The sequence below is a fragment of the Pithys albifrons genome, chromosome 1 (assembly GCF_047495875.1).
Source record: "Pithys albifrons albifrons isolate INPA30051 chromosome 1, PitAlb_v1, whole genome shotgun sequence".
Lineage (NCBI taxonomy): Eukaryota > Metazoa > Chordata > Aves > Passeriformes > Thamnophilidae > Pithys > Pithys albifrons.
The window spans coordinates 52,026,590-52,170,768 of record NC_092458.1 but is presented as its reverse complement, the minus strand read 5'-3'; the positions used below and the strand labels follow the sequence as shown (position 1 = coordinate 52,170,768).

The 144,179-nt window shown below is 38.1% G+C and overlaps 1 protein-coding gene across 2 annotated transcripts; it reads left to right on the top strand.

Annotated features, from left to right (window-relative positions):
* The first annotated feature begins 29,398 nt into the window (after positions 1-29,398).
* Positions 29,399-133,451, top strand: TDRD3 (tudor domain containing 3). Of its 2 annotated transcripts, XM_071550266.1 has the most exons (14): positions 29,399-29,583; positions 80,004-80,088; positions 83,525-83,590; positions 87,120-87,280; positions 89,329-89,470; positions 95,807-95,878; positions 96,412-96,561; positions 97,271-97,411; positions 98,383-98,539; positions 99,137-99,262; positions 107,267-108,105; positions 110,007-110,132; positions 129,317-129,452; positions 133,204-133,451. In XM_071550266.1, exons 1-13 carry the CDS (start codon positions 29,543-29,545, stop codon positions 129,434-129,436), a joined length of 2,226 nt encoding a protein of 741 aa, XP_071406367.1. In that variant the 5' UTR covers positions 29,399-29,542; the 3' UTR covers positions 129,437-129,452; positions 133,204-133,451. The 2 variants fall into 2 exon arrangements, with proteins under 2 accessions (XP_071406367.1, XP_071406357.1); XM_071550256.1 differs by lacking the exons at positions 129,317-129,452; positions 133,204-133,451 and adding an exon at positions 114,569-115,722.
* Positions 133,452-144,179: the final 10,728 nt, after the last annotated feature.

The window sequence follows — 144,179 nt, the reverse complement described above, 5'->3', positions numbered from 1 at the left end:
GCAGTAGGTTAAGTTAGTGTCCTTCTTCTGGATTATGTTAATGCCTGAAAAAATACTTAAGCATTTGTAATTCATCTAATTTTCCTAATCTTTATTCTATCTCCTGCTCAGAATCTTTAAACATTAGAGTGATAATCCTACTGAGCATTTAAATAATTATATATCAACCCATTCCATCACAGATGACTTGACAAAAAGTGGATTTGCCTATTTTATTTTAGTTGCAGGGTGAACATTGTCAAAATTAATACCCATATAGGACAAGGATATTTATTCTAATATGTGTCTTGTAGTTTTCAATAATATTTTAAAGAAAATTAAATCACCTCTGAAAACTGAATTCTTAGGGTAAATTACATATTGTCATAACCATGATGTGTCATATTCATTTTGTTACAAATGAATATATCAGCTTAGATTTATTTTAGCATGGCTTATGCTTTCCAAATTGAAGTTTTAAAGCTTCACTCTGACTAGTATTTCAGCAGAATGCGTTTGGAGAGACAGTTGGATCTCATTTATTAGCATCTTTTCCTTTCTGCCTTATGCCACAATAAATGTTCCTGACTGTAAGATTTTAGATGAGATCAATTGTACTTCCCGCTTACCCCTTTTTCTACTGGCAAGTTTAAAAAAAAGATGATTTCTTTTTCACAGCATTTATAAAGGGAGGACTCATTTTTTAAAGTTGATCATTTAATATATTTGGAATTACAGCTTGAACTCCATCTGTAGGTTGGCATTTATTATAACAAGCAAAAATAAGAGAACTGCTCACCTCACAGTTTCTGTCCTTCACAGCCAAGAACTATTTGCCATATGAAAGAAATTTGTCTCCAAACTTTTCTTTTTTATGTTGTAGCTTTTAATGCTTGTCTTTGACAGGCGACTGCAGAAGCTGGATTCCTAAAATGAATGAAGAGCACTAGATACAAAGTATCCATTTATTATCTTTGTGAATAATTCTGGCTTCAGGAAAGTTTTTAAATCTTTAGATCAAATTGCTTAAAATATTTGCTATTCTTTTTGAAGTGAGATAATTTACACCTCATGGCATAGTGAATAAGAAAATCCAAATGCAGACATTTGATGTTTGCCAGCTTTAGTAAGGTTGTAACAGAGGGAAGGAAGCATCAGAACTTTTGGGAAGCACCACAAGGGATTTCATGTCCACAGAGGGTCATAAGAAGCTTACAGACTAGGATGAAGATAATATTCTTCCCAGCAGCCCCCAGGGCCCTGTGTTTTGCATCTATGGCTAGAACAGTGTGGATTACACACCTGTGTGTTGGCGGTTGCTGAGCAGTGCTCCCACAGCACTGAGACTGCCTCCTGTTTCTCATCTCTCACGTCCTCCCCATTCCCTTGAAGGCAAGTATGCTGAGGATGGGCAACAGATTGGAAGGGGGCACAGCTGGAACAGTGGACCCCAACTGCCCAACACAAAATGGAAAATGATGAAAAACCAGAGTTTTCAGTAGTATTTGTGTAATCCCGTGAAAACTTGTGGAAATGTTGTAACAAAACAAAATAGTCTAGAATGTAAGGTGACATAAAAGCCAGACAGACATAATATTTGCTTTGCTGTTCAAATATCATGACACTGTATATGTTCCTCAACTTCCAATATTGTCACAATGTGATCAGATATATAAATAAAGTATGAAATGCTAATAAAGTAGTAAAAGTAAAAGATTTTATAAAGGAGATAAACAAATATGACCCTCTTGATAGAAAAGTGTCTGTGCTTAGTATGTCATGCCATCATTGAATATGATATATTTTTAATTAATAGTTAGCCAAGAGATATATATAACACAAATAACACATTCTTTAAAAGAAAACTGGAGGCAGAAAAAAACCCTCTTATATGACCACAGGATTAATTTTCACAGTCCATCAGCAAAATCTGAGTGCTCTTCAGCCCTCCTAGTAAATAACCAAAATTCTGTTTGCTACATTCATTCCAGGAGGACTCTGCCTGAGCAAGTGAGACTCCAGAAAGAAAGCAATTTTGTCAAGCTCTGTCAAAATGTTAGCTAAGAGTTAGTGTGCAATGCCACTTATGATGAATTGGGAGGTGATAGTTGGCAGCTTGCTCAAGGAAAGTCTGAGGCTCAGCTACACAATGAGGTTTCTGAGATCCACAAACATATAACATAGCAATGGGAAGAGAGGACAATCAAGTTTCTTCCTTCCTAAATCGAGGCACTTCCTCTCTGCTCATATAAATAAGGAATCTCTGTCTTACAGATGAATACCATAATGGGAAAGTATGTTAGAGTATTTTTCCCTAATCACATAAATCAGTATAAGATACATCTCTCTCTGCTGAAATGTCAACTTCCTGCAATATCAAATCTATTCTATATTTCTGATCATAGTACAAAATTAATTGAATTTCAAGCTAGTGAGACTGCAAGCATGGAATGGCTCCCCTCTAACAGAACTGCTGTCACAGTTTTTAAGAAAGATTCATTAGAAATGAATGTCACAGTGGTGTAATAACATCCAGCAAGTGGCCTAGACAAGGAACTGCAAGGCATGGAGGAAACTACTAGATTTCCATCCTCTTCAGTAAGAAAAAAAAAATGGAAAGGACACAGGAAAGAGGAATTGTACCAGCAAATGTCTTTCCATTGAAAACCTACTACTAGCATTTCTATTAAATTTGATACCAGTAGTTGCAGTAAATCCAAGTGCTAGAGAGACCATGAGGAATTGGGAAAAAACTGTCTGTTTAAGAATCACCTTACATTTAAGTGACGTTACATAGAAATTAGTGTAAGAAGGCATAGAAGCAGTTCCTGCTAAGCAGATCATGAAAATACTCCTTGATAAGATCTTACAACACATATCCCTAATTTCCCATCATGAAAGGATGTATGACTTGGCATCTGCTAGTAAAAAGATGAATGAGTGTTGAGTGTAGAGTGTCATTAGTCATTATTAAAGAATGACTCAGATATGGCTGATTTGTTAAAAGGTAGAAAGACTTATGACACCTCTTCTGCCTGAGGTTTGCATGCAACCAGTGTACTTAACCCATGGCTATTGTGGACGAGTGCCTAGCAAGTGAATTACTCTGGCAGGGAGGGCAGGGCACAGTAGTTGGTTCTGTGCAGGTCTGGGTCAGACCTGCAGAGGCTATTGGTTCAGGCACAGCATTGCATGATCACAACTGCACTGCTTCCAAGGTCAGCACTAGTAAGTCAAAAGCAGTGTTAGCTAATTCTCCAGGGCTGATTGATCAATTCATGACTCCTACATGTCTGAGCCTGCTCCTCACAGTGAACTGAGAGTCCTGGGGTGCGTGGTTCAGAGGCAATTAACTGTCCCTCAGCAGACTCAGATGATCTAATTTGCTCTGGCTCAGGCCCAGCACCCTGCTGAGCGCCACAGGGCTTTGTATTATTTCTCCCAGGGCAGTGAATTCCGGCAGGTTTATTAACTCCCTCAGCAGCACTGTGGGAGCACAGAGAGCCGCTCGGAACCGGAGCTGTGTGCCAGAAACCATTGATCAGAGGGTGCTAGAGAGCACATCGAGGAGTCTGAGTCTGTTCTGTTCTCAGCTCCATCTCGTGCTGAACGCTGACTGACTTCAGTGGTGCTTCTTCAGTATCCCAGCCCTGTATTTCCTACTGATCATGTTTGAGGAGATCGACATTAATTTGTCCTTATTTACCCCGGATTATAGAGAATTTACCTGTAACATTTTTGGGGCTTACCTCATTGGCAAATGGAAGAGTTAATTTTTCCAAGGGTGGTTCCTGCGTGGCTTAGTGACCCCATAGTGACCTCAGCCCTAAAGCCTATAAACTAGAAATATGACTGGATTATGTTAACTGTACTTAGACCATACAGCCCTAGTATTAAAGTTGAGCTATTTAATCCGATATTTAAGAAGCCTGGTGCTATTATCAAAGACTACATGGAAGAGAATCACCTCCAGGAGTGATCCAAGGCACATATAAGGTGAACATGGATCCTGTTAGCTACAATAGATAAGTGTCCTGCCCTCCTCTTGGATACTGTACTGTCTGCAAGAGGAGGCAAGAACTGGCTGAACTGGGTGTGCCAAACAGACAAATCTGTTGCTTTCTGTGAGATGCATGCAGGTGACCAAAAATGTAAGCAAGCTACTGTTTCGGCTAATCTATGCAGCACCTGCATACTTCAAAGATCTGTAGACCAAGAAGTGAAAGTGTATCCTTCTATTTCTTTTTTTTTTCCTGCCTCATGTTAAGGAATACTTCTTTCTTGTTCTGTCAGTGTATGAAAGCACAAAGAATGAATATATGTGCTTGTGAAAAACCACTTCTGATAATAGCTTCTAAAACCTTGAAATGAGCTCCCAAATTGGTCTTTTGCATGAGTAAGTGCTGTCAAAGTTACAGAAGAGCTTTCTGAAACAACTGTTGTGTGTAGCAACCTGTCGCAGTAAACACTTTTCTGTTTTGTTTCTGTTTCTTAGTTTGTATGTTGTTATGTGCAATAGGGAAGGTAATAAGAAAAGCAAAAGAATAGCTACTAGGACAATTATGACACTTAAAGGGAAAAGAGCAGTGAAACTGTAGCTAAGGAAGCTTATTTGGTCTCTCTACTTCCTTGAGAATATCCAGTCTGTGCCTAATTTTGTGAAAGCAGTTGCAACAGTTGAACCACTGTCAGAAAATCTCTGTTATTATTGAAAAAATGGGAAAAAATATTTGTATTAAACTGAGACACAAACCCAATTTCTTTCACAATACAGGACTAGAAAAAAAATCCTACTTTTTTCTTATCTCAACCCCATAATTGGGTTTGACTCCTAGTTGGATTAATTTGATAACTTAAATCAAACAACCATCAACTTGCTGATTTTATTTGCAACAGTATTTTTAATTTGATTGTTGTATTATCTTAGTTTTAGTTTAATAAGTAATGGTCTTTAAGTCTTAATGTGTTTGTTAAATCTTTATATTGGCAATCTAAATTTCTTTTAATATGCAATAAAGAAAACTGTAGAGAGTAATTTGTTCTCTCAAACTGTATCTGTTTCAGCATGCCACGACTGAAATATATCAGCTATACTATTTGTATACCAGTTATTTCTCATCCTTCTAATGAAAATGTTCTAAAGAAAAGAACTGAGAGAAATGAACTCTCTGTGCAGAAGAGAAAAAGTTTTCAGTGAAAAATAAGATATCAGCAGACAAAAACAGTTAATACAGATAGCTTTGGGGAAAATTCTCTTTCACAGAAAACAGACAATATATTGGGGACTGCTGAGATGACAGTACTTGATTTGACATAGTACATAGAATCAAAAAGCCATAGAATCACAGAATCATAGAACAGTTTGGGTTGGAAGGGACCTTTAAGATCATCTAACTTCAACCCCCTGCCATGTGCAGGGACACCTGCCACCAAATCAGGTTTCTCGGGGCCCAATCCAACCTGGCCTTTAACACTTCCAGGGTTGGGGCATCTACAACTTGCATCTAATCTAAATCTCTGCTCTTTTAGTTTAAATCATTAAAACCATTTCCCCTTGTCCTATCAATATCTGCCCATATAAAAACTCTCCCTATTTGTTATGACCTTTTACATAATAGAAGGTGCTATACAGTCACCCCAGAGCAGCCTCAGTGATCTCAACCTGTCTTTATAGGAGAGATGCTCCAGCCCTCTGACCATTTTTGTGGTTCTCCTCTGAACTCTCTTTAACAGATCTATGTCTTTCATGTACTGAGGACTCCAGAATTTGGGCACAGTATTCTAGTTGGGGTCCCACAAGGGCAGAGTAAGTATTTAAGCTGAGTTGCACTGAAAACATAAATGTAGAAATTGACTTTTCCTAATAGTTAGCATGAGTTTGTTATCATTAACTTAGGCAGTAAGTACTAATGACAGTTATTTACAGTGGATATTTCTGAGAAATGTGCCCTTATGTACTCTTTGCAAGGGGTTGGACATGTGTGATTCCTTGCAGTTACTGCCAGCCGACTGCCAGCTCTGTGCATGCTGATGTCATCAGGAATTACATCTTACGATTTGGATAACAAACTGGGTCCTAGAGAATTGCCCCCAGACTTTTCAGTGACTGCCTTTATTACTAACACGTGAACTTGTTACAAGTAAATCAGCTGTTAGCCCAGCTTTGCTAATTTGGACCCATAATTGGCACAAGAGTGCTACCCGGTACTTACCAGCACCTGCTGCAGTTCTGCCTTCAATCACTGAGCAGCCCATGCATAAGTCATGGAAATGGTGGAAATCTGTTACTGAGTGTAGCCGTCACCAGTTCTAATAATGAGGAATTTCCTTCAGCAATGGACCTTTGCTTCTTTTTTTTTTTTTGTTTGGTTGGTTTGGTTTCATTTTGTTTGGTTTGTTGGGTTTGGGGGATTTAGTGTTTGTTTGTGGGTTTTTGGCACTTTAGGCACTACTGGAGCTAAAAGAAATAAAATCTACAGCTGCCCAGTTTTAAAAGAGCATCAAACTTATTTCAGCATTGGAGATCTGAGTAGGCTGAAGAAGGATTTGAAAAGAATAACTGAATGAAAGGAAAGTCAGGACATGGTCATTCAAGAAATGGCCAGAAGGAAACCTCTTACCTTTTCTGAAGATGTATTTCTAAAGTCTGTTTCTCTGGCAATTGAGGGGTTTTGTTTGTTTTCTTTCACCTAGCTAAAGGCTGATCTTTTAGTGACCTCTGCAGAAGCTTTAACTGTCTTCACCTTCTTCTAAACAAAAATTATTGAAATATCGTATCTGGTAGTAGTTTCTTTGTATACAGAAGTGGCTAGGTCAGTTGCTATTACATACCAAATAAATGTAATTGAAGACAAACTGAAGCAGAGGAAAAGCAGAAAGTTGAGTGCTGCATTAATCTGCCACCCTAGTCCAGATCCAGAACGCAGTCTTAAAAAAAAATGTCATTTTTCTGGCTGTACTTATATATGACTAATAGCAGAAATTCTAGGTCTCATTCATTTTGGATTATTCCTATTTGTAAAATGAGCAATTGAAAGGACCTTGATCAAGGAGTATTTTTAAATTGTTTGCTTTTTAATGAGAGAAGAGAGATCAGATGGTGAGCTAGTTGTACCTCAGAGAAATGAATCTGTTAATGATTAGTGAGATTTGTATCTGTGAAGAGGAGAGAAATCTAAAACTGCTCATTCAGATTCCAGTCAACTTCACCTGTGCCACTTAGTGAGGCAAAAGCTTAATTTTAAATTTTTACACAGGAGAAAATCTGCATTAATTTAAGCTGACTGAAAGTCCACAGTGGGGGAATTTTCTGGTTTTTTTTTTGTTTTTTTTTTATTGTTTATTATAAACTCTTGATTTGGTTAGGTCTAGTAAATTGTGTCTGGGCAAATGATCAATAAATATGTTCAGATAAAAAGAAGAGAATATTTTGTGTTTTACTTATATATGCAGTTAGGTGGCCCACTAGTACTTTTTTCATGTGAGTGGCTGCCTGGTGAAATCTGCATTTTGACCTAACATGGCTCTGAGCCACTCAGAGATAGAGCTCTGTATTCCCCTGAACCACTTGCATATGTCTTTAATATCAGTCCTCTCCATAACACACTTTTACTGTATGTTATGTTTTACGAGTAAATCTTCCGCCATGGGAATTTACAATTAAAATAATCTTCATGTTGAGGATATTTCTGGTAATAGTTCTGTCCCTCATTATCCTACTTCTGTTTAAGCCTCTTAGATGTGAAATTGAAATGGTTAGTTGTATGTGGTAAAATCATTTTTGAATGATGCAACTTCCTGGTGCATTGGCTGGGACTAAACTCAAGGGCGGTAAATTTTCAGCATGGTATGTAGGGAGTTAGCTACACGACTCATTAACATTAATTCCCATCTGTAAATAATTTTGAAATACTTTAACCAGCAGGGGAGCTATTTCATCTTTTATACTTAGCTGATTGTAAAAATGTACGCTGAAACCATCTGGCCTTAGTTTTTTGTTGGACTTCAGGCTCTTAATAGTCAGTCTGATTTCCTTCGCTGAATTGGGGTTTTCTAATCCCTAGCTCAATTCTCCTTCCAAACTAGGTAATACCATGTTGCTATTTGTTTGTCAATCAATCCCTTTCTCACCAATTGAGATGAATAACAGAGTTGCTATAAAAACTTAGGAAGGCTTTGGGCCTAATCCTCAGTCATGCTAAAGTTACTTTACACTACTCCAGTTGCTCATTTACTGGGTGTAAATGTAATTTACTGCCTGAGCAATATAAAGCAACTGTAACATAAATGAGAATCAGATCCCCTATGTTCAGAGCAGCTAACAAATTCAAATTGCTGAGTACTATTTTCCCACAGGAGCTTGTGTGCTAGAATTTCAATGCATATAAAGAATGCAACAAGCCAATTAAAAATGAAGATATTAAATGAGAAATTGAATGGTTGTTTCTAAGGTCTGTTTAGAGATGGCTTTTCCAAACAATGGGACTGACTAAGCCTGGCTGTTACAAACATGCTGCCTTCATCTAAAGTTCAACCCTGCTTGATGCTTGGAGATTTGCCATAGTATGTAGAATGAACTATCCGTATTACTTGGAGAAAGAAGACTGTATTTGAGAGGTGCATACAGGGCTCCCTGACTTACCTGACAGCATTTCCCTTCCAGGGACTGTCATTAAGATTCCCCAGTTGATAACTAGTGATGAACAACAGTGTACTTTGATAATGGGTGAATGGGGGGATAATAGCAAAAGTAACTTGAAACTGTAGTTACCACAGATACCAAGGCAGACACTGCTACCTCACACCTTTTCCCATTTCTGAAGTAATATTTTTTATTGCCTACAAACTTTAAAAAATGGGTTTCCTTATAATCCTCCATAATGATGGTGATGATCTGAGCTGATGCTGGTCTATACTAGGGAAGACATTTGATGGAAAGTAGACTGTGGAGTGGGATATTCCAGTTTAGACAGAAGTCAGTCATTCCCCTGTTACACCCTGAGATTAGCTCAGTTAGTTAAAACTTGGTTATGCCAAGGTCATGGGTTCAATCCCCTGTGTGGGCCATTGACTTAAGAGTTGGACTCGATGATCCTTGTGGGTCCCTTAGAACTCAGAATAGTCTGTGATTCTGTGATTCTTCTTATACCTCCATTATAGCAAAAGGAATATCCACTTTGATGTGAAGTCCACATTCCTGTCTCCATCCTTCTTGTCTTTTGGTCTGCTGAAGACACTTCCACACCACCCTTAGTAACAAAGAATTGTTCTATCATAGAAACCACAGGCACAAGAAGATTGATTTGTGATTTGCTAATACATAAATCCTTATAGGCCATAAGTAAATTGTCCTCTGTGCTCTGTTCACTACTTCAGACCTATAAATCTTGTGCCTATTCTTCTTTCACCAGTTGCTAGTCAGCTGATTTCAATCCCACCTTCACCTTGCTGAAGAGCATAGGGAATGTATTGTAGGTGTCATCTTATAGAAAGATTAATAGCCTTCTGTGGTTGCTAAATAACAGCCTGGTTGTCTAACCTAGGGCTGTGTTAAGGTGTATATGGCATAGTCCAGATCCCTCCTCTGCTACAGCAGCATTCTGAGACATCACACTGTCTTCAGTGTGCTCCTCATGATTAGGAGGTCCTGATGAGTGACTCTGTGAAGGAAGACCCATGTGGTTACTCTCCTGATGGAGCAGGCATGTTTCCATTCAACAAATAAACATCAACAAGCATTGCATTCACTTAAAAGTGTCTTTTCATTGTTCTAATGGAGACCTATGCTTAAAATGACTTTCTAAATTTTTAAATTAAAAGTAAAAATCATCCTACTGTTCCTATGTAAGTACACAACAGGCTTTATGGGTGCTAATAAATAGAATCTCTTTTTATTCTTTGAACATTGTGATGTACACCAATGTAATTGATAGTGGAATATTTTCCTAGTTTCCCAGTTCAGATAAATCATTGTAAGTAGTAAAACGTTTTTGGGATGTTACTCCTGCATCGTAACTTTCAGTTCTGCTGGGAGAAAAAAATCTATGTGAGTGTTTTAGAGAGGAGTTGATCGTCATATATTACTTGGGCAGTTATGATTAGTTTTGCATATGTTAAAATGCTATAACATTATTTAATGTTCTGGTGAATGCAGAAATTACTAGTGCCATCTATTGTTGGAAGATATAGACTTGTAAATGTTAATTTGCATATTCTATGGTAAAGGAGCATTAAAAATTTAATGTCTTACTGAGTTTTATTGCAAAATGAAATAGTTTATATAACTGTATGTTTGGAATGTTTGTACTTTGCATTCTTTGAAATGTGTCAGTCTTCACAAAGAATATTGCTGGGTTTTATTTTCATGACACTGAAATCCAACTCTAGTTTAGTTTTGGACCCTTAATAAAAACTTATAATGATTTACTGTACAATGACAGAGAAACCTTTTTTTTCTGGACACAGTTAATTTTGAGTGGAAGATTCTTCAAAAGCACACAGCAAAAGGTGAGCACTGTTTCCTAACCCCAGAGGAAGCACAGAAGTATTGCTAAAGCATATCTAGAGCTCTGTGGTCTCTGGATGTCAAACCAGGTGATATTTGTCTTGGTTCCTTTTGAATGATGATGTCTCAGTGTTATTTTACTGTCTTGAAACTATTTGTTCACTGTGGCTGCTGCATTGCTACACTCCATAGGAAAACTCCTTGTCAAAAGATCGGCCAGTTGTACTCCAGGAGTGTTAATCCATTTCAGCAACACCTCTAAGCCACTGTGGTTGTGTCTCTAAAGTGACCTCACTTGCTCATTCATGACAGCCACACATGTCACTGCCTGGTGGTTTGGGGGTGCTCTTGCTCTTTGGCTGCTGTTACTGTACAACAAAGCATATAAAATTTCTACTATGGGAAGAAGGCAGTGATTGTCTATGTCAACAGGTATATTTGAAGGATACTGACATCCTGAGAAGGAATCCAGTCTAGCTAAAGCCTTTTTAAATGAGGCTAAAACTCAGGTACATCCCCCACAGCAATCCATTCCACCTTGGTCTAATCCCTCAGGCTGTTAAATTTGGTGGTGGTGGTGTGTTCCTACCTGTCACTTCATGCTTTATTGCAATCCCCACGTAGGCAGGCACTCTTTTGACTCAACCAAAATCCTTTAAATATACCCTGATTTTTAGATGGTCGAGTCATGACTTATGCACCATTGTATATTTCAGCATACAAGGATCATGTGGGAAAGCAAAAAAAGCAAAGCCTAAATAAAGGTTTGTTATTAAGGTAATCACTCAAGAGAGAAGACATCTCCAATTTCCAGATAAGGCTTTGCAGACAGGTACACTTTACATTAAACCATCTTTGTTTAAAAATACCAGCAATCTTCAGAGCAAGGACCAAAGATTCCTTCCCATGTTCTAGCAGAGTGCCCAGAATACTTCATGTTTTATCATTACTGTCTTGGGCAGCTTGTGTTTTTATTTTTTAGTATGTCCTCTTGGTAAGAAAGGAAATGTAAACTTTGAAAAGTTGTTCTATTCCTTTACCACTGGCAGCATTATTTTTTACAGTTAAAAAATAATAATGTAAGAAGTAGCTATATCACAGAATGATCAAGATAACACTAAATGAAAAATATCCCATTTCTGTATGGCAAAGTGGCTTTCTTATGAGAAATCAGCATTGCTGTTTCACTTGGGGTAAATTACTTCTTAAGAAAAATACAGCATTTATTTATAGAATCATTTACTTTTAAATTACAAACTGTATATTTTGACTTTAAATGAATGTATAAAAATCCCTCACTGCCTTGCAAATATATTTTTGTTTTTCCTTTAGTTTGTAACACACAAACTATAACATTTTGGAAATAACACTCTTCTTTTTTCTTTCAGGTCTATAGTAAGAAGAATTGCAAGATGCAATTCCATAGAGTTATAGCTTGAGAAGTTAAGTAGTTTGAGACATTTCAGATTGTTTTATTTTCCTCTGAAATTGATTTCGCAATCAGGAATGTCCATGTTGTAATCTTGTTTATTTTTGAAAAATGCACATGAACTCCTATTTTTCTGAATATGGTGGAAAATAAGAAACAGGAGACACATCTTTCACCTGATAACATTTTACTTTGAGTTCTCTGGTTTGGATTGCTCTCTGAACTTAATTCTCTTTGCTGTTTCCTGTCTTTTCCTTCTGTCGTACTTACATGCATACACAGTAATTTCAATTCTGATCATCTATTACCACTTACTCTGAACTTTGAACACAAGTCCTGTGAGGAGTAGCTGAGCACTTCGGGTTTTTCTTCTTTGGAATGAAGGGGACGAAAGGACAACCTCAGGGAAGTGGAAAGGGAGATCTGATCTCTTCTCCCTGGGACTCAGTGATAGAACAGAAGGGAATGGTTCAAAGCTGCATCACAGGAGGTTCGAACTGGACTTTAGGAAGCATTTCTTTATGAGAGGGTGGTCAAACACTGGAACAAGCTTTCTAGAGATGTGGTCAGTGCTCCAAGCCTGTCAGTGCTTAAGAGGTATTTAGACCACCCCCTTAACAATCTGTTTTTACTTTACAGTTCTCAACTGGTTAGTTAGCTGGACTAGATGATTGTTTTATGTCCCTACCAACTGAAATAGTTTATTCTAACATTCCATTGCTTTCTGCCATTAGTAAAACAATAAGAAATTAAACTGTTTCCTTGTTCAGATTAAATGAAATAGCTGGTCTTGTTAGCCACATCAGCTTTTGAAAATCCATGGTCCTATATCAGCTAAAGACCTAACAATTATAAGCCATTCAGCTTCCTGCATAGGAGCTGAATTGAGACAAAACATTTTCAAGCTTTTCAGTTGAGATATTTACCTCCCTTGTGTTTTTATGGTACTTAGGGCAATGGAAAAGATTGACATTTGAGTGTGTACAATGCAGATTAGTAGTATCATAGTTCAGAAAGAAAAGATTCTCACAGGCAAAAATGAATTATTAAACACAAAATAAAAAGAAATGGGAGTGCTCTAATACAGAAATCAGAACCTTTTTGAAGAAACTGAGCTACGAACTATAACTTCATTTTTAGCATTATGTTGAACTGTTTGGCTTTGGCTTATAACAATAGATGAGCCACTGTCATAAACACAGAACTGTTTTTTGATTGGTTGGTTGGTTTTGTTTTAAATCTTATAAATAGTCACAGGCAATTTCAAAAGTATAAATACCAACTGTTTTAGTAACAGGATCTTGGCAGATTTTCAGTTGCCAGATTTGTTTAATGACATTCTGAAATTGGATAAAATTTTGATGAAGTTGATTATTCATTCAAGATGAATGAAATTTATCTTCACTCAAGAAAAAATTCAAAATCTATTAAGCACGTTATAGATCTTGTAGCTGAAAATTAAGTGTGACTAGGAAAAACACAGATCAATGAGGAATCTGAGTTTTATGGATCAGATGGGCTCAAGTGCAATCACTTGACTGAACGCTGCATGTGCATCAGATCCATTAGAAGCACTTGCAGATACTGTAAATACTTTTAGAAGGTTTAAAGGTACTTAATATAGATGATGTCGGAATGCCAATACCATTTGTGGTATTTCTTGTGTTAGAGGGATGCAGCTTATATAGTATTTCCAAAGTTCAACCCTATTACCTCTTACATAATGATTCCCTAATCTAAGAGCACTGTTTAAATTTGTGACTGTCTGATGTTCAGAATTGTAAGAATGCCAGGTAAAGCCTGAGATTTCTTTACCTGCCAGGAGAGATTGTTGCTTGACCATTCATTTCTTTACATAAGTGATAGTGCCTCATGAAATCCATGCAATGGCCCTTCCGGAATTATCAGTATTATCCTCCCCTTCCTGGGTTTCAGAGTATGCAGCAATAATGCTGTCCTCACTGAGCATGTGGCAATGGATATCTGTTATAGCTATATTTAACAAAAGAGCAGATAAGATATTTTAAATTTGTAAGCTATCTGCCAGGTTGTAGAATTTAATTTGCAAGACCAAACTTCCACAATATTGTGTTTATGTTGCAGTGCCATTTACTGTTTAATAGAAACATTCAGAATGCCCTAGTTCCATCTGTTATAAATAGTGAAGGCTGGTAAACACTCTGCAACCAGAGTGTTTCTGTTTGCGGCTTTCTGGCAAACTATGTTTAGTACAGCCCCTAAACATAAAACAAGATTTATAATTTTTACATCACAATTTTTTTTTTAATTTACTCTATAGTAATTACTCTAGACCTTTGAGTAGATATATAAATAACTTAAAGTTTTACATTAAATTATTGTGTGAGAATACAGGGCAAGTATACACACATAGATATTTCACACCTTCAGTAATACTGCAAGTTACAAATCTTTTTTTGGCTGCAGAATCTTTGCTATAACTTTGCAAATATCTTTTTGATCAAATACATACAGCTGAAAGGCGATCCCAAACACTTCTATGCATTATATGAACAAATCTCTCAGTTTTCAGTTAAGAAAAATCCATTGCCCTAAAACCAGATGAGTAGGAACAGACTTGCAAAGGGCTCTGAGATGAATAGCCAAAGGTGAAGTTACTGCTGTTCCCTGCACTCAGGAGAAAGGGAGAAATTGTGTAGCAACAGAGTGAGTCAGTCATTGATCAAGACTGTTAGAAGGTGTGGGTGACCTGCTGTAGCAAAAGAAGGTTCCTGGTAATGCTGTTTGGGTGTGAACACTTTATCAGCTGCCAAACTGAAAACCAAGTTATTCTATACAGTTAAAGAAAAAAAAAACTTGCAATCTGAAACACCTGACACAGTCTACAGAAACACTTGAAAAGACAGAGTTTAAGTAAGTTTACATCTTCTTTTGCTCAAGCTGGATGCCAGCAGGTGACTCACACATCCACACAAAAAGTAGAAGAAAGATTTTTTTTTGTTTATTTTTGAAGCTGATTTATTTCAAAATCAACTTGACAAACCTCACTGTAGTCACTGCAGACAGTCATTAAAGCTAGTGGATATTTCTTCCACTGCAAAAAAAAATGTTTTGGGTTTTTTTTATTTTAGTTTTCCAGCTGAGTTGCCTGACTTTGACTTCCCTGTACCCTTTCCATGACATACTGACACCACTTAAAACTTCTGGCTGTGTGAGCAGATGATGCTATAGACTGGACTCCTTAAAAACTAGGCTTAAAACACTTGCCTTTGGAAAGAGAAGGAATAAAAAGTTCTGACTTTAGTTTTACATTTCAATTATACTTGACCTTGGAGTAATTAGCAGAAGACATATTCTTCAAGGCAAAAGCTATATTTCAGAAATCAACTGTTTCCCATGCTGTCATGCCTGTGCAAGACTCTTCTTCATATCCACATCCTTAGCTGAGCAACCCACAATGCACACACATCCATGGTTTCATCTTCTGTTTTTCCCAGTGTTTTAAGTATTGACTTCTCAAGTCAATACTGGGACATGACTTTGATGTGAACCTCAAACTGTACAGGAAATCAGCAAGGAAGATGTGTATATGTAACACACTGCCCAATGTCATCATCATGGCCAGGATTCACGAATGAAGATTTGGGAAGGGCTCTACCCACGCTTGCTGCAAGTGTGCTGATGGCTAAGAAGGCCAATGTGGGACTGGCAAGTCCAGTCGCAAAAGGCACACCGGAACATCTCCTTAGGCAATATTGGTGAGGCATGGTTCTTTCTGCATTGTAATCCACTAGCATGTTTATTTCTCACTTTTTGCTGCAATAGAGTATGTTTGGCTTCTGCAATTAAAGTGCAGCATTTTAGGAACATCAATTCAGAACATACAACCAGAAAGTGACTTTAATCTGGAATACAGTTAAGTGTCAAGTAATATGATTCTGTCAGAAACACAGAAACTTACAGAAAAGGCAGATTCCTGATCCCTCTGGCCATTATTTCTTTAAGTTCTGGAATTTTTAAATGTGCACTCTTCTCATTCTTTGTTTGTGACCTTTTTCATAATGACAGGCATTTTCTTATCTTTTTCTTCTTGGAGTCAAGTTAATTTAATTTACTGATCATATCAAAGGCCTAATTCTTATGTACGTGTCTTTCACTGGATTAGTTTAGCTGAGTGTAAAAGAATGTTAAGTAAAGATAATAGAATGATTCGTGTGAACACAAATGAAGTTGTTAACTGTATTATATACCTTGCATTGCTTATCATATCTGATAAGAAAGTTCAATAACATTTAGCTTTGGCACAGCATGTAGCTTCTTCAAGAACATAACACTTTGGACAATTTTTTAGATGCAATGGAAGTAAAAACAAAGGCTCCTGATTCAGAAATTGGTTTTGTCCAGGGTTCCATTCCCTCTCAATCATCTGCCCTCCACCTGCCTTAGGGAGAAGTCAGTGTTTCATGCAGCAGCTACTACTACATTGCTGGAAATCACAGCATAGTCTAGTATGAGGAACTAACACTTGTCTGTTGTGTAGCACTGGAATTTATGCTAGTTTATCATAGCAGGTTGTGATGGTAAGTGAAGTAGTTTTAGCTCATGCAGGAGAGAGGGATGTTCAAGAAAAGCACGATGGATGAATGAGGTGGACATTCATCTCTTGTTGAGTAGACTTGTGTTTGTATGAATCAGCACCCTCATAAAAATCCCTGTTCCTGTCAAGTATCATGTAAGGTCTGTGGAGAAAGGTCTGCACTTCGAGCCCAAATTACAGCATCACTTCAGTTACACCATTGAATTAGGCCAGCAGAGCTAATTAATTAGTCATAGAGTCAAGGTCATTTAGACTGAAAGGAACCTTTCTCTGAAAGGGTTCTGTTGATCCACCATTCAGAGTAGGTCTGGCAGGTTGCTCAGGTTGTCCAGTCAAGCTTTGAGTATTTCTAGGGGTGGAGTTTCCTCAGGGTAGAGATACCTATGGCTGCGTACCTTCAGTAGGAGTAAGTTCTTTTTCTCCTAACATTTTACCAGAATTTCCTTTGCAGCAGTTTGGTGCAGTTTGTCTCCTGCTTTCACTCTGCATCTTCAAGCAGAGTCCAGCTTCACCTTCCCAACACCCCTTAACAGGCATTTATAGTCAGCATCAACCTCAGCCTTCTCCAGGCATAGCAAACTCAGTTCTTTTAAGCTTCTCCTTATAAGTCATGTACTTCAGTTTTAATCACTCAGAGTAGATAAACCTTTTATCTAAACTTGTGCGTCAAACATCGTAAAGTGTTCAGCTCTTGAAATTCAAGTCCTAGACATGCAGTAAACTTATCTTTGCATTCAGGAGGCAGAGGAGCCAAAACAAATTACAAGATTTATCCTAGATGCATGTAAATTGGCAGAATAACCTAATATCTAAAATGTCTGAATTAATTGCTGTGATCCTTAGATAAATAAAAAAGGTGTATTTGTATGCTTATATATGGCACTATTGCAGAGATGAGTAAGGAGCAACATTATTTTATTCTGTCTAATTTTTAGAAATGAACAGCAAACACTGGTAGCTTTCTTTGGAATCTTTTTTAATTTGGTAACATTTTGAAATCTTACCTTAAACCAGAAGAAGTTAATGACTTTCAGTTATTAAATTTAGCCAACAGAAAAGCCAGTGGTTATTTGATCATAGTCTGTCAGTTTGTACACTGGGATGAGCCTTAGATCAGAGAATTGTGGAATTAGGAAGACAACATATAAAAGTTCTGTAGTTGGAAGACAAAAATATCAGTTCAAGCTAAAATAATATATATCATTTTAGCATGATGGCAATTTGCATTTAAAACAACTTAACTTGAGAATTAGGGAATTTAAATTTTGCCTTTAAATTTTGATTGTGTATCTTTCTAAAAGGTGTCCTCCAGCCCAGTCAGAAATTATAGATCAGAATTACCGGGTGAAGTATTGGGCCTCTGTTATGCAAAAGCTCAGAGTAAATTGTCAGCAGAGTTTCTTCAGGTTTTAACTCTATGTATGTATAAAGCAGACCCAGAGTGATTTGCTACAAAGTTAATCCCCAATGGCTGCTTGGACTGGAAGAAACACCATACTTCTGTGTCAGATACTGCCATCCTCTCCGTTTTTCAAATTTCTAATCACCTGCATTCATTATTGCAACTGTTGGGACAAAAGATGGCAGGGGGAAAATATGGTTTGGTGTTTTGTGGGGTTTGTTTGTTTGTTTTTTGTTTGTGGGTTTTTTGGGGGGTGACATAAATTAGACTGTCTTCTTTTGATATTTCAACTTGGATTGTATCTCATATTGCAACTAACTCAATTTTTTAAAGGCAATTTCTGACCACTAAGCATAATGAAAATGAAAACTATTAAATAATCTAGGTGGATTGGAATCTCTAATAATATTTCACTTTCAGGTCCTTTAAACTTACCTTATACTTCTTGACCCTACTGGATATGAATATCTACAAAACAAAACTCACACAAACCTGATGCATATAACTTCATAAGAAAACAGCATTCCAAATCTAGCAAGTAATTTGACTATTGCCCTTTGACTACACGTGAAGAACAGAAACATTTATATCACACATGGAAAGCTCTTAGGACAATTATGAGCTAAAATCTCTGCGCTTCATCTTTTTGTGATGTTCCTGGTGAGAAAAGCATTAGGTTTCAATTTTCCATGATTTCCTCTAAAAAGCCCTCTCTTCCTCACTGGGAGTCCTTCTGCTTTGAAGGACTGGACTCTTTGTCCCTGGAGCTGTTCCATCACTTCTGGAGTAACATACCATGTGCATCCCTCAGCCTCCTTACACAACAAGTTGCAGTAAATCTTCAATTTAATATCCTAACCCCTTTTTTTTAAGAGGCATGGAAATAAGCTTTCCTTCAGTAACTGTTCCTTCCTCAGCTTTCCAAAAGCACAACCTAACTTGAGAAACCTAAAACATAAATTGTATATATGTTCTATAGAAATGCTCTAAACAAATGAAACAGAGAGAGATTTTATAGCAGTAATAATTTCTTACTTGCAAGTGTTTCAGAAGACTCCCACAGCAGCAGGTGTTAAGGAAGCATCCATCTGTTCTTGTTTCTCTGCACAGAAGTATCTTGAATAGATAAGAGTTTCTAAATGTTCAGGGTTGTCATTAAAATGGGTTAGCTGTGATCGTCACTTAAGGCATTCCTGATATTGAAATTAAAATGAAGACTATCTCTGGTTCTGTTGCAATTTGAGAATGCGATCAATGGTTCCCTGAAGAAACATCCTGTCAACTGGGTACTTTTTAAATTATCTTCTGAAAACCACTTCAGTATTCCTGCGACTGAGCTGGAAATGCTGTATCAGCAACATTACTGTTCTCTGAAAATATGGATCAAACCCCAGCTGTTGCAGATATGTTAATTGATGAATAAAGTTAAGAGATCTGAAGCCTTTATACTACACATGAAACTTATGTTTCTATTTAAATATTGAAGGCTTTTCAGCTTTCTCCTCCAATGCGAAAAATTACTTGAGTCACTTCTAAAGAAGGCTTCAGGGTCTATTAACTTGAATGCTACAGTTTAAAGACCAGAGGACTGGAGCTTCATCAAGGCTGCAGTGAAATCAGCATGAGAAATGGGAGATGGCACACAAGCTAAGAAAAACAACACATCAGGTTTTTTCAGAGGTAAGACAGAAGATATATGGGACAAGAGTATGAACGAAACTACAAAAGAGCTATAAACTTCTACACACTCTGAGGCATTTTTATAACTTAGGTATTTCTATTTAAGCTACTACATTGTCATAGATCAGAAAAAGGATTTTGGCAAGTAGTGTGAAAGTGTTAAGAATGAAAACTCCCTCTTTGCTCTTTTAGCATTGCACCCCACTCAACAAGAGGAAACAAAGGAAGGTTTTTGCAAGTAGCACATATAACACTTATAATATCTTTCTAATTAAAGCTAAAATAATACCAAATGAGTTATTAAGGATTTGTATTAGTTTGTGATTTACCAAGTCTGGTAGCTTCCCTGTAAGAAAATGCTAGAAGGACCTTGTTCACCAAAGTCTGATCTGTTCATCATGTTTTCACTTTCTATATTCCTCTGATACTGTGTCCTTTCATGAAGGCACATTGCTTTAAGTCCTATGGAACACTGTGCTATCGTATGCAAATGACTTGGTCTAGATACCTGGTAGCCAAATATTCTTATACCATGATGGAGCAGTTCTGATATTGTCAACCACAACCGTTTACAGCTGAATCTATCTGCAAAGCTTGAGGATCTCAGCTTCAAAAGCATACGTTGAAATATAATAATACAGAGCTTTGCATCTTCTAAAGAATCCTCTCAAACAAGCAAAAGCTGACCAGCCTCCAGCTGATATGGGATTTTTGCAGATTTAAAGACCAATCTTAAATGCAGTTATAAACCTCAGATTGGACTTTTGTGGTTAATGGAACACTTGATTTTTTCCCTTGATTGTTGACTTTACTGAGAGCTTTAGATCCACAAAAGTGTGAATAAACTGGGGGGGTGTTTTTAGAAAATAGTTTGTTAGCAATTTTGTTGTTGAGAATTGATAAAATTTCAAGAACAGCATTGTTACCCAGGAAAAAAAACCCCAACAAACAAAAAAACAACCCATCCTACCATGATCTGGACAACAGAGTATGCGATATACTAATTTGTTTGATGGAAAAGTATAGATTGCGTGCTAGGATTGTGTTGGCACTAGGAATTTTGCTAAGCCACCTGCCAGGTTAAGCCACTCTAATCATGTAACCATGGTAATACTGCTGGCGTCAGCGTAAAAGACTGATTTGTGCAGCCAGTAAGGACTGGGCACCTTAATGCATTAACTGGACCTGTCAGGAAATGTTTGGAAATAAATATGCAAAAGAGGTATAAAAGGTTCTTTTAGATTGTTTATTGTTTTGCTTCAGGCAATATTTGTTAACAGCAGGCCACCTTGTTTATCGAGCTACATGAACGTGGTTGTGAGCACTGAAATAAATAAAAAACTGCTGGTAAATAACTGCTGGTTGATTCTACTCTGCTGCTCTGCTTTTTGTGCTTTGATGGGAAACAACTGTTTCATTTTTAGCAGTAAATGTTAGCCCATGTTTGTGTTCTGATGAGGTGAACTGCAGCTTACAGTAGTAATTGCAGAAAATTTGAAAATAAGACAAACCAAACAAAATTTGGAAGTTGTAATTAGACTCTATAAAAATGGTCAGTAAGTTGGTCAAAGTGTTGCTACCATATATTTGACCTCTTTTTACTATCTCTGTGTTGTCTTCCAAAAGCTTTTCCCACACACACATTTTCTGTCCCTCTCACATTTGCCTTTCATATGCCCCTCAGTTATGTGTTTTCCTCACACCTTTAATTTGCAGCTACACTGCTCCACAAGTAATGGGTTTGTTTTTTAACAGAGAGGCAATGATCTGATGATATACTGACTCTAGCATCAGTGCTGACTTAATTAATTTCTACCCCTATATCAACACAAGCGGTGCAGGACTGTAATGTGAATCAGACCAGAAAAGAGATCCACTTTAAAGTAAAAACTGCAGCACCTCTTCTCTCCCTTTTTCAAGCCAGGTGCCCAGTTCACACAGTAGCCCCACAAGCATAAGCATTTGTAAACAAAATTAAAGGAATGCCTCAGTGAATTTTATAGAGGGTGAAAAAGAGTAGTTTATTTCTGATTTTGTGGTCAGATGAGGGAGAAAGATATACTTCTAAAATCTGTATTTACTCTCCAAACCAAAAGGCCATTTGAATGAGAAGAAAAAAAAGGAGTCCTTAATGACCTTTCTGCAAATTTTCATGTTGTGTCTACTTTGACTTGCTTACCAGCAGCATTACTTGACATACTATTTTCATGGCAAGAAATTATTTTCACTCATTGCACTATATTTTAGTGGTCTGAATTCCAGTTGACACAGGTAGCCCAAATTGCTGCACTATGCTGGGGCTCAATTGCTGCCAACTTTTTTTTTTCTCTCAATTTTTATGGTCTTCCTTCACAACTTTTTCTTCTGCTCTCATTCCTCTTTTTTCTGCTTTTGTCATTTTTCATGGTGAATGCCAATTCTCAGTGGTTTACTAATTTGTCAAACAGCACTGTGCTTTCTGGAGTGTATTTGTGTCCCCCCAACTGTCAGCTATTGGATTCTGTACAGAATAGTTGCTGCATGGGCACATATATTTGCTTCTGTACTGAATCAGGACTTTTTCTCAGCTGTGAAAAAAATGTACTGAAATAAAGGAATTAAAACTTTTAAAACAATTTTAGAATCAGGAATCCACTTTAAAATGTGGGATTATGCATCTTTTTCTGTTTCTGAAGCTTTTCCTTTTGCTGTTATGCCCCATTGCTCTGTGGACTCCATTTGAACTGTCTTAGGTGTCAGGATAAATATCCAAGCCAGGGAAGTTCTAAGTGTATACTTGCAAATAAGGAGAAGTTGTTCATGGCTCTAGCATTTCTGTTTATTTTCATTCATCATCTTTGAGGACAGCGGAATCTAACCTAAAAGTTAGCTGAAAAATACAGTTGGAAAAATAATATGTTGCTTTTAATAACTTAAAATATCTATGGCTTCTTTAAGGATGATTCTGGAATTTTGTAATTCTGCTCATAATTCTGCAGTTACTCAGAAAATAGGGCCCAATTCTCTCTTGAAAGATTAAAAACCTACTATGAAGATCAGATGATGCTTTCACATTCTTTTGGTTTCTTGTGTTTTGCTAACAGGCAGGAAAGAAGGAGCACAGAGGACAGAATAATAACAGAACAGATACATAAATAAAAGCAGAATCAGAAAGGAAAAGGAATCATTCATAAGTGAAGGTCAGCAACAGCAGGCCTAGTTACTGCACTTGATTATTAGAAGTGTTGATTATGCTGCTTCTTGAAAGTTCTTAAGAAATGTAGTTATTTTTCCAAACTGCTTTGCACTGCTTTGGGTCTGCAGACTACAGGGGAAGAGCAGTGGTAGGCAAAAGCTGCCACATCTGAATAGGAAAGATGCCTACCACAGTATATTTTCACTGCCAGGAAATAACACAGAAGCATTCTTGCCTGTTTAGTGTGTATTAAATCACAGATAGAAAGTCAACTGCTTATCTGGAGCCTGGCATAGATTTCCAATAACTTGCTTTTCCTCAAGCACAAACATACGACAGCACTTGAGGAAAACCACAGAGTGAATCTTTTATAATCCAAAAATAATCTTTTTAGATTTCCATGAGAAAACAGTAATTATTTATTCAGTCGTTTTCTCTCACCTTGCAATTAAGTCAAGTGCTGACACAAATTGCTGGATCATTTATGTCCCAAACTGTTCAACAAAGATGTCTTCTGGTATTGCGGATAAACAAAATTAAAACTTTATGGCTTTTAATAGTAATAATAGCAAACCTAATATACAGAGTAACTACGCAGCCACATATATTGCTGTGTAATAGGTAGGCACTGTTTTGCTGCACAGCTGTGCTCCCCAAGCTAATCTATGTTTACAGTTAAGGTCATATTCTGTTTGTGTACTCTTGTGAGATAATGGTGTCTATGCTTATATGGCTCTGGCAGGCTGCTCTACGGGCTTCCATCACCTCAATGTTTTGGGTGGTGCTTTCCTACCATAAAGAATATGGCTGAGTTTTACAAGGGATGTCCATGTGGCTGGACAGGCAACCCTAAGGTGCTCCAACCATACCCACCCTGCAGGTATTTTACATCATGCTGAAAGCTGACACTGTGTGAGGTGTCTTCTTGTATAACATTTACTCCACAAGGCCTTTAGCACAACTGTGAAGGCCCTAAAAGTGCTTTCCCTAACTTGTCTGTGCACAGATATGCCACAATTTCAACATGCAGCCTTTCATGAGCAGTTCTGCAGTGTTCATTAATATCAATCTTAATTTCACAGAGACAAAGCTATGACAAATTCAACTTGAAAGTCAGGGGAAGTATGAGGGAAGCATAAGTCTGCATGGAGGACCAGGCATTCCCTATGTGCTTTCCTTCTATTTGAGGGCACTATTGCTAACTTGTACACCGAGTGACTGTATGGCTGGCAACTGGCCTTCAGCAGTGACTCCACTGTTATGGAATTTTGTTTGGCTGCATCATGTGTATTGATCTCAGACACCAAGTGACTGCCAATGGGACACTGACTTCTCCATGTAACATACCACATTCATAGCCCTGGGATAGGAGCTCTCAGGAAGCAGCAAATGTGGGCTGCCCCACAAGGGAAGGAAGCCAGGGCAATAGCAAGGCAGGTAGGGCAACAATCTCTTCCAGATGGGCACAATGCCACAGTATCTGAGCAGGTACCATGAAGGTGAGCAAGGTCTGCGAGTATTCAAGATTACAAGACATATCTACAGTGATGAAGTAGGTGTCAGGTCAAGCCAGCAAGTCAAATCAGTGGTGCTGGATCAGAAGGAACATAGACAGGCACAGGCATTCTGAAGGCAAGCCTCAAGGGTGGAAGCCTGAGCTTCAATGCAGCTCCCAAAAAGGAGCAGGAGGTCCCCAAGAGGCTTCTCACAGCTCCTTCTCATAGAGCTGTGACCCCAGCAACCTGATCCAAGGCTACAGCTGCATCATATCAGAGCTGCAATGGAGCATGGGCAGCCAAACCGTAAGGAAGGGGGAAGAGGCTTCAGAGCCTCTTGGTGCACTCAGAGCCCTGAGAGCAGACTGCTTATTTCCAGATTTCCATCCAGTTCAGAAGGTATCAGTCTCTTAAAAATAATCTTGTTAGAGGCAAGACACAGCTGTTCAGGACTGGAATGTTTACTACAGCCCGGTAAAGTCGGCAAAGCCATATGCTGTTTGATTCTCTGCTCCCTGGCTATTTACCAATTCAGTGTCCAGAGGACCAGTAGGTTGAGTTGTGCCAGAAGCATTGACAAACACAAGCCCTTCTGCTGGCCCACGAGGGGCCCTGAAAGCATCATAATTATATGAGATTACATTCTGCAGTTCTTAGTGATCCATTATAGCTTAGTGATCGTTGCAGTGGTTCATCTGCACTTTCAGGTCTGAACTGTTGACATTTTGATAAGCAACCATGCACAGAATTCCTAACAGCACCATTGTGCCATATATAAATGCCCCATCCTGACAACCACTGTGGCTCAGTGAGTATCCTGCCAGCAGTGATGCTGTCTTTTTGACTGACATAATGCCAGTGTGAACTTTAAGATCACCATGGCCTGTCGAGCACTTAGTGATTTGCAGGAGAGAGTGGGGACTGTGGTCAAACTGAAGGGTTCCAGAAGCAGACACATAGATGACAAAATCAGTTAGAGCAGCCTGATAAAGATCTAGCCTTAGCTTTAGCAGAAATTATCTCTCCTTGAAAAACCACCTGAACTACAGCCTGTGGCTATACATGGTGGTATTATGTACAAGACTTCACAATTCTTTACAAATTCCAGGTTTGAAAATATGGCTGCTGTTTGTCTCTTTCCTTTATCTTGCTCCTTTCCAAGCCTCTCTCCTCCTTCTTCCCTATTAAAAAAAATAAAATCATTACTTCTGGAATTTTCACTTCTCTTTACTCTATGAAAAGTCAATTCCTTCTCCTGTTGCCATAACACACAACAGCCACTTGATTGCCATTAGACAGAACAGATCAGGCCTGGCCTCCTCCACTAGCAATCACCAGTGTGAAATGCTTGTAGTAACCACCTGGTTTTGCTCTTTGTCTACAATTTAAGGAAGTTCACAACAGAAGGATGAGAAAAAAGACTGAATGTTGACTACTGTCCTTCAGATAAAACATTCACAACACTTTGGCTGAAATACAATACATGTGTAAAGCTGATCCTGCTGACTGCTCCAAATCAGTTCAGGTCCCAGCCCATCACAGGACACTGAGAGAGCACCATGTTTATTGAAACCCCAGCACACTCCTAGAAACACAGTGACCAGAAGGGAAGGTCTTCAGTGTCCACTCATTTTCAGCTACAGATCCAGGCTAAGGATCACCTGCTTTTGCATTCAGTAAGCGGACCTGTTACCTTCAGATAATGTAATGGAGAAAGAGTATTCTACAGAAGGCAAAAATGTAGATGAAAGCATAATTTCTGGCATTGTGGGGACCTCTTGTTGAACCAGGTGTTCAGGGTCTTCATCCCACTGTTGTTGGTTTCAGCACACCAGGTTGGGGTGAATGATGTCATAACTCAGAATGTACATTGCAGGTTTCCGCTTTTGCCCTTTGCTGGCAGGTGTGGTCCACAGTTTCAGCTCCCCAGTTTTGTGAGCCCACAGGTGAAACAAGAGGATTGAGCCTGCAATTGGCAGGAGTTGAAGGCAACAAAGATGAATCAACCTGTAGGGCTGCTGCAAAAACTGGCTTTTTCTGTCTCGTCCCGTGTGGTAGTTCCGTCTGTTCTCTGTCTCACCAGTGCCCTATGTGAGGTGCTCAGGTAGACCAAGCCTTTTTGATACAAAGCATCCTGAAATAACCTCTTTGTTGTAGATTAAGTTGTCCCAGGTCTCATGGGCAGCAGTCAAGAACTGTATTTTAGGCATTTTGGACAGAGGGAGTCCATGTGAATTTTGTGAACAGTGATGCACTGAGTAACAAGCATTTTTCAAAGAAAGCTGTGGAGGCACTGAGCCCCTTAAAGGTGTGTGGGAGTTTAGTTTGGTCCCTGTATAGCCTCAGGTGCTCTGATGCTCTTTAGCTTCAGCAATGTCATTTGTTCTAAAGGCGATCAATACAGAGAATATGCTCAAAGAGTATTTTATCATGCACAGTTCATACGGAGGGTCTTATCCCTCCAATTTGTGGTTTTCTGACTGCCTGACAGGCATTGTATCACCTTCTGTTTTATTGTGGAGCTAATTGTTCACCTCTCTGCAGCACGGCTGACAGCAGCTAGAAACAGCAAAGATCAGGCAATGCCCTCCATGGGCAGAGAAACACACACTAATGGGGACTACTTATGTACAAAAGGATGTACATGTGTATGTATATATAGGTACATACATGTCAGTTTGCATTTAATGAATGTGTTAGAATAGATGCCTTCAGACCTCTAAGAAGGGCAGCACCCATGTTTTCTTTTTAGATGGTGTTCTGTGACTTGAGATGCAACAGCTGGCTGTTTGCTGGCATAAATTGCTGGTATAATTGCCTGGTGATTTCAATGAAGATTTAAGTAAGCAAAAGCCTCCATGTCTTAAACGAACATGAGGTAATGGATAAAGTCTGTAATTCTCATTATCTTCTCCTAAGTCATACTCCATCCCTTACTAATTGGCTCTATGGGCACCCCATTTTGAGATACAATAATGTTTATAACCTTTCCTTTATAATCTAATGTGCAGGCAGGTCAGACTACAAATGCAAGGTGCATTTATTTCCATTTCTTTTGCATAATAAGTGTCTGAACTGGAACTACGCTCCCACCTGTCTCCTAGTGCTTTTCCATAGCAGTTGCTACTGTTAAGAAGGGTGTGACTTAGCCACTAATACTTCAGTGTGACTATTCTGCTTAACTTTAGGGTATTCCTCATCCGTTAATTTAGGTGTTTCTTTGGTACAGACATACAGTAGGTCTATTTCAAGGCTCTTATGTTAGTTAGTTGTCCTTGCTATCATTCCTTCAGAAGGTCATATTCATCTGGAGTCTTGTCATGATATGGGACTGAACAACCTCTGAAAATCCAAACACACGATTTGGTTACTCACTCCATAAACTATACAGATAGCTGGGTTGCTTCAGTTTACTGAATTCTGTGGAGATGGCTCTGGTGATTGCTCTCTGCGAACTGACATCAAAATGCATTGTTGTACTTTCCCAATTAATAATGCTCCCTCTGCTAATATTTTTTTAATAACCACCATGAGGACTGAAACTTCCCTGATTGCAATATTCATTGTTTTGAGATTTCGTTGGCAGAGATCACATACCTCGGTCTTCTTTTTCAAGATGAATTTATTTTTTTTTAATGTTAGGGCTAGAGTACATTCTTTCTGTTAAGGCTCCTGATCAGGAAAGCTTCAGGGGCACATGCAGCATTAGACATTGTTCAGTTGAGTCTGAATAACATGAGGTTTGTTTCCTTCTTCTATGTCAAACTTTTTGTAATTATCAAAGATTTATGTGCCTTCTTGAAAAACAGCAGCCTTACAGGACACCATATGCACTGGTGACAAAATCTTTGTCCTAGAGTATTTATATGAAAGAGAGTATAGATATGAAAGAGAGTATCATGATCAGCCCGGAGTGTTATTTGTAAAAATCCTGAGCGATTGGTACTCAGTACAGCAAAAATGTTTTCATGTGGATCAAAAAAACAAAATACAAAACAACAAATCCCAAACAACCAAAAAACAACCAAAAACACAACCTGCAAGCTTTGACTTGGAGATGGTGCATGAAAACTGAAACATCTCAAGGATTAGAATGACTCATGAAGAAAACTGCATTCTTATAAATAAACATAGTGGGTGGCTAAGTTTTGAAACCTCAGTGCAGTAGAAGAGAATTACCATTTTGCACTGGTGGGTTACAGAAGTAGCTGGATGTGACTCTTAATGCAAATTGTCAGTGTTTTCCAGAGGGCAGCTGCCCTCACCTGCAGGCAGAAACCCCGACCACCAAGGCCTTGACAGGCATTTTCTTAAGTCCTGATCTGCTCATGTTCACGTTCACCTTTGGGCAGTTTCTCTGAATGCTGGAGCACACAGCAAAGGGAAGGAGGACAACACTTCTACCTTGCCCATCACTGGCACTTACAGCAGTAAGGATGAAATACTGCTACTCTTTTAAAGTATAATTCCCATTAAAAAGGCAGATTAAAAGATCTGTTCATGTCAGTGTCCAGCATATTAGGGCAAGTCATTAAAGAAAAAAAACGAAAAAGCCCCATAGGAACAGCCTTTCTCATAGAATCACTGTGGCTGGAAAAGCACTGATATTGGGTCCAACCATTGAACTGAGCCCTGCCAAGTCCAGCACTAAACCACCTTCCTAACACCACACCTCACGTTGTTTGAACGCCTCAGGGACAGTGATCCCACTGCTTCTCTGGGGAACCTGTTCCAACACTTCATTCTTTCTGTGAAGAAATTTTTCCTTATATCCAATCTCAGCCTCCTCTGGCACAACTTGAGGCCATTTCTTGTCGTTTGGGAGAAATGAAGAACCAGTCCATGGGAGGAGAGGCTAATCCCTGCTCGCTTCCAGGTCTCCCCCGCGCCTCCTTCCTGAACAGCTACAAATCCTTCCTGACCCGCACCTCCCGTGCCGAGGGCATGGAGGAGAGTCCTCTCCAAGCCCCCGCTGGTTCCTGTGTCCCTCCCTTACAGAGACCCACAGCAGGCCCAGCCTTGCCCCGCCTCGCTGCCCTCACTGCTGCCCTTCTCCGCCATGGCGGCGGCAGCGTCCCGGCAGGCGGCACAGCGCCCGTAGCCGCCGGTCGCGGGCTTTGTTCGTCTCTGCCTGCGCCGCCTCCGCCCCTTCCTTCCTCCTTCTTCTCCTCCACTCCCTCCTCCCGGCCCGAGCGCCGGGAGCGGCCTGGGGAGCGCGCAGGCCCTGCGTGCCTTCAGCAGCTCGGTACCGGTGCGGGTGCCGCGGGCCCAGCGCGGCTGCTGAGCGGGGCGGGCGGCGCCATGGCCGACAGGGCGCGGGCGGCGCTCTGCGAGTCGGGCTGGTAAGTGGGGCCGAGCACGGCCTGGGGCGCGCCCGGGGGGGACTCGGGCGGCGCGGGGGGTTCCCCGCGTTCGGGGCGTGGGGACGGGCCCGCCCCAGCTCCGGCTCCGGCTCCGAGCCCGTCCCGGCGGCCGCGGGCAGGGAGTTGTGCCGCCCCCGGGACGCTGGGGGCCCTCCCGGCCTCCTGCGGGCACGGCGGCCCCCGAGCCCGGGGCCACCCCCGCGCCCTCCCCGGGCCGGCGGCCCCTGCCCGCTCCCCGCCTGCCCCCTGCCCGTAGTGCTGCTGGTAATTGCACGGTACGCCCCTTAGCGAGGAAGGGAAGACGGAAAAAGTAAAGTAGGGTGAGGCACACGTGGGGCTGGAGCGCGGGTACTTGTGTTTGCTGCTGATCGTTGGGCGTACAGTATCCCTTTTGGAACAGCGCGTTTTGGCGAGTCGTGCTTTTCAAATAGTTACTGCAAACGCTTACTTGACAGCCTGCGGGTGGTTTTGCACTGTAGGAACTTGCTTTGTTGGGGGGTTTTGTTTGTTTGTTTTGTTTACTGATTAAAGTAATTCGCTTATTAGTTGAAACTGACTTTTTTTCGCTAACTACTTGGAAGTCTTTGACCAAAACAAAAGTTCAGTGCTAGCCAAAAGCACAAAGCAACAGACTTTGGATGTAATTGAGAAAAAACGCTCAAATTACGCAAAGTTATTGCCAGTGGTATTTTGGGGATGTTTCTATTTTGCTCTTGGTGGTTCTCCTGTATCATGATTTTATATATGGCTAAGATGTGAAAGATTAAAGTGGATGTGTGATTTAGAATAAAAAAAGGTTGATTCATTTGGAAGGGATCTACAGCAATCATCTATTCCAATTGCTTGACCACTTCAGGGATGGCCAAATCTTGGTATGTTATTAAGGGTGTTGTCCAAATGTCTCTTAAACATTTGAGAGGCTCGGGGCATCTACCAGCTCTCTAGGAAACCTGTTGCAGTGTTTGACCGTGCTCTCAGTAAAGAAATGCTTTCTAATATCCAGAACTTTCCCTGTCCATCCTATCATGGGATATTAGGGAGAAGAGATCAGCATCTCGCTCTCCACTTCCCCTCCTCAGGAAGCTCTGTAGAGCGTTGAGGTCACCACTCAGCCTCCTTTTCTCCAAATTAGACAAGCCCAAAGTCTTCAGCTGCTCCTTACAGGACTTGGCAGCGGCTTTGTTGCCCTCCCCTGGACACATTCAGTGACCTTCACATAATTTTCCAGTTTGCACAGAGTATTCCAGGTGGGGCCCACACCAGCTGCATACAGCGGGATAATCACCTCTACCCAGCTGGTGAGGCTGTGTTTGTTAGCCCAGCTCTTGCAGTGCTGCTTTGTGATAGCAGTGACCGTGTCTGTATGTCTGCTTCTTGGATAAGTGTATCCAGCATCAAAAATACTGTTCTGGGTAGTTCTAGAGTCCACAATCCTGTGATTCCTCTGTGTCATGGAATTGAAGGACTCAACCACCATTTCTGCTGCTTTTCATAACGTTAACTTATTTAAGGGGAATTTTTGACTGAAACTCACCCCTCACCTCCTCCGTACTTACTCCTCTCTGAAAAAGCTAAAGTTTTCGACAGAAATGTTTTTATTTTCATAGTTTTATCTTCTTTCTTTCTATTGCCTCTTCGAAATTTTATCACTCAGTTTTCAACTGTTAGTTGTTTTACTGCTTTTTCAGTTGAACGAGTGCCACTGGTAAATGGTTTTCAGGTTTTGACAGTACAAAATGAGGTGTCTCGGAAACGATTTGTTACTCTGCAGTGTTTGCCGCCCTCCTTGGGGGCACATACTCTTGAATGGCTGCAAAGACTTGTTATTCTTGGAGTACTGCAAAGTGTGAGCCAGAGGCTGAAAGGTGGTTGGGCAAGTAATGGGCTGATTATCAGGTCCAATGGAATTATGCCTTGGCCTACTTGCATTGGGAAGGGTACTATGAAAGAGAGGGAAATTGATGCATATACTTTTGAGGAATGTGAGGAAGAGTGGAAAAAAAATGATTTGAAAATCTTGTTTAGCTAAGTGTTTCTGCACTTTAAAAAATAGTAACCTAGACATCTGTGCTTCTAACTGTTTTGCTGTTGCTCTTATGTTTATGACTTTTCTTGTATTATTAGATCTTGGAGTTATTTAACACCTCTGTGAGTAAGCCCTGGGTGGTATTTAATGTAGTGTATTTCTGGCTACGCTTGACTACACTGGTGGTTAAATCATGTTTTGTACCAAATTGGTTGTTAGTGGTGCTGTCACCTGATGTCAGAATGATATGTTTTCTAGTACAAAGCCAAAACTGAGTTTATATGTTAAGAACTGTCTCCACTTAAGTTGCAGCAGCTCTGCATGGCACTGCAAGTAAAAAAAAGTTCTTGCTTAGTTGCAAATCTGCTAGCTGGTAAGAAGATACTGCCTGTACTGACTGGATTTTACTGTAATTTTCTTAAATCTTTCAAGGTAAGAAGAGTTAACATAGACATCTGTTTATGTCAGTTTCTGCAACTGGTGTTTATATTTTATGATTCTGAAGTCAAAATAAAAGTATTTTTCAAGTAAACCAGTAACACAATGTAGTTAGAATAGAATAGTAAGTAAATATTTATTTATCTCGCCATGGAGGTGATGTAAGAGTCACCTGTTACAAATTCACAGACAGTTTTACAATGTTTAGCTTCAATGTATCAATTACATTTTTGTAAGTTTCTGAAAGGTGAAGTAGCCCTACCTAGTAAATGTAACAGGGGTAGCTAAAGCTGTGCCCTGTTTTTTTCTGTGGTGGTATTTCATGAAAAGGGCTAAGAGACCCCTTTAGTTTTTGTGCAAATTGTAGATTTTCTGAAGGTATGTCCTTGCTCTCTTTAAAAGTATGCATTTTTTTGATGCTAATTCATTTCATTGTTCACTACACTGTACCTTGAAGTGAGATATTGGCTCCAACTTTAGGGGAGAGATAAGGTGTGTTTGTATTACATGACAGTGGAAGAGATATTCTGTCTTGGAACAGAAGTTCTGTATTAACTTTTTATTTAATTGTCAAACACTTAGGAGAAGGGCTAAAGGGCAGAATTCCCTGTTTGTATTGCTACAGTTACATTCATGAATTCTGGAATGAATTTTCCAGGGTTCCCATTACAATATACATCTTAAAGGAACATGAGTTAGTGAATCCAGTTTTGTTACAAGAAATGAAATCCAAAATGACTGCAGAGTACGTTCCATTACGTAGACAATGAGTTGCAAAGCGCTTCTCACTGGCTGGCAACAGGATTTTTTGTTAGCCTTTGTTTGGAAGTCTTCTGGGTGGCATTTCACAACAGAGTATGACAAGCCAACACCTCTTTGGTCTTCCTAGATCTTTGTAGAACTTCACAGCTTTTCATAGTTCACAGACTGTTCTGAGTTGGAAGAGACCCACAAAGATCGAGTCCTACTCTTTATTCAGTGGCCCACATAGGGGATTGAACCCATGACTTGTGAATTTATTACATAGAAATGACAAAATACTGACAAACTTAAACAATTTGTCATGTCCTACAGCAGGTTTAGCCTTTGGTTCTACAGATCTTGGAGCTGGTGATTGATTTCTGTGGGAACACAAGGTGTGCAAACTGGGTCATCAAACAACTAAATGTGCATGAGAGTTCCTTGTCAAGTAGTACAAATTTTTTTTTTTTTGTGCGATGCCATAAAAATTGGTAACTGTGGCAAAAATGTATAGGCTTGTAAAACTTCCTGTATTTTAAAGATTATGTAAACAGCATTGTGACTATGAAAAGTTATTCCCAAAGATGAAATGGAATTGTACGGTTTGTTTGGGAACAAAAGAATGCCGCTTAATAATAGATGATAAACCGCTTGTATCAATGTCATTAATATAACAATTTTATACTTTGTAAGTGAAAAGTACATACTTGATGTACAACAAACTTTTAAACTGAATTTTTGGTATTTCAGCAAGTAATGTGCTGCATGCTGGGTAACATTAGGTTGAAGATTGGTCTGTTCAAATCTGTTCTCTTGTAGAACTAGTCATGGGGTGTAATCCAGGCTCTAAAGCAAAAGCAGGTGTATGCCTGGAAACACAGGGAAGTGCTCACAGGGGTGAATCTGACACCTCTTCTAAGGCTACAGCAGCCACTTGGCAAAGTAGTCAGTTCCAGGATCCTGAGATGAGCTGCTTTTCCCTCTTGTTCCACTGAAATGTCTTTGGAAATCTCAGATGAAATTGGTCCCTGCAAGTGGAGCAAGTCCAGTCAGAATACAAGATTTACCTTAGACACAGGCGTAACACAGTGTTTCACAGGAGAGATGCATCTGTTTTGACATTCTTGATTCTTCTGTGGTGCACATAATTTTGTGAAGTTTGGCTGGTACCATGAAATCTCAAAGTGCCAGCACAAAACAGAATGCCACATCATTCATGTTTTGTTTGTTTGGGTGTATCCCTTTCTGGCTGGTCTGTTTGGTTTGCATTCCTGCTGAATCACAAAATGGATGGTTAGAGACTGAATTCTTTGTCATTTTCTGTGAAGGAGCAGAAAAGGTCCAGCATTTTACATTCCATTAAGGGAAACAGCCTCAAGAAATTAATACAGATTCTGCCTTTCCCCCCCTTCTTTTTAAAGAAGGTGTTAGTGTTTGAAAAATAGCTTTTACTAGATGGAATTGTCACAGCTTTTACAGGAGACAAACTGCGGGCTGTAATTAATTGTTGAAAAGATGCAAAGAAGGACAGCTAAAATAAGGAGATGGAAAGATGTAGGAGACTGACATGTTTGCAACTCTGCAGTTTGCAGAAGAGAAAACTGAAGGGGGTGAACTTAGTGAAGTTTGTCTAATTTATCTGCAGGCAGTACATAAAATGAAAGTGGAACCCTTACTCGCCAAATCCTGTGGGATTATTGCTCAGTCAGTGCTGCAACTCTAGAATTAGAAAGCACTTAACCAAAGTTAGTAGCAGACTGGTTTAAAAGGGGGTAAAATTCTTGACCAAGGACCTAAACCAAAGCTTATTTACCAAGGATAGACAGTTATCCTGTGGATTATTACAGCTGGTTAAAAGATGAGAAACTACATAGATAAATGATTGCTTCATATTGGAACTATGTTGGCAGTAGATTTTGGGGTTCTTTATATTAAAAAATATTCTTAAGGAATGACAGTGTCGTGACACCATAGCAGTTTGTCGATCTATGGGGACTGGTAAAATCTCACCTGGTTGGGTAGTTTCTGCAAACTCTTACCAAGGCAACGCTGTGTCCGGTGCCTTGAAGTACAAGTGTAGTTCAGTTGTGGTGAATGCCAAATGATGCTCATGCAGGGGAAAATAATGCAAACCTTTCTACACAGTGATGAGCCTGCTTTACTCGGAGAAGGGCAGTGGTCAGACAGCTGTTGGGAATTGTTCAGAAAGAATTAAATAATTGTTAGGTCATTATGTACATCAGTGGTATGTCCAGATCCTTAACAGCGTGCATTACTGTAATCACCCAGCACAGCAAGGGTTTCATAGACAGTGAAAAAGTGGGTAAGAGGTGTGGAAGATCCTCTGTGTTGGGAAGATGAAGGTCTTTAGTGTGAAAAAGAGAACAATGGGGGAGAGGTGATAGAGGTCTGTAAAATACGTAGATCATACAGAAAAGATGAATAGAAAGCAAGAGTAGCTGTTTTTCTTGGGACAATAATTAGGCCACACAGTGAATTAAACTTGCCACCCAATGAAAGTTATAGTAGCTTGTCAAGCAATGTGTAATTAAATTGTGGAACTTAATTGCCACATGATATTGTGGAGTAGAAAAAAATGTAAGTGGGTTAAAATTGTAATTAGGCAAAGTCAGATGCACTGAATGCTGAACTCTGCAGTGGAGTTAGACTACCAGCTGTAAAATGGCTGACAGCTAGGAATTATTCCAGACATTTACTTGTAGATGTTTGCTTTGTCTTATATTTTTTACCTGAATAATCTGCTTCTGGTCACCATTGAAAAAAGGGAACTGTGTTGCATAGACCAAGACTGCATAAGTAAAAGCACCATTTATGTTCTTATTTTATGTTGTTAGGTAAGTGTCTTCACAATGTAGTTCTGCTGAAGAAGGGATTTTCTTGTGATTGGAGATGAGGGAAGAGAGAGTGAGAATTTGGAGAGAAGTGAACCAGACTCTTGAAAAAAGGACAGTAAGAAAAGATAAAGCTGGTGTGACAGTTCCCAATGTGCTCCATCTCAGCTGTGATATCCACTGCAACTCACCCTCCCCGTTTCCATCAGTGCTGGGAGAGACTCTCCTTCCTGCATCTTTTTATGTGAGATCTGAAATCGATTTATGCATCCTCGCTGGGGACACAGACTTCACCTGCTGGTTTCTCTGCTAGGAAGCTGAAGCAGTAGTATAAGATGTCCTTGATTTATAGAATTGTTGCAACTTAGAGTGAAGTTGTTGCTACTGTGAAACCTATACTCAACAAAAGAAAAAGAGGAAAGAAAAAAGCTTACTCTCACCACATTTAAAGTTGAAAGTACTTTAAATTGTACAGACTTTTTTAACACCCACCTTTTCAGTGGCCTTTTCTTGAGTGAGTCGGATTCTTTCCAATCAATGGGAGCTTGTAAATTTTCTGTAGCTAGTCTCTTTTTTTGAGTTTTGGAATTTTGAATGTAATTAAGTCTTGTTTCAGCAGTTACTGATGTAGGCATGTAATTCTTAGGCTTTGCCATCTTTTTGGGATGCAAATACTTTATTAGGACAAGTGTCACTTAAAGGATTTGACTCAGTGACATGGTAGTTTGCTTCCTTCTCCCTCTTTTTGTGCCTGTGCTTAACGGTGGATGTCTTCCACCAAATAACTGTGAGTGATTTCGCTCTGAAAATTCCCCTTGGAGCTGGGGAAGGCTCCCCCCGCGGCGACCCACCCGAGCCCTGGATTGCCACACCACGAGAGAGAGGACTGGAGACCAGGAGGTTCGATAGCAGAAGAAGGGAACTTCATTGGGGTGCCTCGCTTTTATGGACTGAGGCAGGGAAAGTTCTGGAATAGGGGCCAATACTAAGTTTCCCATTGGTCCAAGGGTATGCAAACGAGGGATCAAAACCAGACCAATGGGGTAATAGGGGTGGAACATCACAATGGCCATAATAGAATGGGGATAACAACCAATCAGAAGAACAGGATAAGGACCAATAGGAATACAGACCTTAAACCAATAGGGAAAAGTGGCAGGAAAGGAACCCTAAGGGATTATGGAAAGAAGAAACTTGGATAGGGAATAACTATAGGGAAACTACAATGGGGAAGACATGTTCATGACACACTTTTATTAAATTACTGATGTTAAAATGTCAACATTAGGAGCAGTAGGATCTGGAGAATCCGCGTCCTTGTAGACCCAGTGCTTGTGATATTCCTGCCATTTAGCGAACCCCAGGTCTTCTCCCACATGTGCTCTGTGATGAACTTGTATCAAACAATTCATGTTATTTCCAGCATTTGCTGAATTTCATAATACTGTCTTATCAATTTGTCTGTTGTTAAAATAATTGATATCAACACTTAAAAAGGTGATTGGGCGGAGCTTATTACACAATTTTGATTGACTGTTTTGGACTGCCCTCACAGAAATTTTGTTTCTCAGTGTATGTGATTTTGGCAGGGATTTGAGGGAAGGACTTGGGCAGGGTGGAATAGCAGCATGCTTGATTATTATTTGCCTTTTCCAGCAAACCCAAATGAATTTCCCAATGGAAGAGTGAATTAATAAAAGCAGCAGTGTGTTCAAAAAGTCCGTATTTTTCTGGTGGTTGGTATCTTACAATTTGAAAAAAAGTAGATTGTTTTAGTCTTGTGTGTTCCTGGTAATTTAAATTATTAGTCAGAACTCTTGTGCCTTCTAGAAAGTAGAAATTTGAGGCATTTGGAGTAGATGTTGCATATGGATGAATCAGGTCTCAGGAGAAAGCCCTTTGCAAAGCTTTTGCATTCTGAAATCATGTCATGAGACTCTTGAGGCAGATGTTTTTTTCTCTTTTCAATTTCTGTGTGCTCACACTCCCCAGACCCTGAGTCCTTGAGCAAGCTGGTGGAAGAGTAGCTGGTGGGTTTGCAGTAGGGTACTGTTATCATTTATACTGATAACAGACTGATATTCAGTAGATTTCTCTATGCGCATATTTCATGTGTTACTGCTGGATAAAGTACAGCTTTATGTAAATAATACATGTATGGAGCTGTCCTGAAGTTTTACTTAGCTAGAGTTACAGTTAAAAATGCTGGATGTTAAATATCCTATATACTGGTTATATTTTTATAGATTCTTTATTTTGTGATTGTAATAACAATATAATTAAAATAAATTTAAGACTGATCCTCCAAGCTATGCATATCGTTCATATTTTCATGTGTAGTGCATTTTCTACTTCTTTAGAGCAAAAGGGGCATATTTAATTCCAGCAAGAGTAACTCTAGCAGAGCTGACAGGAAAAAGGAAGGGCTCTCTGGGAGATGAATGGTATGTGAATGTTTCTAATAATTTTTTATGTACTTAATGTCATGCATAGTCATGAGGTGTCAGAATTTAGGAAGGCTGGGCTGCTCTGGAACTGATGTACAACCTTTGAGCTTCTTTGCACAGTTTAGGAAGAAGAAAGTTCCTAGTTCAAGTAATCTCTGTAACACTTGTAAGTAATTAAAGTATGATGGACATTCTTGTATTGGCATCAGTTTGAGCCCTTCACTTTGGAAAATGTAGTGTAGGGTTTGAAAATGGGAGTGATAGCATTAACTGACAGCAAGCAAAGACTTTCTGTGAGTTGGAGACCAGACAACTGAACTCACTCCTTTGTCAGGGAATGCTGTCTGGGGACTGGTCAAGACTGGCTTTTTATTTTGTGTTGTCTCATGGTGCTTCAGTAATGTCTAGGAGTTTATAATGCTGTGTCATATCTGAAAAAGGGCTGTTGAAGAAAGTGTGAGGAGAAAAAGCTATGTGTGTTCCAGACAGCTTCCAGATACTCTCAGTGGCGTGGCAGCTGTGTCTTTGGCACAGCCCCAGACTTGGAATATTTGTGTTCAGTTTAATGCTCTAGGGTTGCTGCCAGCATTTTCTTGGGAAAATGTGAGTGAGAAACACTGTTCACAGCTTGTATCTGAGGGAAAAAAACCCCAATGAATTTTGTTAGATGAACAAAGAAAATCCTCCTCATTGTTGTGACTTTTGTATGTCAAGTTGCTGTGGACTGTTGGCCTCTTATGAATCGTGGAGTAAAAATCTCAAGGAGCAAAATATGCAGGAGCTCTTGTCCAGCGATTTCTGATGGCAGGGGCTGTTTTACATCTGCTGTATTACAGCCATGCTGCTTGCTGGAAGCTTATCTTATCAAAGTTTGGAGTTAGTGAGGTTATCTTGGGCACATCTCTGTGTGTTACCTGGAAAAGTGTGACATTTTTGCATTGCAGCTATTACTGTTAGATAACAGTGTGTGTATGTTATCACTGAGTCTCTTCTATTAAGTGCTTGTTAGAGACTTACCTTGTTTTTTTCAATCTGCTGAAGTTTCAGTCTGTTCTATCCTTCTGCTGTTGTATAAGGCAGTATGTTATGATCTCAATGTTTAAATACTTACAGGTGTAAATCAGGAGACAACATTAAAGCATCAACTAAAAGTGTATGCTATCCTGTACCTCTGCCAAGGGCATTAATAATGTTATTCTCCTATTCAGCGGGGATATGAAATAGCTCTGATATTGATGATAATGTACTGGATGGGTAAAATGCATCTTTCAACAGGTAGATCATCTCTTTCCATGGTATTGCATGTTAGAATAATAGAAATTACCATTTATTGTGGAAGCACATTTACCCTTATTTCCTTGGGCTGATGTTGCCATAATTACTGTTAGGGTCATTGTACACCAGGAGTGTGGGAGACTTTAGAAGACATCAGGGCAGGTGGGTTTACTTGGAGCTTCCAAGTACATAGGTGTTTTTACTTCTGTAACTGGGATCCTGTGTCCAAGACAGTTGTAAATACAAAGTAGAGGTAAATTCTTTTTGAATTGTAATACTAGTGAAGCATTACATTTTTCAACTTCTTAGAATACTTTCTGGTTTATAGTTGAAAGTACTGGCAAGTGTGGAGTTTTCCATTTAACTGTTATTTGGAGGAGAGTGTGAGGAGGGAAAACATCCGTGAAGGAGCTGAAAAGAAGGTGGGTGATTTTCAAGGGTCTGGTTCTGGCTGTGCAGTGTAGTGATTTCTGAATGAGGCATACTTCATGTTGAAATAATGAGCTGCTAAGGAATGCTGAGGATCCTTATGTAAAAATATGATTCATCAAGCTGCTTTTCATTGAAAGAAGAATGTATAATGAGCACAGTCATGATTCTTGGTTTAAAAAACTTATTTGAAGTTATGTTTTTAAGTTCAGATGTAAAGTAAAATACATAGATAGACATCAGTGTAGTACACACATAGATATTGATAGATTTGAGAGTTGCAGTTCAGCTAGAGTAAGAAACAGCCTGTAGTTTTGCCTTTTGGCAAGTACTTACCAAATACCACTGCAACTTTTCACTTGAGTGCAATGTGAAATTTTTGATACAAAAGAATATTCAGATTTGTTTGTTTCTAACTGAAAATCAGGGGCAGCAAAGGAAGTGCATCATTGTTTATACTTGAAATTTTAAGCTAAGCAGGTTAGAGTTTGCTTAATAATTAAATAATTCTTGAATATGTAGCATATAATGCTTTCAGTCAATTTTTGTGTCATTAAATAATAAGCTAAGTTACAGGTTTTGGTTAATTTTTTTCCCTAATGGTGGATTAAATCTCTCACTGTGAAATTGATCTGAAACATTTCTTGCGTACATTTCAGAATTTTATTTCAAAGAATTGTCTAAAGTGAAGAGAATCACTGTGGAATAAACAAATGAGGAAACAGGAACTTGAAGCTGTTTTTATGCTTGAGGTGTTGAGTTTTATTAATCCACCAAGTTTTCAATCTCGATCATAACTATTGCAGAAATTCATAATTGAGGCTCATTATGGTCTTGGACACCTGGGCAAAAAAATTGGTTTTGAGATGGAAAAGATTTTCTTGGAGAATGCTGATAAGGGTTTTCTAGTGTGTAAGTTTCTCTGTATTTGGGAATGGGGAAGAGAAGGGGAGAGAATATCTTTCTGACTACTTCAGTACTCTATCTTCTGTTTTCTTCATTTCCATTTTAGTTCCTCACTGAACCTTGTCACCATATGTCAATAACATGAAGAAATGGAAAAAGCTTAATTTAATCTGGAAGAGTAATTGCTGTTATGTTTTTGCTGTGATCATATTTTCTTCATGCTACTGCACTAGAGATGAACTCAGTGCTTTATAATTGAATAATTCCACTCTTAAGTGTTTTCTAGTATTTTTTCTCTGTTCAGAATAATTACTGTGTTCCACTGTTGTTTGATTCTTAAATTAATAACATAATTTTTATCTTCTAATAACAGTAATAATGGACTTCCTCCCCCGACTTACAGACTGAACAGGAAAAAGTAATTTTTTCAGATCAAATGTTTTTGTGACTGACTGGGGAAGGAAAGTAAGTGAAAGCTTGAGTTAGAGGATCATTGAAAAAAAGCAGGGAAAATAAAGAATGTATGTTGTTCTCTGGTTGCACATCATCAGCCTGGGAGGTTGGATGAATCTCTTGAGTGCTAAAGCCCTTAATCTTAAATCCTTTCTCTTCCCGAGCCTGCCAAAATACTAAATTGAAAGTGTTAATTAAACCAAAGAATATGAGAATAAATCCTAATAGTGAACTGCTTCAATATCTGATTTTTACCTGTTCTTTCAAAGAACATTTAAGTATGAAAAGGGGCATCATTTGATGTCTTACCATGGGGGTTTTTTTGTGTTTAGTTTATAGCAGTAGAAGTGGAGAGCAATGCAGATCTTCTCTTGTGGAAAATGGTGTTTTAATTTTTACTAACATTGAAAAAATATTTGCATTATTAAAATTCTGTGGGTATAACTTACAAGCATTTTAATGAAAGAATACTACCACTTAGGAAAAGTATGCTTCTGGGTGTGCATTTAGACTGCACTTAGGGATAGCTAACTTGGTTTTGCAGCTGTTTGGATTGTCACCCTCACATTTTTTACAGGTTTGTAACACTTGGATTTAGGGTGAGAATATTGTTAAAAATACATTGATGTTTTAGTTGTTGCCAAGCAGTGTTAATACTGTCAGGGACTTTTCAGCTTCTCACCCATTCGCACCAGCAAGGGGGCTCTGCTTCACAAGGAGTTGGGATGGGACACAGCTGGGACAGCTGACCCCAGTTGTCCCAAGGGGTAGTCCATACCATGTGGCATCATGTTCACTGTGTACACTAGGCAGAAAGCTGACCAGGGGCTGCTTCTTGGGAACTGACTGGGCCTCAGTCTGAGAGAGGTGAGCAGTTACACTGTGCATCACTTGTTATGTATATTCTAATTCATTATAATTATTTTCCCTTCCTTTTTTGTCCTATTAAACTGTGTTTATCTCAACCCACAAATTTTACTTCTTTTCTTCCCAATTCTCTCGCCCATCCCACTGGGGCTGGGAGGAGTGAGTGGCTGTGTGGTGTTTAACCTACCTCCAGAGTTAAACCACAATAGTCCTTTTTGGCACCCAACATGGGGCATCAAGGTTTGAGATAGTGACAGGTCTGACTGGAGCATGTTAAAATAGATTTGTCGTAATTGCAGAGTCACAAGATAATGGTTTGGGTTGAAGGGATCATGTAGTTCCAACCTCCCTGCCCTGGGCAGCAGCACATTCCACTAGACTGGATTCCTCAAACCTGCATCCAAACTGGCCTGGACAATTCCAGGGATGAAGTGTCCACAGCTTCTCTGGTTAGTCTGTTCCAGTGCCTCACCACCCTCACAGTAAAAAAAAAATTGTGATATTTCATCTAAATGTACCCTCTTTTAGTTTATAGTGTTGATTTGTTTGTTTTCAGAGTAGTTGCAGAGTTGTGTAACAGCAATACTTACTTTATATGTATGAGTGTGTGTATGTACCTGCTGTATAAGGACGCAGTACTTGCTGTGCGTGTTCCATGTTGTGCGGTTACCAACCTCTGCGTCAAGGTTACGATGTTGTTGTACTTTGTAGCGCTGGCTTATGTTAAAATCATGGTTGTGAGATGGATCTAGTGCCTGTGCTTAGCACTGCCACTATCTCCGAGCTTCGGGAGCCATCTACAGGAACCAGGAATAATTGCACCACCTGCCTTTTCTCCGCAGACAGCGTTGGCTGTGGGGAAGATACCTTCTACTGTCCTCCCCTTCTACTCAAGGCTGATTACAGTAGCTCTTGAGAACTTTTAATATCCTCAGCGTGTTCAAACCAGCATGTTCCTGCTGCTGTGTCTCCTGCATGTGTTCCAGGTCTTGTTCAGGGTTAAACAACTATTTAAGAATACCACCCAGAGATTTGCCTCAAGGCTGGGTAGTTATGAGAGGCAGGGTGTGTGGGATAATACAGGCAAGTGACTAGGACAGTAATCACCTCTAAATTCTGCAATTTCACCCTTGAAAGAATGCAGAATTCTGAAAAACTGATAAAATATTTGCAAAAAGTATACTGTCACCATGGCAATTTCAGAGACACAAATCACTGCAGGGTGCCCTGGCCTGTGCTTACCAAATCCTGTTCAGTGCTACTCAGAAGGTCAGAGAAGGTCTCTGGATCTGATGACAAAGTGAGAGGCACTATGGCTGCTCCAACCCCTACAACAGGCACTGCAGCTGAACCAAAGAACCAACCTGAGCTGATTTCAGCATCGCTGTACACAAGGTGAAATCTTAGAAGTGATAATCAGCTTGTGTAATACCAGATGAAAGTGTTTATTCTAAGAGGGAGCAAGAGGAAGAAGTGGACAAGGCAGACTACTCCAAAGCAGGACCATTGCAAGAACAGGAGGAGGAAGAATAGAGGCTGCTGCTGTTTGGGAAGGAGTAAGAGAAAGAATTCATAAACGAGTCAGTAACCTTCATAACCCTGAGTGAGCTGTGAGATATGTGAAAAGATTTTGTCACTCAGGGGAGCACATTGTCACCTGGCTGCTCTGATGCTGGGATAGTGGGGCCACTAGCTTGGAATTAAAAGGTAAGGAAGCCAAGCAGCCGTGAGTCCTTTCTAGGGAAGGGAACATTGACAAAGCAGTTGGAAAAGGGGCACAAGTCCTCAGCCTCTGAAGGTGGTTCCTGTCAGGATCAAGGAAGCTCTACTAGATGTCAACCTGGCAAGCGGACTGCCAGGGAGAGGTATCCAGTACCTGAGGGAACAAGATGATTTATGATGATCTGGACAATGAGCAATTGCTGAATGATCCAAGTGAAGTCAGGAGAATGTGACTGTTGTGGAAGATAGTACGGAGTGCACCATTGTCATGCACCAAGTCATTGGCAGCAAGGACCTGAGAAGATGGAAAGGGAAAAAAGGTGAATGAATTCCTCCATTGCCTCAGCTGTGGAGAACCTGGTAGAGCAATGCAAAGAGGGTCGATCCTACTCCTCACCTGTTCCTTTGCTGTTAGGAGTAAGTTCTTCTGATCAAGAGAGAGGATTTAGTGGGTATACACTACAGACCACCCTGTGGTTTTACTTGCATGACAATATAGAGGACATAAGGAAGTGAGACAGAAAAATCTGCCTTGATCCTAAAAGCATGGATATGTGATTTGCAAGTAAAAAGTATCACAAAACGGGGGGTTTCCAGGAAAATTGCTGATCCAGTCTTCAGTGGCAGTTCCTCAGACAGAGTAGAATGGCTCATCTTAGTACTGATCTTGATCAAGATATCTTCTGATATGTACTTAAGGGAACTAAGTAGCAAATACTGTGACAAGGACTAGAGTGGCTCTGCCTCCAGCCAGGTGGAAGAAAGGCACAACCAGTTTTACTGGACTGGGTGGATCTTTTGGCCTGGTACATGAGCCCTACAGGAGTGTAAGGCTCTAGTGCGCACCAGTGCACAGTGTACCTTAATGCTATCAGGCTCTAAAGGGACAGAACCCATCTGTACTTCCAGAGTGATTCCAACAGCTGACTGTAGCAGAGGCTGAAGTGAGCCTGACTAGGACTGAGTGACGAAAGTATCCCATTGTGACTGGTCCAGAGTGTCTGTGCATCCTTGGCATAGACTGTCTCAGAAAAAGGGCATTTCAGTGACCCATAAAGGTACTGATGGGCTTTCAGTACAGCTGCCTTTGAGATGAAGGATGTTATACAGGTGTCTACTTTGTTTTTTTTCTTTTAAAAAATTTTACATTTTTCTTCCCAATTCTCTCTCTTACCCTGCTGAAGGGATAGGAGTGAGCGAGCGGCTGTGTGGTGTGTAGCTACCTGCTGAATTAAACGACGATACTGGTGTACTACAACTGAGATATAATCATCAGAAGCTGTTTAACAGATGCAGTAGTATTTTTTTAGTTTTAGGAATATTTGAATCTCTGTAGCTGTAGAGCTTTTCAAATTAATTGTAAACATATCTTTGTGTGTGTTCTTTTACATTGCAAGAGTGCATATTTTCATGCTGCTTAGTGTGATATTTTGTAGATATGCTATAAATCTAGTTTTAAATGGCTGTAGAAATGGCTATTTTAACACAAAGTAGAATAAAAAGAAACAGGACACCTTTGCAGGGTTGAAAATAACTTTTCTCCGTGCAGAAAAATTTGCTATGCTGAGTTAAAATTGTACAGTAATAGTAATAGGGATGTGTGTATTTTAAGCTTTGTTGACCACAGTTGTAAAATAAATTATTTTCTGCCTGCCATTTCAGTTTTAACTTTTTTGTTTCAGTAGCAAGTATTCATCTTTTATCCTTGTCTTCTTGTCTTTTTTTTTTTTATTTCTGTCAGTTTTGATATGTAGGAGGGAGGGATGTGCCTTGAGTGTCTTAAAAAGTGACTTTTTTTACTTAAAGTACTTGCATCAGTTCTGTAAGAGCAGTACCTACTACAGCAGCTATTCTTGGTTAATTTGTGTTGGTGATAAAATTCTATTTTAAATATTTTGAGTAAAACTGAAAGTATTTGCTTAGCATCTTGCTTTTTGAGTCAGCAAACACTGGGCATGTTAAGCTTTTATATTTTCTGAAATTAATATGAAGTGTGTTGAAGCAGAAGTAGTCCAGGTCTTTGATACAGAAGACATGCTTTAATAACAAAATGCCAATTAATAACATTTCCAAGTTTCATTTTGTAGTTTAATGGTTCAGTGCTGCTTCTGTGTGCTTATAAAATAAGATTTTACAGCTTGAATTTAGAAATATTAATAGTCTCCTTGATGAGCACAGTTGATAAGCTAAAAAAGGTGATTAAAAATGATCAAATTTATACTTGGTCTACTAAAAATAGAGCCTTTTGTTACTTATATGTAAGAATATTATGTTACGTATTCCAGTTTCAATAAGTCAAGTTTTAATTGTCCTTACTGGGAAAAAAAAAGCACAGAATGTTCCTTTGAGAAAGAGTTTTTGGGAATTAATTCTTATAAAGATGGCAGGTTTTGCTTTGTTTTGAGATACTCTGTATATAATTAAAAAAAAGTTTACTTGGCCAAATTCTGAAGAGGCCATCCTAGTCCAGCCCTTGCTTAGGGCAGGGCTAACTCAAGCTAGGTCACCTTGCTGAAGGTCCTGTCTAGTTGAGCTTTGAATATCTCCAGGGTGGCCTGCTCTAGTGCTTAGCCACTCTGGGAAAATTTTTCTGTCCCTTATGTCCAGTTGAGATTGCCCATGTTTCAGCCTGCTTTTCTGGCACTTTTTCATTTCACTCCACAGCGCTTAGAACTGGCTTCGTCTTCTTAAACCACCTTCAGACAGTGGGGCGGGGAGGGGAACTGCTTCCTCCTTTGGTCTGGTCTTCTTTGGGATGAACGGAATTGTCAGGCCAAACTGTGCTCTCACAGTCTCTTCCTATGAACACGGGCTTCAGCCCCCCAACGTCTTAGTGGCCTGTCTTCAGTTTGTGGGTCTTCTTTCATAATGGGGACCCCAAAACTGGACAGGATACGTACACGTGGCTTTTGTGCTGCAAGGAGAGGAATAATAACATCTCTTGATTTGCTGCTTACAGTCTTGCTAATGCAGCCCAGTATGTCCTGTCTTTACGACTGTACAGACACACTTGTTTGTGTTCAGTTTATTTTACACCATTAACCCACAGAGCTGCTTTCTGATCAGCCCATTCCCAGCTGCTGTGGTTGGGAAGAGTGTGGCTTGGTTCTTATCACTGATCTCTGTGATGTGCCTTTTGGCCAAGACACTGCTGTGGTGGTGCATCTTGCACAGTTCAGTTTTTACTAGCATGTTATCCCCTACACTCTCCCTCCTCTCCAAAAAAAAAAGACAATTAGTTCTGTTACTTTTTCTTTATGAAAAGTTGTGCATCTGTTAAGCTGTAATATGGTTGTGTTAACACAATTTTGACATGCTTATGCTAGCAGAAGCTGTGCTGATGTCTAGGTAAGAAATGTAATGTGCTACTTGATTATAGAACATGTATTACGTAGAAAGTAAGTACTTCATAAGAACCATGACTAGAATGCCTTTTTTTGGTCTGGCAGCTACTTAAGTTTCTGATTTCTCAAATTTATGAAGTGGAATGTGTGGAGAACAGCACAAAAGATCTCTTCATGTTATGCAGAAGTGGTGTTTCGAGTTGACTTTGCTACAGTTCCAAGGAGCTTAAATCGTTCTGCTCATGTATGTCTTTCCTTGTTCAGTCTCTACAGGGGATGATCTTGTGCTGTCCTTTACTGTTTTGATCAAAGTTTCTGTCCCAATACTGTCTCTAATCAAGTGCAATAATTTATGTCTGTGGAGAAGCCAGAGAGTGTGACAAATGTGCAGAGATGATGTCTCAGAATCTTTCCCCAACTTTCAACTATTGGGTTTTTTCAGCAATTTCCTCTGCTAGATGTTTACTTTATAGTAGACGTTTGATGAATTTCTTCTGCATGGATCTGTGCAGTTGTTTTGTGAACGTATGTAAAATTTTAGCAGCTACAGAATAGTGAATAACAACTTGCCATGCTGTATGAACCACCCTTTTCCTGAGTTTGCTGAATTTCTCACTTGCTAATTTAGAGACACTGAGTAGCCAATACCCTTTTATCTCCTTAATGCCACTTGCGACCATGTGGATATGTTAAATACCTTCTTCAGTCTTTTTCATGGTGAAGAAACCTGGGCTGCTCTTTGCGTTCAGTCTGCTTTGTTACTGTCAAGTAGAGAAGGGCAGACAGGAGGGAGAGCACAGGATAAGAAGATGATGAGGAAGATAAAGAGAAAGTAGAAGATGAAGGGAGATACATATTCAATTTCTGTCATTATAGAGAAGAGTAGCCAATGATGGAGAAAATATGGTGTGATGCAGATGTGGTATTATTCAAAATCCTACCCCTCAAAAAAAAAGTTAATTAACAGCTTATTGAGCTAAATATGGTGCATGGTAGATTACATAAAAGTTTCAAAATGGCAAATGTGTGGCCTTTGGGTGGTGCCTTTTGGCCCATTATGTAACTTGTGATTTTGGATAGACGACTGAGTGTAAGAGTGTCAATAGTCATTTGCAGTTGAGTCAGATTCACAGAATATTCTGAGCTAGAAGGGACCCACAAAGACCATCAAATCCAACTCTTAAGTGAATGGCACATACAGGGATCAAACCCACAACCTTCGTTATTAGCACCTTGTTTTAACCAACTTAGCAAATCTCAGGGTCTTACAAGAGGTAGGACTCAGCTTGTACAGCCTTCTGTGAGCATTGGTGACTGGATGTGTGTATGTTTCTATGCAGAATAAAAAGATTTAGCTGTATCATACCATCTCTCTCTGTGAAGATGATATACCTGTTTTACTACTTGGCAGATGGAGAGTGTCATCAGTTCCTACTTCTCAGCCTAGAGGTGGTTATTGCTTGAGATGTCTTATCTCTGCTGGTTTGTGCTTGCCTGCCCCCATCAGAAACTGTGAATTATATTTTTCTACAGGATGCAGATGTAAATTTCACTATGTACTTTGTGGCTTAATATTGGTTCATAAATGTTGTGGCACAGACTTGATTTCACTACTTCTTTGGACTATCAGAGCATAAGCTTTAAAACTCTTGTGTTGAAGAAAGTAAATAGCTCAGTTTTAGTCATAGCATCATATGATTACATGACTCCATTGATGAACTGAAAAACAAACTGAAAATAAGCTTTTCAAAGCTGTGGAAATCTGAAAGTGTGGTTGTCTTTGAGTTTGTTCCCTTCACTCTTAAAACTAAGGTAACTATTGTAAACTTTCCCCTTTGACTGCTGGGACTGGCTGCTGCCGTGCCCTTGGTGCTCTTCCATGCCTGTGTTCTATCATGCCATATTTCCTTCTTGTGGTTTGTCCTGCCCCAGAACACATTTGGCTTCCTCTCACGTCCCTTGCACTTGGCAAGCACCAGCGTGTGTTATGGCTGGTTTGGGGCTGGGTGAGCGCTTCAATTGACCAGTTGATTGCTGCTGCATGAGATGGATGACAGCCAAGTTCTGTTTCCCCTTTCCACAATGCAACTGCTAATTTGTATGTCTTGCCTCTACCCGGCAGCTGATTTCTGTGAAACTTAGGGGTAACTCAGGTGTCTTTGAGACCTCTGTTTCTCTGTCAAATTTGGCTAAAATACGCCTGTGTGATTAGAATTCATCCAGGTGATGTGGCTACTGGGCAAACTAATGCATAATATATTATCATTGTTTTCTAAGGGTAATTGAACTTCATTTTAAAAACTTTCAGATTTTGTTGCTAAAACAAAAATGAAGAAAGTAAACTTCAAGTGAAATATGGTTTATCTGTTTAATTTGTGAAGTGTTTGCTTTTTCCAAGTACTGAATACAAAAGGAGGGAAATGAAATTTGGCAAAAGCACCTGTCTCTGCCTTATGCTCGTTAGTTCAGCAGTGTTTCAGTGTGGGTAAAAAGCATACCAGCTCAGGCCCTGGAGTTTTGAAACATGTATTCTGCTTCCTGTGCTTTCTCAATCTGTAATATACACTGTTGTGAATAGTCTTTCTTATTTGATGGCATTCCCCATTTTATATGTAATCAAACTTTCTTCAGAGTTACCACAGGATCTCAGGCAAGTTACTCCTTAGGCTTACTGAATCAGTCTGTGGGTTTGTTTTTTTTTTCCCTTGGTGTGTATTTTAACATTTAGAACAACTTCAACAGAAGGAATTGACAAAGGGTCAGATGCATAACACTGAAGTTGTGGAGAGATGCTGCGTTCATACAGTGCTATAATACGAATTCTAGTTTTTGTGCACGATGCTGTTTGTTGTACAGTTATCCACTGCAGTTATTCTTTGCTAGGTCAACATGCAGCTGTGGTAAAGTGTTTTTTAATCCCTTCATGCTTTTAGAAGCAGAAGCTAAGCTCTTCAGTCAAGACAGCTTGGAAGTGACCATTTCATGAAAGACTGAGGTAGGTAAAATTTCAACAGGTGCAGAAAGGATTTTACCAGAATTTGTCAAAAAAAAAAGGCTTGGGGGCTGAAATTCTATTATGATTTATTTTATTGGCAGATCATTATGCTGCAGGATGGAAAAGAATAATTTTTGAAGGGGATTATCTTAATAGCTTCAGTGGACCTTATCTTGATTTAAGGCAATGTCTTCAAAATAAGGAAGATGATGGTCCTAAGCATTTCTTTGCAAATTTTACTTTACTCCTATGATGAGGCACTGTAACTTGTCCTAACTTCAAGTCAGTCATATTCTCTTCTCCCTGGGAACCAGAAAGCAGAAGTTGTAAATTTAACTTCCCTGTTTATTCTGGTGCATTAGTTTGGCTCTCTAACACTTCCTGCCTTACCTGTCAGAGATAAGAGCAGGTGCGTATTCAGGTGTTTAGCTCTTAATACTTCAGATGGAAGTAGGCTGGAATTTATCTGTCTGTGAAACTTTTAAGGAAAACAGAACCTGAAGTAGTTGAGCAGAGGTGACAGAATTGCAGGTAATTATGACTTTCAGTTAATCAGGAATACACTGAATAGGTAACAAGAACGTGGATCTATCTCATCTTACCATGTTTCCACATGTGCTGACGTAGTAGATCCAGTCAAATGACTCTAAAGGAAAAGAGAAAAAAGAAAAGTGTTTTAAAAAACCATCTGGTTATCTGACCAAATGGCTGTCATACTGTTCACCACAATGAAGACAGGCCTCATGTTGTTCCATTCTTTCTGCATATCTTTTCTGAATACTGTGACAGAACATCAGACGGCAGAAAAATGAATGGTCTTGGTTGAAGTGACATTAAAAAAAAAAGCAGAGACAAGTTTACTTTGTCTTTTTTTCTAACTTTGTTCTTCGCCTTTATTTCACTTCTGTCAGTCTTTTTTTCCCCTCTGTGTCCTTTACATTTCTGTATACCAAAGCTTGCAGTTTTCAGTCATATTAGGAGTTTAAAGAGATGTTTTTGGTCAAGGGAAAGCTGCAGTGTCTAAATGCTGCTCATGGCTGGAGGCAAACATCTCAAGTCTTAGTCTCTGTACCACACCCCTTGATATCCCATGGCTTGCTCACAAATTACCTCATTTCACCTCACTGATAAAGCAGGTGGAGCTGGGAATACACTTGTACTTACGTAAGTTTTGATGGTATATTGTCTATAGAAGATGGAGCTGGAACTCAGTTAATTCAGACTATTAAAATTTTCAGACAGGAGCAGAATGCATGAATTAAGTTCATGTCAAGATTACTTTGATGTGTGTTGTACAGGTAGTTTTTTGAGAGGTGGGACTCATCACAGTAAATTTTTGGATTGCAATTGTTCGCACAGAGATCAGGAATTATATCTATCTATTAATCAAACTTCAGAGGAGATAGAAGTCCGTGTGATTATGCAAAACACTATGCAATATAGCAAAGGCAGTGGAAGATCTAGATGATGCCTGGTTCAGGAAGAAGTCTGTGAATAAAGAGAGAGTTCTCTGATCAGATTTGTGTGGACAAAGCAACTTTATGAGATCAACACTGTGAGTCATATGGCTATTTAACCAGTCTGCATGAAAGCCAAATTTTGGTTGGCTTTCTGGTCTATGAGCACATGTTGCCAGCTCTTGTCCAGCTTTTCATCCACCAGTACCCACGAGTCCTTCTTGGCAGGGCTGCTCTTAATCCCGTCATCCCCCAGCCTGTACTGATACTGGGGGTTGCCCTGATCCAGGTGCAGGAACACGCACCAGGCTTTGTTGAACCTCATGGGTTCCCATGGGCCCATTTCTAGAGCTTGTCCCTCTGGATGGTGTCCTGTCCCTCAGGTGTGCCAACTGCACAGCTTAGGTTGGCGTTGGCAAGCCAGATGCCGGGTTGCTTTGTCTGAGCACATGTACTGAGGTGCTCTTTGCCCGCCTACCTGCACATGTTACTGAGTATCTCTCTGGCAGTTTGCTGATGATCTCCTTGTTTTTGGATGGTGAGTGAGGAAAGACTAGTTTTGCATCACACAGAGAAGGCTGAGGAGTGAAAGGGTGGGAGTTCTGACTAGGGCTGAAAGCAGGGCGAGAGGAAGGGTGGAGTCAGGATTTTCAGAAGTGCAAACTACCAAACAAAAAATAATGTAGGTGTTTCAAGCAGGACATTCAAAGTAATGCTTATCTTTTTGATGCTTTTAACTAAAATCTGACCGTGCTTAATTCCATTTTGTGAAAGGAAGTTAATGTCATCTCACCTTACAGAAGCCCTTGGAGGCATGTTTAATTGTTTCATTGTTTACATGGATTCTGTAATGACAATATCCTTAGTAGCAGAAAAAAAAGTCTTAAGTGTGGCATAATGTTGTATTTACTGTGGACGGCAAACAGTAGCTATTGAAGATAAGAGTTGCAGTGTATTATGGTATTGTCTATCCCTGAAGTAGTGTGAGTAAATGCACACAAAAATACTGTTTATGAATCCTCAGTCTGACCTTTAATGTTTGCATTTTCTCTGTCTTCTGGTGTCATCTTTGTGTCTCTTTAATACTGTGCAGCAATACATGGGGTTTGAAAACAATCTGCAGTTTTTCAATATATCCTGTTGGATAAATTATTGAGAGCTTTATTTTCCTATTCCTGAATTTTCTATCTGAATGTGAAATGGTAGTTATAAAATCAACTTCAGGATACTGCTGGAGACACTGCAAGATGGAAGAATTTTTTGTGTTGCTTGTAGAATGAAACAGAGTAGAGATTGTAAGATTTTGCATTGTTGCTACTGTGAACTGTCTGCATAGCATTTGTGGCAGTTTGGAGTTACACAAAGTAGAAATTTATGGAGGTGTCTGTTCAGTGAAAAAATTAATAGCATTTTTTTTTCTGAAAGCAGACACCTGAATTAGTGGACTTTTAGAGGTTCACAGTTATGTGCATTATGCACTTGTCAGGGGTTTCTTTCTTTATTATTGAGGCAGTCATTTACTTTTTGGTGGTGAATTATACTGGACTGGACTGTGCAAGTAGTTTATAGCTGTAACTGTGCTATTGGCTGTGAGAGTTGTGGTGCTGTGTGTGCTTGGAGATTTCTAGAAAGAGCATTATTCAGTCATCTTGATTCAGACTGTCTCCCTTCTGCATATATCTGGAATCTGTGTCAGTCATTAGTGCACTATGTGTAAAAGTAATTTGGTGTTGGAAGTAGCAGTTTCTCCCTGAAATCATTCAGATCAGTCTAAATAATTTTTGTGAGTCAACAAGTTCAGTTCTCAGTGGGGAACAATTATTCGTTAACTGCTTAGGCAAGTCCTGTACAAGACTGACTGTGCAGTAGCTGTTTCTGTCTTCCTATTAGAGAAAAGAGGAGAAAGCACAAGTTAGTTCCACCTAAGAACTTTTTCTTTGATTTTCAGGAAACTAAAGATTTTGTTAGGATTCTCAGAAGAGTTTGAATACATATAAACGTATTTTTAATTGTTATTTCTGAGGACAGAATTTTCTTTTCCTTGGTGTTATGACTCTGCTCATTTTGCAGAAGCTTTCTCTTTTCTGCCATGCTGAAAGCTTGTCTTGCTATTGCTGCCATGCTGAAAGCTTTGTCTTGCCGTTGCATTCAAATAGTGGGTAAATATTAGCCTGTGCTTTGCAAAGTATGGCTCGTCTTGATGCCTGTGTCAGGAATGTTTCAAGACTTGGGGTTACGCTCCAACAGTAGACACAAGTTTAATTCTCTGTCTGAATTTAATTGTCTAAAATTTAGATGTCTATGTTGAGCTGATTACTCTTATGTCTCCATTAAATTTACAGAAATAATTACCTCCAGAAGGCCATTCATCTCTTTCTAAGCTAGGTGTCCAAGATAAGAAAGATAAATTGCTATGGTGATTGCAAATGGGGCAGTGACTCATTCAGATTCAAATATCCAGCCTACCCTTTGCAGTGAGGGTCACTGAATCTCATCAGAACTGTTCAGATGGCACTAGTTAGTTGCAGATTGCATTTTCCCATTCCTAGCTGGGTAGATTTTATTTATTTGTGTATTTTTGTTTAGATATGTGTGTGTGCATAAATATATATATATATATGTACACACATGCACACACACATATATATCCACATGCTGGAGTGAGTCCAGAGAAGAAGAGTGAGGTTGGTGAAAGGTCTGGCGCACACATTTCAACAGGGGCAGAGGGATTTCGGGTTGCTTAGCCTGGAGAAAGGGAAGCTCAGGTGAGACGTTAATTCTCTCTACACCTACCAGAAAGGAGGTTGGAGCGAGGTAGGGGTCAATCTCTTCTCCCAAGTAATGAGTTGTAGAATGAGAGGAAACAGCCTCAGTTTGTCCCAGGAGAGGTTTAGATTGGATATTAGGAGAAGTTCTTCACAGAAAGGGTGGTCAAACCTTGGAGCAGGCTGTCCAGGGAAGAGTTTCAATCTCCACTCTGGAGGTTTCTGAAAGACATGTAGGTTTGGTACTCAGGGGCATATTTTAGTGGCAGACTTGGCAATGTTAGGCTTACAGTTGGACTCTGATCTTAAAAATCTTTTCCAACCAAAATGATTCTATACTTTTTAAGTTTAAGGCCTTGCTTTGTGCATTCGAGGCTCAGGAATTATGGATGAGTTCCTGTTATTTGCTTCACCTCTGGGTCCTGCAGGCCCAGTTCAGAGAGTCAGTGTTAGTTCACGAAATGTTTCCTTTCACCTAAGCCATTTTTAAAGTAATATTTGCTTGCTGTGTTGCTTAGCCATAAGTAAGATGAATGTATGATACAGTCCACTGATTTAATTTTTTTTACCATGGTGGACAATATTAAATGGGTTTGCTTTTTAATTATGTTTTTAATTACAGCATCAAATGTAATATATCACTGTGTGTAAAATAAATGTGCTATTTTTGCGTGGCATTTCCTTGGATGTGGAGGAAGATAACAGAAGAAGGAATGTGATTTTATGTGTGTGATCGTCACAGTGTTTTTGAACACAAGGTATAATAACTGTGTTGCTTCAAATGTTTAGTTCCTGATTAAAAAGACTCCAAATTTGCTCATAAAAATACCCACTTTTTGTCTCTGAGTGCTACCCACCTCAAATTCAATTTTCCCTGCAATGCTTTTGTGAGGCAGAGAGATGCTGTTATCGCTCTTTTATGGATGGCAGCTGTGGCAGAGGCTTTGCTTTTTCATTGTGAGTGGAGTGGGCAGCGTGCCCGTGTAAGCCGAGTGCCAAGTCCTGTAGGCGTGCGGGCTCTGCCGCGTTACCTGACAGGCAGGTGTCTAATGCCGGTGGAGAGCAAGGGCTGGCAGGTGTGACACGGCTTACAGGAGTCTGGTGTGCATCTGAGCTGGAAGCTGATGATGTCTCACATGCCACTACTAGGTACCTTCATACAAAGCTGTTTAAATTGAGCACATGAAGATTTCAAGATCCTTTTTACTGGGGTACCTTAATTTTTGGCATGTTCTTGTCATGTCTGAACGCTCCAGTTCCCTGCAGAAGCTAAAATCTTCATTCTGAACTGAAAATTTTTGCATGAATTGTTGATTACCTTTAGCTGGCAAGTTTCTTTTTAAAGTAGAAAACAACTACAGCTATTTGTACAAAGAAAACATAGTATATTTTTGCAAGCATATTCTTTTTTCATTTGTAAAAAGCATGTAAGATGCCCTTTTACAATCTGTCGTGTTTAGACTCAAAGTATGATAGCTTGTTTACTGGATTTGCCTGGACAGGTTTTGGTAGCAAGGGCCTACAGGGGTGACTTTTGTGAGAAGCCTCTGGAAGCTTCCAACATATCTGGCAGAGCCAACATCAGCCGGGTCCAGGACAGACCTGCTGCTGGCCAAGGCTGAGCCCATCAGCAACAGTGGCAGCACCTCTGGGCTATCAATCAAGTAGGGGGAGAAAGTTACTGTGCCAAGGAGAGGAGTAAGGATATGTGCACCCTGGAGATGTGGAAGGCAGTGAAAAAGGAGGGGGAGAAGGTGCTCCAGGTTGCTGGAGCTGAGGTTCCCCTGCAGTGTGTGGTGCAGGCTGTGGTGAGGCAGCTGTGCCCCTGCAGCCCCTGGAGGTTCACAAGGATCCACCTGTAGACCCTGGGGCACCCAATGCCAGACCAGGTGGATGCCCAAAGGAGGCTGTGACCCTGTGGGAAGCTCAGGCTGGAACAGGCTCCTGGCAGGACCTATGGACCCATAGAGAGAGGAACTCCTGCTGGAGCAATTTGTCAAGAACTGAAACCTATGGGAAGGACTCCCATTGGAGAAGTTGGTGTAGGACTGTCCCCTGTGCAAGGGACCCCACACTGGAGCAGGGGAAGAGTATGACAAGGAAGGAGCAGCAAAGGCAGCATGTGATAAAGTGACCTTAATCCCATTGCCCATCCTCCTATGCTTCTGGGAAAAGAGAGGTAGAGAAGATCAGAAGTGAGGTTTGGGCCAGGAAGAAGGTATTTTTAAGGTTTGGTTAAATTTGCTACTCTGCTGTGATTTGATCAGTAATAAAGTATTTTTTCCCTGAGTCGACTCTATTTTGCCCATGACAGTAATTGTTGATCGATGTCTTGCTGTCCTTATCTAGACCCACGAGCCTTTCATTATATTTTCTCTCCCCTGTCCAGCTGAGGGGGGAATGATAGAACTGCTTTAGTGGACATCTGCTGTCCAGCTGAGGTCAACCCACCACAGCCTGGTGCCAAATTTTTTGTAGCTCACTATGCTGTGAGTTGTCATGAATTCTATTACGCTGCTTATATAGTAGCAGGTAGGTATGAACATTTAATTGCAAATTAAACAAATACTTTAGAAAACAGTAAATGTGAAAGCTTAATTTCTAAGTAAATGGGTATAATTGTATTGCTGGTCATTCTGAGTGTGTTTACACTGTCAAAGTGTGCAGAGAAAAGGTATGTGGTGGTTGTACCTCAGAAAATGCTAATGATTCTAGGAATAACGCTCATAACCTTTAGTTCATATATCCTGCAAAATTGTAAGTCGTCTCTATTATATTATGGCAAGTACTTTCATGGTGTAGTTTGTATTTTTACCTCTCTATATGAGTAAATATTAAACTGCAATTCCAAAATTATGGTTGTTACCTGAATTGTGGTTGTGATAGGTGGAAGTAGGGTCACAACAATGAGAAAGAATCTCTTCTTTTTTGTCAATTCTGTATTAGTTTTCAGTCAGTCCTTGGAATTATCTCAGCTGTAATTGCATAAAAGTGAATTGTATTTCATACTGAATACTGGATGGGAAGCTGAAAGTTACAGTTGGCAGAATTAAATGTCAGAGAAACATTAGAGTCTGAGAAAGGTAGTTTGTTTGGGAATTGTGAAAGCTGCTCTGGTGCTGGGACACCCATTTGTGTCTCTTTCCCATGCTGCAGAGTGTTTCCAGGGGAACTCAAAGGCAGATAAGTGTTGGCTTTAATTAAAGTTAAAAAAAAAAAGTTTTGTTTTCTTGCTGAGAAATACCTAGGGTTTTATAATCTCTGCTTTTTGTTGTATGCTGTACATCTCTTCCTAAAGAGGTGGAAGCAAGGTTTGTATGAAGAGGTAATGAATGTGGAAAAAGTGAACAAACTTTCAGTCACAAAATCCTTTCACTTTTAACTAAGCAAAATGTAAGGTAAATGCAGGTCAACATACACACAATTATTTTCGTTCAGCAGCTAAAATGTACACTTCAGATCTCTTAGAGGAGTGTGGGTGGCTGGCAGAGAAGGCAGTTTAACACCCAGTAGGCAAGGAGAGGAAAAGGTGAAAGCAGGGACAGTCGTTCCTTGAAGATCCTGTCTGAGGTTTTGAGATGTGTTATTTGATTTATGGAAAAGGTTTTTCTTGGTGTCTGGGAGTTTTGCTTATTTATTGTTTGAATTCCTTCTGTGGTGTACTAGCTTATTTTGTCTAGAAATTTTTTCTCTCTATGTTGAGCCTCTCAAATGTGAACACTCCTATTCTTAGTGTGTCTTGACTTTACAAATTGATAAACCTTCATGAATGCTACATCTGTGTGTAAAATGGGAATATTGTGTTCTGAAGTATTTTGCCATAGCATGATGTTATCTTGTACTTAGCAGAAGATGAATATCAGTATACAGCTGCATTTCTCCAGCAATGCAAAGCTGTTGGAGTGTGCTAAAATGAACTTTTAGTTTACTCCCTTGCTGTTTTAGTAGGCTGAGAATCAGAATAGCCTTTTGCTCTAACACAGCTTGGCCTAACAAGTGAGTATTTTCCTTCATGGGCTGCAAGAGGGCAGATTAAAACCAGCATATTTCATAACTTTTGATTAAAAAGCTTGACAAATGTGCTTAAGAAGGTTGTGAAGCCCTTGTACATCCAGTTAAAAGCAGTAACCTCCTGAGAGTTTGCAGGAACTAGGACTGGGGAAATGTGCTGAATTGCCTAACAAGCTTACAGAAGTGTTTTTACAAGCTAAGATATTTTTATAGCACAAATACACTTCTTTGCTAAATGAAGGAAAGGAATGGATTTACCTTTTGTCGCTAAAGGTGGTTGTAGCTGCTTGAACTTACCTGCAAGCTGTTCTTTTGATGGCAAAAGCATACCATGTCTCTATAGAATGGACTGGGACTGCCACTGAGAGGTTGCAGATAATCTTTGCCCTGAATTTCACTACTACAGATATGCATAGTTTCCTTTTGTTTTTTTCCTGGGAAAGATATATTCATTTTTTGCCATTGTACTGGTACAGTCACCTGAATTAGTCATAGCAAAATTTTTGCTGTAAGATGCTGCCAGCAGCTACTTGGCTGCCATCCCACAACAAGAATAGACTGCATCCAAGTTCTGATGCCAAATCATGTGTAGGTTAACCTTTGTAACCCATCTCAAATCAACAGACGCTGTCTCTAGGGAATAAATCTGGTCTATTTATAGGAATACTCTGCCTGTATTCGGTAGCTTCCATGCAAACTATGCAATTAAAGCCTCAAGCAGTTGTTGCTGAGAGGCTTCCCCACTGTGAGGCAATGTCTGTGAGAAACTACCCTTGTAAAAAGTAAATCCTTTTTTCACCTGAAGATTCCACGTGATTGAGTCCTTGAGTATGGAAGTGTCAGTACGGTGTTTGTGCTGAAATAGTGTCATGTGCAGGAACAAGTTACAGTTCATAGAATCATTTGGGTTGGAAGAGACCTCTGAGATCATCAAGTCCAAACCTTAATCCAACCCCACTTTGATTACTAGATCATGGCACTCAGTGCCACGTCCAATCTCACCTTAAAAACCTCCAGGGTTGGTGAATCCACCACCTCCCTGAGCAGGCCACTCCAATGGCCAATTCTCTCTGTAAAGAATTTCTTCCTGATATCCAACCGAAACCTCCCCTGGTACAACTTAAGCCCATGCCCTCTTGTCCTACTCTTGGTTGCCTGAGAGAAGAGACCAATCCCCACTTGGCTACAACATCCTTTCAGGTAGTTGTAGAGAGTGATAAGGTCTCCCCTGAGCCTCCAGGCTAAACAACCCCAGGTCCCTCAGCCTTTCCTTATAGGACTTGGTGCTGAAGTCCTTTCACCAGCCTCGTTGCTCCTCTCTGGACCCACTCCATTTCCGTTCACTTTCATCTGGCATATGATGTGAGTGGTAACTATTAACATTTAAGTGAAAGATGTGACCTGTGATCCTGGGTGCCATGTGAAGACTGTAAACACCACAAGGCATAGTGCAAGCTGCCATCACTTGAGTTTGAGATGCCATACTTGAATGCTGGGACCTAACATGGAGCCCAGCCATTAGCAATTAACAAGAGGGAAAGTTTAAATGACCAGCTCTCTCCAAAATCTGATCTCTAGGGCAAATATTTTGAGGCAAAACATGGTGAATGTTTTGTGCTGTGTTTTTTTTTTTTTTTAAATTTCTCTACACTTGCATTAATTAGAGGTGAAAAACAGGCTTTTGTTTCCAGAAGATAATTCCTTATGTCCTCTTATATTAAAGAAGTATCATGGGGACAGGTTAAGACAGGGGTCTTATTGTATGAAGTACTCTTCATTTCTCCTTTTATGTCTTTGATCTATTCATCTGCATTATCTTCATCCAGGATTAGGTTAAGACTGTGTGCCTATAGCTGGGTAACAAGATTACTTCCAAAATGCCTGCTTTTCACTTTATGTAAAATTGAATGATTCACACTTCACACTTCTGTAAACGTGGCAGCAGAAGAACATTGGGAGAAAAGATTCCTATGCTTTAGCTATTGTTAGTGCTCCTTTAGGTTTTTTCCCCTGCAAATATGAGAATCTTAAAACACTCAGGCTAACATGGTGTTCTGTAAACAGTTTAATAACTTTCAGTGTTTTTATAGACAAACATAATAGGATGACAAGCAACCACAAACAAATTTAAGAAACAAGGCATGACAAGTTTTGACAAGGGAAAAGCGGTACTGTCTTGTTTCTTTAATGAAGCTTTTAGAGATTTTTTTTTAGGTACTTAAGAGAAAATGTAGTTTATATACAGCAGACACAGTTGCTTGTAAGATGGGGGATTACTTACAGTATGTGACAATGTCTAACCTGAAGGGTTGCAAGCATTTCAACAGCAAGTCTTTAGAATTTAAAATTAACTTTGAAAAGGATATGGAATGGAAGGGAAACAAAAGCAATGCATTTCAATAGGTTTAATGCAGATTATTTGGTGGGTGCAGGTAGGATTAGTCACCTGCCTATCATATGAGATATGCATGAAAAGCGGTTCTGCAGGAAAATACTTTGAGGGTTCTTTTTTTATATTTTGTTATATACCCTACAGAGCAGATGCACTACTTTGAACGGGGTAGGGAAAGCAGCTGTTCTAGTTAATTACGATGTTTGTAAGATACCTGAAAAAGTTCTTTCACCTTGGTCAGTAATGTGTCTCAGTTTGAGGGGCAAAACCCAAAATGTTTACCCACAAGCAGAGGAGGGGATTTCCTCCACAATAATCACACCACTCTTTATCAAATTTAAGAAAAGGAACTTTAATCAGACAATGGATACAAGAAGGATAACTGTTCTTAACTTATATATATATATACATATACATACATATATATATATATGTATGTATGTATATATATGTAGGTATAGGTATAACGATAAACAGACCAGAGCAAAACTGCTTCCCCAACGCCACAGAAAAAACAATCCCCACAACAACAACCCCCACACCGGCAAGTTTTCTCCTGGAGAAGAGTTATACTTATGAGCAGTATCAGTGTCACAACCCAGCTGGCTGCAGGTGAGCTCCCAGTCCCTCTCCAGAGAGACAGACGAGCGATCAGCACTCAGATGAACTCTGTCTCTCCCTCCGTGTCCGTTGTCCCAAAAGAAGAAGGAAAAACTGGAAGCGACGAACTGCCGCGTGTCCTGGAAAAAAAGCAGCTGCAAGTTCTCTCTCCCAGGTCGCTGTCCCAGCCGGGGCGGGCAGGCCGTAATGCTGCAGGTGGCGGTGAGACTGGAGCAGAGGTCGGGACCCCAGATGCTGGAACCAGGAGAACAGCCATGGCGAGGAGAAAAGAAGCGGCTCAGCAAGAAACAACAGCAGCAGTAGCAATGAGGAGCAGGAGAAAAAGCTTCCCTCCTCAGCAGCACACACACACCGCTCCTGCGTTTAGCCGAGCTAAGAATGGAAAAACTGTCCCGAAAACCAAAAGAGACAACCTGCCCCCACCCAAGCCATCAAAAAAACCCGGCAGCAGTTAACTACTTCCTCTGTTAACTAATGGCTCGGGTAGTTAGTGGCAGGGGAGAGAATTTACATAATAATTCCAAACTACAATGGTAAGGCATTAGGTGGAGTTGGTGTCCAGTTTGGGTACAGCACTGCATGAAAGAAGGAAAGAGAGAAAAAGAAGTCTAAGTAGAGAACTAGAAAACATGACCTCTTAGGGAAAGGCTAAAAGAGCTGGGATGGTTTAGGTTAAAATGAGAAGACTGGGAGATTCAAGTCTTCAAGTATTTAAAAACTATAGTATTTTCTCATAGCTGTCTGTAATAACTTCAAGGGCAGTAGTGATTGAGGTGTGGCCAAGGAATGTACACCTGATTTCTGCACCTACTTCTGCACTCTACAAACTATATTCAGGCTAATTTATTTTGCTTGTACGATTAATGTGTCTCTAATGCTGACAATAAAAACAGCATTGAGTAGATAAATTGCTATATGACTTACAGGCTAGCACATAAATCTGGTATGTATGATTGTAACAATACAGCAGTGACATGGAGAACCTTCACGGAAATGTATTTACATTGTGGATCTATTCTCTGAGAATGTTGTGAACTACCCATGTGAAGGCTGTCGTGTCATATCTTGGTCATAAGGCCCTGGCATTTTACTTGCCTTCTTGCATATTGTTATATAAGATCAGCTTACTTTTTCCTGCAGTCCTTCAGTTTAATAATAAGAATTGTTTAGATCCATGAGGAAGAGTAAGATACGGAAGGGAAAGAAATGGAAATGAACGCTTCTGCTGTTAAAAAGTGCTGTGTATGTTTATTTGGATAATGAGGAAAGACAACAACCTCATGTGATAATTAAAAATGTTGAAAAATAATGACCTTACTTATAATGTCACTACTTGAAGACAAAATGAGCAAAACAGAGGCAAGCGAGAAAGGAGAGCATTTAGAGATCCTGCCTTTGTAACTGTTATTGGTGAGGTGAAATCTGAAAACATAAAATTAGGTTTTGCAGAAGTTGTTGTCTGGTGTTGATAATAAACTCAGTTATTTTCCCTCTATTGGCTTTGAGGTTTAGAAGACTGAAATAAAAATGCTGATTTTGATGATTAGGAAGTATTTCTAAAAGCAATTTATGGATTTTAGCAGTCACAAATACGTTAATAATTATTTTATGAGGAGAAAAAAATCGTGACTAACTCATGAATGTGTTTATGTTGGAGCTGCTTTTGCTTTGTCTGAATTTTGATTTGGTTAGTGGAATTTACTTTGTCCTGTCTTGCTTCATGTTTCAAATTTTTAAATGTTTCCTTTTGTTTTGGCAGAGAACTAGTTGTTGTCTCATGGTAGACTTGGCTTTTCTATGCAGTGAAATGCCAGAAGCATCACAGCCTCACTTTGTACCCTGTAATAATAATTTAGCATAAGCACTATAATTGCTGTATTTACCTTTTTTATAAGCTGGAAAGACATGGTTATAAATTACATGAATTTAGAAGGCAGTAACATCAGTTTGAGTGCAGGAGAAAAAGAGAAACAGTGCTAAATTAATCAAAAAATGAAATAACCAGGGTGGTTCAGGATTGACAAGTGTGTGCTTATGAAGATGCAACCTAGAATTTGACAGCAAAATAACAACTTAAAGTTCATATGGTTTTATGCCCAATCAAGAGGAGGTTTCTTTGCAATTTTTATGTCATCAATCTGCTGCTGGTAATACTTAATTACTCAATAATCTTACTATCATCTTTCTCTGCATCCTAATTCTAATCTTGCCTTTTTTTGGTGTCTGTCTTGAATGAGAGAATAGTTTCTATGGGTGAAGGACTTGTGTCTGGTGAAGTTTTTCAGTGCTGACATCCAGTTGGAGACCTCAGAGATAGTTACGGTCTGGGTGCTGTGTGTCATCAGACACCAGACTTTCATCATTTAATCAACTAAATAGCAGTGGGATCTTAGCTCTGGTTGACTGATGGTGTTGGTAGACTGGAATGAAATGCTGTGTTCCTGCCAGATATTGAGCAAAGCTACCTTAAAAGATCCAGCCAAATAAAATCTTTAAATATCAATTGCAAAATTGTGTTCAAATTCCTAAAAATGGTATGTATAACACATACATCTTGTAGTTGTGACTGTTTTGGGGAAGAGGGGAACAAATCAATGTTAGTAACACAAAGACTTAATTGCCTTCACTTATCTATGTGATAGTTTCTTACACATTTGTTGTATTATTGGAGGCATTACTAATTCTCAACTCCCTCACAATTAATTAGTTGATCAAAATATGTGCTAAGTTGCTGTACAGTAAATTAGCACTTCATTAGTTGTGTTGTGTACGCTGAGAGCTGGTCATGGTTAATTCTTATCTGGCTTTTTATAAAAAGCTGAGGACTGTAATCTCTCGTTTAATCAGCCTGATTACACAGAGGTCACGTAGGTATCACCTGTTTGCTCTCTGTCTTAGAAGTGCCAGTAAACTGGGACATCACATTGTAAGAGAATTGTAACATTGGAAGGCGTATGCCTTGAACCTGTGCTGAGGCAGCAGCAGCACAAACTACAACACTTCATACTCTCAGAAAGATGGGAAGCCTACTTTGAATTGTTATCTTTACCTCTTTTTACCAGTATTAGCAACAACTTTACATTGCTTTTGTAATTATTTATTTGTAAAGGATTGCCAAACCTATTTACAGAAGCTAAACAGCTTTTGCTCTAAGGTACGAAAAAGCAAACAAACAAAATACTGACCTGAAGGGCCAACAACAACATCTGTGAAGTTGTGCCAGTTGATTTTAAAACCGTGGAAATAAATGTATATATATATGTATATAAACTCAACATGGAAATACGAGTAAAGTGCATTAAGTGAGGGCAGCATAACTTTAGGTTTTTTAAAACTCAGCCTCTTTTTTTTGCATATTAAAAGGTAATGTTCAGACACAGTTGCAAATTGCATTGAGTTCTTGAAATAACTCAGAAAGGTCGATTCTAAGACATCTCTGAAAGTCATCTTAATTAAAGGGTTTGCTCCAAGGACTTGAGATCGAATCAGCAGTAGCTTTGCCTTCCTGTGACTTGAAGAAGTCCACGGATGGATGCTCTGCAACTAGTCAGGACAATGTATTTTTGTGCAGCACAGTGCAACCCGTGGTGGAAGTCTGTGTTAAAAATTAAACAACTTGAAATTTTCAGCTTTTAAAACCACAGGTTACATAAAGTAACACTGTTGCTTAGTAATTTGGATTCTGTTTGCTTTTTTTTTATAGTGATGTGTCTTGTATTGTTTTCAAAACAGATCCTAGTGTTCTTTGTCATTTGGACTACTGCTGAGCCATGAGTTAGTGTTCAGGGAATAAGCACGAGTGCTTCTTTTCATTAATGTTAACTTAAGTTAGAACTCAGGACTGTGCACATTGTGTGAGAGTTGTTTTCTTCTCATTGTGCAGTGCTTTTTGTTTCTTAATGTTGAAATTCACCTGATGTCATATCCTATGATCACAGAGAGAGGTGAGCTATAGATTTTGGTGTCATCTAGAACTGTATGATCATCACCTTGCTATCCAGTCCTTTGCCTTAAAATTTGTGGTATGCAGTGCAAACCAATATCCGGTGTTAACCAATCTGTTAAAAGAATAGCCCACTGTATTCATACTTTTCCGTCATGTTTTAGTATGTGAGAAAGGATTCTTCTTTCTTCTTGCACCTTAACAATTCCGTTTCTTCAAGAACCTTTGATGAAGGACCTTGCCAAAGCTATTTGAGCCAGTCTTTCCACCCCTGCCTCCTTCTGCCCTCCACTTATTTTCTTCATCTTTCAGAGAGGTCTAATAGCTGTGGGTGGGGCATCTTCTAAGTGCCAGAAGTATTGTCTTTGTCCTGAAATTCCCAGGGGTTTTGTTAGGCTACAAATTCTGATCTCTGTTACAGCTTATGTGAGTTTGCTTATAAGGGTCTTTCTATGGTTTATAGGACTTTCTGTGATTACTTGTTTTAAAAATACTATGTGATGTTTTATTGTTTTTCATTCTTCTGGTAGAGGTATTAATTTAAAACAGGACAGCAGTTCTGGATTTTGGCTCTCGTAGTGAATACTTGTTGATCCCAGTGGGTCTTGTTGTCACTGATGTGTTTATTCTAAGGCCTTTTATATTGTCAAATCAGTTTGAGAAACTTGCTTAGATAAGTATTTGAACAAGAACGTTAGTTTGGAGAATCTCTAAATGTCTGCTGTAGAGATTTACTTTAGAAACAATTTGGAAAAAAACCCCAACCAGCTTAATCATAGAATCATAGAATCGATTGGGTTGGAAAAGACCTCCAAGATCATCGAGTCCAACCCTTGGTCCAACTCTAGCTCATTTACTAGATCATGGCACCCAGCGCCACATCCAATCTGCATTTAAAGATCTCTAGGGATGGTGAATCCACCACCTCTCCGGGCAGCCCATTCCAATGCCTGATTACTCTCTCTGTAAAAAATTTTTTTCTGATATCCAACTTAAATTTCCCCTGGCAGAGCTTAAGCCCATGCCCCCTTGTTCTATTGCTGAGTGCCTGGGAGAAGAGACCAGCCCCCACCTGGCTATAACTTCCCTTCAGGTAGTTATAGACAGTGATGAGGTCACCTCTGAGCCTCCTCTTCTCCAGGCTAAACAACCCCAGCTCCCTCAGCCTCTCCCCATAGGACTTGTGCTCCAGTCCCTTCACCAGCCTTGTTGCTCTTCTCTGGACCCGCTCCAGCATCTCAATATCCTTTCTGAACTGAGGGGCCCAGAACTGAACACAGTACTCAAGGTGTGGCCTCACCAATGCAGAGTACAGGGGAAGGATCACTTCCCTGGTCCTGCTGGTCACACTATTTTTGATACAGGACAGGATCCCATTGGCCTTCTTGGCCACCTGGGCACACTGTTGACTCATGTTGAGCTTCCTGTCAATTAGTACTCCAAGGTCCTTTTCTGCCTGGCTGCTCTCCAGCCACTCTGTGCCCAGCCTGTAGCGCTGCATGGGGTTGTTGTGGCCAAAGTGCAGGACCCGGCACTTGGCCTTGTTGAACTTCATCCCATTGGAATCAGCCCATCTCTCAAGTCTATCCAGATCCCTCTGCAGAGCCCTCCTGCCTTCCAGCAGGTCGACACTCCCTCCCAACTTGGTGTCATCAGCAAATTTGCTGATGATGGACTCAATCCCCTCATCTAAATCATCAATAAAGATGTTAAACAGGACTGGACCCAACACAGACCCCTGGGGAACACCACTGGTGACTGGCCGCCAGCTGGATGCAGCTCCGTTCACCAGCACTCTCTGGGCCCGACCCTCCAGCCAGCTCTTAATCCAGGAGAGGCTACACTTGTCTAAGCCATGGGCTACCAGCTTTTTCAGGAGTATATTATGGGAGACAGTATCAAAGGCCTTGCTGAAGTCCAGATAGACCACATCCACAGCCTTCCCCTCATCCACCAGGTGGGTCACCTGATCGTAGAAAGAGATCAGGTTGGTCAGACAGGACCTGCCCCTCCTAAACCCATGCTGGCTGGGTCTAATCCCTTGTCCACCCTGAAGGTGCTGTGTGATTGCACTCAGGATGAACTGCTCCATAACCCTGCCAGGCACAGAGGTCAGGCTGACAGGCCTGTAGTTGCCAGGGTCCTGCTTGCAGCCCTTTTTGTGGATTGGGGTGACATTGGCCAACCTCCAATCATCTGGGACCTCCCCAGAGAGCCAGGACTGTTGGAAGATGATGGAGAGCGGTTTGGCAAGCTCTTCTGCCAGCTCCTTCATCACCCTGGGATGGATCCCATCTGGTCCCATAGACTTGTTAGGATCCAGCTGGCTCAGTAAGTCGGTCACTATTTCCTCCTGGAATACAGGAGGGGTATTCAGCTCCCTCTCCCTGTCTACCAGCTCCAGAGGCCAGTTGTCTTGAGGGCCACCTGTCTTACTGGTGAAAACTGAGGCAAAGTAGGTGTTAAGTACCTCAGCCTTCTCCTCATCTTCCTTAACTATATTTCCCTCCAAGTCCAACAGAGAATGGAGGTTTTCCTTGCCCCTCTTTTTGTTATTAATGTATTTATAAAAGGACTTTTTGTTATCCCTAACTGAAATAGCCAAATTTACTTCAAATTCCACTTTTCTTTCCCTAATTTTTTTCCTGCATGACCTAGCTCTATCTGTAAATTCTTCATAAGTAGCCAGCCCTTTTTTCCATAGTCTGTAAACTTTCTTTTTATCCCTGATTTCTTGCAGAATCTCCCTATTTAACCAAGCTGGCTGTCTTCCCCTCCGGCTGGCCTTTCGGCACACTGGGACAGCCTGTTGCTGTGCATTCAAAATCTCCCTCTTAAAACATGTCCATCCCTCCTGGACCCCCTTACCTTTAAGGGTTGTTTCCCAGGGTATGCTCTGAATCAGTTCTTTGAATAGGCCAAAATCTGCTCTCCGAAAGTCCAAGGTAGAGGTTTTAATGGTGACTCTCCTTACATCCCTGAGGACTGAAAATTCTATTATTTCATGGTCACTATGCCCCAGGCGGCCTCCAACCCCTACATCATCTACCAGCCCCTCTCTGTTTGTAAACAGTAGGTCTAGCAGGGCCTTCCCCCTGGTAGGCTCATTTACCAGTTGATGAAGGAAATTGTCCTCTATACATTCCAGGAACCTCCTTGACTGCCTCTTCTCTGCAGTATGAAGCTCCCAGCAGATATCTGGCAGGTTAAAGTCACCCACAAGAACAAGGGCTGCAGATTTTGAGACATCTGCCAGCTGCTTGTAGAATAATTCATCCCCTTCATCATCCTGGTTGGGTGGTCTGTAACAGACACCCACAAGGGTGTCAGCCTTGTTGGCCTTGCCCCTGATTCTGGCCCACAGGCACTCAACCTTGTCACTGCTGACCTCAACTTCAACAGAGTCAAGAGACTCTCTAACATATAAAGCCACCCCTCCACCTCTCCTTCCCTGCCTGTCTTTTCTGAAGAGCTTGTAGCCCCCCATAGCAGCACTCCAGTCATGTGATTCATCCCACCACGTTTCTGTGACAGCAACTATGTCATAGTTTTCCTGCTGCACTATGGCTTCCAGCTCCTCTTGTTTGTTTCCCATACTGCGTGCATTGGTGTACATGCACTTCAGCTGGGCCATTGATTTCATTCTCAACTCAGGCTCTATGCTCTTAGGCCTGTCTCTGGAGAGCCCAGTTGCCATCCCTTCCCCCTTCAAACCTAGTTTAAAGCCCTCCTAACTAACCCTGCCAACTTATGGGCTACAGTTCTTTTGCCCTCCCTAGATAAATGAAGCCCATCTGCTTTGATGAGACTGGGCAACACGGAGTTCGCGCCATGATCAAAAAACCCAAAATTTTGACGATAGCACCATCCCCTAAGCCACCTGTTGGTAAGCTGGGCTTTCCTAAACCTCTCCTCATTCATCCCAGCTAGCACAGGAACTGAGGCAATTACTACCTGTGCTCCTGTCCCCTGAAGAGATCGGGTCAGTGCCTTGAAATCTTTTTAGCTTACGTAGTATAACTTTTTTTTTATCAATCCTTTTGCATCTCAGTGTTTTGGCATCCTTGTTACCTGTCGGGATTCTTCCATCTGGTTTGAAATGTCTTTATTATTAGCTTTTATGAAATTAATCCTCCAGAATATTCAGTCTTTCTTTTGACTTCTTTTTTTGTTTGGTTGGTATAGTTAACCTCCCTTTTTCTTTTGAAAAATGTCCATTATTTCTTTTATTTTAAATATAAAATTCACTACCTTGTTGATGTTTTGTCTAAGCCATCAGTAATAATGGCCATGGAATAAAGTTCTCTGGGAAGTCACAAAAACATGAAACCATCTTTATTTAATTATGAAATAATAATTCCTCACAGTGCAAATATAACTGTTTATTATATCTTAACTTTCTGACTATCCTGAGCTTTTGACTGTTTTCTTGAATTTGGTTACCAAGTCATTCTCTCAAGGATTCTGTGTGTAGCTACATGGTGAAGTGAGAGCTAGATACCTGTTAAATCTTCACAATGAAAGGATAGTGTGGAGCCACTGAAGCAGAATAGTGTTCTCAGTTTGACACAGATGCTCTTCATCTTACATACATGGTGGTGAAATAAGTGATTTCTGTGTCTGCTTTTGATGTGATTCACGATTATCACTGCATTATGGAACTTGGGTGGTTCCTTTCAGTAGAGAAGGTTTTGCTCTGTGTCTGCTGGGTTCATGCAGGACTGAAGAAGTGGAAATACAGTCACGAGTGAGATGGGCAAAAGTTCCTTCTAGACTGATGCTAAGCAGCAGCTGGTGATTTTAGTGTTTGATTTGGGGGAAATTCTGTTTTCTTTCATCCTTTCAATATAGTTTGTTCCCTACTTCCTAACAAGAGCTTTTGATTTTGCCATGTTTAATATAAAACATTTTTGCTTCCTTAGGTGATTTTTGAATGTAACCCACCTGTCAAAGTGTTTATCAGTAGCTATTTAAAGTTGAAACGTAATGCCTGTTTACTTACATAAGCCTTGAGGGTAGTTACCTTTGCAGATGCTCACAGTGCTGCTCATACAATTGAAAATTATATCATAAGTAAGACCATGAAAGTGTAGCTGTATAATTTTTAAGAACCTACCACATGCAGATCTTGACATAATAATTTGTAGCTTTTATCCTGTCCTTCAGTAACTTCTTACCCTGTTTTAGAGAGGAACATTACAGCACTCCATGAAGGCCATGCAATTTGAGCTTTTTGAAACCATAAGGAAGTAAATTCAACAGCCCTTTCAGAGAGTGCCCTGCTTAGGAGTTTGTCAGTTCAAGAGAGGCTTTTCCACATGTATTTCTTACTTTTCCAGTCACTTGCTTGGAAAAGGTGTCCTGAAAACAGCCCCTTGTAGAACTGTATGAGAGGAGATTCTCAAACATCTAGGATTTCTGACTCTGGCTGAAGGCTTTGCAAGTGCTTATTTTGTTTTCTTCTTTTGGGAACTGAATTTATAAAGGAAGGTTGGTCCTGGGTTTTAGAATTTTTTATGTGGTTTAGATAAAGCATTTGGTTAATGAAGGATTCTGTATTTGGGAAAGAGCAAGTGGACAGTGTGAGATTCCTGATGGTGGCATTATTGGAGATGTGAAAGGTGGCTGTGTGGTTCTGTAAGTTTTATGTTTGGGTCAAGAACAAAGTTTTTCCTGTTTTTTCTGTTGGAAAGTGCTTGCGAAAGATGTGGTGCCAGTCTCATAATACAGCTTTAAACCTTTTAGTGTTTTTTTTAAAAGAAAAAACGCATTCCCAGCAGTAGGAATGTTCTAGAAGAAAATAGGCTTATCAAGAGCACACACCACACTGTGGATCACACTATGGGAGGTGCTATTGTAAAGACTACACTAGTGCAACTGTTAAAATGTTTTAAAATTCATGTTCTATGTGCAAGAACTCGATGAAGAGTATGCTGAAAACTTGCTTCTGATACTTAATGTTTGGAACAGTAATTTCAGAGAGACTGGAGGGAAAAACCAGGGAAAAAATACATGTGCCAGTAATTAAAAAGAAGTGTGGGGTGTGTGGGTCCAGGGAGGTGTGAGAGAGAATGATGGATTGTCAGGCTAACCTAATAATAGACTTACGGTTCTCTTTGTATGTCAAACGTATGAAGGATTAATTCTAAAACTATTACTGTTTACTCAAGCTTTTGTATGAAAATAGGCCTTTTGTAAGTGGATGAGAGGCTGAGTCGGTAAAGGCGACTAAGAAATCATGACAGAAATACAGACTTTGAAGCCCTTGAAGTATTGCAGGGAGTGCTGGGTGTTCTCTGCCTCTGACCTCTGACAGGAACCTCCTTACCACCAAATCCTATCTCAGAACCTACTGACCCAGGGATAAGGCACCTCTCCTCTCCTGTGTTCTTGGGGGAGATGGGGAAAATGCTGCTTGCCAGGGAGAGCAGTTCCACCCGAGCCCTTTGCCTCTGTCGTGCTGGTAGGAGGGGAAGGAACTGGCTTTGCAGCAAGGTCAGGTGGGCAGGGTGGGAAGTAGGTCATTCCTGAGGGAGAAGCACAGTGGGTGGTTGTGTGGGGCCTCACCCTCAGCTGCTGGACTAGTATTGCTTGTGCAGTGAAATAATATTTGTAGTGGTTTTTGCATATGTGTAGGACTGCAGCACTCCTAAATTACTGACCTTTATCCCATTCATACTGGAAGTTTCAGGCAGAAGTAACCCAGCAAGAAGGTAATGCATTGGTCTTGTTTAAAGCAGTGCACTTTTTGGATTTTGTTCTCACTTTTTAATTTTTTTTTTCATTTTCCCTGTCTCTAAGTGTTTTCTGTGCTTTTCTTACATCATGATTTTACTAACAAAATAGATTTTACTGCTAGATAATTAACTTGATGTTGCTTTCTCACATTTGAAAAAAGGGGGGAGGACAGCAATGAGAGTCATTCTACTTTCATTATGTAATGTAAAAAAAAATCCAACCTTTTTTTGTCTTGTTCTAAAAATATATTGATTTTCTCATGTTTTTATTGAAGTCAAGTGTCATAGACAACTGAGAGAGGCTTAGACCTTACATTTTGTCAGCTAAACATCTGAGAACATGAGCTTGAGAATGCATATTTTATGAGTTTTTTTCTGGGGTTTCAGCTTGACCTGGGTTGGAGACTGCACTTAAGGAAGTGGCGTGTTCCCAGGAGTGAAAAGTTGGGTAGCTGGGGATGCAACTTTAACTGCCTGGGGAACTGAAGTGATGTAGTGACTGTGCACCAGTTTTAGAAATGTCAGTAATATTTTAAAGATAGACTTGTACTTTGGTGTTTGTTCATTTAAATGCTTACGTAGTTGTAACCAACATTCTGTATTTCTCACTGTGCTTTCTGGACGGTTCAAATAGGTTTTGGCTTGCATAAGTCCACTTAAAACTCAATGGTTTTTTAACAGTGGTATAATCCAGTATGTTCTGTTATTTAAACATTTTGGTTTTTCATCTTTAAGGAGTGAAATAGGGAAACAGTTTGGATTAAGTTCCTCTAAGGCAGTTACAAAAGTAGTTTGAGCACACCAGAAAGAATGGCTCTGGGTGTTTCACTGCCAAAATGTGAGGGTAGGTGACATCATCATCTAGGTCATGTGTGATTTGGTACTATCATTAAACACCTGGGTGATGGGGCACGAAGTACTAAGCTCAAATGTGAGATAAAGCTCCTTAGAACTGCAAAGCTGTGAGTGCTCAGGTCAAAGTGTTGTTAATAAATTGGAAAAGTGATAGGAATACAAAAATACGGTATATAGCAATAATCATTAGTGTAAGTACAAAATGCAGAGGAAGATATACCAAATGTACAAGATAAGAACAAGATGTAGGAAGTAAGTCTTTAAATGCAATTGCAAAACGAAAAGGCATTTCTTGGTGTGAGAGTACTGATAGTAAAATTGCCAAGAATATCACTGGAATCTCGTCATTCCCTACAGACTTTGCCAAGTGGATAAAGGAACACATGGCCCTAATTTTTGCCATTTAGTTTTTTAAAATTAAATCTCAGAACCTGAAGGGAAGACCAGTGCCAGTTGCTTTTCCAATATTGTTATGCAGGTTAAAGGATATGGAAAAACCTTCTTGAAAATCTGATTTTTCATGTTTAGCATAATAATGTCTTAAAATGGGGGTTGTTTTTCTTCTGTAAACAGCTCTAATGATAGCCCCTTAGTAAAGTTTGTAAGATTACAGTGTAATTCCTTTATACAACTGAAATTCAGCAAAGCGTTTTGAAATCCTATCAAGAGAATTCCCAAGTTTTTAAAGGAGCTGCTATACGAGATATGGTTCTTCTGTTACGGAGCAACACTGGCACCCAGTGGTGGTCTCGTACTGGTGCAGTCTCCTAAGCTTTCCGTTGCTCTTTTGTTGAAATTGTTCTCTTTTATTGTGGTGTTACCAAGTATCAGAAATTTGAAAACTTGCGGTGATTTTTTTTTTCCTTGAAAACGTTATCTTTTTTATGGCATGATTGTATAAATCTGTTTCTCTAGCGAAGTAGTGGAAGGAACATTCCATTTTGCATAGACACATTGAAAATAGGTATATCACATTTACTGTAGAACTCAAGTGTTGTTCTGTGTGACTGGCACTGAATTAGAAGGGTAGTTAGTGCAGTTTGTGTTTGCTGCTAGTATCATAATGATTCTGTAAAAAGCTGTGAATCTGAAATGCATGAATTTTATAGAACATATGTATTAATAATAATTTCCCTTATTTCTTTCCTTGAAGATTCTACTCAATAAAGTATTAATTCTAGAGATGATAGATGAAAATTATGGAAGGTTTATAAAAAATTGTGTTATGGGTTAGGAAAAGAAAGATTAAAGGTTTGTGTTTGTGCATTAACAGTTATAATTAGTGAAAACATGCTTTTCAAGGAAACTGATCATGAAAAAGAAGTAATATTAGAGCAGTTGTTTACCTGGTGGATTTAATTATAGAATAAGGCTCACTTTAAACCTTTTCAAGTGTATGTGTGCATACAGGTGCATGTTTGTCTGCAGATTGAGTGTTTGATCCAGCAGGATAGAACGGACAAAAAATGCATCTTCCTTTGGTACTGCTGATTTCTTCAGTGTCTCAGACATAAATGGTAATAGAGTATCAGTACAGAACTCTGTCTATTTAGGCCATGTCAGGTGTAATTTGTTCTTTATGAAGTAAAGCAGAACATAAAGTGAGATAAATAGAGGCATAGATGAGATTGGTACTACGTTATATCCCTTAGCAATGGGAAATACCAAAAAGGAGAATGTGCACCCCTGTAATGTGCAGAAGTGGCTTATTAGATTGATATTATACTGGATATGAAGGAGCAGTGGGAAAACAACTCTGCCTGTCACTGCTGTAATAAGTTTTTCTGTGTATTACAAAGGAAGCATTACTGAAATCTGTTTTTTGTAGAAGCTTATTGAGAACATTTTGACAGAAAAATTGTAGATTTGGATTTATATGTGAATGATTCACATAGAAAATGCTGATTCATTACTAATGGCTTTGTTTTGATATTTCTTTTGAAGGTAAGAATGCAGGTACTTTCTAGGAGATGTTTTTCTGACAAAAGCTGTTGCTGAGAGGATTGTACTGTCTCAGATGAGTGAACTGGATGGGGGGAGGAATAGGTGAGACATTCCTCAGGTTTCTGCAAGCATAATGCAAAGGAATTGCAGTAGAAACATTTATTTTCCTCTCTTCTGATTTCCTTTCTCTTGAGAGTGCTCCACAAATAACCATTTCAACCACTCATGGCAGCTTTATGCCCATTTGGTTGTAAACTGTGGTTTTATTTCTTTTTTCTTTTAATTTGTATTAATGTTCCAAGGCTACAGAATCCCTGTGTGGTTCATGCAGCACTACTTACTAAAATTCCCTTGAAATCAATGCAATTTTCTTCATGAATTCAATATGTAACTTTTAAGATTGTTTTAAAACGTACATGAAAGGAGTCTAGTGAGTAATTTATTTCTTGGAAACTAAAGGTTCTTGCAGTGTATGTAGTTGCCAATCCTTATAGTGGAAAGTTCAGTGTGGTGGGAGTGGGGGAAGCTGTGTGGTGTGGTCTTTGGGGGAGGGGGGAGTTGTTTGGGTTTTTTTGTGGTGATTTTAAACTTTTCTAAAAATCTGTTTATTTCCTCAAAACCACAAACATCTCTTTGGAAGGCATAAGATTAAAGCAAAGGCATAAGATAAAGCAAAAAATTAATCAGCCGGTTTGAACAGTTACCTCCTTGAAGTCTTTCAGGTGGTTTTCATGGATTGTATTATCTGCATTGCATGTTAAGGAAATAATTTGTGTCATTGCTGTCAGTGTGAGATATCAGGGGTCAGCCACTGGTTTGCCTTGGGCTTCTTGGAGAGCTTTGTGGAACTTGGCTGCTGATCACTCTATGCTTCTCACTCATTTATTGTACTTATTTGCTCCTTCACTTTAATTCTGAAATGTTTGTTTATGGAAGGACAAAGGAAAGTTTGTTGATTGTGGCAGCAGCATTTGTGTGCCAGGTTATCCGAAGTGCCCCCTTGCTTTTTAACAAAAAGGTGGGGACAGCTTGGGATGGAGGTGGGAAGAGCAGAACTTGGCAAAGATGCTGCATGTGCAGCACTGCCAGAGACATCCTGGGAACTGGGAGCTTGTGAGCTCTTACAGCAGTGTGAATTGGTTCACATACAGTTTCAGACTGCTTCCTACCCTTTGGCAATAGGAAGTATGTTGAATTAATATAATAGGATCAAACTGCAGTTCACCTTTTGTTATCTGGGGGTTGTGACAGGTCGCAGTATTTTGCAAAATGGGCAGAACAGATAATGCCGAAGATGTGATGCACTCGAATGAGTATAGTAGAGATGCAAAGCTGTATGGCTGGTTTCTTTGACTCCAGAGCAGATTTTTAATGTCTTTGATTTTGTCTGGGGTCAGATTTTTTTTTTCCTTTATCTAATAGGGCAAACAAAAAAACTGAGTGGCCTTATGCTGTAAAGGTCCTACCTTGAGCATATCACAATCCCTTATTAAGAGCAGATAGAAGAGGGAGCTCTTGTTTCCTTCAGAGCCTGGAAAAAGTAATTCAGACTTAATAATCCTTATGCTATTGGGAGAAGGATTATGGCATTTGAGGAGATAGCTTTTGTCTGCTTTAACTCCCTTTTCACATTTGAGAGAGATAGATGTGAGTATTCTGTATCAACACATTTATTTTTAAATAAATTTTATAAAAATATTGATTTTTATTTTCTTAAATAATTTGTGGGCCTGCAGCAGGAAATATTAAAAACTGAAACTTAGGTAGTTATTGTAGGAGACTGTACAAACAATGAAGAGAAAATAAATTCATTTTAAATAAGAACTTTGCATAAGGTTGTAAAGAAAATCCGAACATGTATTTGGAGTACTTAGTGCTGTATGGAATCGTCTATATGAGAATGTTATTAGGGCAAGGTGGAAAAGAGAGACTTAACATACAGCGGTTCCAGGCTTCTGTTAGTAAAGACGAAATCTGTGCTTTGGCTAATCCTGGGGTACGATGCTTTCCGGCTGCATTTTGTTCCCTGGCCAATTTCTGACCATCTCTTATGATATCTATGGGTTTGCATCCTGTTGCACAGAAGTATTTCACATTACTGGAAAGCTCTTTTTAATTCTGTTGAAGTTCTTCAGCAAAACTTTGCTGACAGAGTTGTCAATATGATTTTTTTCCTTGAACATAATTTTGATCCCGATCTTTTACATTTAAGTAATTTATGCTTTTATGGAATAAACAAGTTTAAAAACCAAACCGACCAAACAACCGCAAACTATAAAACATAACCCCTACATTGATGTTCACAGGTTTTTGGTTTTTTGAAAACTTTTAATAACCAAGCCAATCAGTTTTTTGCTGAAAAGCTTTGGTGTTTGCTTAAATCAAACTAACAGATGTCCCCAGTGGTGTTCCATGGTTTGTGCCTCAGTGAGATTGGCAGAGATTTCAATCAGGTGGGCAACGTTTTTGCAAAGTCTTATTGCTTAAGGTAGCACAAGTCAAAATTAGTGTTCTTCTCCAGTGAGTTTATCTTTCTGTCTCAGAAACTCTCCAAAGTAATGAGGCAAACTAAACTGAAAATTCATATATAAATGTACTTATAAAAAGTTATAAACTGAAAATGTTGACTAAAGCAGAGTGGGATTTTGACAGCTGTGATTCAGTCTTCACTTTGAGGTGAGAAAATAAAACATGACTCAGCAGTTAATTTTGTAGTAGCAGAATTAAACTTACCCTATGTAGTGAAAGTTTAATTATAGGTCAGATTCTTGTTTATTCATTCTTTAAAAACATTTTTCTCCTGGTGGAAAATGGTAGCACTTAGGTTCAAGTACTAGGCTAAGTAACTCTGTAAGGGAAGTGCTGTCCTGCTAACTTCAGTAGAATGAAGAATAACTTCATTTACATTTGAAGCAGAAGGGGAGGAATCTTTCCATGATTTAGCCAACAGTCTAAAACTCAGCTTATGGATTTTGTACTCACCCTAACCTCTGCTGTTAAACTTAACGTTCAGTTTTATGCTGAAGATGACAGAAGGTAAATTTGAAGAGTTTATAATACAGATTTTTCTAGGAAGTCTGATGTTACTAAGCCACAGCTGAAGCCTTGAGAGCAGGACAGTGTCTGTTGGATATACTTATTTCCTCTGGTGCAGAGTGGGAATGCTGTTCTACTTTACCTTCTGACTCCAGCTAATGAGATCTGTTAATTAACAGTAGTTACATAAATCTTCACGAATTCTTGTATTCGAGCTCAGAATTGCATGTGGCTCAGCTTCACAAATGACAATTTGGGAAGGGCTGTCACCACGTGGGTGTACCCTTCCAGCCTGCGCAGTGGATTTTAGGTGAGGCTCAGCGTGCGCAGAACTGGCCCCACCGTTTAAGTCCTGAGGTTCATCTGCCATGGCCAAGAGAGCTTGGACGGTGACAGTGAAGTCCTCAGGACTAGAACCTACAGCACCCGGCATTTCCCAGGAGGTCTCCCATCCAAGTACTATTCGGGGGCTGACCCTACTTAGCTTCCGAGATCTGACGGGATTGGATGTCAGGGAGGCATTTAACTGCCTTCAGCTCAGAATTACTCAGCTGGGAAATCCCGTATTCCCATACAAGCCACCAAGTCTCACCACCTTATTCCTCTCCAGCATCTGCCTTTTATATGAAAAATAGGAGTGTTTCTTCTTATGCTTTTATAAATGCATTTTTTTCACCATTTAGTGCATCTGGGTTGTTTTTTGTTTGTTTGTTTTGGGAGGGGGATTGTTTGGTTTTTTGTTTTGGAATGGTGGGCTAGTGACTTAGGATTTGCTAGATGGCAGATTCCAACTTGAACAGTTATATCCCATCGAGTGGCTGGGTTAAAGCACAACTGGGATCATTACTTAGTCTGGGAACACTGCAAAGACTGGAGGTAATGATGTTTAAGGTACCTGGGCTAGAATCAAAAAGATCTGTGTACTTTCATTCAAGTGTTTTGTCTTGTTTATGTGCTATTTTCTTTAAAAAAGAAGTATTTCTTGAAGCACACAGGAATATTTATTTTTAGTATTTCTTAATGTATATTACTCTTCATTTCTTGTATCATTCTTTTATTATCTGGGGAATGGTGATTTCATGGTAGGGAGTTATTTAAATGTTGCTTGAGGAAGTGCTGTGTGTTTCAGGCTGAGTATCTAGCAAATATCAGTTATTTAGTCGTTGCTTTGATGTGTTTACATAAAATGAAGAGTTATGTAGAGAAGGCAGGTTGCCAGCTACATAAAAATGAAAACTGGAACTGCAAATAGGTTGTATTAGGCAAAGTGAACAACAAATGTCACAATTTCTGACCACTTAAGTTAAAACTACCCTTTTCAAAGTGTTTTTTTGGAGGTTAGAATAGGTCAGCCCTTTTAAATGGATTCAGGTAATCAGTTCAGAAATAACATAGTTTTCAGATGAAAAAAATTATTTTATAGTTACAGAATTTTTGAGGAGAGATACTGTTTCTGGACTATTACCATCAGGCTCACAAATAGCCTTTCCAAATGTAGTTGTGGAGGAGTTTTTTATTCTTATTTCATCTTTTTCACTGTATTTTACTATTCATACACTGTAATGCACTTTCATTTTTACTAGTTTCTTTGTAGCCCAGGTAAACAAGAATGTTTTCTAGGACAGCATTGTTGTGTGCCCCAGCCCTTGATGGATTGACCATATAGCCTTGCACTTAAGAAATAGATGCGATTGTATTTTGAGTGGGATGGGAGTTGGGGGTTTTTTGTTGTTTTGCTTTTTTTTTTTCCTTGCAAATGCATGAGTGACAGAAAGTGTGCCACTTACACCAAGTAAAGGTCAAGTGGTTGATTTTGAAACCAAGTTCCTACAATTTGGGAAATAGGGCATGAGTAGTGTAGTGTTACACTGGTCGTGATGGCTGTTGTTCCTTTGTAAGTAGAACCTGTTTTTCTTGTTTTTTTTAATTTTTCTTTTGTTTAGATACATGGAAGAAGAAATCTCTTCCTTAACCTCATCTCAGTGTGAAGAAACTGGTTACATTGTCATTTTCCAACTATTTTTACATCTGTGCTTGACCAGCACAAAAGATAGGAACTAAATAACAATCTCATATACAGGAAAATGTTTGTCTAATGGATACATCTTGTGATATTCTAATGTTTTTTTCTTTTCTTTAACAGGTATCTTTCAGATGAAGGAATTGAAGCTTGCTTAAGTTCGTCTGAAAAAGTTAATACAAATGACGTTATCCTCGTTGCCCTTAATGTAAGTTACAATAGTGAAAACCTTTTCCTGACAAATTGAGCTAAAAATGATACAACTAATGGCTTGAGTGTAGGTTTGTGTGTCTAATTAAATGTACCATTGTCTGTGGGAGTTATTTAAAGGATAGAGTACCTTTCTGCCCTTGCCTGTATGAATTGTGAGTTTTATTTCCAAACAGTGAAACCTGTAGCAGAAAAAAATGAACAGATTTTGCCGTAGGAAAATACTGTTTTGTTTTATGAAATTTAAAACTGAAGTCAAGGTACAAGCAGTAATATGATTGGAAGTGCTGTGTACTGACATGAGTATGAAATTGTAGTAAAAAATACGTTTGTTGGGATGAATAAAACACCCTTATTTTGTTTAACTTCCGGACAAGATAGTCCTTAAAACACATTCAAATGATACATCCTGTTGTATATGTATTTAGGTAACAAGGAACAGGTTTTTTGCTTTACTGGATTTTTGCTAATCTGGTTTAGTAGTCATTATTCCTGCCACCAAATTAACACAGGAATATACAAGATAGAGAAACATCTTTGAAGCAATAAACCATAATACTTTTAAGTATGTCAGAAAAGTGTGCGTGTGAATTCCTGGTTTTCAGAATTCTAATATATACATTGTTGGTAAGCATTAGTAAATCTTTCTTAATGCATGTATTTGTTATTTATTTTTAGTATATTTTATCAAAAACATACTCAAATGTTTTAAAGCTTGAATGCACTACATATGGTTAATATGGTTTAATGTCAACTTTGTCCTTTGTAAAACTATGTATAGTTTCATGGGGAAAAATCAATGTAATAGAGTGCTTAAGAAAAAAGTGATCTTTCTTAATGAACTTGTGTGAGAGGGGATTATTTTATCCATCCTCAAGATTCAAACACCAGTTGGTTTAAGGGAATGCTCTGAAAGAGCATCCCCTCTGCTCCTTTCATTGTTTCTTCAGAGCATATGTTCAATCACTCGTATGTATGCAGGCACCATTTCATGTAAGGAATTTGAAAATTAGGGTTGAAAATTATAACGCAAAGATGCAAAAAATGTAATACAAAACATGCAGAGGCTAAGAAATTGGTTTCTGGACCATAGTAGCATGTTTGTATATATGAGAATGCATTACTGCTTTATAAAAAATGCAAATAAAATACTTGTGAGTTGTTGAGTATTACCCTGCGTGTAATCATGTGCTGGAACAAGTACTGACATGATCATTTGTGACCATGTTGTTGTTTCTGGCTTGTTTGGTAGATAATAAAAATAAAATAAACCAGAAATGTTACGCAAGTACTCCAAAGCACAATTTAATTGTTTTTGTCATTAAGTCAGTTTTTTATGCCCAGGAGATTAACTGGTCTGTTGGGTAAGTAGGGAATAGCATTGTGTCTTTAATGGCAGGATAACAGCGAATTTATATTTGACTTCTTACAAATTCACAAATCCTTCCTTGACTGCTAGAGGCATGTTTCAGACAGAAGAAACCAAGAAGTCAAATGAACTTTTTTACCTTTATTTTTTGTTTCTGTGTGTGTGTGTGAATTGCTTAAATAAGCATGAAATAGACATCAATGTACCTTCAATCCTTCAAATGTTTTTATTTTGTGTAAGACCTTGCAAAGAGTTTGTAGAAGTTGTGTCCCCTTTCTGCTGCTCTGATTGCAAAATACCTTACTGGAGACTTGACCAAAAGCAAGTCCTGGTTGACCAACTCAGTGGCCTTCAAAGAACAATTGAAGGGCTGCAGAGATCTGGATATCTGGACTTCTGTAAAGCTTTTGACATGTTCCCTCTGAACATCCTTCTCTGTAAATTGGAGAGAGGTAGATTTGGATGAGTGGACTGTTAGATTCATAAGAAATTGGTTTCACAGTCACGTCCAGAGAATAGTGGCCAACGACTCAGAGTGCCAATGGACATGAGTGACAAGTGGTGGGACCAGTGTTATTTAATATCTTAATTAATGACATAGAGGGATTAAGTGCACCCTAACAAATTTGCAGATGACACCAGGCTGAGTGGTGCAATTGTGACGCACCTGAAGGGATGGGATGCCATCCAGAGGGACCTGAACAAGTTCAAGAAGTGGACCTCTGGATATGGGATGAGGTTTAACAAGACCAAGTGCAAGCTGCTGCACTGGGGTCAGGGCAACCCAGGTGTCAACACAGGCTGAGGGATGAACAGACTGAGAGCCCTGGTAAGAGGGACTCAGGGAATGCTAGTGGATGATCTTTAAGGCCTTTCAACCCAAGCCATTCTGTGATTCTATGATGATATGCATATGGAACACATAGGAACAGTTTATAGTTTGCTATTCAAAGACAGGTAACTGACAGATCAGTTTCCTCAGGTGGCTCAGATTGAAAACTAGATATACTTTCTTTATCTGTCTGTCTCGTGCAACAGAAATTAGGTTGCACATTGTCCACTCTAGACATACTCAGTAAATGCACTAAAAGAGATTTCCTACCATTTGTTTTTTGTTGTAGAGTACCAGTATTTCACACTGAAAACCAGAATAAACCAATGGTTTACAATGCTTCAGATACGAAAGTGCAGCCCTGCCCAATTCTAGATCAGGATGCTAGAACAGTAGTCCATTGACATATTAATGACAAGTTAGTGTCCAAGTTCTTGTAGTAATTAAATTTAGCTCATCTTATTTTGGAATTGTTCATGATCATAATGAGTAAGGAAGTTTTTCAGCTTTGCTAGTGCAGTTTGCATCAGCATGTTCTATTTAAAACAACAGGCTTATTTCAAGCACTGGAGTTTAAAAAAGAGGAGTAGGTTGCATCGCTGTTCTTTAGCACCTTTTAGCTCTCATCACCCTGACTGATGTGCTTGTCCAGTGTTGGGGGAGGAAGGAAAGGGCTGACATTTGTTCCTTCAATCATATGAATTCTTTTAATATTGTCAGTGGCCATGTTGCACAGTTGTGGAATCATGTCATGCAGCTGCCAATCTCACTTCCAAAAGAATGATCAGACATTGAAGTTAAAAAACACCTAATGAGAATTATGATGTAAGCTTTCACTCCAGTGTAATTTGAAAAATCATCCCAACCTTTTATAAAGGGATATATGCATGTAAAACATTGCAAACTAAAAATACTTTTCTCTAAGTGCTGGATGAGAGAGCAAAGAAAGACGTTTACCTCTGTTAAACCTCATAGTTCTCACAGTTATGTTAAATAATGAAACATTACTTAGGGATTTTGTTTCATCTATTAAAAGCATTTTAATCAACATTGAAAATGTAGTGTAAACTATAATTTAAAAAGCAAAAGGAATTTTCTGAGTGGACTTTTGTAATGAACAGTTATCATTATGGAAGGAGTACCTTTCTTTTCCCTATTTTACAATGATTTTTTTTTATTTTTGAAACAGGATATTTTAGGTTAATATTCTCTTGTCTTCTGTAATAATTTCAGACAGATTTAAGAACGATTGGCAAGAAATTCCTGCCCAGTGACATCAATGGTGGAAAGGTGGAAAAGGTAGACGATATTTTTGCTTCACTCTTCTGTGTTCTGTGATTTCTGTGTGATGACACCCTTGTATAGTTCGTTAGTGTGTTTTGTCATTGTTCCACATACAAAAGAACCCGATGTTTGATTATGTTATAGCATAAATATATGAACATAAGCTTCATAGAAAGAGAACTCTTATTTCACAACTTTGAAATGCTTAAATAAAAATGTGAACAATCCTGGCAGCTTCATTTATCACTGAAAAGTCATGTAACCTCTTTGGTCTTGACATGGTATCAGAAGTTCTTTTTTCCCCCTATGTTATTCTGTGAGGGCAACAAAGCAGGTCAGGAATAAAGCAAAGCAACTGTATGATGATGATACATAGTGATACATGTTAATGCTGTATTACTTGGTGTACTGTTATATGTGATTATAACTATACACTTTATGCCATTTTCCAAAGACTGTGTATCCTGTAAGTTATGTAGTTAAACCATGTTGGTTGGTGTAACATTTTGTGTTAGAGTGTTATACGTGAAACTTGGATGTGCAAGATTTTTAATGTAATGTTGTGTGTTCAGATAAAAATTAAATTTGTCCCCTTCAATATACATTTCCTGTTTTGTTCCTTATACGCAGTTAAGAGAGTGGGTAAGTGAAGTAATTTTATGTTAAATCGAGCAGTAGTTCTCACTTCATTATCACTAACTTCTAAATACTGGCAGTCCATATCACTGATGTGAAAGTTCTGGGGAAACATATTTCTTTACTGTTGGAATTCAAATAGTGATATTAAGGCAGATTCATTTTAAGAAAGCAAGATTGATGAGAGAGGCTGTTAAGAGCTGCTTGGATTTCTTTTTTTCTGTCACTGCTACTGTCTTAATGAAGTGGTGACTGCTGAAGCACAAACTTCTACAAGAACAACAGCAGGAACATTATTGCCATGTGTGAAAAGCACACTTGAGAGATAGTCTATTGCAGGATCATAGTTTTAGCTAGGCAGCAGTGTGTGCATGCAGCATATTACTTAGTAAATTAACTTCATGGGAGAAGTTTTATTATCTTTATTTCTTATAATGTGTAGCAATGTTCTTTGCAGGTATTACTTTAAAAAAACCCCAAAAACCAAGATGATATTTTATGAAACTGATTGTTTACCTGTTTAGCTTTCTGGATAACATGCACTTTAACATACTTCAGTGCTTCAAGAATTTTTTGCCACCTAAAAGAACTTGATTTTAGTGGGGTTTTGTATCTATGATTTAGTATTTTTATCCTCTTCAGTATCCTGTATTTGAAATATGGAAAACAAGCAAAATAGTTGTTTTTAATGTCATCTGATTTTGTACTGTTCATTCTCAGTTGCTTAATTATGTACTATTCCCTAGGTTCAAATGTATTTGATTAAATGTAATTCTCCAGAGGTTGTTAATCTGGTAGTGCTTGTCTCATTTAGTGTTACTGTTAAAATGCGATTTCAATTCAAAGTGACTTTAATAGTACTGCTTTTTCAGAGTTCTGTTACATTATGGTAGGATTTCTTTAGTTTTTTTGTCAAGTTTTCTTTCATCTCTTGAGATTGTTCCCAGTAACTTCCTATTAGAGACCACACTGAATTCTTGCTGTCCTAACTGTAGTGTTTCTTTTTTTTTTTTTTTTGGATTAACATAAAACAAATATGTGTATTTAATCAATGCTGCTGTTTAGCTTGTAATGTATGGAAATACTTTGTTACAGGGCTAGGTGTTTATAAAAAGAATATTTGCTTTATGGGACAGGAACAACTTAATATAATCTCTCAGTAGAAAGTAGTAATTTGTGGTTCTGAAATGCTTCAGGAAATAACAGAAATTATGTGCTACTGTTGTTCCTCTCATACTGAGATGGGTATTATCCACATCTTGGGAACATGTGATGTATTTTCATCTTGCACAGAAATTAACTTTGTTCTCTAGTATTATTATAATAGTAAAATAGTTGCATAGAAGCTGGCATAGAGTCCTAGTATGAAATAACATGGGTATTTGACCATGTTGGATGGTTATAAACTTCAATCATTAATACAAAGAAATATTTTGTTCACAAATTAATATCTGTGTTTTGTATGGATTTAAAAGAAGTCAACATTACCAGCATTAACCACAAGATGGCCACATTTGCATAGAATTTGGAAAAGCTGAATCCACTCATTTCTATCTAGATAACTATATACCATAAATATATGTTAAGTATTTTTAATGGAAGAAAAAGGTGAAGAAGACTATTATTTTACATTTAAGTTATTACTAGTTTTCTTTTGCGAACTAAGGTCCATTACAAAGGAAACATTTATTCCAGAAGAAGCATTCAGAAATGATGTAATTTGTGAGCTCAGAGAGTTACTTTCTGAGTACCAACAAATTATTGGTAAGCAGATAAAAACAGAAGTTGACAACAATTTAATTCCCTTTTAAGTTTACTCACATGCTTCCCAATTTCTGTCTCATTATTATTTGATTGTGGATTTTGGTTTCCTACAGCTTTTTTTCTTTTTTTTTTTCTTGTCAAAATGATGACCAGATTTGTTGTTCCAGTTAAGACTGATCTGCCCCCTCGAATGAGAGTGATTGCTACATCGGACCTTCTATTGCCATCATAGGAAAGCTACTGTGCTTCTGTTCTTTTGTTTATTCATTTCTCTTTTTTTCTTTTCATATTTACCTTCTAGTTATCTCCTCTCATTTTATGTTCTTCTAGGCTAGCTATTCTGTTTCTCCAATGTTAGAACCTGATGAAACGTGCACTTTTTCATAATTTCTGCTCTTAGGAGCTAAAGATCAGTTAAGCAGCAACAGACAACTAATTGTTACTTTTCAGAGAAATCAAAATGACTCAGCTACGGCTGAAACGTGATAAAGTGGTTTGGTTAGTTGGTTTGCGTTTCGGGTGTTTTGGGTGGGTTTATTTTGTTTTATTTTGGTGGTTTGTGTTTGTGGTGAGTTGTTTGGTTGTTTTTTCTTCTTTGGTATAGGAAGACACACTGCATTTTTAGGTAACGAGCAGATAAGTGATGTCTCTTGAGGTAGTTATGTTGTGATTGGATCACTGTTCAAAGAAGCTTTATTTCTAGTTAGTGTTTGCAAAGCAGTTGTGCTCAAAATCTGCTCTTGATCCAAACCCATACTCTTCTAAGCTGGGTTTGTTTGTTTTTTTTTTTTTTTGTTTGGAAGTCTTTGTCAGACAGCATGTGAAATCTTATCTGGACTCCATACTATGTTGGAAGTGGCAGTATTTGTATTTTGTTTTGCCCTTTGCCGCCTCTACTGTTTTCATTCACTTTTTTGTCATAATTGATATCTCAGATATGTATGAAGCATCACAAGTGTTTCTCTGAAAAAGCCATTTTTATAATTTTTTAGAACGTGCAGTGCATGAGTGATAGAAATTGAACATGACTGCCTGATGAAATGACGCTTTTCTTTGCCTGAGGGCATCTGTTAGTGTGTGTCTAGATACTACACGTTTGCTTAACAGTGTTAACAGTCTTGTCTTCTCTTTTTCACATATCTAGCTGGAAGGGCCGTGTGTTCTGCAAATACAGAAAATTCGCAATGTTGCTGCACCAAAGGATAACGAAGAATCTCAGGCTGCTCCCAGAATGTTACGTTTACAGATGACGGATGGGCACACAAGCTGCACAGCTATAGAATACAGTAGTATGTCAAAAATAAGGTGAACAACTTTCTTGTCCTAGTTTTGCTTTGGTACTTAAATGTTCTTAAAGTATTGGAAGTGTACTTACTTATATATGAAAAAAATTGCTTGACAAAACAGGCTTCCCACTTGGACTTTGTATATAAAGGAGAAACTTAAGTTCAGCATGCAAAGGTATATGCTGAAGTACATAATGTAGGAAAGTGGATTTTTGCAGCCATCTACTGAGTTGTAGTTTCACAGCACACAGCATTTTGTGTGTATGTAAACTTGAGCCAAATTCCCTGATTTTAGTAGTAACAGATCTTTTGCCTGACCTTTGTAGCACGAATGTCACAGGCTTGAAGCACCTAAGTTAATGCAACTAATGCTGCTTAACCATGGGCAGGTCTTTAACTTGAATATTTCTTCAGTTAAAAGTGAAGGCTAAGAGAGCTAATTACTGTTGAACATGGTAACATTGGTTACTAAGATGTCATAAACCAACACTAGTGTTTAGTCTTGAGTCATGGTGTGCTCTGCACTTTTATGATTCAGATTACCTGGATTAAAAAAAAATTCCTCTGTCTTTCTCTGCTAGCTGCAACAGATAGATATATACTTAATTTTTGAATGTCATCTTTCAATGTTAAACTGCTCCTTTGGAGCAAGAGCCAGCTTGCAGTTTAGAGTGGTGCTGTTAGAACATTTAATGATATTTTACTTTTAGCTTGAGCCAGCAGAACTTGGAATATCATATTCCAATGCGACTATAAAGAGAGCAGTAAAGGAAGGCAAACAGACTCCTGTGTAAGTAAATTCTAGATCACAAAATATTTAAAGTTGAACACACAGTGCAAGACATAGTTTGAAAGCTTTTTGATAAAATTTCCAAAATGGTGAACTCATCACTCCAGTAATGTTGTGAGCTCTTGTTTTTTTGAGCAACATCTGAAAATGTTATTTGTGTTATATGTAGTTGTTTCAGGTTTGAAGTTGGACTATTATCCTAGAATAATATGGTGTTTCAGTACATAATGTAAATAAATAAATAAATGAAAATCACATTTTTCTTTTAACCTGGAGGTTTATCATAACTATTGTTTCCATTTAGCCCTCCCCCCCCGCATAATTTTAGGGTTTTTTCTGTATTTCTTTCATGTTTGTTTGTTTGATCTGATTTTCTTTGCATTTATCAGAACAATACAGAAAATCCACTAACATTGCTAAGGTTAAATGCTGCTGGTGCTGTAATTGGCTGACTCCACTATGAATGTGCCTCACTGTGTAGTATAGGCCGGTGATTGCAACAGTAACTTCAGCATATTTTAAAGATACTGTTGCCTCTCAGTTGAAAGGCTATGTCTTTGTCCTGTTTCTCACAAGAAAAATCAGTTTCCAGGTTGTTCTGCGTGTCATATCTTTCAGTTATGGTTTGGAGATGCATGGTTCTTTTACACTTCTGCAGTTGCTTATCACAGGGTAGAAGAAGAAAAGGTATCTCCTTGAGGGAGCTGATGACAGAAAGTATTCATGTGTTTTTAAATTACAGAGTAACGAGAGAAAAAGCGCTATGAGATTCTTGGTTTATTCTAGTACTGTCCTGACTGTTAGCAATACATAGAAAGCTTCCTTTCTAACCACTTTTTTTTTTCCTGCTAAGTTAGATGTTTTAAAAAAATGAGATGATTAACCATCTGGAGATCTTCTATTAGCTATAAATATGTACTAGGATGAGGAACTTATCTCAGTATCAGTTGTCCAAGAATATCTTCTCTTAGTCTAAACAAATTACATCCTCAGTTTGGTATCGTGAAATTGGATTTTAACAAAACAGACAATTTGCAGACATTTATCTCTGTTAGAGTCTAATTTGTAGTATGCCATTTTTGTGTAATGAGTTGGAAGTGTTCCAGTAAAGCTATTGGAAAGTACTGTACATACTCAAGGAATTATTGCAAAGGTTTTTGATGCTATTTTTTTATTATGGCATATGAAATGTTGGAAGTATAAGAAAGTATTTTTATATGTTTTGGCAGAGTAGTAATAAATGTGTTTGAAATATTTGGCTTTGTTTCTACCTCTAGCCTGAACACTCCACCTGGAACAAAAATTAAGCTTTCAGGAATTGTTGAAGTGAGAAATGGATTCTTGCTGCTGGATGACAATAACACAGCAGTTCTTGGAGGTGAAGTGGAGCATCTTATTGAAAAGTGGGAATTACAAAGGGTGAGGTAACACCACTGCACGTGCTTATCTTACAGGATGCCTATTACATTTAATGATATCAGCCTTACTGTGTTGACTCTGAGCTTTTCTTGTGATAAGCTTCTAGGACTGTGCAGTTTTATGGCTGCAGCCAAATATATGTAAGTAGGTCTTTGTATAACATTGTAAATTAAGAAATTAAAAGGGATCTTTGCATGGGAACCGATTCGGTTTTGTATTCTGCAGGGATTGAAAACATTAAGCAACATTAAATTTATTTTGGTACAGTGGTGGGTGGTTGCTTTCCTAAAGAGTGCATTTGGTACCAAAATAGTATAGAATTTTGCCTTTAACAGTTACTATCTGCAAACTGTGTATTTTTGAGGCAAAAACAATAGAATAAACATACAGAGCATCAAACTTTGTAACCTTTAGTACAAACCCTGAATTGCAGATTTTGTCAGTACTTTAGGTCAATTTGTGGTTGCAAAGACAACTTGGACGTTTTAAATTCTTTCAGCAAGCCATAAATACCTGTAAGGTCCTTTATTCTGGTTTCATAGAATCATAGAATCGATTGGGTTGGAAAAGGCCTCCGAGATCATCGAGTCCAACCCTTGGTCCAACTCCAGTCCAATTACTAGATCATGGCACTCAGTGCCACATCCAATCTCAGTTTAAAAACCTCCAGGGATGGTGAATTCACCACCTCTCTGGGCAGCCCATTCCAATGCCTGATTACTCTCTCTGGAAAGAATTTTTTTCTGATATCCAGCTTAAATTTCCCTTAGCAGAGCTTGAGCCTGTGCCCTCTTATCCTATTGCTGAGTGCCTGGGAGAAGAGACCAACCCCCACCTGGCTATAACTTCCCTTCAGGTAGTTCTAGACAGTGATGAGGTCACCTCTGAGCCTCCTCTTCTCCAGGCTGAACAACCCCAGCTCCTTCAGCCTCTCCCCATAGGACTTGTGCTCCAGTCCCTTCACCAGCCTTGTTGCTCTTCTCTGGACCCGCTCCAGCACCTCAATATCCTTTCTGAACTGAGGGGCCCAGAACTGAACACAGTACTCAAGGTGTGGCCTCACCAACGCAGAGTTACAGGGGAAGGATCACTTCCCTGGTCCTGCTGGCCACGCTATTTTTGATACAGGCCAGGATCCCATTGGCCTTCTTGGCCACCTGGGCACACTGTTGGCTCATGTCGAGCTTCCTGTCAATTAGTACCCCCAGGTCCCTTTCTGCCTGGCTGCTCTCCAGCCACTCTGTGCCCAGCCTGTATCGCTGCATGGGGTTGTTGTGGCCAAAGTACAGGACCCAATAGAACAGAATTAGCTGCAGGATTATTTTTTCATATGTTTTCTCACATATAGGTGGAATTTCTTAGGGCAGGAAGGTGTGACCCTACTAGAATTAGTCTCAAATACTTGCCAGGTCAGTTGCCACTACTACCACCACACACATCTCTGTATTTTTGTATCCACATCTCTGATGGGTGAAACGGAGTAGCTGCTTATGAACGTGATGGTACTTTCTGTATGAAGTACTCATTATTGCTGATGTTAAGTGGAGCTCAGCAGTTTTCGTTGCAGTGAGCCTTCTTCAGTGTCAGTTTGTTGCACCTCATAGATTTCTGCAAACTGGGCCAAAACTTATTTGAATTTTTGAGTTACAGAGTGTCCATTCTCATACATTCTATTTGGAATCCTTTTTGTGCTTTTGTAGTTGAAAATTGTTTGCTTGGTTGTTGTTTTGTTGGTGTGGGGTTTTGTTTTTTTTTTTAAAGCCATTTCTCATTTTAAATGAAGCTCTAGGACCAAAAGCAGAAATATCCCAGTTTATCATTTTTATTCTTATTTAATATAAAGTCTTGTGAGTTTTAATATTGATGGGGACAGAAGAGAGACACATAGAGCTAACATGTTAAGAATGCCATCTAATTTGTACAACAATGGTCAATACAATTGATTAGCTTTCTTGCAGATATTTTAGTCCGTTTTTATATTTCTTCTGTCTGGACTTCAACAAATAAATCTTGCTTTATAATTATTATTTTGTTTTTGAAATGAACATCAAGAAGTAACTTGGAAGACATTCCATTTGCAAGAAAGCAAACCGTTTAATAACTATTGGTATGCTAGTGACTACAACTTTGACACTTGTTAGCCAGTTCTCTCGGCTTTATGTGATATGTAGCTGTCACTTGTTTACTCTGGTAAGATACAAAAAGTTAATGATTGCCTGTTGCGATCCCCTCGACTCTCTGGTTCCATCTTGCAGTTTGCCAGAGTATCATTTTCTTGTTCACCAGCTCACAGCACGTTAATGTGGCCATGTCAAAAGCTATGGGTGACAAGAAATCACTTTGGACAGGTGAACCATGACCACTGGAAATTGTAGTTACCGTTCTATATCCATACTGACAGCTAGACAGATAGGGCTCAAAGAAGTCTGTAGAAGCCAGATGCCACCTGATAGCTGTTTCCCCATAAACTCAATGTTTCTGTCCTGTTCTGAAGGCTTTGCAGAAGAGAACAATGGACAAACAAGCATGTTTGCTAAAATATCTGAGAGGCGACAAGCACGTTATCACTCCTTGTCTCATCTTGCCACTGAAGCTTAAATAAAATGTTGAACTGTGTTTGCATAAAAAGAAAACTTTTATTTGTGTGACTTTAAAATTACTTCTTTTGAAGCCAGATTTTTATTTTTCAACCCAGTTTTTTATTTTTTCTCCACTAGGGTGTCTGAGGTATGTTAATTCCACTTCTCATGGAGATGATAGAGTAAGCGGTTAAGTTAGTGCTATTAAGCCAAATAATATTCTGAAACTTTAGAATTAAAGTTGTTTATCCAGTCTTAAGTTATTGCCCTTGCACCTACCTGTCAGCTTATATACTGTTTTGTTCCATTCAGAACATTGAAATTGCTTTCAAGAGGAATCAAGCTTTAGTAATGAGAGACTCATGCTACAAATATGGCATATGTAGAGTGAATGCAGTATTGTCACACTGAATAAGGAAAAAATGTGCTATTCCTTGTAGCATTCAATTTTAGCATAAGGTAAATTGTTGTCTGGAAATCTCAAGGAAGGAGTAAATGAGACGGTTACTGTGAGATCTTTCTTTCTAGACTATTTGGAAGTATAAGGTAAAGTGTCATGGACATCTTTAGGTGAAAGTACATTTCCAAATAACTACTGCTTCATGTAATTTCTCATGTTCCAGTGGTGATGGGTCTTTCAGTCATGAAGGATCAGTATCTGCGAGATATTGCTGGTACCCTTAGGAAATAAGAGTACTTTGTATTGCCATTAATCAAAATATCAGACAATATGTAAGTGAAGTTTGAAGCAAATTTTGCTGAGATGATTAGTCACACTGTTTGGTAGGCTCTTATATTTTTAAAACAGGATCTGTTGAATTACAGATTATCTAAAAATGAAGTTCTGTTGTATACCTTATGATTCTTCTATTTTGGTGAAGGTGAGGCTAAATATTGAGGCTACCTGGTGGGAAAAGGGAGTAGTTTTATGTATACTTCAAAATGCATATTAGAGAGAAGTATGAGGACATAATAGCATATAGTATCTAATTCAGTCTCATGTTGTAAATGTTTCTTAAGAGAGTCCCTAGGAAACAGGTTTTAATATCACAATGCAAATACAGCAAAAAGAGTAAAAAACCCATACTAAATGTATTTGTAACAAAGTTTATTATAAATGATAGTTACTGCTGTGCTATGAGCAAATTTAATTGTAAGTTAAGAAATATTGTTCTTGTTGCCAGGTTGCTTTGTAATCGATGCAATACGAAATTTCCTTTCCAAAGCAGCTGCTCTCACTTCTCAGCAGGCAGTATGACTTGGGAAGAAAGTGTCAGAGCTCTTATATACCATTACAGCATTAAAATTCTTTCATTATGGATAATAATTTTATGCAATAAATGGTTCTGATTCAAAGTCCATGTGGCTAAATGTTAATAAATAGGCAGCCAGTTTTAAGTGCTTTTTTTGTTGTTTGCCCATTTACATGTTTGCGTGGTAGATTGGAACGGTTTTTCTTCTGTGTGTTTTTGTGATTCTGATTTGGGAAAGAAAAGAAAAAATCCTGTAACCTTAAACTTCAGCATATCCTTCCTAATTATAGGATATGAGAAATTAACTGTGATCTGATGCTTGAGTTCTTAGGCTAGCACGTAATATTTTCTTTTATTTATAAATTGACTCAGTATGGGTATTTGTTCCAAAATTGCCTGCATTTCTCTAGGCACAAACAGACAGACAAGTGAATAAAAACCCCAGAAAAAGTGTAGGGTTTATTGGGCTTAGAGTGTCTGCCCTGGGGAAGTGAAGCAGCTTGACCATGAAATCGCTCTTGTACTGTGGTTCTTCAGTTAATAGATACAGGAAGGTATCAACATGCTACAGTGATTAGCCCTTGGTTAGCTTGTAATTCTAAGGCAGCACTTTAAGTGAACTGATTGAAACTAAAGTAGAAAAATTTTGTGATTTTTGCACTTCTAAGTGCTTTGTTTTGAATAATTTATGGAATACTTTATCAGTGTTTTTCTCTCCAAGGCATGAGGAAAAGCATTATTTTTTTTCAGCCTTGAAAGGAATTAATAACCATAAATGATTTAGAAAGTGGTCTTTGGCTGCTGAATAAAAGTAGTTAAATTGAAAGGAGTGGACTGAAAATTTTTATTTGGTATGTATTAGCTAAATTGATCCATTACTTAGTCTAAGAAATTCTCTGATAATGTCATGGCTTAAAGCATGTTCACGTTTATACTACAGTTCTCACATGATGGATTTAAATCAATTTTACATCAAGGTAATAAATATGTCATATATAGCCTTAAGTAATTAATACTGTTTCTACCAGTGGAGAGTAATAAATGATTTATGTAATCACGGATGACTGTTCAGTAAGGGAAAAAGGGCAATAAGAAATGAAGATGATAAAATAGATACAATATAGGAAATGCAATTTTTGAGCATTTTAACAGCATTAAGGACCTCTTCTTATGTTTTCCACTTCTGAAACCAAATATTTTTATGTAATATACCATAATTAACACATAACCAAATGTCAATTCGAGTGAATTTCATTCTCCTCCAGGTTTCTGCTGTTTTCGTAACTTGCAGAGAAAGAGAAAAACTTTTATCAACTTACGAACAGATATTTTACCACAATGTTTTACAACTCCGTCTTTTTGCTGTTGTTGGCAACAAGTAACTGTATTATTGGAGAGTGCTGTGTTTTCAGGCCTAGGTCGCTGATTGTCTGATTATGCCTAAGAGTTTAGAGCACTTGTTCTATTAATGTTGTGTGTCAGTAATTGTTGTGCTTACTGTTATGGTCTTTGTGATCCAAAGACCTCCTGATCAATTTCACATATATACTGTACTTCTTATAAGGTTGTTGGGAAAATTTCCAGGTAACATAGTATTTTGTTTCCTGCAGTGGCAAAAGGAGATCTTTTTTAGGCAGAGAGCATAGCCTGAGCTCTTATATAGCCTTGTCATCTAGAATTTCTGTGTTATGTTTTACCAGGGGATGGAATTCTGACTAATCCTTTCTGTGTTTGCTTATGCATGAGATTGTGAATTTCAGAGAGTCATTGAGCCTGGAGGTCATTTGGCTCCATCAGGGACATTTAAAGCCAGTTGTCCAGGACAGTGTCCTGGCAGCTTTAGAGTATCATATTGCCAAGGATGGGGACTCCACAACTGCCCTGAGCAACTTGTGCTAGTGTTCAGTCACCTTCAGTAAAAAAAGTGCTGTCTGGTGTTCAGAGGGAGCCTTTATGTTGAAGTTTCTGCCTATTGTCTTTTTGTCTCACTGGGCACCACTGCAAAGAGCCTGGTTCTATTCTCTTTATATCCTCCCTTCAGGTGTTTGTGTAGATTGGTAAGATCCCTCTGAACCTTACCTTCTCTATGTGGAAGTGGTCCAATCCCTTCTTAAACATGCTGAGTCTGTGTCCCTGTAGAATTTCTAATGGCAGCAAGTTCACTGGGCACTGTGTAAAGAAACATCTGCTGCCAGTTTGTGCGCTGCTTTGCTCTATTAGTGTAGATTTTGGTATATAACTGAATTTTCTATATTTGGTCTATGTGTGTTGCCTCAATGAGTATGCAGAATGCCATAATTTTCATTTCTCTGTGCCTCATCCGAACCTCTTAAATACCCCAGGATTTGAATAAAATAATTAAATAATTAATTAAATAATAAAATAATTTTTTTTGTGCTTAAAATGTTCATCTTGAAAGTTTCATAGACTTTCTGAAATAGAGACATTTAATATATGATCTGTATTCTGTTAGCAATTTGTCAATCATCAGTTTTCTTTTACAGAGTTTGGCAAAACACAATAGGAGTAACATTGGAACAGAAGGCGGTCCTCCTCCTTTTGTACCTTTTGGGCAGGTATAATGTACTTCTCTTCCTCATTTCATGAAAAAAACTTGTATTATGATATCTAGGGTACCTGGTTGTAGTTAGGTAAATGCTATCAAAACACCTTAGGACCATGATGACTTGGATATAAAGAAATGTCCCTGTTTGGAAAGAAAAATTGTTAATCCTGTAATTTTGTTACACCATTTTCTATTTGACTTTTCCTCTCAATTTCAAGCTTAATTTTATTTAGTATGTGGAGCCTTTGATTGTTCCGGTCAGATCATGTAACCACTAACTCCCTTCCTAAATGCCAAAGGTATTTCCAAGAATCTTGCCAGATAAGTCATGAACTAAGCTTAAAATTTAAAAGGCTCTTTTCGCCTTTCAGGTGGACAAGGGGAATGTGCTTTTAGCAAAGACAGATCTAGATGTCCTAAGTGTACATTTTTGTGATCATATTCTTTATCATAAGTTGTGCTACTCTAATGGAATAGTACTTTGGTCTTTTTTAACTGCAGTTAGGCAGAAGAGTTAACTAAAAAATTCTTTTGCATTTTCAGAAATGTGCATCTCATGTGCAAGTGGATAGCAGAGACCTGGATCGCAGAAAGACTCTGCAAATGACAAATACTGTAAAAACTGTTGTGGACAATGATGAATTTGAAAAGCAGAGAACAGCTGCTATTGCTGAAGTAGCAAAGAGCAAGGAGGTTAGAATGCATGTGTTGCACCATTTTACTTACCTTGTTGGTCTTTTCTTGTTATTTTAAGTATTTCTCTCTTAAATGACAAATGCGTTCTGATATTTGCCTTCTTATAATTCTACTTCTGTATCTTCAAAAAGATGAATCAGAAATAGAGTCCTTTTCGACTAATGTCTATGTCCTTATGTAAATAAAGCTAATAGAGGTATCATAATGTCTTATTACAGGTATGATTTTGATACCACTATTAAAAAAATGTGGAGTTTACAATTTATCTACTAAGATTTCAGTAGTAAATGCAGGTTATCAATTTTGATCTGTTTTTTTCAGTTCTCAAAAACCCCATGATTCTCTGCACTTGGTCTGAAGGAATAGCTAGGAAATTTAGTTCTAATGTGTCAGGTTTTTATGTCCTCCTTTGGTTTTCCTTTTAGTATATCTTTCAAATCTGCTTTTGAAGTCATAAAAACTAGAATTATGTACCCTTTTTACAGCCTCCTTTGGGCACAGGGGAAAAAATTACCTACCTAATAAATTAATCTTTGTGTGTGTGTGTGTGTGTGTGTGTAAATTAGTGCTTTATGTGTTGATGCAAAGCCTAATCATGAAAAATACTGCTGCAACAAATTTACTGCACTTTTTCTACTAGCTAAATATTGAGATTTATTTTTGTAACTTCTATTTGTTGAAATGTTATTTTTGTGCTTATTTAAAGACCAAGACATTTGGAGGCGGTGGTGGGAGTAGCAGAAGTAACCTCATTGTGAGTGCTGGAGGGAATCGCAACAGGGAACTGTTCCAGAAGGAGAAGATCTCAAAGCCTGAGGGGAAGAATGAAGGTGTCTACCGAGAACTGGTAAGGTGGAAGAATTAAACAGAATCTTAAATGGGTACTACTCAAAACCAAAACCCAAATATAACAAGAATAAAATCAGAATACCTCGAGGAATAATGACTTTCCTTTCAATTAATTTTGAAGTCTGCTCGGAATACTTAAGGCACTTCTGTACCTTACTGAGATAGATAGGAGTTTCAGTTTTTTCTGGAGAGTCATGATACGGCTCTTTGGGAACCTGCAGATATAATTTTATATTCATGGCATTCCAGATAAGAAATGTTTTTGTTATATCTGTTCCAGTAAGTGATTGGGTATTGGATGAGGAAAGGCAGAGGGCCTAGTCCATTTCATGTTGATTGCATGTAAGTCTGTCTGCACTGGAAGAGGCAGTTTTCACTTGAGTGCTTTAAAACACAGTGCAGCTGTAAGGCTGTTTTCTGTACTTAACACTTTGTGATGCCTGCTTTACATTCTTGTCATCACGCTCTATGCAATTTAAGATAACAAAGTCTGCATTTCTGCAGAAGCAAATTGTTTTTATTTCTTTGCTTTCTTCTACAAAACCTTTAGCCAATTATATTTTCTTCATGTTTTAAGATGTGCGTAACTGGGGTTTGTATTGTCTGTAGAAGTTGTGAAAGGGCTCAAATGGGAGCAAATGTCTAGTTTTGGAGCCACTATTATTTTGAGATATTCCTTTTAATTTTCATCTGAACTAGGGGAATTTGTGCTTGAAAGCACATAATAGTAGAACTGAAAAATAATTAATCAAAAATCATAGTAATATTTAAAAAAACAACCTTTATTACCTGGTGGTTTGAACCTAAGAAAGATTGTATGTGAGGATTTTATATAAAACTGAAATACTTATCATCAATTAAATAAGAAATACTGTTTCAGTTAAAATTAAAGAAAATTTCATGTAAAATCTGGTGAGTTTATAGAATCTTTGTTATACTTATTAGTTGTGTGTGCACCTTTTATTTCAGGTTGATGAAAAGGCTCTAAAACACATAACAGAAATGGGTTTCAGCAAAGAAGCAGCAAGACAGGCACTTATGGATAACAGTAACAGCCTAGAGGCAGCATTAAATTTTCTTCTGAACAACAGTAAACAGAAACCCATTCAGGGACCACCACCTAGAGGTAAAACTTGCAAAAAGATACTTTACAATAGTGTTCACAAACAAAGGACTTTGTGTATGGTGGATTACTACTGTAGTTATAGAGGGATATATCTGCATGGTTTTTTCTTCAAGTTAGAATGCATTGCACATACCCTCTGTGTATTGTATTCATGTCAAAATTTTTGGAAGTCACAGATTTGAATATCCTTAAATGGGAAATACGTGTATCCTAGAATCACAGAAAGGCAGAGGTTGGAAGGGACCTTAAAGTTCAACTTGTTCTAACCTCCCACCATGGGCAGGGATGCCACCTACTAGACCAGGTTGCCCAGGGACCCATCAACCTGGCCTTGAACACTTCCAGAGATGGGGCATCCACAGCTTCTCTGGACAGCCTGTTCCAGTGCCTCACCACCCTCACAGTAAAGAATTTCTTCATAACATCTAATCTAAATCTCTCCTATGTTATTGTAAAAATGTTCTCCCCGGTTCTTTCTATTTTGTCTGTGATGGAATTTTTTAAAGACAGAAAATACAAATATTTCATAAATCAAATGAAAAAGTGTCTACTTTTTTTTTAATTTATTCCTTTTTCATAAAATGCTTTGGTTTACAGGTAAAGGGAAGGGACGAGGCCGAATAAGACCTGAAGACGAAGAAGAGCTAGGAAATGCCAGACCATCTGCACCAAGCACACTGTTTGATTTCTTGGAATCCAAAATGGGTACTCTAACAGTAGAGGGTAAGTTGCTGAAAGTAATGTATCTGGAATGAATGTGGGACAGTGTTGGTGAAATTCTTTTGCCAAACTATGTAATCTGAAAATGATTCCTAGAACTTCCTCTACACTCAGTCATGAAAAAAAAGAGTGCTTGAAGAGCTCTTCTTCTCCTTTGAAGAAAGGTCAAATGAATTGCACTGTGGTGTTTAGATGTCTAAAAGTTAATAATTTGAAATAAAGTGACATAAATCACAGTTTGTTAATCTGATTGGATTCTTCCTGAATCATGACTCTTCACTCAGGATATCATGAGTCTTTGCTGTATTTGCCAGAAATCTAAAATATTCAAAGAAAATACCTTTCAAATACACAAGCATTCTGTGTTAGCTGTTAAAATTTAGTAAGCTATTCAGCGTTTTCAGAAAGCAGGTAGAGGGAATGCTGCTTGAGATATATCTTGGCAACTCATTTGAGTTACCAAAAATGAGTTAGATTTTTCCAGTGAACAGAAATGAAAACAGTGGTAGTGGTTTTCATTTACATTGTAAACATTGATTTTTCTTTGGATACATTTAGTGCTTATATTGAGAGATTAGACAAGGCTTTTATGTGTTATTTAAAGACATTTAAAGGAAAATAATAGAAATAATCCCTGTGGGTTATATAACTTACTTATTGTCAATAATTTTATAGTAAGTAAGTAGCAGTAGTTTACCAAGACTTGTGAAATGAGTGAATTGGTTCTTTCAAAATGGTATTGCTGATTGCTATGGGGGACTTGTATGATCCTTGGGATTTAGTACATGTATGTAGGCAATAAAGCATAGTGTTGTCAGTAAAGAAATGGTTATATTAGTTATAGGTATTTCAGTTTATAATCTTCAATGCTGTGTTCTGAAGATAAATACATGTTGCTGTTTTCCCTCCTAAACAAAAGTAAAAAGATTCCGTAAATAATTCTATTAAAACTTTGTAAAGGTTTTATACTCCTTATACTCCTTCAATTGCCAAAGGTTCTGTGGCATATTTTCTAGAATGACATAGGGGTTTTGGTTTTGTGGTTTTTTTACCACTATGCTGTTTTTTGTAGCTTTATCTGAGTGATTAATATGCAGTATGCTATTTCTGAATTATGCTTTTCTGAAAAATAAAACCAAATCAGACTTATTGGCATTTTTGAAGAGTTTGGAAAATGTTCTGATTATTTTGTGATTTTTTTTTTCTTCTGGAAAAGAAAAAGGTGTTGTTATACTTGTAATTTGTAAGGCATTGAAGTGATTGTTTAGTTTCATGTTGTTAGTTTTTATTTTCCTTACTGAACGTGTACAAGCCCATGGGATTGTATCTCTGTTTCTATGCCAGGTTTTGGTTTTGTCCTGCAGAGTCTATTTCAAATGGATTTGTTCAAGAAATATGTAGACATGTGTATTTTTTTAAAAGTGTTTTTTTCCTTGCCAAGTTTGAGAAAAACATTGCAGTTTCATGCATTTGAACACATTCTTGAAATCATATATTGAAAGTAAATTTTCTGACATTTTTCTGCTGGTTTTCTTCTGCCTCTGTGGTTGAAAATCATCTCAGTTAAATTCTTAATTATTACTTGTCTTAAGTTCCACTCAAACTGAGATAATGGGAATATTAAAAGTGTTTGCAGAGTGATGTATGTGCAGTGACCATACTTAGCACTGTGAACTCTTTTATTATGAAGTCTGCATCCAAGTGACTGCAGAAAACAGGATATATATATATTAATAGTACCTTTAAGTTTCATTTGATCCTGTCAGCTGTTAGCAGTAGACACGTGTAGTTGCACTTGGAATTGGAAAAATACTGTTCAGAAATGAAAGGCATGTTTTGGAAACTGATCGAAACAACTCAAATATGTAAAGTTACGTATCCAGAAGTAAGGTGTCTTCACTGATTTTCCTGCACAGTAATGCACAAAGGAGGGCCCAGGCTGACAAGCTTTTCACCATTTATATTCACCAAAGGCTGTACTGTGCTACATATAAAAGAAGATCATTCTGCCAGGTCTGTGTTCTGCACTGTTTCTGGCACCTCGCTGTCCTATATGGTCACTAAAATCCCATATTATTTCTTAGATATTCAGAGAGATGGCCTTTTTGTGGGGATACTGGTCTTGAATAAATGAATGCATGTGATTAAGAGGCTATGATTACCTGGGGTGGCTGTATTTATCATTATCGCAAGCATTAGACTTCTGTACACTTCAGACAGATTGTAATCTCTTCTAAATGACCAAAAATCTTTGTAGAAACCAAAAAACAAAAGGCAGTTTTGCTGAACTGAGCTATATATTTTTAAATTCTGTGCTATGCCTCATTTTCTTCAAAACCTGCTTATTGTGATCTGGGGAAAGTGTCTGTTTCTTTTCAAGTACGCAGAGGATTGATTTGCTTTCCTCTGTGCATCCCTCCTTATTTTTCTTGCATACCATTTCTAATTGCACCTGAAACCTCAGTACTGCAGAGAATTTCTAAATTCACTAGGGTGGGTGCTTCCTTTTGTGAACAGACACTGCAGAACAGTTGTTGAATTTTTTATCTTTGCCTTGGTATCTTTTCATACTTGGATTTAGACCAAGTAGAAAAACATTTATGAATGGAAATACCTTTGTGGTTTTTTAGGGGATAGTTCTATTCCTTTTTAGAGATAAAATAGTACATTAATTTTCTTGTTCAGTGTTTGTGCTTTTTGTTAGTTTTTTTAGAACTAGAAATTAGTTGTAAGAAAGCACATTGTTAGTCCTTAGCCCCCTAAATGGTGTCTTGTGATGTTTTTATCTCCTTTTTTCCAGTTAATGAAATACTGTTTGAAGTAATTACAGCAGTCAAAAGTATTAAATACCTGACACCATGATCTGCTAGTTCTTTAAATGTAAAACATAGCATACAGTAAACATAGTTTGTTTAAATGAAATGCAAAGAATTAAATGTATCAAATTTTTTACTGCATATTTATTTATTTATTTTTAACAGGGAATGGTTGGTGGCAGCTATGAAAATGTTTCTATGCTGAAATTAAGCAGTTGGAGTTTTGATTGGCAAGACAATCCTCCTGACTGCAAAAGTAGTAGACAAAATTGCTGTCAACTAGCTGCCTTTGCTTGCATTTGGATTATTTCTGCTACTGAACACAAAAGATTTTTCCATTGATTTCCTTCTTACTTTTTTCTTTTGTTGTGAGGAACAGTTCTTCCTTCTTTGCCAGCTTAAATAAGTAAACACAAGGTTTATCGGGGAGAACAAAACAGTACCAAGAGCTCTGACTGTAGTATTATGGAAAAATGGGCAATATACTTTATATATTTCCAAATAAGTTAAAGTTTGAAATAAATTGGTAATGCAATGCAGTGCAGTTAAAAGATATTTATTTCATTTTGTGGTCACACAATTTATTTGAATATCTGGGAGTGAGAGCACTTGGAATGGAAAAAAAGTCTGACTTTCTGGAGTTAAAAGGAAGTTTATAACCCTTGGAATTTGCCATTTAGTAGCCATGTTTTCAACAAACATGGTGCCCTATGACAAGAGATCCAAGCTGAATACTAGTCATGTTTGTTATTCAACTTTACTTTTAAAACTGAACTTCAGTCAGTGTTAATTCTGAATATCAAGAAAATAACTTATATTTGTTTTAGCCATATGTTAACATTGGTGACATATGTTAGGAGGCTTGTATTTTTATTTTTTCTATAAACATGAAAAAAAAAGATAGTAAATTTCATACGTTTGAAAGAATAATAAAAAATATCAGTTCTTCTTCCAGTCCTTTAATCCTGTGAGTTAAAGTTTATAGTGAATGCAACAGTAGAATGTTATGGATTTTTTTTCCACTTCTTTGTTATCACCCTCCTCCTCAGCTTGTATTTGTTTTGTTTAACAGAAACCTGAACTCAGTTTCCAGTTCGTCAGTGTTACTACATTTTAGGAAGAATTATGTTGATGTTTATCTAACTTGACAAAGCTATTGACTAATAGGATTTTCACTCCATGGCATGAAATGTATCATTAATTTTCTTTTAATTCTTTAAACTGTTGTGCAGTATGAGATAGAACATGCCCTGGAGCTGTCTCTTCTATACAGTTACATAAAAATATTACTCAGTTTGAAAGGAGAAACCCAAATCATTGCCACCATTGACTGTGGGAAGGGCCACAGTCTTTGAATTTAACCACATTATTAAACATGATAAAATCCACAGGAGAGAGCCCCAGGAAACCGTACTTATTAAATTCCATTGTGCATGGACTAGTGCTTTATAACATTGGCTGGATTTCCAAGAGCAGCAGGTCCTGCTGGTTTCTTGTACTCAAGGGAATGTGATTGGTTCTGTACAGTCTTCTTGCGTCATCACATACAAAAGCTGAAATGAGTAAAATAACTGAGTGAGGGTTTCAAACTGGCAAATGCTAGTCGTCATCTTAAAGCTTCCCAGTAGCTGACGAAAGCCTTGTCTTTAATTTTGAAATATATTTTTTTGCAGACCTTGTTCCCAAACCTCTGATTAAAATGGTGATGACTGGGTTAACATGTCTCATTGTTTGAAAGGGGCTTACCAAATCTTAATTGGCAAATTATTATTTGTTTCCCTGTAGGAAACATGGCTTTTCTGGGAATGTCAGCTAATGGTTTGTTGGAGTTGGGGCAAGGAGTAGAAGGAAGGAATAGCAGTTGAAATAGACAATCTGTTGCTTAACTTTTTTTCTTAGAGAAACTTTAGAATCCCTTCAGTTTTTTGGTGATCAGGCCAGACATCACAAGTACACGAAGAACCAGAACTATTCTCATCTCCAGGCTTTTTGGTTAGCTATGGTTGCCAAAATATGAATTACTGTTATTTGACAGTTTGGAAATGGTTTGTGCTTGTACATTAAACACTGGGTTAACATGTAATGCTTGGTCAAGGCTGTTGCTTATGATGTAGTCCCCAGGGAAACTTTTAGCACAATAACTGCATGTCTGTAGGAATCATAAGTTTATTGGATTTTACATACCTTAAGCTTAGAGTAGAAAATTTTCAGGTGTTTTCTGAGCAGTCTTTGCATATCACAGTAAAGAGACGTAGAAAGAAGCAGCTCTTGTTCACTGTTTTGCAATTCTCTAGTCACTTTTCTTGCTGTCTAACAGGTAGTATTATTTTAACTTAACTTTACTATCTAAAAAAAATCTGTAATGGAAAGATCTAACGGGTCACTTTGTTGCTTTTGTATTATGATCACATTATGTAGGGTAGACAATAGGTAAAATTTCTTATTACATGCTATGAAATTGAATAGAAATTTCAGTAAACTTTTTCCAGTTACTGAAGAATATATTTTGGTTTTCTCTCAAAGCTTTAATTAAAGTATAATAGCTTGGCGTGCTTTTGTGTTGCAGTTGTATAGAGTCCTTGGCTGTACTAGATGTTTCCTAGATGACTACCCATCTCAGCTCAGGAAATGTTTATTCATTTAGACAAAGGACAAAGGATAGCCCTCAAGAGGAAACATGTAGTCCAAGTCAAACCTAAAGTCCTGCCACCTGGCAAAGTATTACCATGCCCAATGTAGTCATAAACCAATTTCATTTTTTTTCTATTGGAACAGTGGCTTTCTTTAATTCATTTCATGTTACAAAATATTTGATGAGCTGATTTATAATGAAGTGTGTTAGAGTTTTATACACGTTTTTATTTAATGGTGTATGCAAGGGAGTAAACACTCAGGAGTCATCAAACAGTTGTTATTTCATGTGTAATTAACATTACAGGAATAGACATAAGAGCTTAGGCTGGCAATAGGAAGACTGGGAGCCCGAGCATTTTACTACCACAGGAGAAGAGGAATAAATTAAGAATGTCATGAACAAAGACTGTTCATTAATTAGGAAGTTAAATCTTTCTAGACCATAGGAAATCTGAAGATTTTTATGTATTATACAGAAGTGGAAAAGTGTAATGAAGATACTTACTGAAAAGTTACAGATATAAACTAATGAAAAACAGTATTTTCACATGCTGCTTGTGAAGAAGAAATAAAGAGGTACTTTTAAATTTAAAGGGTTTAGTCTAATTTGAATTATACAAGATTTAAAGTAATATTTTAATTTTTAAAATGAAAATGCATGTTTATGGAACTCTCGTCTCTTTCTGAGTACTATATATACACATATAATGCATTAAAAACATGATGGATTTCAAAGTAATGAATTATGCAGTAAGAAGTATTTTTACCAAGATCATGTTCCTGCTTCTGTCACTTTAAAAAATAAAAACACTAGATTGTTGTCAAAGATTTCTGACTTCTAAAAGTTATGCTGAATCAGGTGTATGTAAAAATAGAGCCAGATTCTTACTAGCTAATTTACTAAATTAAATTGTTAATATTGTGAGAGCTATTAATAATAATGTGTTTGGAAGTTTCTTTAAAAAAAATAAACCAGGTGAAATTTGCATTTTAATTTTAACTCTTACTATGTCATATCTAATTATGAAAATTGATATATTTGCTATCAGGTATCTACATTCATTGTTTCTAAGGTAACATATGCACTGAAGTTCTTAGTTTTTCCTTCCCATAGGATTGTATGAAAGCCTGAGTGCACAGTCCCACCGGGCTCAGGCATTGCACATGGCGCTCTTGCACACACTATATCCATAGCCAGATGCTGTGTATGGTCACAGGCAAGAGAATGACACCTTTGCAGCCACTCACATGACAAAAAATTGTTCATATAAGCATGAATCATTGTAATGGGTTTGTTTTCCATCAGAATTACAGTGTTCTGGTGGATCTCATACCCAGTCACCCTGATGCATGCATACACATGAGTCTCTCCTGTCTTAAACTCCTTAACCTCTGGCGCCTCAGATTCTCTTGCCCAGCTTGTTGTGTAGTACAACTTGAAGTTTGTAGGAGGGTTACATGAACATACTTGGAGAGGTCTGGCCATATGTTAGCCCAGATCTGTGGTCTCTCTGACAGATGGCTTTCAAGACCCATTTTCTCTCCAGTATTCAGCTGCCACGTCTTCCTCATCCCAGTGCTCAGCTTACCCTGTCTCAATTTTGCCAGGAGGTTTAAAAACATGTTTCCTCATACACACAATCGAGAACTTAGAAATGAAATTTAGTAAGGAGAAGAGACAGGTTACAGTGATCACATGCTGGAGTGTATTTACCAGGAGCCTACTTACTTGCAGTTACCCTGTTAAATCTCATTTCTTCTTTATTATTCTCATGCATATTTCTCCTATGCTCATCTTTATCTCTCCCTTCCCTCAGCTGTTCACCTGAACAACCCATTAAAAATTCCATATTTGCCTGAAAATCCTGTAATTCCATAAAAGGTTTCACAGATACCCACAGTTCCCCTCCTCTCCAACAAGCCACAACAAGTTCCCTCTTTCTTGTGCGATTCATAATAATCTTGTCTTTATTGTCATCTGTTTGAGTTCTCCTTGAAGCTCTTGAAGATGATTCTTGAGCAGTTCCTCACTGATCAGAATCTCTGTAGACTTCTGGGCTTTGTTACTGTCCTTGTTACCTACATTTTGTCAGTTGTTCATTTTATCACTTCTATTCTTGCCTTTATCTTTTACACTGAATAGCTGTTAGCAAGTTATTTTTACAGAAAGTTTCAGTTTAGATTTGAGGTATTCCCTTTTTTTCCTCATTGTCCTCCATTTTCCTCTCTCCATGATGGAATTCTATTTTTCTGTCTTGAATGGCTCTTATTCAATTGAGTTGTTGATGAGTAACCTGGAAATTTATGCCTGGCATTTCTCATACTGGTAAGTGGTTTGGTTCAGTACAGCCGAGATTAGTGTATATTTTCTGATGCCAGAAATTAAAGTTCAAATGTGTCTGCTAAATTTTCTGTGCACCATTCCATTTCCATGTCACAAAGGTAAATACTGCATCCATTTCTAAAGAATGCTGTCACTTTATCAGAGTCTGAAACACTACTTTTAAAATATGTTGGTGTGAAATGTTAATAACGGAAATAATTCTTTTCTTTCTAGAACCAAAACTGCAATTTCAGCCACCACATCAAGTACAGCATAAAGTTATGAATACAGAACAGAATGGTATCAAAGAGAGTCATTCAAGACACATTTCTCGCAATGACATGAGACAACCGAGGAACGAAAAACCCCCTCGTTTTCAAAGGGATTTTCAGAATTCAAGGCAGGCTTTGGAAAGTAGTGCGTTATCAAGGAACAGAGGTCCTGAAAGGCACAGCTCTTTAGAACATTGGACGGATGAAAAAAATAGAAGTGACAGACATTATCCTAGAAATGATAGGCCAAAGGATTTGGGCTATTCCATAGCCACTCACCAGGGTGATACTACTTTCAAAAAAAGGGATAATAATATGCAAAACAGAATAGGAAAAGGAGTGTCTTTCACAGAATACAAGGAAAACTCTGCTGTTCAAGATAATACAGGCAACAATAACCAGAAACGTGGGAAAAGGGAAAACCAAACACACAATTCTGAAAATCTTTTTGATAGGAAGGCACGAACAATAAGTAATGAAACCTATATGGTAAAAAGTGAGCAACATTTTAATGTTAATAATGATTACCAAAATCCCGGCAGAACTGATAATTTTAATGCTGTACCAAATGGAGATACTGAGCATCATCAGAAAGGAAGACGAGTAGGACCCATCAAATCATCAGGACCCACTACAATTCCATCCTTTGATGATAAAATGTTGTATTACAACACTGGTCCCAAAAGGAGAACTGGACCCATCAAGCCAGAGAAAATATTAGAACCATCTCTTCACATGGAGTATGGAAAAAGTTGGAGGCCAGGGGATGAATGTTTTGCTCTTTATTGGGAAGACAACAAGGTATGCCTTTGCCAAAATGAGAAATACCTAAAATTTTACCTCTAATATTTTCTTACACACATGTGGGAGATATTTAGCACACTACTACAGAGACATGGGGTTTGTTCATAGGTATATAGTGTGCTTCTGTGGGTAGCTTCAGGCTCTTATTTTTTTTTATATTTATGGGTTTTATCACTTATATTTATTACATGAAAATTTGATGGGCTTAAATCAAGTCCTTATTTCTCTCACATAGGTGGAGTTTAGGATGACTAAGCTCCTCATTGAAGCATTTGACTTAAGTGCCAAATATTTGAAGGGGAATATAGATGTCCATATTCTTTGCCACGGAACAAAACCAGAATTCTGTGCTGTCTACAATAGTTCATAATGGTAGATGTGTAATACTTTTTTCTGCAATAAGTCAGCATGCAACCTTTAGTAGCTCAAAGGAAGACCAGAGTATGCAGGAATGGGGCTGTTTAAGAAAACTCCCTCTTTTAATTTCAATCATTACAGAAAAGAAACAGCAAAAGGATTAATTTTGATTAGCACTACTAAACTATTAGCTGAAGAACTTGTGGAACAAAGGACTTCTGCTGCATGTTAGCTTCGTTTTACTGATTTTTTTAGAAGTTTAAATACTTCCTTTTCAGCTATTGTTCCCATTTTTATGATTTCTCTTGCAGCATCACACTTTGCTTTCTTCTCCTTTGCTAAAAGAGTTTTAGACTTTTTTCTTTGATTTGGCATTATCTGATCAGGAGTTCTCTTTCACTCTTCTTGGGTATTTTCTTTGATTTTTGACTCTAATAATCTGAGAAGGGAGCTACCTTAAATATTGTTATTCTTTGAGTAGGTTTTATTCACATCTTTTTCTGTCTTTTTTTTGTTGTTGTTTAAATGTTATTTCTTATACGTGGTTTTCCTTTTATTGGTCTGCATGAGCTCAGCACCATGACATTTTTCTCTTTTGCTTGTATGGTTAAACCAAATGATAAGCCATGCAAGTTTTTTCATAATGTCAACATACAGTGAGTTGATTCTCTTAAACAGGAATTTGCACCTTGAGTGGATTAATTAGTATGAACTATAATGCCATATTATTGAATTGTTTGTAATTTTGAGAAGCATACTTGAATTACTGTAGGATGAGTTTTTGAAATTGTGGAAAGTAAAAAAGTAAAAACCTGCAAAATGAATACATGCAAGGTAATCCTGGACCGTTATCCGAAGTGTATTTGTCACATTAGAAGGGGTGTTTTGGATAGTAATTACTTTCTTGGTAGTTACAATAACTGTTGCTGCTCATATCTAGGGCAGTTTTGAAATGTCATAAGTTATAGTACTAAGCTTCACTAGTAATGTAGTAATTTCTTTGTGTTCAGCAAAATAAAAGTGATTGAGTATCTTTAAGAAAACAGTATTTGCATAAATGTCACAAAATCAAGTGTTTACAAAAAGGACTTTTTGAAGGGAGAGTTTTACCGTATTTTTGTTGTATTTTATGATGTGCTAGGATAGGTATAGAAGTATATACAGTGTATGTGACTGATAAGGACTTACTGATACGTGTATTTTAAGTAAGCATCTTACAGTAACGCTTCCCTCTGTACAGCACCATGTGTGTTAGTCATGAATTTGTTCTGCTTTTAGAGAAATGAAAAGAAGTCTTTTAAGTGTTTAGTCCACTTTGATAAACTGCATATTTTCTCAATGAGTGTTCTAAATACATTCTACCATATCTTTGCGGTCTGCCATATGGAAGTTTAAGATACCTGGTTAAATATCTGGTAAAATTGAATTAAAAACATTATCTAAGACTATATATATCTGAAAAGGTAATTGAAAAGGTAATTGTTGGCTATTTGTCGTATTTCTGGTAATATTTTATGACCTTTGAAAATTTCTCTTTTAAGTTCTACCGGGCAGAAATTGAAGCTCTCCATTCTTCTGGGACAACTGCAGTTGTTAAATTCAGTGATTATGGAAATTATGAAGAGGTGCTTCTCAGCAACATCAGGCCTGTTCATGCTGACACATGGGTATGTGATAACAAATTGTATTAAAAAATGCAAACTACATAGTCTGTACAAAGTATGTAACTCGTAAGTAATTAATGCCTACTCATGCAAAGAATGCTACTTGCATGTGTAGAAAAATAGTTATGTGGATACACAAACAAAATATCAAATTTTAGTTGTCTATATGAAACTTCATAGGAGTGTATTGCAATCTGGTATTCTTCCTGTATAATAAATTTCAATTATATTGTTTGAAAATTAATAATTGATCTGTCAGCCAAACAGTTTTATGCACTTTTTTTATCTTAAAAGTTGTTACTTTATTCAACCCTGTTTTTCTGTTTTTCATGTACATTGTATGTTGTTCTGTAAAGGTTAGGAAGCAGTCTTTTAAAAGATACATTCTGAAGCTTTTCACTACGTGTGTATGTATTACGAAAAATAGACATCTGTATCACTTTATTTTGTATCATGATTTTATTCTTGTTTCAATGGTTTTTTTTCTTTGCCAAATATTGTGGTAGATGTCTGTGCCTCAAAATGTGTTTCATGGTTTAGAATGTGTTATCCTCATGGAAATTTGAAATTGGAAATTTCAAAAGGCTTTATTAGTGAATGTCTTGGAAACAAAGATACATTTTGATTTAAAAGAATATTTGGATTACACAATTCTTTGCTGTTTACTCTTATTATAAAAAACTGCACAAAACCAACCGTGAGATATTTGCATATTGATTCCTTACTGATGAGTTGACTGTACTGACTTTAGTTTCTTACCTTTGGGTCATATAGACATGTTATTATTGCTGCAGAGGCTGAACTTGAGTCAACTCCTGTTTCCTACCAGTGGTTTCTTAACATGTAGTTTGTAGCTCTCAGATGCCCTTATGGCCTCCGAGATTGCCTTTTTGTACTTAAAAAGATACCTGAAGTTCTTCCCAGCTGATGCATGGAAGTTTCTGTGAAAATTTACCTTTTTTTTGCCCCTTCTTATTGTCTTATTAGCTCAGCTGTAAGGTGCTAGTTACTTGTTGTATAATTGTACTTATTTTGACTCTTTTTCTATGTTAATAATGAGCCTTTTCTTCATGCTTTTGATTACAATTTTGAGGAATGATTTTTATTTTACTTCAACCCTCTGAAAGTTATCTCTCACAGTCTGAAAATTTGGACTAGTATTAAAATTCAGTTGATCGTAGTAGTGAAGTGCCAGCCTGAAGCAGGGGTCATTTCCCCTGACTCTTCTGCCCATATCTGATCACGTGTTCTTCCTCATCCCTCTCCTTCCATGTCGGGTCATCAGTCATGCAGCCACAGAATGAGCTGAATGAAATGGGCCACTTTTTTCTTCCCCTTAGATTGCCTTGTTGTATTTGAGAGTTAGTTTGTTAAAGCTGACACAAAATGGCGGGACAGTGTATGGGGAAGGGATTCTGCCGCAAAGTAGCAGAGTCCTAACATCGTGCTGCATCCTGTTTGAGTCACTGAGGCTTCCTCTGTTGTCACTGGGGACAAATGAGGTTTTTCCAAGGACTTTCAGTCCTTTCAGAAGTAAAAGATACCTTTCTCATGGTTCTTTGAGTTGCATAAATTCAAATAACTGTATTTTAGATCATTATAGTTATAAAAGATAAATAAATGCCAATCAACATCTTCAAAGTCAACAACTTTTTAATTTTTTTTTTTTCCTGGTGAGCTACTATTTTGTTACTAGAAGGTCCTTGCAGCTATAGGATTTTTGCAGAAGAAATTGATTAGGACCTTGCTCTTCAGTTCTTTGTGTTTGAATGCTAGGTCTAGTCCTCTTTGTCTGTTTGTAGTTTTTAATCACCCATTGGTGTCATGCTCTGATACTCAGGTTTGTCTTCTAAGCTGAACACTGCTGGTCAGTTTCCTTGTCTCAGTGTTCATATTAATATATAAATCTAGATAGCACATATAAATGCAAAATGAAGTTCTCATGCTACTTAATACTTAATTTTTTGACATAAGATATAAGTAACTTTATGATATTTCCTCATTACAAGAGAGCAAAACAAATTTTAAAATTACTTCAGCAACTACTTTTCTTTCACTGATCGATGTTATTGGCACCCAATGAACTTGTATTACTAGAAATGTTACGCTGATTTTTATTTCAGTCCCTCCAGATAATTTCCAGATAGCTAAATAAAGCCCCTTGGGAAAATGTTTTTTTCAGTTGCTGGGATCTGTCAGTGCTGGTCACTTTTTAAGCATCACCTCCTAAAAGGGCACAGAAGTGGGCAATTCCTAAATGTCAGAAGTCAAGCAGGCAAGGCAGAAGGCCAGCTTGGCTGACCAGGGATCTTCCCTTGGAAACAAGGCGAAAAAGGAACGTGTATGCCCAGTGGTGGAAGCAAGTGACATGATCAAGTGACATGGGAGAACAATTCAGAGATGCTGCTTGCTGCTGTAGGGAGAAAACTCATGTGGCCAAAGCTCAACTGGAATTGAAGCTGGCCAGAAATGTGGGGGACAATAAAAGAAGTTTTTTCAAATATATTAATGGCAATAGACAGTACAGAAATATCATTTGCCCATTACAGAAAGCGGATGGTCACCACACAAACAGGGACAGAGAAAAGGCAGAGGTGTTTAATGTTTTCTTTGCCTCTGTCTTCAACATGGATGATGAACCAAGGGGGTCTCAATGCCCTGAGCTGGAGGACCATGACTGCAAGAATGACCAGCTCCCAGTCAACCGTGAAATTATGCGGGATCTGCTGCTCCAGCTGGATCCCTACAAATCTATGGGGCATGATGGGATTCATCCCAGAATCCTCAAGGAGCTGGCTGATTTCAATGCTTTTTTGATGATTTTTTGAGTGGTCTTGGGAATCTGGAGAGATCCCAACTGACTGGAAGCTGGCAAAGGTTGTCCCAGTTTTCAAGAAGGAGCCCGGAAACTACAGGCCTGTCTGTCTCACTCCAATGCCTCATGAAGTTATGGAGCAGATGATTCTGGGAGGTACTGAAAAACACCTGGAGGACAATGCAGTCATTGGTCACAGCCAGCATGACTTCCTGAGAGGAAAGTCCTACTTGTCAAAGCTGGTTTTCTTCTGTGGCAGGGTAACCAACCCACTGTACCGATGAAGGGAGGCCAGTTGATGTAATCTTTTTGAACTTCAGCAAAGCTTTGGGTACTGTTTCTCACAGTACCCTTTTGGACAAAATGTCCAGCACACAGCTGGATAGCTGTGTTATATAATGGGTGAGCAACTGGCTCACAGGTCAGGCACAAAGAGTTACAGTAAATGGGGTAACATCACGCTAGTGACCTGTCACTAGAGGGGTGCCTGAGGGCTTCATCCCTGGCCCAGTTCTCTTCAACATCTTCAGTAACAACCTGGATGTAGGACTGGAAAAAGCACTAAGTTTGCTGGTGACACCAAACTGGGAGGAGCTATTGACTCCCTCCAGGGAAGGGAGGCCTGCAGAGAGATCTCAACAAATTAGAAAACTGGGCAGTCAACAACCGTATGACATTTAATACCGAAAACTGCCAGATTCTGCACCTGGGATGGGGCAACCCTGGTTGTGTGTATATAGACTAGGCAATGATAGGCTGGAGAGCAGTGCTGTGGAAATGAACCTGGGAGTCCTGGTCAATGGCAAGTTGAATATGAGTCAGCAGTGCCCTGGCAGCCAGGAGGGTCAACTGTGTCCTTCGGGGACATCAGGCAAAGCATTGTCAGCCGGTCGAGGGAGGGGATTGTCCCACTCTGCTCTGCACCGGGGTGACCTTACCTTGAATATTGTGTGCAGTTTTGGGCACCACAGTATAAGAAAGATAGAAAGCTATTGGTGAGTGTCCAGAGATGGGCAGTGAAGATGGTGAAGGGCCTTGAGGAGAAGCCGTATGAGGAATGGCTGAGGTCACTTGGTTTGTTCAACCTGGAGAAGAGGGGAGACCTCACTGCAGTTACAGCTTCCTCATGAGGGGAAGCGGTGGAGCAGGCATTGATCTTTCACTCTCCTGACCAATGGCAGGACTCAAGGAAATGGCATGAGACTCCGTCAGGGGAGGTTTAAGCTGGATATCAGAAAATTATTCTTTCCCCAAGGGGTGATTGAGCACTTGAACAGGTTCCCCAGGGCAGTCGTTGCAGCACCAAGCAGAAGTGTTTGGACAATGCTTTCAGGCACATGGTCTGGTTCTTGGAGTGCCCTGTACAGGGCCAGGAGTTGGACTGAATGACCCTGATGAGTCTCTTCCTGCTCAGTGCATTCTATGATTCTAAGTCTTTCTTAGCTGTTTATACTGAAGACTTGTTATTAACGTAGAAATATATTGTATGTGAGTCCTGATAATTGCCAGTTTTTCAGACTCCTTTTTGAAAGCGTTGTTGATATTGAGAAAAGATTTAGTAAACTGACTTAAAGGCATAAATTTAGTCTGTGTCTTAGAATTTATTATTTTCTGTTTGTTTCAGCACACTGTTTGGTACTCATATGTTGAATTTAATTTTTTGTCCAACAAATATCAACTGATGAAAATGCACCACTGGGAAGAAAAAAAAACAAAAGAAAAGCAAAGCGTTGCTCCAATAGTCACTTGAAAAAACAACCAAAGTACCACAGTGACCTTATTTTGATGATATGACCTATTATTTAAGCACTTAAGCTTCTGATCTGCTTTTGGCAACCCTTATAAAAAGTAGTAAAATAATTCTTTACGTTTTTAGTAGGTTGAATACAATTTTATTTTCACTTCACCCCATACTAGTTGACTTTCTGCTCTCTTTCTGCTATCTCTCCAATACTGAACTGCACTACATTAGTACAAGTTCTGTTGTTTTGGTGGGGTTTGGGTGATTTTGGATTTTTTTGGTCATTAAGGGGGCTTTTTTTGTTTGGTTTTTTTTTTTGTTGTGGTGTTTTGTCTTTTCTTGAGTGTAGATTAAATCTGCCTCATATTCTCAGGATACATTGGGCTTACCACCTTAATGAAAAAAGTGTAACTAAGTGATCAAGACTCCTTGATTATTGATTGTATACTGTCCATTACCCAGTTTGCTCAGAGTTCTTGTGAGTTTTCAGTCTCTCTGACACCTTACAATGCAGCTCCTTATCTTTGTGATGGCTAGAAGTAGAGAAGATAAAGCTGAGTTTTACGTTAGGTAAACCAAAAAGGTAGTGGGATTTTTTTTCAATAATCACATACAATACTAATATAAATATATTTAAGAACACTAAAACTGTTTCTTTTTTTCTTAGTGCCTGAAAAATATGTCTTAGGTATGCAATTCATAAATATTTTTAATAATATAATTACATTTGGACTCCACTGTTCTGGAGTTCTTTTAAGTGTCTTGTATGTAGCACTGCAATACTGTATCCCTCTAGTTCCGTCAATGTAGCAGGGGTCACTTAATAAAAGTATTATAATCCAAATAAAACATGTCACTGAAAAGCCATTGTAGAAATAAGAACTGCTTATTTTTTCTTGTAAAATATGTAAAATTATGCTAACCAATGGAAAGCATGGAACACAAAGGACTTTCCTGAATCATTTTATCATTTGTTTTGTGAAAAAAAAATAAAGTCAAGATAATACTTTGAACTCGTAAGTCTTACTTTTATTTTCTACTTTGCAGGATTTTTTCTTAATAAATTATGAAAATGTGTAGCCTAAGTGCTTATTGTGTGACATTTTCTCCCAAAGACTACTAAGTCCTTGCTTCGTTTTCCATCCCCTATTTCCTTAGTCATATGATAGGCCTTTTCCCGCCCCATTTACACTACAATTACTTTTTTTTCTTTTGCTAATATTGTATGAAGGAAATAAAGATTGTAGTGTTCCCTGTGTATGTTCTGTAGTTTCACCTGTATATGTTGTGATCTTAGGTGATTGCTCTCAAAACAAGCTAGAACTCATGGGAATTCTTCCCTTACAGTATTTGCAATTATTTAAAAATTCTAATTATGAAATGAACTTTGTAGTTTAGATTAGTTTTCCTGCATCTTGCAGTATATTTCTGCATAAAGATGTAAGAAAGCAAAAATTATTATTAGGGCATCAATATAAATACATATTATAATTTTCCTGTAATTTGTTATATTCTTTGGAGACTGAAAATCTACTTTGCAGTTTTCCTCAACTCATTCTTCCAGTACAGAATGAGCTGAGGAAAGAAAATAGCAAATGATCTTGGATTACAGTTAATTCATGCCGGCAGACATTTGAGAGCTCAAATTTGATAACCTTGTGTCTTGTCACAGAGCTCTAAGAGCTTCTACATGTGTTGAGTTTACCTTAAACTGTCATTCAGAGCTTCCTTGTATCTGCCCCTGTTTCAGGTAAGTGAAGAGTCCTGTGAGCTTTCTGAATGTGATTGAATCCCTTTCCAGCAATGTAAAGAGCAACTGAAAACCATGAAATAGTAAAGCCTTACAGCTGCTTCCTTAAGCTGGAGAAGACTTTTGTCTACCTGTTTTATGGAGGTTTTAAACCTATTCCAATGTCTTTATTTATGACAGGCAAATACCTCATTGAAGGATTGGGTGCCATTTCCTTTATGGCTGTTAGTCCTGGATGGCCCTGGCCATCCATCACACAGTGGTCTGTCCGTGTTGTGAATCAAGCAGGAAATCTTTGCAATTGAACAACTAAGTAGTGTGCAGTAGATGAATATGTCTTGGTTGGGTCTCTTGTGTAGCTTCTGTTCTTGTTGATTACACTAAAAACAAGGCTGTTAAAAGAGAGTGGTATGGTCTACTTAATCAGTTCTAAGATTCCTGTAGAAAAAAATGTCCCTGAATATTTTATGAGAGAAAACTTTGATGTCTTTAATTCTTTAGTTCCTATACTGTTAGGAAAATTTCTGCATTAATTTTACAGTTCATAATAACTCTGTGACTTAATTATATGAAGACTGGGTGTTTTGGACTGCTCATCTTTGTGAGTGGTGGTGAATATTTATTGAAATTAATCTAAAACGTAACTATTAGTGTGAGCTTAGTTTCCACAAAAGGGTATCTTTTGGCTTTATGAAAGCACTTGAGATACAGACAGTAGTTTTGTTGGGATGTGCCTTATTTTTCATCTCATGGGTATGTGGTGATTTCAGTTGCCTCTGTCCTGCCAAGCTGAAAAATTGCTTTTCACAGTGTATCTTAAACTTTTTTTCTTACCAGAACTTCCTGTACTTACTGAAAATATTGCTGCAAATTCTGTCACGTCTTTTGCAAAGCATCATCATACATGCCTTACACACAATTAACCTTCAGGTTCTGCCAGGATAATTATGTAATTTATTTATTTCCCAGCCTTCTTTAAAGAGCCAATATTTAGAGACAAGCGTTGTGTAAACCACTTATCCTGTTAAGCTGCTAGTAAGTGTTTTTCTTTAGCACATGTCCTCTGAGAAACTACAGGTTTTTCAGGCTTGTTGTATCCATGTCGGAATGTAGACAGATGTTCACAATTTAACAACTCCTCTGGAAGTTACTGACCCTTAGCTGAAATGTAGTAACTGACATTGAAAGGTGGTTAAGGAACTGCAATTTAGTTCTTAATAAAACTAAAAGCAGGCAAATTTCAGTCGAGGAGGTAATTTATATGAAGTGGGCAGAAAACTGGTTTCCTCTTTTCTGTTTGTATCATTAGGCATTGCAAAATGTGTTTGAGTCTTCAATTTGAGCATTTTATATTCATCAGACTATGAAATATTGTTGCAAATTATCACCAACTATATAAATCGGACTAAGAACACGTTCTTCCTCCAGTTACTGAAAACAGTTGGGACGGTTAAAGTAACACACCATTGCTGTTTTCCTGTCACCTTTCAGTCTTTTGAGTTTTTCCACATTTTGTAAATTAATTCAAAGGATTTTAATTAAAGAAGGAATTGGTTTAGTATTCCCGACAGGTTACTTTCTACACAAGAGACATGATACTGTTGGATTGGTAATACGAAAAAGAAACTATGACAAATATGATCTCCAGGGTGTATATGATGCCAGATCTTACTCCTCCTTATATATACAGTGTGTATTTAATAGATACATTATTTAATGTACTGAAGTTTCCTTGTACAGGGATGGCTAATATCTGGAATGCTTAAGGTTTTTTTTTAACTTATTTGATGACCTGCAGATGTTATCAGTAATAACATCTGTAAAAAAGAAATCTATAATGTCAGAACTAAAAAAGGAAGTTGACTGTGAAGGCAGGCTTCTTTTTCAGAATGGTTATTTGTTTTTCTTCATAAACATTAGAGCACGGGGAATTAGTCTTTTTTTTTTTTTCTTTGAGAATGGGAGTTGGGTCGTTTGGGTTTTGGGTGTTTTTTTGTGTTGGAGAACTCTTTGCCAAAGGGGGAATGCCTGTTCCTCTAATAAGAGCAAGAGTTGATTAATAAGAAAGCAATAAATACGTGATGGCTATATAGAGGGGCTTTTTTTCTGTGTTCTGTATATTTATTGTGTATGTCACTCATGTTGAGCATCAAACATGACTGGATCTTCTAACCTTGTAACTTGAGACATACTGTTATGCAGAAGGATATCAGGAGCTATCTCATTGCTCAGAAAGATTGTTTAAGATTCTCCCATGCTTTTGAAGCCCATTTATTGAGGGTCATTTCTTTTTGTGATGTGTGGTGTTTTTTTAGTGGGTGGGGTTTTTTGTTTGTTTGTGTTCTGTTGTGTTGTTTTCTTTAGTACCTAATTGGAAATGTTATTTCTGACTTCTTACTGAAAACCTTGAGAACTTGTTTCATGTAAATGATAAAATATTTCGCTGAAAAGGTTTACATATTTATGTAATAGTATCCAATTTTCTTTTTAAATTTGTTCCTTGTGTTCATTTGCTTTTCTCATGTGGGCATTTCTCTTCTTTCCCTAAACTATATTTGTTGATGTGGGACTTCTACTGGGTCCAAAGCAGTGGTGGTTAGCTGTCACAGTAAACTTTGTTCCTTTCCTGGTGGACCTCCTGCAGTGTGGTGTTTCAGTGTAGGATACTGCTGATGAACATTCTGGAGTGCTAGGACTGAAAGTAACATTTTACAAGATTCTGGATGCAGACTTGTGAGGTTTCCCTTCTTGCCTGCATTCCTTCTTGGCCCTTTCCAGTCTCGCATCTTTTCCCTGTGCACGTAATCAGCCACTTTTGATGTCAGATACACATTAGGTTGTGTCAGCAATCCTCACTGCTGGGCATTTTGAGCCCCAGCCACTGGAAATGGCATCGTAAGTCATAGAGTTTCATCATCTGTCCAGGGAGAGAAGTTGAGTCTCCAGTGAGAGCTGAATCTCCCACAAGTCCAGGCCATTTAAAGGAGGGAGCTACTCAACAAAAATTCATCACTCAACCTGAAAATGGACTTCCCTCCATATTGAGGTGGGAAGTACTGCAAATGTGAGTAAACTGCTGGAGGGGTTATTATGCAGTGTTTTGGCTTTTCTTACACATGGAAAATCTTGTGGTGTGGTTTTTTTTGTGTTTGGCAAAGACCTTTAAGATCACCCAGTTAAACCGTTAACCCGGAACTACCAAGTCCACAACTAAACCATATCCCTAAGTGCTGCATCTACACATCTTTTAAGTACTTTCAGGGGCGGTGGCTCAACCACTTACCTGCATAGCCTTCTCCAAAGCTTGACCTCCCTTTCTGTGAAGACATTTTGCACATATCCAATCTAAACTTCCTCTGGAACAACTTGAGGTCATTTCATTTTGTCCTGTTGCTTGTTACCTGGGAGAGGAGACTGACCCCCATCTGGCTACAACCTTCTTTTTCAGGTAGTTGTAGAGAGCGATGAGGTCTCCCCTGAGCCCCCTTTCTTCGAGCTAAACAACCCTGGCTCCCTCAGCTGACCTGCATATGACTTGTGCTCCAGACCCTTCACCAGTTTCCTTGCCCTTCTCTGGACACCCTTAAGCACCTCAATGTCTTTCTTGCAGTGAGGGGCCCAGAACTGAACACAGGATACGAGGTGTGGCCTCACCAGTGCTGAGTACAGGGGGATGATCAGTGCCCTGGTCCTGCTGGCCACAGTTTCTGATACAGGCCAGGATGCCCTTGGCACTCCTGGCCACCTGGGCACTCTGCTGGCTCATGTTCACCTGGCTGTTGACCAGCACCCCCAGGTCCTTTTCCATTGAGCAGCTTTCTAGCCCCTCTTCCCTCAGCCTGTAGCACTGCCTGGGGTTGTTGTGGCCAAAGTGCAGGACATGACCTTGTTGAACCTCATACCATTGGCCTTGGCCCATTGATCCAGCCTGTCCAGACCCCTCTGCTGAGCCTTCCTACCCTCCAGCCAGATCAACACTGTCATCCAACTTGGTGTCATCTACAAACTGACTGGTGGGGCACTCAAACCTCTTGTCCAGATCGCTGATGATAAATATATAAACAGAACTGGCCCCAGTACTGAGCCCTGGGGAACACCACTTGTGACTGGTCACCAACTTTTCTATCGCAATATGAAAGGTTCCTAATGTTTTTAAGCACATTTTGCCCATCATCATTTCTTGAACCTATTATAGAACTTGCAGGATGACATGGTCTATTTTTTTTTTAGTCATGGTTATTAACCAAAAACTAGGTCCAATTTGACATTTTATTTTATAATGAAAAGCATACAGAATACAAGTAGTTTAGAGGTCCTGACTTTCAGGTTAAGATACTCTCTCTTCTTTGGGGAGTTCGGTGTTGTCTCATGGGCAGTTTCCCTTGTAAGACTCTGAAACTGGTGTGTGTCTGCACTACCTGTATGCAGTTTTGGTTTGTTTTTTAATTAAGATTTGGGGTTTATATTTGTTTAAAAATTTTCATTATATTTACTGAAATACTTTTTGCCATGATTTTTTTTATGCAGTCAGTCATTCACAAGTAAATTCCCATACGTTTTTGTTTACTGGATGTAGACACGTGTGTGTGAGACTTCAGGGATTCGTATGTGAAATCCTGTCGTGAGTGAGGATGTGCACACAGCCTTCTTTTTCACCTATAATGTCACCAAAGCTCCCTTAATCCCTATTTAATTTTTGATAGTGATTTTGTTTCCTAAAAGGAAAGCATTAAGGAATTTCTCATGCATCCCTTAGTGTTTTCTTTCTGAAATTTTGCTGGCAGGATTTTCTGTTTACATTCTAGAACAAGTCCAGCAATTCAACAAATGCTTTCCCTTCCCCTCACCCCGTTCCGTGGAAGTGTATGATTTTGTTCACAAGTGCTCTTAAGTGCAAAGAAACTGAATGCTGATTTTTTTACAAGTCTATGAAGTATTCTTTTTTGCTATGTATTTAGGATTGTCTATATTACCAGCCTGTTAAAAACATTTCCACTTCCGCTTTGTGGCTTTCCTCTTGCTATTGAGAAAACCTGATGTTGTTGTGTGTTAATTTATGTGGAATGCCTCACTTTAGTGCATCCACTTTTCTTTTAGAAATTAATTGAAAATAAACCTTGAAATATTTATAGTTTGATGTTGATACTGCTCAGTGAAGAAGCTTTTACTAATGAAAGGGATATGGTCTGAATGGCTTAAAAATGTATTTGTAAGGAATTTTTAACATTCTTTTTTCTGTATTGAGAACATGGTGACAACTTGCAGGACAGTATATTTGTTTCAAGCACAAACCTCACAAGAAGAGTTGTGTGTTTATTTCAATATGTGCTGCAGGTAATGACTGCAAGTGTGAGTAACCTGTGCAATACCCTAAAGGGGAACCATTAATCTAGTAAAATGTCTGTGGGATAATCATGCCCCAGGCTTACATTATCCTGTTTTTATGGAAATGTAATTGAAAAGTTGTCTATTTAGAAAACAAATGAGTGCTTTGTTTCCACAGCTGAAGCAATGATGCACAAAGAAATGTCCGATTCCAGGTTAACTGTTGTGTTGCTTGTAGTTGTCTCAGATGAAATATGGAATTATTTTCCTTGCCCATCCATTTATTTCCAATTTCTCGACTTTTTTTCTGAAGAATTATGAATTTTCTGTCACTTGCTATCTAATGGCTGTTGCTTCACTTGAAACTCAGAATGTCTATGGTTTGAACAGAATAATTTAAAAATTGCCTGTTTTTGAAGCTCAGCTGCTTTATATTTTCAGCAGAGGAAAAATAAGGTAATTGTAATTTAAAATAATGGAGTATATAATTTTTTCAGGATTACTGAATAATTTAATTATGAGTATTTTTAATTGATGTGTAATAAGGCATTAGCTGATAAATTACTGGTCCTGAAGAATGCTTTGTAGAATTTTACAAGAATTTGCCAAGAAAATGAAAAATTATTTAACTTAAGATGTTTGGTTAGTAAAAGTCAACGGAAAATGTTTATTATCATGAATTTACTTCAGGTGCTAAGGAAAAGACTGCTCAAGGAAGGGTCATCTTGAAATTATGATTTGGAAAATGCAAAAGCAGCAGTTATGGTATAGCTCCATGTCACCTAGTTTTACATACCATAGTTAGAAATATATTTACTTGTGTCCCCTGTGTGTTCAGTGGAGAAAAAGACGTACCCTCATAAGGATGGTTTTCTTTTTCTTACTGTAAATAAGGGAAACAGTGGATATATGTTTTATTGCTTTACTGTATTTTTTAATGACATTACAGCAATGTTGTTGTAGCAAATTTCAGTAACTGTTTAAAGTGACTGCTCCTGCATTAGGGAAACCATGAACTGAATTCCTCTCTTGCATAAAAGGCTTTTAGAGACCTTGAAAGTACATAGTAGGATTTTATTTGTATAGTACAGCAAAATCTTAACAGAATTTGAGAAACAGTAAAGGCGAGACAGATGTCACTGGTACAGTAGATTTAAAGTTTTGTAAATGGGTTGGAATTATCCTGTCTGCATATAGAATGGCAGCAAACAATAATTGTGTAATTGCAGTTCACAATCTCTGGTGTAAATCATAGTACCATACAGCAAGTCAATTTTTTCCCTTTAAGGAAAATGTAATTTGCAGTAAAATTTCCTAGAAGTTACTGTAATATATTTGTCAATTCCACTTCTGTCACCACTATCTGACATGGTATAATAGAATATTTTACTGTAGTGAAGCTAAAGCTAAAAACTTCAACAAAGCTATTGATGGTTTTGATGTAAAAGTCAAATGAGAATTTTACATGTGGAGGACTATAGATGTAGCATATGTGACTTTATATGTATCTATATAGTATCTGTACTAATTATCTAATGCTTGTAATGTCCTTTATGTAGTGAGGTGCTTACTGGGTCATGATTTTCAAATAGGAGAAGAACTTGTGTACCCTATAAATCCTTTGCAATTGTTTATTCTGCATGTCCTTTACAGAAGATAATGCATTGATAGAGCTATGAGTTTATATTAATGATCTGATGTCAATGAGGGGTCAGCTCTGTGCAGGTCTAGCTGTATAATCTTGCTCTTGTCATTCATAATCTAACTCAGAAATTTGAATACCCATAGGCCCAGTGTAATATAGATGTGCACTGTGGAAAAAAAATAATTTTTGAGCATCTGCAGGCTTACAAAGATTACTCTGGGAGAACATTACTCTGTGAAAGGAACTGATCCTTGAAGTGACAAACTTAACTTGCAGAGAAAATTGATCAAGAACAAATAAGTTGAATAATTCTGTAACGGACACTTCAAAAAGGCTTTTGTCACAAAGTCAGTACTTGGTTATGATCCTTGAAAAATCTCCATCAGTCATAATTTCTCTTTTACTTGGAGTTTTTACACCTCATTTGATAGTAATTTTTGAAATTATGGCCCAAAGCCACTCTTAAGATTGTATAACTTATACCTGTTTCAGTAAGATTGTATAACTGTTTTGGTTTCTTTTTCCCCTACAAAATCCTTTTTCATTCTTAGTTATTATGAAGTTCAGAGAATCCAGATGAAATCAAAGTTTAAGGAAATACCGTAGACACTTCAGCCAATTAATTTTTTCTTTGCAAATATAGGATATGTAATATATTGCATATAAAATAATTACATTAAGCTATTTCTAGGACTTGTGATTTTTTCATTATGGATGTAGTATGGGTTTTCTCTTTGTTTTCTCTTTTTGTTACATCTGGAAAATCTTGCAGTCTGTTTTCAAATGATACAAGCCTGGGTAAGTAGAAAATGCAAAACCAAGAAAAGTACTCAAGGAGATCAACACTGGATGAGTAAGCAAAAGAAGCAAATTTTAAGAAAGGAATTCAACCAGCAAAACAGGAGATCACTTGGTGTGTTAACAGCTGGAGACAGCTGTTGCCAGCGTAGTGGGCAGTGCAAAGAGGCATTAAGTTTGGATCAGGAAATGGAATTTGAAATGCACAAGGAAGAAAAGGTCATTTTGCAAGGAAGCCAACACTGTTTGCACTGAATCCAGCAAGTTCCCTATGCATGGATTGTGTGAGTGAAGTGAAAATTACGGCTTAAGCTAAAACTGTAGTTTGACACTACTGAAATGGGCAATGTCTTCTGCTTTCTTTGCCTTCTGTCGCTTCTTTGTCCCGTGGTCCCTGGCTCCACGCTGCTTCTTCATGCCTCCTTGCTCAGACTTGGGTGCTCATCTCTTAATAGCCCACAGAGAGCTATTACTGAAAAGCTTGAACAGAAGGGCCCAGTGAATGGAGCAGAATTTTCCATTCATAAGCAGTAATAGACAGAGTAACTAGTCTGTAAGTGGCAAAGTGCAGAAGCTGCTCAGCTGTGACTTGAAACTGCATCCTAAATATATGTGAGCATAGCATTCAGCAAAGCTTTTGTGTCAGCGTATAACTTCTGTCCAGCTCTTAAATGTAACCCACCTATTCATTGTTCTCAGAAGGTATGCAGTTAAGTGTTCACTTCAAGGACTGTTTTTAAAAAGAAAAGTTTCTAAACAGTTCTTTTGAATGCACTGAAAGAACTTTTGCAGTTGATGTTAAATTAGAAAGCTTTTAATTAAGTCTAAATTTAGTCTGCTCTAATATTGTTACTTTAACAACCCATGTAATCGTAAAATTATTTTAGATGCTGGATTTATAATTATATTTTGCAACTATGAAATGCACTGAATTTTTCGTGTAAAAGCAAGATGGTAGTCACTTGGCTGGACTGAAGTTACTTGCTGGTTTCACTAAGCTCAGTAGATCAAGCTCTTTAGAATATGTGGCTCCAAAGTTAAAGCACTGGGTGTGCATATATTCCCATTTTACCCTTGTTTAGTTCTTACCTGTCTTATGAGTTGGAACAAAAATATCAAAAGTAAGAGCAGATTTTTATGGCAGAATTCTGAATGGAAGTGGAAATTCCTAGTGGCTTATGCTTCCCAGTTCACCCTCTTTTTTTAAATACCTAAAGAATGCTGACATGCTCCACCCTCTCATGTCACTTTAACCTCATTACTGCATTTCATTTTTTTGCGTTGTATACCTTTCACCTCTTTTTCCAATGGATCTGCCACTTTTTTCTATTTTTTGCAGTTGTAATTAGTACTATTATTTGATCTCAAGGTTCATTGTCCTAGGTGGGCATTCTGTATGGACTAGCATACTGAGTCCTGGATCCTAGAATATTAGATAATGAATAATAAGCTGAGGTATAGAGAGAATAAAATACATAAATTTTTAGAGCAGTATACTAATATAAAACCTCTATTAGTAATAGAAGGAGAATGAAAATGCTCTAAAAGAGGTTTGTGGCCACTTTATAAAGTGTAATCTAGATTTTATATGGAAAAGGATAATTTAGAATGAGTCACAAGCAACTGATAAATTGAAAGCAAGCAATAAGGAAGATTGGAAAAGCAGAAAAGCAGATGTCTGACCTACCTGAATACAATTATAGTGGAAGAAATGTAGGCAGATGAAGTTTTTGTTTGAAGAGCAGAAAAAACAAGGAAGTGAACATAAGAGGTACTAAGTTTTGCCTTCAGAGTGGATGCTGTTCCAGAAGAGGGATGGGGATTTTTAGTGTGGGATGAAGAGATATTAAAGTGAGATAAAAATCCTTAAAATGGAATTAAGGGTTTCCTTAAGAAATAAGGAATTTTCTTAAAATAAAAATAACGATAAACAAACTATGCCTGTTTTGCCTGAAGAATAGAAGACTGAGATCAAATCTTAATAATTTGTATAAGCATATGAAGGGGAGGGTGCCAAGAGGATGGACCCAGGCTCTTCTTGGTGGTGTCAGCCAGGAGGACAAGAGGCAATGGGCAGAAACTGGTGTAGAGGAAGTTCCACCTGAATATGAGGAAGAACTTCCTTACTGTGTGGGTGACTGCACACTGGAACAGATTGCCCAGAGAGGTTGTGGAGTCTCCCCCACTGGAGATACTCCAGAAGTGTCTATGCACAATCCTGTGCAATGTTCTCTACGGGTGACCCTGCTTGAGCAGGAGGTTGGACCAGATGACCCACTGCGGTCCCCTCCAACCTTGCCCATTCTGTGATTCTGTGGAAAAAAATGGCAATATCGGTGAAATATCAGCAGTGATGGATTGAGGGTCAGTGATTAAGAAATGGTGACAGAAAAGAAATTCAGTTACTTGTAAAACAAGAAATGTTTAATAAAGATATGACTTGGAAAATTGTTATTTTTTTAGAATGATAGATCCATTTAGAACCAAATGACAGTGTGTCATATGTGAAGATGGCAGACTTCAACAAAACAGTCTGAAATTGTGTGTGGAGCCACTGAGCACAGAGTTGAAAGATGATCTGTTACTTATTTGTTATTATCATTTGCTGAATTGCTCACTTCCACTTTATTCAGAGCCTCAAGGAAGTGAGTGTAGTTTCACATTTTACTCTTGCCTATTGCAGTAAAAAGAAATTATTTGGAATGCCTGCATCTGGAGCTTTTCATTCTATGTGTAAAGATAACTACACCAAAAAGAAATGTATAAGAGAAGTTTTGTTTTAATTTGATTTTACTGAGTTCAAATGGTTAATATTACCTTTGAGAGTTGATGAAAGTTTGCTGCTCTAGAAATTTACTCTGATATGCTTATTTATCCTCAGAGTTTGGCTATTACAGGTGAGATGCAATGCACTTATCTATTTAATTTCTGTGCTTTTTGAGCAAAGACTACCAAGGGTCCAAAGAAGAGAAATCATGTCTGTTTTGCTACAGTCTCTTGAAAACAGCAGTATACATGGCTAAATTTTCAGTCATGCATATATGCCATTTAGTTTTCAGGTTTTGGAGAAATCCAGATGTGGAGGACACAAAAGTTCTCCAATTTATTCTTGAAGAGAGAGTGAGTGCTCTTACGTTCAACTGAAGTTTTGACATAGAATTTTAAGGAGGCTTTGCAATTGCATTTTTCTTTTGGCAATAATATGGAACTGTTTTCAGCTATTCAGGTTTTTTAGCGTATACTAAAAGAGTAGAGGTATTTAGACCATTTCAGGTATTTAGCTTACCTTTTAACATTTTGATGCTAGTTCATCTTGCATTGTCAGTAATGGGAGATTACCTCATATACTAAGTTGAGTGGTTGTACTAGAGCTGGTAATAGTTCAGACTTTATGAACTTTTATGTTAAACATCTACTTATCTATTGATTTTGTGGATTTGGGTTTTTTGTTTGTTTTTTGGTGTTTTTTTTTTTTTTTAAATAGTGTCTCTGAAGTTCTTTATATGAGGGAATCCATAGTGCTACAAGTGGTAAAAATACACTGAGAAAACTAAGTCTTATGGCAGAATTCTGCTTCTCCGCCTTTGGCTACAGTGAAACTAAAAGATATAAACCACTTGTGCTGTATTGAGTTGTGTTGAAAATCTGTTCTCTTCCACAGTTATTGCAGACTCTGTAGTAAGACTTAATCTAGAAATACAACTGTGACCGCAGATGTGCCCTGTAAATAGGAGACCTTACCATGAGTAATGTGGTTGTCTGTAACTGTTATTTTAAATGTGCATGTTTATTGATATTGGGGCTAATTCAGAATGAGAGGTTTCTTAAGATCTGTTTGTTTTCACAGCAGAAAGCAACTTAGGCTATAGGTTTTTCCTTTCTGCTGCTTACAGTGAAATACTTTACTGCCATGACTTGCTTACTCTGTTATATGCATGCTGCACTCTAAGACAGTTCCTGGGTTTTGGAATTGTTGATGAACTTTTAATGAATCATTCAATGGTCTTGCTTTGTGTTGCTATGTGTTCCTATGATGTGAATGAAAGTGATTAAGAGTTACATACTCAGGACTTTTCCCCCCCCAAAATTTCTTCCAGTATGTTCCCCCTAGACCTGGTGTCTGCTGCAGTGTCCTGTTAAGATATTAAAGAAAAGAAAATACAGCTGTTTTTCTGAGATATCATTTGACAGTCATTCTCAGGAGCATTTTTACTTTTTCAACCAGTATTTTTTTCTACTATGCGTTATAAACTCCTATGCTCTTAGAATTTTTCTTTAACGTATACCACCTTCAAATATTTCACCAGATGAATATTTTTCCATTTGATATTTCCTCACCAAAGTAAATAGGTAGTTACTTTAGTCTTTGTGATAAGTCATTCTCCAGCGTCTTGACTATTTTCAGTTTTAGGGGGTTTTTCCCACTTTGATTTCCATGTAATTTGTCAATATCTTACTGATAAGGAGATGCCTAGAAGTGAATCCAATATTGCAAATATGTAATTACCTTTCCTCTTGTTATTCAGGGGGTATATTAATTATTGCTACATACAGAAAATTCATCTCTAAACTGTTCACTGTACTTGTAGGCTTTTTTGATTATTACTGCATCATAGCTTTTTACCTACTGTTTCAGATCTGTGTTTCTAGCATGCATTATTGCCAGATGCTCTTCGTTGTATTTCCATTTCCTAATTGTTTCATTTCATTCCACACACATTTGTGAGCTTCTGCAAGCTTTCTCTTGCCCTGGCAGGTTATCAAGGTTACTTTGCTTCTTGAGTTTGTTGCTTGTATGACTCTTGGAAAATAGTTTTTCTTTAAATGTATGATTTTTTTCCTCCTGCAAACATTTAATAACTTCTGCTGCTGCCCTGGGGGATTGAGTTTTTATATTCTCCAGCATGTTTTGTTAGCTTTGCTAGATTTGAAAAACCCACTCCCATCGCTCACTTATCTCATTAAGTGGTCATCAGCACAGAAGTAGCAGTTGCTATTTGTGCATGGATTCATCCAAACATGTATATTTGTGTGTATGTATGTATGTATATAATGACTCATGTATAATGCATTTTTCAGCTCTTCTGTTTAAAACAATGCTGTTTACCTGCAGGAGGACGAGGAAGAAACATATGAGCAAACTCTAGAATTCCGCAGAGGAGGTGATGGTCAGCCAAGGCGGTCCACACGACCTACTCAACAATTTTATCAACCTCCCAGAGCTAGAAACTGATTAAAAGAAAGAAAAGGTAAATATAAGATGGTGGCATTTTATGTATGTATTTAGATTTCAATAAAAGCAGATCTGGATTGTTCTCTACTTCTTTTTGGGGATATTGGTATGTTTATGATAGAATTTGGGTATCTCTGTTTCTCTGGATTTTGTGGTTTAAGAAGAGGCATAATATACCTGCTGGAAGAGGGAAGGCACTAAAAGTAATTCAGCAAATAGCTTTTTAGTTTTGCTTTATGTCAAGACTCATGTCATGTCAGCAAGCTTTTGCCTGATACTTTTTCACCTGAGAGCAGCAGCACAATTCTCTCATTCACATACATTGGTCCAGCTTCTCTGAAATGTGTCTGCAGTCCCTGCTCAGCTCAGGACTATCTCTGTCCAAGGTCCCATATTCTACTTTTTATGAGCCCTTTATGTGAATAAATGTCCTTTCTGTTTTCCTTGCATGAGAAGGAGAATTGGCAACACTAAAATATGAAATCTATGATACCACCATTGAATGGAGGAGTACAAGGCCAAAGAATATTTACCATACTCTGAATCTTGAGGATATACTTGCACCAATACTTTACTAATTATCAGAAATTAAGGGATTGTATATCATCCTCAGAAAATACATTGATACATACATTCAGAAATTTAAACAGGCCAGCCCAATAAAACAGTTACAGTTACTTCACTAAACAAACCATGTAAGCTGTACTGCATTCATTTTACTTATTGATCATCTAAATCCTTAATTTACAAAGGATTGTATCCTGAATAAAAAAAAGTTGGTAAGTCACGTGCTCTTTCATGTACATCTACAATGTGTCTTTGTCTTGAATCTGATTTTTTCCTTGCCAGCCAGTTTATTTTTACTGGTCTCTTTTGTTCCTTTCCCTGCTCCTGTCCTCCACGTTCTGTTGGCTTAACAGGTGCTGCTTATCTCTGCACCTTTTGATATTTCTGATGTGCCATAACATATGATTATACTTCTTTTGATTATATGTTAAAATACTTTTTTCATTTGAGTTAGTACTGGCAATGTAAGAGCATACTTTACTTTTGTCTCTTGCCAAGGTGATAATTACTCTATTTTTGCCTATATAATTTGATTTCCTATTATAATTAAGTGTATCAATTGTTGTCCACAAGCATGTAATGAGATAGTTTGTGCAGAAATTATTCTGGCATGTGCACTGAGTGGAGTGTTAACTGGCTGATTTGGCTCCAAGAAGTGTCAGTGTGATCAGTTGAATGAGATCTGTCAAGTGTACACAGCAATCAAAACCTGGGATTTTTTTGTGTATTTAAGTAATATTTTTGCAATTTCTCTAATTTTTACAGTATAAATCTGGAAAACTGTACTTAGCTTTGGTCAGCAATGAGGGACCAGGGAGACTGGTAGTAACTCCTGTATCTAAAGAAGAGTAAAGGAATTGTTGGCAAGTAAGGAACAACCTTCCTAAGATACAGGTGGTTGTTTCTTGCAGATGTTTTAAAGATTCTGGTGGGATCCTGATTTGAATGAACAGCAGACCTGGTATCAAAACCTATCATAGAAAGCAAGCCATTACAGTCTTTCCCTTCTGTTCCCTTCTCCAAAAACAAGTGGTTCATGTACAGTTTCTTCCCTGGTGTTAAACGTAGGCAAAAAATCACAGTCCTTTTCTTAATTGCTTTCAGCTTATCTGGACTTGTACAACAATGTAGATTTAATGTCTTGACATGCAAAAGTTCAGGAATATTGAATGTCAGTTCCTAGAAGTGGATTTCTGTATGAGCTTTGCCTCCTTTTTTATCCTTACAGCTTTTGAGAGCATTGCATAATGTTCTTATTTCAAGTTTTTGATAACCTGTTAAATGAAGACAAGATTTATCAGGGGAAATCTTAAGGGATCCAGTGAGGCATAATTTTACCACAACTTTCCTCTGAAGGATGCTTTACCTCTTCAACAGATCATTGATTAATGATATCATTATGTCCAGAAAGGGAGTACCTCTCTCCTATGTAAAGTAATTTAATGTCTTTTTCTGAAGAGAAATGGGGAACCCTGGGCGATGATTATTTTATGTTAAAAATATGTAAATTCTGTAGAATTTTGATGTTGTAGTTTGTAACATTTAAAATTCCAAGGTGTTTTGTTCTCAAAGGCAACTGAGACAATACTAAAACTGAAATTTGCTGACCATATTTTTATTTGGTATCATAAGGATGTGTCAAAGATGAAGCATAAGGTCCATACAGTAGACATACCACCTCATACCCAAAACCTCTTAAATCTACCTGTATAATCTTTCATCACTTTACAGAGAGGATTTATTAGCAGTGGTGCAATAGTGCAGTAATGAAGCTGTATTGCTTCCTGGATTAGTGTTCAGCATGCTCATTCGGGTGTTGAATTTGCACACACAAATCTGGAATTAGTATTGCCAAGTGATCAGTTCAAAAATCTATGTCTACAGTGTAATGGGGCCTTAAGTGTGAGGAGGTTTAAGTTTTTTAAATTCTGAGATGTTTTTTAAAAGTGGAATTTGAATCCAAGGGACTGTTGGGCATGAGGAAGTCTCCAGAAGTGCCTTAGTATGGCATCTTGGTGCTTAAAAAGGGAGCTTACAGAAAGATGGAAACGGACTTTGTAGGAGGGCCTGTTGTGATAGGACATTGTGGATGGTTTCAAACCAAAAAAGGCTATATTCAAACTAGATTCAAGGAAGAAAATTGCTATGATGAGAGTGATGAAACACTGGAACAGGTTGCCCAGAGAGCTGGTGGATGCTCCATCCCTGGAAACATTCAGGGTCAGGCTGGAACGTGCTCTGAGCAACCTGATATAGTTTACATGCCCACAGTCATTGCAGGGGAGTGGACTAGATGATCTTTAAAGGTCCCTTCCAACGCAAAGTATTCTATGATTCTAGCCTTCTGAAAAGGTTTTTGTCACACTGTTATAAGCTTTGGGTCTTAAGAACAATTGCTGCAGACTTGCAGGAGGTCTTGGCCTGATGATTTTTATGAGGATAAAGAGATGGAGTAGACATGTTAACGTGAACAGAAGTATGAGGTAGTACCTCACTGTTGTTGCAGTTGACCTAGAAATTACCATTTATCCAGCAGTGGGATGTGGAGAACACTAACTCACAATTTTATCAGAGGGAATTTTATGTGGGTATGTGTCAAATACTTTAACAGGTCTGTAAAATAAGATATTCTTCCTAGAATGTCAAGATATAAGAATTAGAATCTAACAATAGTAAAAATGCATCCTGAGGTTACACTTTCTATATAGAATGTCATGATAGCCTGAAAAAGAAGAGGAGCAAGTAATGAGAAAGGAGTGTTTTGAAGGATTGTAGCGTTTGGAGGAGCTTGAAAGAACCTTCAAGTGTGGACCTGTGAGTGCTTGGTCATTATGTTTTTTGGGTCTTCCTTGGCTCCAGGGCAGGATTAATTTACACCTTGTCACACTTGTTATAGAATCAGTATTGAAATCCTTAACAGTGGAGAAACTGGTTTTGTGAGAGAGAAGGCATTACCAGAAAGTGTTCTTTGTACTAGACCAATCGTATTTATTGCATCAAAGTGCAGCCTTCTGATTTATTCTTTTAAAGACTTCTGTCTGTAAGTACTGAAAAGCATGTATCTCCTCTTTTGGAGGAAGAAAATTAACTAACAGTAAAGCATATGTTGCAAAAAGAGCCAGGATGGGAGATGATGATGGGTTCTTAAGTGCCATTATTTGTTCTTCTTATCTAATGTTTTGTGGGGTTTTTTCATTTAGAAACTTTCTTGGAGTCAGGGAAAATTCACTGGCAGCTCCCAACTTGCTGAAGACTTCTAGAAGAAATTCTGGCTTTTTCAAAGCAGCAGGATGGAACAAAGAAAGCTTGTATGAGCAGAAGGAATTTGGACCTGACACCACAAGAGACTTTTTTAAAGTTCTTAGTTAAATAAAGCTGAATACTTTTTACATATGAAAGAGGCAAATTGTCATTACTGCCATCAATAAAACCACAGTGCACTATTCTATTCTTTGCCTTGTATTCTTTTTACTGAGCCTCCATTGTTAGTTGACATAATAATGTATCATGAATTTTATTAATTTTGAAGAGATTTTGGTTCTAATATTGCTTCTAATAAAGTAAAATTAAAACTTATATTTTCTCAAAAGCTGACAGGATTGGGCATTTAATTTAGATTTTTGGCTAGCATTAGTGAAACATTAAAAAAATTTCAGCTAATTATTGTACAGTAAAATCCTGAATAGGTTCTGACTATGTTTTCTGTGTTTATTTTCCAAAATTGCTGAAGACCAAATTACAGATTTGCCTATTATGCTTTTCATGATCTGTGACCAGAAGGTCAAAGGGAAAAAAGAAAAATCATGAGTTTCAATAGTCTTTTTCTAAATAATTTCAGGTAAACGTTTTCTTTTTAGGAATATTTATATTACAGAAATAGAAACATTTCTAAAAGGTACAGAAAAGTCATTTAAACAAAAAGATACCAAAAGATGCACGAGTATTTTAGGCATAACTATGTGTATAGATGCACACATGTGTGAGCTGTTAAATAGTCGGTACTGACTTTCTTACAGTTTTAAACTCTGCTTTTATTGCTTCATATTGCTACCATTTTTTCAATTGTCATTGATGCTTGAAGAAATCTTATGTCAAACTACATTTCATTCTAAGCTGTATCTTTGAATCTTATGTGATTATGACAAATAGTTGAAATTTCTCTTTCTTTATCTGAGAAGCCCTCAAAAATCTATGTAACATACAAATCCCTTCTAAGCTCTATTCTGATAATTTGATTGACTGAAATAGCACATGTGTTTTGAGGTAGTTTTGTAAAGATAGAATTATACTTGAGAGATGTATTGATGGTAAAAGTTGTACAATTAATTCTACTGAATTTCACTCTGAGTACTCATATAAAACTCTGTTCGAATGGAACCTTGTTTATTTGGATGATAAGAACTTTTATATTGAGGATGTAATTTTGAATGTATCTGCAGTACAGAATGTGGATTACTGTCTGAATGCAGTCACATCTTAACCAATCACATAAATTTTTGCAGAATACTAAGGAACCAAAGGGTCTGCTGCCTTGATGGATCCTCAGCAGCTTCTTGATAATTATGATGCAACTCACTAATAATTCTAAAGAATTTTGGAAGTTAAAACATGAGCTGTACAACATTGAAGTTCTTCACTTTTAACTGACACACAACAAAGTTTATGAAGTTTGTTAGATATAGGTTAGAAACCACTTTTCAAATACATGAATCATCCTGATGAGTTCTGCAAAATTGTACCAGCAAATAAATAAACTGTAGATCTAATACACTGGATGTTGGATGCTTTACTTCTGGAATTATTGCTAAGACCACTGACAGCAGCTATCCAGCTTCAGAAAGAAACTTAGCCATAGCATGGTTTTCAAAAGCAATTTTGTTTTTGCAAATAGGATGTGCATTAAACAAGTCCTACAATCAGTGAACCAAAGCAATTTCTGAAATGAAAATAATTTTATGTTCTTTTGAGCTTTCATTCTTGCTGTGAACTAAATCATAAAATTCAGTCTGATTTAATGAACTATAAAAAATATTGCCTACTTAGGAAATTTTAAGCTGTACAAATACAAAGCCGCATTCCTCTCTAGTGGCTGTGGGCATTCTGAGATTACTACATGGATGTGCAGCTGTAGGAAAACAAAATGTTCTTGAGGATGTTGTTTTCCTTTGTAAAACAGTAAAGACCATATCCTGATCTTTTCACCGGTGCTGTGGAACTGGAAAGCCAGAGTAGCCAAACAGCTCTAGTCTTTTTGAAAAGTCATGTAGTCTTCATGTGTTTTATGATTATTTTCTGTTTTGATTTTGACTGAAATAACATCATCTGCCTGTTTAGGATCTGAAGAACAAGTGTTTGAATAGTTAAAAAATATTTGCAATCTCTTCTGAAAATTCTGTTCATATATTCATGCTCATTGATTCCTGTATCTCGAAACATGATGATAATAAACTAGGTAGGTATATAAATAATTTTCTTGATTTGCATAGTCCATCCATACCAAAAGTACAGTAATTTGCCAGTCATAATGCAGTAAAATTTGCATGCACAATAACGAGGTTAAATTATTTAGCTTTTGTGAACAGAAGTTTACGTGTCTAGATAGGTCTCCAAAACTGATGTGAAACTTAACTTCCAATTTGTCAAAGCAACAGCAGAAGCAAGCTCCTGAACTTTGTGTGGCCGTATCTGTGAAGGTAAATGGAAAAGGCTGCTCAGGAGCACTGGATCCTGGTCATGCACACTATTTATTTACTAGCTTGATTTGTGACTGTTTTGGAGTGTTCTTGACTAGCTGTTTCTAAGAGAAACCTGTCACAGAGGAACTTTACTCTTTGCGAGCTGGACATGAGCCAACCCTGTGCTTTTTGATCTGTGAACCAATAGGTCCCTGGTCCATGGCATTCCTTTATTAGGGTTATTGATACAACTTTTGAGAATTTCTGTGTTGAATTTAGGAATGCAATTCTAATGAGATGGTTTCATTGCCACGAACTTGTGCATAACATTTTTACCAAATGGAAAAAAAATGCAATTTCTGGTTTAAATTATTCTAAAATTTGTATGCCAAGTTGGTGATACTATCATGGACTCTGGGTTTTTTTTCTCACTTTTATATTGTCAAGATAAAATTTTGAAACAGAGAGTGGAAATGTTTTATGTTGCAGGTTTTCCAAATTTTGTATTATAATCTGACTGAGGTTGTCATATTTTTATTTAAAATTCTTCTCTGGCATAACAGCTTCTGTAAGATACTCATATATAAATTAATACAGCTTTTCCTTTTGTCACTAACAGGTCCTTTAAGTCTTTGACAACTGTGCAAAACATTTTGAGGATCATTGTCAAGGTCACTCTTTCAAGAAACATGACTGGAATTGTCTCTGTAGAATCTCTCTGTAATGACTTGAGCTTTATGCAGATTAATTTGGGGATATGTCCTTCTGAGGCAGTATTAACAACATTTATTTTCCTTGGGTGATGAAATGTTGGCAAATCAAATCTGTGGGATGCACTTGGCATTAGATACATACAGATTTAGCTTGAGGTAAATCTGAAGACACTTTTGCAAGAGAACCCTCAAGCAGCCAAGTTAGCTAAAGAAGGTTGGTAGCTGAGAGAATCTGGTAGTGTAGGGTGTACAGTCTCTTTCCATCATTATAGCTGGAGGGAACTTGACACAGAAAAATCTCCAGTGCTTTTATGCACACACAGCAACATATTGGTTGGAGTGATTCTCTATAGATGCTTTCTTGAAGAAGAATCCTAGTTCAGTTGTCCTTTCATCACATGACTTGATCCTACTCCAGTAAAATAGTATGACTTTACTGAAACCTATATAAGCTTGAAGAATGGCTAATTGCACAGTTAGGCTCATTGTAGCTGTTCACTTGCCATACAAATATTGGGGTATTTTCTTGAATCTTTTTTGTTTGTGTTTTTTGTGGGTTTTGTTTGGGGTTTTTGTTTGTTTTTTTTCTGAAATGGTTTAAAGCAACTTATTGCAAGAGAGCAGCTAAACTTGGAAGGTAATCCAAACATGTAGGCACTGATCTTCCCATATCATGATGCACATATGAAGTTATAGTGGTATCCTTCAAAGCAATGATAAAGACTCATAATTACTCTTATTTTTCAGTATTTATTTCATATCATTTGTTTATATTGGCCTGTTTTAGCTTTAAATTGCAATTTCATTTTGAGAGTGATTCCAAATAATTTAAAATGTAAAGACAGAAATTATATCAGTACTTAATTTTCTCACAAGATTCAGTCCTTAAAAAGTCCGTTTCCATGCAAACACTTGGCTGTTGATGGACATAATTATATTCTGGAAATTATAAAGGTATGAGTGAGACCAGAATCTAGTATATATTAAATAAGTCTTATATGTGTTCAAATAAACAGGAACTGCAGGAGGGTAAATTTTTAGGTATATAATAGCAACAAACCACTATAGAGTGTCTAAAAAACTATCTGCAGGTGCTTCTAAGGGAAATGTTTTTTGTCATTTTATAGTGCCTTGTAATTTTTCATGCAACTTGACTATTTCTATCCTAAAAGTGCGTAGGTAAGTATTGTGCAGAAGATAAGTAATTTTTTTAGGCAGTTCAGTTTTGTCATGGGATCTTGAATGGTTTGGTTTGATTTTATACTATGTATTTCTATACTGTAAAGGTTAAAGAACATAATATTTTATATTTGTTTCATAGTTGAATTAGTCTTAACCCTGGGTATATTTTGCTAGTCATTAGATAAATGGCTGTGCCTCTGCTAAAACAGCTGTAATCTAACATGACTGCACAGATCTAAGTCTCAACTGTATTTGCGCTGAATATTCTGCTGTAGCTATTTATTGCAGTAACTTGTTTTGTTTACAAAAATAATAAAACTGAGAAGCAGAATAAATACGGAATGCCAATCATTTTGACATGCCACTAATGAAAAAGTGTTTTTTATACTGAAAGACTAGAATAGCATGTACAAAGTCTGTGTTCCATGTGCTAATTGGCTGTAAGATAGCTTTCATCAAAATTGATATCTTTAATTTTTTTCCCTCCACTGCTAATTAAAAAATATTTAAGCCCAGTGTAATTCATGGGATAAGACAGATGATCCACTCTGACATTTCACTGTTCTTGCCTATCAGTCTTATGATTAAAAGCTCTCAATAATAGATATTCTTGATGTCCAGGTACTAAGTGTGGGTTTTACTTCAATTTATTGGAGTAAAATGTATATCAAACTTGATTTAATATTGTGCATGGCAAAGATGAGATATATCATGCTGACTTTAATCACAAGTAGAAGCCACAGCCAAGTTTCAGTGTACTACAGCTGCAGAAATGACAATAGTTGTGCTGCTCTATTTTACTTAGTTGCTTTAATATTGAACTCTCATTTTCAACAGGAAAGAAATTGTCACAACAGTACATAAACGACTGAAAATGTCACTGAGTTTGAAACAAGAAGCTGATGCCTATTTCATATTTAGAAAGAAACAGAAAGTTGCTATACACAACTGAGAATATTTATGTTCTGTGGATGTGGAATCTTGCATTTTTTTTTCCAAAATGTTGAAGATCTGAACAATTCTGATACAGAACTGTTGTGTTTGAAAAAAACTTATCCCAGTCTCTACACCCTGTGAGGAACCTGGCTTTGGTTGCCTTTGGCACTCTTGCTTTGTCACAGCACTTTGCAAGAGCCAGACAACAGTGGGGTGTGTCAAATGAATATTGATAGAGAGGTTAAGATACTGATGTTGGTTTGAGTTCCTCCAAACTTAATGTGAAAAGCTATACTCTATACCTGAAAGGTACAAAAGAAGCTGTGACACTGTGGTTAAATTGTTGTTGAAGGTGAATGCTGTATCATTAATATGTTGCTAAGTGCAGTTGTGTGTACTGAAACAAGGACAAGACAGGTGGAAAAAATAACTTTAAATGATGATATGGTAATAATATTTCCTGATAAAGTATGCCATCTGCAAAGTACTTAGCATCCTGAAATACAGACACTAATGGGTAGAATGCACAGTATTTATAGAAAGAATATTTAATTTAGGATGCTTTGAATGTGTCATCCATATCAGCACCATTTGTTTTGACTTCACTGTTTTACAATAATGTGATTATCTTGATGCGAATGTTTATAAGGCCTTTAACACTGTTTGCCTGAGGTGGAGGTGAGATGCTGTTACTTTCTAGGAGGCTAATAAAACTAGTCTGCCACTAGATTATTTGTTTTCTCTTTTTCTTTGAAGTTAGAAGTGACAGTAGCTATGTATTACTGTTTTCATGATATGGTTGGAGACCAGTCTTTTAGTAAGTGCAGACCATATGGTCTCTTATGGATAAATTGTGGGTCTCATACTGAAGCCCAACCAGTCTGTGTAACTGAGTTTATGTCCTCATCTGACCGAAATCAATATTGATGTCTCCTCCTGTAAGTTTTGTACCTCCTACAGTGGAGAGAACATTCATGACCGTTGAGTCACACTGTTTCTTTGTTATGTACAAGTATGCTCTGTTTGGGCAACAAGTGCCCCTGGAGTGATCCATGTATCTCTCAAGAAAATATGTGTCCGAGGTGTTTGGACCACAGTGTTGGGTTGGGCTGTTTCTCTGCTGCAACCTGTAAACTATTAACCACTACATTATTATTTTTTGTGACTTTTTACCAGTTAATGCAACACCTGCAATTTAAAGCCAGTGCAATACAGAATAATAATTATATTTAGTTTTGGGGTTTTATATTGTTTTTTCCTGGTAAAAAATCTACTATGAAACAGGGAAAATATTCTGGTTCAGGATGGAGGGGGCAGGCATAATACTACTATGTATTTTTGTCTCAGATCCTTACATCAAAGTCTTATCAGTGCTACTTTGCATTTTAATGTATTTTTAAGGCAATTTTGACTTTGATCACATAGGATGTAGATTTTTATCCAGATGTTTCTTCAGCGTAGCAAATAGCACTCTCCTGAGTCCTCTGCATATGAAGTCTTCATTAATTTTTTTAGTGGACATTGATTAACTTATCCCTTTGATAAAGTTCCTTAGCTCTTGAAAGCACTTAGTTCTAATTCCCTATTAGTCCTATTTACCAGATTGTTCCAGAATTTTATTCCTTAGAAGGTTAAAAATCTAATTACAGCCTAAACATATTTAATTATACACACTTGTGTTTGTGTTACTGTTGACCTTCACTTTGAAGAACTCTCATCTGACCCTTGAGGTATTTTTCCAAACTGTGCTGAATGACAGCATGGAAGAACAATATTCTGTGAATAATGCTCAGTAACCATTTATGGTGTGGTATCATGCCACAGGAAGTTCTGTGCCTCACATTGTTCTTCATGCTTATATTCTGTACAGTAATTTCTGTTCAATTGTATATGTTTTCATTGACTTGATTAATTCTTTAGACTTTTCTTTTTGTGTACCTTTCTGCAAGAAGTCAGGAAAAAAGACTGTATGGTATTACAGAACAGTACAGGTTAGATGGGACCTCAGGAAGTTTAGGTCAACCTCCTACTCAAAAGAATCAGCTATGAGATTAAATAAGGTTCCTCAGGGCTTTATCCAATCAGGTCTTGAAAACATTGAGGGATGCAGATACACAATCTTTCTGTGCAACCTTGGCTTGCTGTCTTCATGGGGAAGAAAGCCTTTACATACAGTCTGAGTCTGTCCTACTTCAGTGTGTGATGTCTTTTGTCCTCCTGCCATACACCACTGAGGAGAGCCTGGTGTTATCTTGGTAAGTCACCTTATGGGAACAGGTCACCTTGCAGCTGTCTTTTCCCTTGGCCGAAGAGGCCCGTGCTGTTTACCACTGCAGTAGCCCTCCACCGAACTCATTCCAATTTATTGGTGTTCTTCCTTGTATTGGTGTAGTGGTTTTAGCTAGGCCTCAAATTAGCAGGCTCAGAGAATCTACGTGGATTGGTAGAGACAGCTATCACCTGACTGGGTAGCCAAGGAAATATTTCATACCAGATGACGCAAACCTAAGATATGTGTGCAGCAGTGGGAGGTGTTTGTTCAGTTCCATCATGGCTGAAAAGAAAGAAGACGCGCTGCAGCTCTTCTACTGTGCTAGGCCTTGCTCCTGCTCTGCTCGCATTTTGTTTGAGTTTCAGGAAAGTAGAAGCATTTTGTTGTTACTCTTTTTGTTTCTTGCTAAGTGTCTTTTAGAGTACTTATAGATCTAGAGTAACAGACAGTATTAATTGGGGAGTGGGAGGTTATTTCTTGTTATGTATAAGTGTGTGTTATATTGTAATTTTAATTTTTCTCTTTTCTGTATAAATACATATAGTTGGTTTCAGCATAAACCTAGTTTGGAGGGTTTTTTTCCCTCTCTCTCTTCTTCCCTTTTCACTCTGTCTTAGACAGCTGGCATTTTGCCAGCTCAACCCAAGACAATTGGCAAACCCAAAACTGTATGTGATATTCTAGTTGGGTCTAATGAGACCTGAGTAAAGGAGAATGATAGTTTCCCTTGATCTGCTGTCTATGCTTCTCTTGTTATAGCCCAGAATACTTGCTGCCAGAGCATGCCACTGGCTCATAGTCAGCTTACTATCTACTAATATCCACAGGTCTTTTTTTACAGAGCTGTCCCTCACTAAGTCCCTAGCTTGTAGCATTGCAAAGGGTTCTTCCTTCCCAAGTGTTGGACTTTTTATTTGTCCTTTGTTTATTAGTTTCCTGCCAGACCATTCCTCCAGCATGCCTAGGCCCATCCAAAGGTCCATCCAAACGGTAAACCTGTCTTCAAGCATATCACTTTGTTCTCCTTTCAGCCTGCCTCCAGTTTGTTATTGCCAACTTTGTGTAACCACTTGACTGCCTCTTTCAGGTCACTGATAAAGATGTTAATGGGAGAGATTCCAGGGTAATACAGAAAAGCTGCAGAAACACACTTTACAGCAATTTGTAAGGTGTTAAAAAGCAGACATTCTACTTAATTCAGCATGCTGAATGTTCAGAGGATAGATCCTCTAATTAAACCTGCCAAATGACAGATAGACGGGGTTTTATTACACATACCGTTTACATATTCATTAGTCTCACTTAATACATATTCATTGGTTTGCTTTACACAGTCACACTCCCGTTGAAAGTAATTTTTTTGCCCTTCGGTTCATCTTTGTCGTCTTGGCCTCAGTTCTTGAGCAGGCACAGCATGATTGTGTTTCACTACCAGAAACTATAATGTTTATCTTATCTGGGTAGATGGAGCTTAGTTTGCATCCTGTTTGATTGAGTTACATCCCTTCTTTAATTCTGTAGGACTTCTTTGGGTATTCTTTGGGTATTCTTTGGGTATTCTGGACTGATCTGAACAATGTTTCTATTTCTTCTATCACCTGTGTTACTCCTGTTGTTACTGGCATCCAGGCCAGTAGGTTTGTTGGCCTTCTGCAGACACAGAGTATCAGCATGCAGTGACTGATCTGTTCTTGAATCAACTTCTGTTTCCTTAATCACTGTAGATCACAAAGGAACATTGGTAGGACAAAGCTTAGTTGATATAATAATAAGAGGTAATTATTCCAGTAGCTGGGGGCTCAGACAGTAATGACCTGTGCTAGAGAAGGCAAGTGAAACCTTTGCTCAGTAGGAGAGATTGGCAGTAGGACTGTATGGCAGGGAGTACCTATTATTGCAGTGTACCATGTGGTATTTACTATTCTAATTACAATTTCTATGCCTGTTTTCCCCCCAATCTTACAATGTTTCATCTTCTTCTAAAATATTAGGGATCTCCAAAACCAGAGTACTTTAATTTCAAGTAAGCAAAAATAAGGATATAACTGTGATGGCAAGAACAACTTTGATTGTTCAGTCTCTAAGCCTGGCTGATCTAATGCTGCTACTGTGAATTTACTATATTTCTAAAGTAGTTTGACTCCTTGTATGCCAGGTGATTGTTGCTCGACAGGCCAAAGCAGTGCTCTGCTAGCAAATATTGGAGGTTTGTGTCAACCTGCTGATGTTTCTTAACAAGATGTTGACCTGACTGGTTGTTAAATTCTACCTTGAGTGTAAAGGTGGGCAAAAAGTGAGCACACAAAACTCATACAGTAGCAGCAGAACCTAGAGTAGAAGAGTTTACTTATTCTATTGTTCATATTGTCAGTACAAAGCAACTTTTTTATCTTAAATATGCTGTTTGAAGTGAAGTAGGGCAGGGAAGACATCCACTGACAATGATACGTTATGTGATATGGTGGGACCCAGAAGCAAAGTATTCTAATGCTGTTAGAAGAAAATCTCTCTGCTAGCTACTTGTGTTTCCAATGCGGAATAGAAACGAGTGTCTTGGACAATGTCAGGAGCAGGGGTAGCCTTGGGCACAAGATTAACAAAGCCTGATGTGCATTGATTTGGCAGCAGAGAAGCTGGGCTAATGTGTCTATTCCTAACAGTGGGACCTGAGGAACAAGGAACTCCAAACTGCCTCCAAAGAAAGTTAAAACTGTACAAATCGCAAGGGTAGGCATATCCTGAAGTGCCCATTTAATGAAAAATAAATGCTTGTTTCCTTCAGGACTTGCTCTCAAATGGCTATGTTTTATTGCTAGCAGTTAGAAGTAGGAGCTGTAGCATATATATCTGTTTATCTCATAAAACTTGGAATAGACTGCACTGGTCACAGAGTAATCTGAAAGACTGGCATATCTTATTTTTTATTAGTTCACCGCATCACTTTAAGTACATCTCCTCCTCTCACTTTGCCTCTGGACTGCAGAATTAAAGCATCACCTGAGGATTTATGCGAGGATAAATTTTTAAGAGCCTACATTTATTGAGCCTTTTTTTGGTCCAGTTCCTCCAGCTTCTTATTTGAATGTACCAAATATGAAGGTTGTTAGCATATTTAAAACTTTCCTTTGCATGGAGATTTATACTGTGTGTTCACTTATTATGAGCTATGATATGCTGTGCAGATAAATTACTCAAAATATGATCTGACATCTATATGTGTTTAATTGAAGAAATTGTTAAGGAGAGACCTCAGCTGTGCTTTTCAAATTCAGAAAGTACTTCCAATTTACCTAATGCCAAGTAATATGAAATGAACAAGGGCAAATTATAATGCTATGATTCATTGAGTGCATTTGATTAAGATCCTTGTTCATTCACCTAAGACCTATCATTTAATA

What these genes read in the sequence shown, in the direction of transcription:
- TDRD3 (XM_071550256.1), top strand. Translation starts at nt 29,543, where the DNA reads ATGGCCGACAGGGCGCGGGCGGCGCTCTGCGAGTCGGGCTG. An exon ending in GCGCTCTGCGAGTCGGGCTG is followed by an intron (nt 29,584 to 80,003) that starts GTAAGTGGGGCC and finishes TTTCTTTAACAG; the next exon opens with GTATCTTTCAGATGAAGGAA. An exon ending in CTGTTCATGCTGACACATGG is followed by an intron (nt 110,133 to 114,568) that starts GTATGTGATAAC and finishes TGTTTGTTTCAG; the next exon opens with CACACTGTTTGGTACTCATA.